Below are 144,179 nucleotides of genomic sequence, written 5' to 3'. Positions count from 1 at the left end.
ACATTACTTTTGCTGGAAAGGGCACAGACAAAATATTATTGTGTTTTCAGTAGTCCTGGAGACTTGGCAGTGACACAAACGACATGTATATCAGAAGTCCAAAAAATTTGTACAAATCTTCCATTTCAATGTCTGTTCAGTTGCATTTTTTTCCTCCTAATGCTTAGTGTTTTGGAGCAATTTTATTGGTGTTGGTGCAAGTTGTTCTAATTGTGTCAGTTGCAAAAAACAAAAGAAAAAGGTCTTTTGGACTTTGGATGAAAAGTATATCAACTTGGACTCCTGGTGTTCTCTGAGGCTGAAATCTGCCTACTGCTGGAGCAATGTCTGCGTCGTCCTCCGTGTTCCAGCAGTCAGCACTGGGGTGTGTCTCTGCTGGGCGTCTGAGTGGAGATCTGGATCTGGAAACAGAAGCGCATGCTCCGACCATCTGTTCAGATCTCCGTGTGCACGTTGATGGATCCACCTGTTTTGGTTGCTCCTCCAGAGCAAAAGAGGGTTCATCTCTTTCAGCACCAGAATTCTCACTGTCTGTTTTAGACTCTAACGAAGCGGTGTGTGCTCCGTCTTGCTCCACATTCAACCCAAACAACAAAACACTAACCACACACACACTTTCTACCAGTAATAAAGAGAAAGCGACCACACAATCAGACCCACGTGGGGTGGGTGGGCTATGATCAAACACACGTGGGGCTACTGACTTCTGATTGGCAGAAGCCAGCAAACCAATAAGGAAGAAGGTGTCATATTTCTTCCCACTGCTGTTGCTGCTGCAGTAGAGAAGGAAATGATCCTTTTGGCTGTGTGTGTGTACATAAACATGCAGCGAAAAATTACAATAATATTCATGAAAATGCATGGTGTAAAAATACTCATAAGTCAAGTTATGCTAGGCCTATTAACAAAATTTAAAAAGTGCTATAAAGGTTGAAGTCTCCACCTTCAACACGCATTTAAAGGGAGCCTCAGAGTGCAGCAAATTGAGTGTTGTGCCTGCTTAATAAGTGAAGTGTGCAACGCATCTGTGCATGCATGGGTCAAACGGGGGCAAAAATCCCAACTACCACACTCACACTGCTCCCATTGAATTTCGTATACAGTAGCATTAGCGGACTGTAAAAGTTAAGGTTTTTACAGGGATTGTTTCAAAGGCTTTAAGCCTTAAGCGACACATACAATATTGACAGGGGCGCATTGTGCTATTTTCAAATGCTCGAACGGAATTTATAGGCTTGAAAGTTGGCTGAAAACACACGATTGCAAAGCTCCGCCGAGCCCACACAAAGACAGACCAAAGAAGAAATGTGGTTGTAAACCTCCGTTCATTCTACACAATGTCGCCACAGAAAAGAAATATCCAGACGGACGTAAAAGACGGACTAAAATTGTAAGTTTCTTGCACACATTTATTTTGTCAATGTCCTGAAACCGTGTAGCCGTTTTTGTGCATCGGCTTATGACTGTAAATCAAATCAAATAAAATCAATTTTATTTATATAGCGACAAATCACAACAAACAGTTGCCCCAAGGCGCTTTATATTGTAAGGCAAGGCCATACAATAATTACGGAAAAACCCCAACGGTCAAAACGACCCCCTGTGAGCAAGCACTTGGCAACAGTGGGAAGGAAAAACTCCCTTTTAACAGGAAGAAACCTCCAGCAGAACCAGGCTCAGGGAGGGGCAGTCCTCTGCTGGGACTGGTTGGGGCTGAGGGAGAGAACCAGGAAAAAGACATGCTGTGGAGGGGAGCAGTGATCAATCACTAATGATTAAATGCAGAGTGGTGCATACAGAGCAAAAAGAGAAAGAAACACTCAGTGCATCATGGGAACCCCCCAGCAGTCTAAGTCTATATCAGCATAACTAAGGGATGGTTCAGGGTCACTTGATCCAGCCCTAACTATAAGCTTTAGCAAAAAGGAAAGTTTTAAGCCTAATCTTAAAAGTAGAGAGGGTGTCTGTCTCCCTGATCTGAATTGGGAGCTGGTTCCAGAGGAGAGGAGCCTGAAAGCTGAAGGCTCTGCCTCCCATTCTACTCTTACAAACCCTAGGAACTACAAGTAAGCCTGCAGTCTGAGAGCGAAGCGCTCTATTGGGGTGATATGGTACTATGAGGTCCCTAAGATAAGATGGGACCTGATTATTCAAAACCTTATTAAGTAAGAAGAAGAATTTTAAATTGTATTCTAGAATTAACAGGAAGCCAATGAAGAGAGGCCAATATGGGTGAGATATGCTCTCTCCTTCTAGTCCCTGTCAGTACTCTAGCTGCAGCATTTTGAATTAACTGAAGGCTTTTCAGGGAACTTTTAGGACAACCTGATAATAATGAATTACAGTAGTCCAGTCTAGAGGAAATAAATGCATGAATTAGTTTTTCAGCATCACTCTGAGACAAGACCTTTCTAATTTTAGAGATATTGCGCAAATGCAAAAAAGCAGTCCTACATATTTGTTTAATATGCGCATTGCATGACATATCCTGATCAAAAATGACTCCAAGATTTCTCACAGTATTACTAGAGGTCAGGGTAATGCCATCCAGAGTAAGGATCTGGTTAGACACCATGTTTCTAAGATTTGTGGGGCCAAGTACAATAACTTCAGTTTTATCTGAGTTTAAAAGCAGGAAATTAGAGGTCATCCATGTCTTTATGTCTGTAAGACAATCCTGCAGTTTAGCTAATTGGTGTGTGTCCTCTGGCTTCATGGATAGATAAAGCTGTGTATCATCTGCGTAACAATGAAAATTTAAGCAATGCTGTCTAATAATACTGCCTAAGGAAAACATGTATAAAGTGAATAAAATTGGTCCTAGCACAGAACCTTGTGGAACTCCATAATTAATGTTAGTCTGTGAAGAAGATTCCCCATTTACATGAACAAATTGTAATCTATTAGATAAATATGATTCAAACCACCGCAGCGCAGTGCCTTTAATACCTATGGCATGCTCTAATCTCTGTAATAAAATTTTATGGTCAACAGTATCAAAAGCAGCACTGAGGTCTAACAGAACAAGCACAGAGATGAGTCCACTGTCTGAGGCCATAAGAAGATCATTTGTAACCTTCACTAATGCTGTTTCTGTACTATGATGAATTCTAAAACCTGACTGAAACTCTTCAAATAGACCATTCCTCTGCAGATGGTGCAACTGTAATATTGCACCATGAATAACGTGGCGCATAATATTGTAAAATTGACATGTTCTATAAACAAACTGCATGCATGCACACATCATTGTATGTCTGTCAACTTATCAAAACAAACATGACACCAAAGAAGTTATATGCGAGACCCACCTTCATTGTCATCTTTATGAAGCCGTCAGAGTAACGATTTCTCATCCCTGCTTAGCAAATATTCTGCAATATCCACAGTTTCAGTGTCTGGACTTTGTCTAACCATCCGTCAGTTGCCTTCAAGGGGTCAGAAATTTGTTTGTGTCCAACTATCAACAAGGACTGGTCATTTTCAACAGCGGCTCTCTGTTTGGCACTAACGGTAGTTTCTGTAACAATGCAGCACACGCAAGCACAGCCAGCTCTTCTTTGCGCTTCTGTCCACTGCCATACGTAATCCTGGTTGTAACAGGCAATCTGTCATTTGGGTAGTTTCTCTTGTCATTATGATTTAAAAAGAGCAATCACAGTTGTTTAACAATAAATGGCTTGACACAACCACTAACCATGAGTGAAAAAAGTTTTGTGTTATATTCATATGCTCTGAAAAATGGCAAAAAAAAAAAATTCTGCCAGGATATTTAACCTTTGAGCACAGTTGTAAGTGAATTTCTATAAAAATACAACAATTTCACTGTATACAAATACACTACTGATGGCTGAGTCTGGGAAGTCTTTTTTTTTTCCTGGATCTGAGTCTTAATCCAAGACAATCAGAAATCCAGTAACTCAAATTCCTCCCTCATCTTCTCAAATGCTACAATCAGGGTATTCACCATGCTTCAACAAATTTGAGATGGCAGTCTTTACATAATCCTGCATGCAATCACTGAGACAGAAGGACAGACAAACCAACAAACGTGGCTGAAAACAACCTCATGGTTGAAGGGAATCCACAATATGAAAAGCTGTGGGCCCTATCTTAACAGTATATGGTGCATGGTCTGAAAACATAGCACAAATTAACCCCTTAACGCCCACTGTCGCACATATGCTACAATCTCTAACTCAAATATGCAATTTACCAAATCTACTTAAAGGCAAAAACACACACAAAACATTTTTTTATATACAGCTATATAAATTTGGGCGTTAAGGGGTTAATTTGTGATAATATTTCTTGCTGTACAATTAACTGTACTAATCAACCAGTTGAAATGTTACTACTCCAGAAATTCCATTGAGTGAAATTTTACTACCATTTAATCTGTAAAATAGCACTATTCGTGCTAATTTGCAGGTATTAAGGGCTTGGTGAGGTTATCTCCACTGGTGCTCCATGGATACTGAGGCAGTATGTCGGTCATCATTTTTAATACCCACAACCGAAGCCTCTTGTTATGAAAACCACCACCCAGTCCCCAAAAATATATGCATTAATAAATTAATAAAATACCTGAAACCAAGGTTAGCCTGTTAGCTTTAGCTTTGGTAACTCAGAGATGGGGGGGCTTGTGCAGGCTTCACCCCCCCCCCCTTCAAGGCCACACTGGTCTTACCCAAACTCCACCTCTTTACCTCCTTACTTTTCCACTAGGAGATAGCAGTGCCTAGATGGCGTCACATTCAGGATCCAAACCAGGTGTCATCATGGATGATGTATCTTGACGACGTACTCTGCTTGAAACCACAACATTTTTGGGTTAAAGCTACCAGAAACACTTCCACTGAGCTGTACACTCTTCTGCGCATACATGCGCACATGAGCTCTATCTTCAACCATGGTTGAAGATAGGGCCCCTTAAGTACAACCAACATATCTGGCTGCTCAGTAGAGCGTACACCGAAAACTCTGAACACACTGAAGCCGTGTGTCAGAGTCATGTCAAGAAGATACTAGCCTGTCTTTGTTGACTAAAAATGTAACTGCTAAAAAGGAGGAGTAAAAGTAGAAAGATGGTGTACGAGCAAGAGCTCTCCTGGGTATAAAACCCTGCCGGTCCTGCACAGCAGAGATAAGACCACCGCCTACGCAGAAGCCTGTTTCATGGGAATTAGAAGCCGTCCCTTAAGGCTACCAGTGACACACAACACCATCCGACACCCAGTTCAGCCCAACAGTCCAGTGTCAAGTTGAACCGCATCAGTCAAGAAATGGTGCGTTTGCACACTTGATGGCACCATCTCTGAGCAGACGCCACAGCATGCTGCAATGTCCTGATCGTCTGCGGTGCTGAGTGATAGTCCGCGGCGGGCCTGTCAATCCTGGCCTCCTCCTTTCATCACGATAAGCTCTTATCAGAGCAGAGCAGCGGCGGCAGCCACATCCCTGCCCAGCTGTCCACACAGCCACAGAGACCTCATCTCTCACTCACTCTCAGCTACTGTTACTCACACCGGCTGACGTTTGCCGCACGTTTGCTGCCAAAAGCGTAAAACATAGCAAACCGAAATGATCATGTGATTTTACAGCGCAGTAAATTAGAGTAACCTGTCTGTAGCTCTCCCTCCTTCCTTCTTTCTGTCTAATCTTTACACCTGCTTATCCTTTTTGAGGTCATGGGGAGCTGGAGCCTACCCAGCATGCACCAGAAGAAAGAGAGAGAGAGAGACAGGCTGAATCCTAGACAGGCTGCCAGTCTGGACAATGTGAGGACACGGCGCTGACCTCCAGGTCACAGTGTGGTGCTTCTCCACTGAGCACGAACAATACAGAGTGCAACCAATGGCCTCGTTGACATCCTGCAGCAAATAAACAGAACAGCTGAACCTGATTTCTCTCTAATCTGCAGCTTATAGTCACCTCCATGTTCAAGGGGCTCATGGTTTCACATTCATCATTCCTGCAGTGTCACAATTCTGTACATGTGGACTCTCTCATGCTATAAACAAAATTTACCCCTAGACAACTTGTTTTAGACTTCTGTGACCTATGTCACAGAAGTCAATACCTGGATATCTTTTTAACAGACAGCTACATGTAACTTCAAAATCTCACATATATCGAGAGAGAGAGAGAGAGAGAGAGAGAGATAGATAGATAGAGAACAAAAAAGTCTCTGCTTCAACTACGTTCATACAATTTTTTTGTTTCTGCAGGATTGTGCGACGTTGTGGCCACGTTATTTGAGTTTTAAAAGAATAGCCACAGTTAAAACATTATAAAGTAATGATTTGTTTCTCAATTTAGCAAATTTCTTTGCAGTTTCATTCTGTCGCCCACTGACCCCACTCAGTGTACCTCGTGTATCCACCTCCCTCACTTTTTTTTCTTTTTACAACTAAATTCACACCAAGTAGCTTTTTCAAATCCTTTCTGCAGGGTTATGTGGACTTACAACCATGTTATCTGCAAATTACAACATAACCACTGTTAAACCATCAGGAAATAATGGAATACTGCTCGAATACATTTATGTGTAGAAACACAAACCACACCTGCTCCTAATCCACCATCCATCCAGCAGGTGGCAGGCAGGTTTATGAGATATTGCAAAAGCAAAACAAAGTTGTTTTTATGATTGATCACGTGTATCAAGGTCCACTGGATTTGAATGACTTTGTCCTCATTAGATGCCCTTTAAATTTCATCTGTCTATCTATCACTGGTCTGTGTGATACACCCACAGTTTGTGGGCGTTAGGTAAGCCCTCTCTGAGGAGGGGGCGTGGCCAGCAGCAGTTCTTATCCACAGGTGGACAAACAGGCCTTTTTTAACCTTTGTGCATATATATATATATATATATATATATATATATATATATATATATATATATATATATATATATTTTTTTTGGATTACAAACTGCTAATATCTGTCTTTAAAATGCCTCTGTAAAAGGTGCATAATATGACCCCTTTAAGGCTACAGATGAAAGCCATATCTGGATATTTTTATGATTTCAATCTGCTCTAAATGATGCAGGTTATGAACGCTTAAATAAAAGGGGCGCTGCTGCACATAAAAAGGCTTCACTTTGTCCCAACAGTTTGTCACCTGTGATTTCCCTGAAGACTGTAAATGCACAAAGAGAGAGGAAAGTTGCAGCGCTGCTTTGACTACCAAATGACTGGGACATTATTGGCCTTGTGTGTGGTCATATCCACGCTGTATCTGCCTCCATGATTTCAGCTCCTCGCAGGATTCGCATCACTGTGTTCCATCCCTAATTTTCCCAAACCACAAAAAAAATTTAATGTTTGAATTTTTCTTACTTGCTTTGTCCAAGTAGGACACGTGAGGAAATTAGTAATCAGACAGAAACGAGTCATTTTGTGGCTATGTGGCTTTTGCATTATATTTATTTATTGTTGCCTCTGTGTGCCACCACAATAGAGTAGAACTGGAATAATCAATATGTGCTCGTAGTGAACATTTTCAGCTTTAACTCAAGGGGATTAACAACAAAATATCACATTAACCACTTAGGAATTACAGACATTTTTATATACTTGGTGCCTCCATTCTCAGAGGTCATAAGTATAAGGATTTTTTAAAAATACAAATCAAGTCAGTGGGTGGATACATGAACATTTACAAGTCGCTGAATATCTCATGGATTTCATTTACATCCAGTGTTGCTGCAGTTACTTTGAAAAGTTACTTTATTAGTTACTTTATAGTTACTTCATTAGCAGCTTTATAAAGTTACTTTATTAGCAGCTACGTGCAACTTGTCAGCAGCTTCTGAATGTAAATAATAAGGTAGCTAGTAATCTAATTTGGTTACGCTTAAAACTGAGCAATCAGCAAAGTAACTAATCCAAAAAGTAACTAGTACTCAATCTTAAAAATAACCAAGTTAGATTACTTGTTACTTTATTTGTTATATTCAGTAGCTGCCAACAAGTTGCACGCAGCTGCTAACGAAGTAACTTTTCAAAGTAACTGTGCAACACTGTTTACATCAACCATTACTAAATACAAACAGTGTGATATTGTTTGGTAAAACTGTCTGGAACAGGCATTTCTCAAAAACTGATGACCATGCAAGAAGTAGACAAGTGAGGGAAGCCATCAAGACAATCAGACAACTCTGAAGGCGTTACGGGTTTCTGTGGCTGTGATTGCAGACGCTGTACACAGTGCAACTTTTGCCTGTTGCATCATTAGTTACACAGCTTCATGGCGGAGTTTTCATACAAGAAAATAAAGCAGTTTGAGGCTTTTGTCTCCCAGACATCTTCTCACAAAATGCAGTTGAAATTTAATTTCTTTTTAAAAACATTCTTCTCTGTTCCACTCCGCCACACAACCGTATAACTGGTGATACAACAGTCAAACGTTGCACTGGGCACACTTTCTCTAATCGCATACACAAAACAATGTAACTCCTTTAGAGTTGTCATGAGTGTCTTGGTGGCTTTCCTCACTAGTCTCCTTCTTGCACGGTCACTCAGTTTTTGATAACTGTCTACTCCGGACAGGTTTACCGTACTGTTTGTATTTCTTAATGATGGATGCCAAAGAAGTTCAGAAAAGATTTGCTGACTTTGAAATGTTCACATATCCATATCACTTGACTTGTCCAAAGACAATTGACTCTGAAAGAGATGATTTGTATTAAAAGTATTGTTTAGTTTAGTTTGTTCAATTGCTTATGGTCTCTGAAAAAGGTATAGAGCAGGTAGCTGAGTGGATAAGGAGCTGGCCTGCCAATAAAAGGACTTGAGTTCAAATGTTGCTCGTGCTACCTGCCTGCGTCATTGGATACTCATAGCTACACGGTCTCACTACACCCAGCTGTAAGTGGGGACCCACTTCTACTGGTGAAGTAACCTGCATCGGGCCGGTGTCCTGTCCAGGGGAAGTCGTAGCCTCTCAGGCTACAGATTCCAGAGATAAAGACCGACACCAATGGGCATCAAGGCCTATACAGGACTTATGTCTGAAAATGGAGGTACTGTGTATACAAATAGCTGCAATTCAAAAATGTTTATTAGGATATTTTTGTGGCACCCCTTGAATTAAAGCTGAAGGTCTTCACTATGAACACATCTTGATGTTTCAATTCATCTCGTCAAAATGACAATAATTATGTCACTACTCTCATTTATGGACCTGACTGCATGTGCATATCTGTGTGAATGTCCGAGTGAATAAATAAAGATTCTATCTGACATCGTTCATATCACTAATATGTGGCCGTTCACCAGAGGCACGTTATCTTAACTAACCATAACCAACCACCCAGGAAGACAGAGGAACATTGATTTAAAGCTCACGGCTTCTACACTGGATTCAAATCAACACCAATGACTTCAAACATTCACATTTTATGTATTGATTTGTATTTTTCAGCACATTGACTGATTAACTCATAGAACACTTTCATATCTGCCCTCACAGCAACTCACTGAGTGGACCAAAGAGGTGTGTCTTTCAAAAGGTTGTTCCCAGCCCCGCCCATGGACTTGGTCTTAGCCCTAAACTTGGCTGCTGCCTGAAGTAGTTACTCTGTGAGTTATCAGCATGTGCTGAGGTCCGGCCAAGCAGCACCGCTGTTCCACCCGTTTGCTCTCTTCTCAGCTCTGACGTCCGCTCAGGTAGGTGCATCCTCATCTAATGCTTTCATCATGCTCATCTTATGAAACGTGTGCACACGCTGCAGAAGTCCACATATTCTTTGACATGTCAATTCATAAGTTCTTGTTGGTGTTTTCTTACATTTTTAAGAAAATTACCTTCTAATTAACCTTTATTTTGAATAATTTCATTATTGTTGAGATTAAATGATTGATTGACTGATTGATTTGGGTCTAAGCAGTACACACAAAAAGATGGGTAAATAAACAAAATATTGAATTTTGAGGTTTGAAATGTAAAAAAATATTGATGTGTAAAAAATATTGATGTTTCTTTAATGAAATGGAAAAATATATTATGAACTTTGACTTTTCTTGGAATAGGAATGTTTGGATATTTCAAATGAGTTTTTTTCTGTTGACCCACTGTTGAAAAAAGACAAACTATTCAGTCACTCATCTTCAACCGCTTACTCCAATTAAGGCAATTTATTTTATATATATATATATATATATATATATATATATATATATATATATATATATATATAATATATATATATTATATATATATATATATATATATATATATATATATATATATATGTGTGTGTGTGTGTAGGGTGACCAAACTGTTTGCATACACATCCACGTGTGTATGCAAACATTTTATTTTCTCAATCAAAAAATAATTTCAACAGCTTTATGAATCATAAACGTATTTCTTTTGTCTTGTCCCATTGGTGGTTACATGTGCTGATTTGGCAGCAACTTCGACACCTGCTGCCCTTTCTAACACAAATCCAGATGTAGAGGGAGAATATGGCACATGTGGCCTCAAACTGAGCACTTTCAGGCTGGAGACAAACAAACTAATTGCTTGTGCCACCGTGCTGCTTATATGTGTTTTAATCACAATGGATAAAATAAAGTTACTATAAAGTTGCTAAATGGCCTTAATACATTTCAATGAGAAAAACAATTCAGCCATGTGTGAATGTGTTGCATTATTCTTATGTGTCTGACAGATTTCTGTAAGTCAGACGAGAACAGAGATAAACTGGTGTTATATTTAGCACTTATAATAACAGATTATATCAGATGCTATCAGATACTTCACTTTGCATTGATCTTGCCTCTAAAGAAGAATAGCCTGGTCATAGATCACAAAATGCATTTCTTTTACACATCTACTGTGGCATCAATACTGATTCAGTACTAGGTTATTCATTATACTCATTATTTTTGTAAATGGTCATGAATTCACATTGTGCTCTTTCATTTTCTGTTTTTTCCCATTTATTTTGTAATTAAAAAATTTGGACCGCTGTGATGTTTGTCCACTCTGGAGACACCCTCGTGCTTAAATTTTTTTAACTGGCATGGGTTTTGAAGAAAGGTCACAGACTGTATCACAACACTTATAGAGCCATTTATTTTTATTTTTTACTTTCTGCAGCCGTTAAATGAGGATCCTAAAGAAGGAAGTTTAAAGAAGCTTGCTGCTGGGAGATTTTGTCGTTGATAACTTAAAGTGATATTGGTTGTTCTGAAGTGAAGAGCTGATTGATTTTATCAGTTACAGTTACACCAAGCAGGGACATTCACAGTGCACAACACCCACGATTAATGTTTGACAGATTCATGCAAATTAATTCTTGTTGCAGTGATACTGTAATATATTGTTCCATGTGGACTTTAAATGTGATCATTTCTATCCAAAATTTAGCCTGTTTATCACTGACAACCCTTCTCACTCACTCATCTTCAGATGCTTACTCCAATTAAGGGTTGCGGGGGGCTGGAGCCTATCCCAGCAGTCATAGAGTGTGAGGCAGGGTACACCCTGAACAGGACGCCAGTCTGTCGCAGGGCCACATATAGACAAACACATTTGCACACGCACGCACAATTTTTAGTTTCCAGTCCATCTCACCTGCATGTGTTTGGATGTGGGAGGAAGCCGGAGCACCCGGAGGGAACTCACACAAACATGGGAGAACACGCAAACTCCACACGGAAAGGCCACAGGTGGGAATCAAACCCATGACCTTCTCGCTGTGAGGCAACAGTGCTAACAACTAAGCCACCGTGCTTCCTGAAAACCCTTCTATCACGCTTAATCCATATTGGTTTAAACAACTATGACCCTTGTGTTTGATATATCAAGATGCCCCAAGGTCAAAGGTCATTTGAGCAATAGAAAGGAGATATATGACTTAATATTACTGTTGAATAGTAACTAAAGGTGTATTGATAACCAATTCTTGGAACTAGCCATTCTAAAGTATTTGGCCCCTTGGTATTTCACAGATTTACATTTTTTATGCCATTTAAAATACTTAAAAAACAAAACTACAAAATATTAATAATAATTATAAAATTACCACCCTTACACTCAAACTCAATGCAAATCTCTACAACTTGATATAAATTAATTAAAAATATAAAAGCCAAGATGATGGGTTGCATAAGTAATGGGCCACTTTGGTATAATACCTGTAAATAATCAGTTTTGTTGCCAGTTTTCTTCAGACAAGTCAGAGTATGGCTACATGAACATTTCCAAGTCACTGAATATGTCTTGGACTTTAGTTACAACAGTTATGAAGAAATACAAACAGTATGGCACTCGATGGTAAATCTGCGTGGAGTAGACAGTTCTCAAAAACTGAGTGACGGTGAAAGAAGAAGAGTAAGGAAAGCCACCAGGACACCCAGAAGTTATAGGCTTCTGTGGCGGTGATTGGAGCAATTGTGAAAAGTTCAAGCTTTGCATTTTGTATCCCCAGTTATACAGCTTCATTATGAAGTTGTATAGAGGAGGATTTTCTGAAAAAGAAGACCTGAAAATTTAGCTACAAATTGCCAGAAGGTTCTGGTGAAAGAAAATCCTTCTCTGCTCTACTCCACTATGAAGCTAAGAGCGGTGACGCAAAATGCAAAATTTGCACTGTGGACAATTTCTCCAGTCACAGTCACATAAGTCTATAACTTCTCCTGAGTTGTCTGGGTGTCTTGGTGGCTTTCCTCACTCTTCTCCTTCTTGCACAATCACTCAGTTTTTGAGAACTGTCTACTCCATGCAGAGTGTCATACTATTTGTATTTCTTTGTAACTGATGTAAACAAAGTCTGAAACATATTCAGTGGCAGCTTTACCATCAGAGAGTCTCGTCCACAAACTACCACAAAAGACTCCAAGCTGTCATTGATGTTAAAGGGGGGAATAAACAGCATAAAGATCACGGGTATGTAAACTTTGGATCAGGGTCATTTGGGTAGTTTCTGTTGTCATTTTGATTTAAAAAGAGTAAATGCAGTTGTTTGGCAATAAATTGCTTCATCCAACCACTAACCATGAGTGAAAAAAAGTTTTTGTGTTATCATTCATATTCTCTGAACAATGGCCAAAAAACTGCCAGGGTATGTAACTTATGAACACAACTGCATAAGCATTGTACCAAATTTTTGACCTTGGCCTATGACCTTGACTTTTAACCAGCTTTTCCTCAATATCAATCATTTTGTCTTGAGCTGAACTTGAATCTTTCCACCAAGTTTGGTTCGAATCAGATAAATGACACTGCTGATATAATGTAGCATATGACTGGCCTTGGTTCCTCAGTGGAACTGAAAGTGGAAAAACATCAACTTGTGTAAGCTCAGCTTTTCGTTTAGGAGCCCCTGTTGTCCTTTCACCTTGCTGCAGGTATTCCCGTCAGCATGAACGACCTAACAGACCAGTCCCACTGGTTGTCTCCGGCTCTGATCAGCTCGGACGCCCTGGCTTGTTTCTCCTCTGAGCCTGGCCTGCTGCCCACAGGAGAAAACAGTGACACCTTCTTCTCCAACCATGACACAGACTACACCAGCCTGTCCTCCTTCTTAAACAACTCAAGCCACAACCGAGCACCATCCTCCTACAGACAGACCTCAGGTCAGTGGTCCTACACATCAGCAGATACATGGCTACTATCAGGAGGTGGGGGTAGATCGATTATCTGTCTGGGTAGTTAACATCCAGGACCCAGGGTGGTTCTATAGTGTGGCAGCTGTAGCTGCCAGACTTGCATTACTGAAGGACAAATTTGATATACAGAAATATTAAGAACTAAACTCAACCTTCTGGCTTATGAACAGTTTTCTCTGTCAATTCAGCTACCTCTTTCAAACTAAACGTAAGTGAGTATACGATCAAATTACTTATGTACATGTCAGATATACTTAACAGATTATACTTAAATATACATCCTTTATACTGACAAATATATCAAACAAATGTCTATACTTGGTGTATACTGAAAATCATACTGAATAATCAAAGTATACTTGGTGTACGAGGTCTGTGAGAAAAGTATCCGACCTTTTTTTTTTTTCTTCAAAAACCATATGGATTTGAATCATGTGCGCTTCCATCAGACAAGCTTGAACCTTTGTGCGCATGCATGAGTTTTTTCACGCCTGTCGGTTGTGTCATTCGCCTGTGGGCAGGCTTTGAGTGAGCACTGGTCCACCCCCTCGTCGGATTTTTATTGTTTAGGAATGGCGGAGCGACTGCCGCTTTGCTCCATGAAAATTTTTTCAGAAACTCTGCCAGACAGCCAGATGGAAACCATTTGGTAGATTCAGATGGCTTTTGGTGAAGATTCTGTCGGTATCACACGGATTAAGGACCATTAAAACTGGATTAAAAACGGCCCACGGCGGCGGAGGGCGCACCGCGCCCCGAGCGGCCATCGACAGCGGCTACTGGTGGTTGGCTCTCACTGCGGTATTGTATCACTTCCTGTTCCGGAGCACAGCGGTGTTTTTCTGTATCTGTTAGCTGTTTAATCTGCGCAGTTAGATTGATCTAGTTATCTAGATTACGATTTGTTTCCCAGTGTAATCTTTACGTGCCTTAACTAAAGCACTCATTCTGCTGAATCACCTCTAAATTATTTACACATTATTCACTTTGCGTGTTTTTAGGAATCCGCTAGCTTAGCGTAGCTACTAGCTCTTAGCCGATTTAGCATGGCGGCTTCTCCTGTCTCTCCCGCACTTTTCTGCTCTGGGTGTGAATTGTTTAGTTATTCCTCGGCCTCCTTTAGCAGTAATGGTACTTGTAATAAGTGTAGCTTATTCGTAGCTTTGGAGGCCAGGCTGGGCGAATTGGAGACTCGGCTCTGCACCGTGGAAAATTCTACAGCTAGCCAGGCCCCTGTAGTCGGTGCGGACCAAGGTAGCTTAGCCGCCGTTAGTTCCCCCCTGGCAGATCCCGAGCAGCCGGGAAAGCAGGCTGACTGGGTGACTGTGAGGAGGAAGCGTAGCCCTAAACAGAAGCCCCGTGTACACCGCAACCCGTTCACATTTCTAACCGTTTTTCCCCACTCGACGGACACACCCGCCGAGGATCAAACTCTGGTTATTGGCGACTCTGTTTTGAGAAATGTGAAGTTAGCGACACCAGCAACCATAGTCAATTGTCTTCCGGGGGCCAGAGCAGGCGACATTGAAGGAAATTTGAAACTGCTGGTTAAGGCTAAGCGTAAATTTGGTAAGATTGTAATTCACGTCGGCAGTAATGACACCCGGTTACGCCAATCGGAGGTCACTAAAATTAACATTAAATCGGTGTGTAACTTTGCAAAAACAATGTCGGACTCTGTAGTTTTCTCTGGGCCCCTCCCCAATCAGACGGGAGTGACATGTTTAGCCGCATGTTCTCCTTGAATTGCTGGCTGTCTGAGTGGTGTCCAAAAAATGAGGTGGCTTCATAGATAATTGGCAAAGCTTCTGGGGGAAAACCTGGTCTTGTTAGGAGAGACGGCATCCATCCCACTTTGGATGGAGCAGCTCTCATTTCTAGAAATCTGGCTAATTTTCTTAAATCCTCCAAACCGTGACTATCCAGGGTTGGGACAGGAAGCAGAGTTGTAGTCTTACACACCTCTCTGCAGCTTCTCTCCCCCTGCCATCCCCTCATTACCCCATCCCCGTAGAGACGGTGCCTGCTCCCAGACTACCAATAACCAGCCAAAAATCTATTTAAGCATAAAAATTCAAAAAGAAAAAATAATATAGCACCTTCAACTGCACCACAGACTAAAACAGTTAAATGTGGTCTATTAAACATTAGGTCTCTCTCTTCTAAGTCCCTGTTGGTAAATGATATAATAATTGATCAACATATTGATTTATTCTGCCTAACAGAAACCTGGTTACAGCAGGATGAATATGTTAGTTTAAATGAGTCAACACCCCCGAGTCACACTAACTGTCAGAATGCTCGTAGCACGGGCCGGGGCGGTGGATTAGCAGCAATCTTCCATTCCAGCTTATTAATTAATCAAAAACCCAGACAGAGCTTTAATTCATTGAAAGCTTGTCTCTTAGTCTTGTCCATCCAAATTGGAAGTCCCAAAAACCAGTTTTATTTGTTATTATCTATCGTCCACCTGGTTCGTTACTGTGAGTTTCTCTGTGAATTTTCAGACCTTTTGTCTGACTTAGTGCTTAGCTCAGATAAGATAATTATAGTGGGCGATTTTAACATCCACACAGATGCTGAGAATGACAGCCTCAACACTGCATTTAATCTAGTTATTAGACCTATTGGCTTTGCTCAAAAAGTAAATGAGTCCACCCACCACTTTAATCATATCTGAGATCTTGTTCTGACTTATGGTATGGAAATAGAAGACTTAACAGTATTCCCTGAAAACTCCCTTCTGTCTGATCATTTTTTAATAACATTTACATTTACTCTGATGGACTACCCAGCAGTAGGGAATAAGTTTCATTACACTAGAAGTCTTTCAGAAAGCGCTGTAACTAGGTTTAAGGATATGATTCCTTCTTTATGTTCTCTAATGCCATATAACAACACAGTGCAGAGTAGCTACCTAAACTCTGTAAGGAGATAGAGTATCTCGTCAATAGTTTTACATCCTCATTGAAGACAACTTTGGATGCTGTAGCTCCTCTGAAAAAGAGAGCTTTAAATCAGAAGTGTCTGACTCCATGGTATAACTCTCAAACTCGTAGCTTAAAGCAGATAACCCGTAAGTTGGAGAGGAAATGGCGTCTCACTACTTTAGAAGATCTTCACTTAGCTGGAAAAAGAGTCTGTTGCTCTATAAAAAAGCCCTCCGTAAAGCTAGGACATCTTTCTACTCATCACTAATTGAAGAAAATAAGAAAACCCCAGGTTCTTTTCAGCACTGTAGCCAGGCTGACAAAGAGTCAGAGCTCTATTGAGCTGAGTATTCCATTATCTTTAACTAGTAATGAGTTCATGACTTTCTTTGCTAACAAAATTTTAACTATTAGAGAAAAATTACTCATAACCATCCCAAAGACGTATCGTTATCTTTGGCTGCTTTCAGTGATGCCGGTATTTGGTTAGACTCTTTCTCTCCGATTGTTCTGTCTGAGTTATTTCATTAGTTACTTCATCCAAACCATCAACATGTTTATTAGACCCCATTCCTACCAGGCTGCTCAAGGAAGCCCTATCATTATTTAATGCTTCGATCTTAAATATGATCAATCTATCTTGTTAGTTGGCTATGTACCACAGGCTTTTAAGGTGGCAGTAATTAAACCATTACTTAAAAAGCCATCACTTGACCCAGCTATCTAGCTAATTATAGGCCAATCTCCAACCTTCCTTTCTCTCAAAATTCTTGAAAGGGTAGTTGTAAAACAGCTAACTGATCATCTGCAGAGGAATGGTCTATTTGAAGAGTTTCAGTCAGGTTTTAGAATTCATCATAGTACAGAAACAGCATTAGTGAAGGTTACAAATGATCTTCTTATGGCCTCGGACAGTGGACTCATCTCTGTGCTTGTTCTGTTAGACCTCAGTGCTGCTTTTGATACTGTTGACCATAAATTTTATTACAGAGATTAGAGCATGCCATAGGTATTAAAGGCACTGCGCTGCGGTGGTTTGAATCATATTTGTCTAATAGATTACAATTTGTTCATGTAAATGGGGAATCTTCTTCACAGACTAAAGTTAATTATGGAGTTCCACAAGGTTCTGTGCTAGGACCCATTTTATTCACTTTATATATGCTTCCCTTAGGCAGTATATTAGACGGTATTGCTTAAATTTTCATTGTTACGCAGATGATACCCAGCTTTATCTATCCATGAAGCCAGAGGACACACACCAATTAGCTAAACTGCAGGATTGTCTTACAGACATAAAGACATGGATGACCTCTAATTTCCTGCTTTTAAACTCAGATAAAACTGAAGTTATTGTACTTGGCCCCACAAATCTTAGAAACATGGTGTCTAACCAGATCCTTACTCTGGATGGCATTACCCTGACCTCTAGTAATACTGTGAGAAATCTTGGAGTCATTTTTTGATCAGGATATGTCATTCAAAGCGCATATTAAACAATATGTAGGACTGCTTTTTTGCATTTACGCAATATCTCTAAAATCAGAAAGGTCTTGTCTCAGAGTGATGCTGAAAAACTAATTCATGCATTTATTTCCTCTAGGCTGGACTATTGTAATTCATTATTATCAGGTTGTCCTAAAAGTTCCCTAAAAAAGCCTTCAGTTAATTCAAAATGCTGCAGCTAGAGTGCTGACGGGGACTAGAAGGAGAGAGCATATCTCACCCATATTGGCCTCTCTTCATTGGCTTCCTGTTAATTCTAGAATAGAATTTAAAATTCTTCTTCTTACTTATAAGGTTTGAATAATCAGGTCCCATCTTATCTTAGGGACCTCGTAGTACCATATCACCCCAATAGAGCGCTTCGCTCTCAGACTGCAGGCTTACTTGTAGTTCCTAGGGTTTGTAAGAGTAGAATGGGAGGCAGAGCCTTCAGCTTTCAGGCTCCTCTCCTGTGGAACCAGCTCCCAATTCAGATCAGGGAGACAGACAACCCTCTCTACTTTTAAGATTAAGCTTAAAACTTTCCTTTTTGCTAAAGCTTATAGTTAGGGCTGGATCAGGTGACCCTGAACCATCCCTTAGTTATGCTGCTATAGACGTAGACTGCTGGGGGGTTCCCATGATGCACTGTTTCTTTCTCTTTTGCTCTGTATGCACCACTCTGCATTTAATCATTAGTGATCGATCTCTGCTCCCCTCCACAGCATATCTTTTTCCTGGTTCTCTCCCTCAGCCCCAACCAGTCCCAGCAGAAGACTGCCCCTCCCTGAGCCTGGTTCTGCTGGAGGTTTCTTCCTGTTAAAAGGGAGTTTTTTCCTTCCCACTGTAGCCAAGTGCTTGCTCACAGGGGGTCGTTTTGACCGTTGGGGTTTTACATCATTATTGTATGGCCTTGCCTTACAATATAAGGCGCCTTGGGGCAACTGTTTGTTGTGATTTGGCGCTATATAAAAAAAAAATTGATTGATTGATTGATTGACAGGCTGGAACGAGCAGATCACTTCCAAATTTAAGGCTCTGTTGATGCAGGACGTCGTGTGACTAGCAGAGAAGTTTCAGAAGAGGTCGGGATCAGCACTTTATCGGCACATTCCACTGTTAAAGGAGATTTTGTAATGAAAGACGTGTGGACGGATTCACACGTCGGGACGTAGCCGCTCACAGCTGCTGGACAAACAACACCTCCGTGTTGGAAGTCTCAGAGGACAAGTTGGAACATGCCCAGCTGTTAAACAATTTCTCGGATACTCACTCGACTGAAAAGCCATCAAAAGCCTTCTGAATCTTCTGAATGGTTTCCAACACGGAGGTTTTTTTTTTTGTTGCGTGCAATGAGCGGCTCCGTGCCGACGCGCAAAATCCTCCGCACGTCTTTCATTACAAAATCTCCTGTAACAGTGGAATGTGCTGCACAAGTGCTATGTCCAGCTCTCTTGCCATTTCTGTGGTAGTCACACGATGTCCCGGATCAACACAGCGTTCAGTTTAGAAATGATCTGGTCGTTCCAGCCTGTCGATGGCCACTCGGTGCGCCACGCACCCTCCGCCACTGTGGGCCGTCTTTAAAAAAGTTTTAACACTCCTTAATCCGTGTGACGCCGACAGAATCTTCACCGAAATCCATCTGAATATTTTGAATGGTTTCCAACTGGCTGTCTCTAAAAGTTTCTGAAAAAAAATTCATGGAGCAAAGCGGCAGCCTCTCAGCCATTTCCCTGACAATAAAAATCCGACGAGGGGGGTGGACCAGTGCTCACTCAAAGCCTGCCCACAGGCGAATGACGCAACCGACAGGCGTGAAAAAACTCACGAATGCACACGAAGGTTCAAGCTTGTCTGATGCAAATGCACATGATTCAAATCCATATAGTTTTTGAAAAAAATAAAAAGGTCGGATAGTTTTCTCACAGACCTCGTATATGGACAAATATACTTGTAGCTATAAGAAGAAATTGTCTTCAGGTAATACGTAAATCACATGTGGGAAGTGGGCATGTGACCCCACTCAAAATGCTCAGTGAACATAATAAAATTATGTAAGGTTTTTACACCCAAGTAAAATGCATTAACTTAACCAGAAACAATTTTGCTGAGTGACCTAAGTGTAAATTTGTTGGGTCAACATGATGACTTTATGTTACTGTTACTCAATTACCATGGTTCAAGCCAACTAGATTTATAAAGGCAAATGTAGACCTGAATGTAAATTTGATGGGTCAACATGATGAATTTGCGTTACTGTTACTCAGTTACCATGGTTCAGGCCAACTAGATTTGTAAAGGCAAATGTAGACCTAAATGTAAATTTGTTGGGTCAACATGATGAATTTGCGTTACTGTTACTCAGTTACCATGGTTCAGGCCAACTAGATTTGTAAAGGCAAATGTAGACCTAAATGTAAATTTGTTGGGTCAACATGATGAATTTGCGTTACTGTTACTCAGTTACCATGGTTCAGGCCAACTAGATTTGTAAAGGCAAATGTAGACCTAAATGTAAATTTGTTGGGTCAACATGATGAATTTGCGTTACTGTTACTCAGTTACCATGGTTCAGGCCAACTAGATTTGTAAAGGCAAATGTAAACCTAAATGTAAATTTGTTGGGTCAACATGATAAATTTGCATTACTGTTACTCAGTTACCATGGTTCAGGCCAACTAGATTTGTTAGGGTAAATGCAACAAAAATAAAAAGTAGGTGCCCTCAGCTGCTCCCTTCTTTGCGCTCAGGGTTGCCACAGCAAATCTGAGGTGGAGCTGCATGTTGAATTGGCACAGGTTGTATGCCAGATGCCCTTCCTGACCCAACTCCACGTTACATGGAGAAATGTGGCAGGCGTGGGGTTTGAACCAGGAACCTTTTGTACTGAAACCAAGTACACTAACCACTTGGTCACCACCCCTGCCCTGCAAATATAACACACTAATGTATGTTACATGGAGCCTTTCAGACTTGTTCGATATGATTATGAGTTACTTAATTTATTAGGGTAATTACAACTACTTTAAAATGGTACAGTTACATGTCAACTTTGCTGTGTTGCATCAGCACAACAAGTGAGCAGCCAAAGGGACTTACTTTTTTGTTACATTTACCCTCAAATCTAGTTGGCCTGAACCATGGTAATTAAGCAACAGTAATGCAAATTCATCATGTTGACCCAACAAATATACATTTAGGTCACTCAGCAAAATTGTTTCTGGTTGCGCTAACACATTTTACTTGGGTGGAAATACTTTCCATAGTTTTATTATGTTTACTGAGCAAGTTAAATTTTAAATTGTTGCATGTTATGTTAAAACTACATAATTTGAATGTGTTCACCCATAAAACTTGATTTTATATCATAGACTTAGGTTCGTGTAACAAAAAAGCAACAACAGCCATGTTGGATTTTTTTTTTAGTGCAGACTGTCCTTGGATCAAATCCTGATCAGACTGGAACATCATTATAAATCCCTTGGGTATAGTGTACTTTCATAAACTAAAAAGTGGGCTACACTTAAATAATTACCATTGTACTCTTTAAGCTCAATTGCACTGTAAAAATAAAACTAGTGGTGTACTGAACGTTTTCTACTCTTATATTTAAAGTGTACTTACAAGTATACTTCTGTAAACTAAAAAGTGGGCCAATTTAGTCCCAAGAAGTATTGAAATAGGACACTGTTAATGATCTTGCACCTTCCTACCTGCCTGAAATTTGAATACTCCACACTTACAGTAGGACATTACGGGCGGCTGGTCAGCTTTGCTTAGATGTTCGGAGGTCAAAATACAAACTCAGGGGTGATTGTGGTTTTGCGGTATCTGGCCCCAGTAGTGCAGCGGATAAGAGAATATTTAGAGGGGAATCCTGCAAATGGTGATAAAAGCATCAAATTCGGCAGAAATAGTCCTCAGACAATCCTTTTTTAGGATTTAGGGGATGTGATGGTCTAGTGGTTAAGGTGTTGGGCTTGAGTCCAGAAGATCATGGGTTCAAATCCCCGCCTGACTGGAAAATTACTAAGGGCCCTTGGGCAAGGCTTTAATCCCCTATTGCTCCCGGTGTGTAGTGAGCGCCTTGTATGGCAGCACCCTGACATCGGGGTGAATGTGAGGCATAATTGTAAAGCGCTTTGAACGTCTGATGCAGATGGAAAAGCGCTATATAAATGCAGTCCATTTACCATTTTTCCATTTACCATTTTTTGAAAAAACCGATTGGCCACTTGAATTTTCAATCGGTGGTCAGGTAGGGGTCAATTGAAGCATTACACAGAGGTCAAAATTAAAAGATGATCCAATCATATTGAAAAATATTCCACATCATTTGCCTGATCATAAAGATTCCAAAAAAGTATAATTTGGACTATCTCTGAGTGAATTCTATGGAGTTATGGGATAAAAACAGCAAGAATGGTGACAAAAAACAGCAAGAATGGTGACAAAGGTCAGTTTCATTTTTGTACAGGGGTCAAAAGTTAAAGTTGCTCCAATTTTGGTAAAACATGATGCAAATTACTAGTTGAGTTAACATGGTTTTAAAAAGGAATAGTTTGGACCATGTATCATCCTTACTTATCACGTTACGGGGTAACATATGTCACATGTCATAGAATCCAATATAGACATAGACCTTGTTTGACCTTTACTTTGGAAACCAAGCATTCAACACTATCAACACTATTCCATTTATTAATCCTATTAGCTCAACCAATAATTTGCATCACTTTTTACCAAAATTGGAGCAACTTTAAATTTTGACCCCTGTACAAAATGACACTGACCTTTGTCACCATTCTTGCTGTTTTTATCCCAAAACTCTATAGAATTCAGACACAGATAGTCCAAACTATACCTTTTTGGAATCTTTATGATCAGGCAAATAATGTGGAATATTTTTCAATATGATTGGAGCATCTTTTAATTTTGACCTCTGTGTAATTCTTCAATTGACCCCTACCTGACCACCGATTGAAAAGTCAAATGACCAATTGTTTTTTTTTTCCCAAAAGAGGAGTGTCTAAGGAGAATTTCTGTTGAATTTGATGCTTTTATCACCATTTGCATGATTGTTTCACTTATCTGCTGCACTACAGACTATGGAACAAGTTACCTCCTGATTTACATGCTTTTCCTGACCCAGCACTTTTTAAATCAAAGTTTAAGACTTATTTATTAAAACTGACTTTGAATACCTAGTGGTTTTGTTTTCATGTGTAGTTTTAAATTTATTGCATGTCTGTTTCATTTTTGTGAATCTTCGATTTTACTGTAAAGAACTGTAGACACTGTCTGGCTGCTGTAAAGATCTATATAAATAAATGTTGATTGATCTGCTCCACTATACGTTGAACCAAGTAAATACTTAAAGGTGTTGTCTCTTTCAATTTTCCACGAAAGTGACAAAATTTATTTCATGTTCAAATCGAGTTATAATAAAGCTCCTTTATTTTTGTGGCATATCATAAAATTATAGTTATTCTCTACAGTTTTCTCTACAGCAAATATATTGAATTTGCTTTGTGAGATGTTGTAAATGACGTGAAAGAGGGAGCTAAAAGGAGGAAGCTCACGCACAAGGTTCAAAGCTCACCTGTAAAATGCTCGTCTCTCCACTGTCTCGTTTTGACAAACCAAGTAAAAACACTGAAACTGCAGCTAACTTTAGTATTGAAAACTGACACAGCAGGCCTGTGTGACTTTTACCTCACCTGTCCAGCACATATCCAGCAAAACTTTGTTATGAAATCCATGCTGAGCTCTTCCCGAGATCTCTGGGCACCTATGTTTGCTAACTGTGTCTGTCACTGTCTTTCTGCTTTAATTGTACATTTTATTTTACAACCCCAATTCCAATGAAATTGGGACGTTGTGTAAACTGTAAATAAAAACAGAACACAATGATTTAAAAATCCTCTTCAACCTATATTCAGTTGAATACACCACAAAGACAAGATATTTAATGTTCAAACTGATAGACTTTATTGTTTAACTTTAGACTTTATTGTGTAAATATTTGCTTTGAGCAAATATTTACACAAAAAACTTATTTACGCAAAAACTGATAAACTTTATTGTTTTTTACACAAAAACAATAAAGTTTATCAGTTTGAACATTAAATATCTTGTCTTTGTGGTGTATTCAGTTGAATATAGGTTGAAGAGGATTTTCAAATCATTGTGTTCTAATTTTATTTATATTATACACAACGTCCCAACTTCATTGGAATTGGGGTTGTATTTTATTTTAGCACGTTTATCTGCAGGTAAAAGTGTATTATATTTTTTTGGCTCCATGATGCCAGTGTTGACCAGGTTTTTCACTAGGGGGTCAGAGAACGTCTCCACAAGATGTATCATGTCACCACACAAATTGTGTCATGGCATCTTTTTCGTTTGTTTTTTTACTGTATTTTTATCTGCCTGGGTCAAAATCCTACATAGTTTCTAGACAATGTGAATTTTCATCATATTAGTGATAGAAAATTGTGAATCCTTTATTGAAATAGTAGCAACCAAAATTATAGCAATGCCATAGAAAATCCTTTTAATAACTTATATAGTTAAAAAAAGACAACCTTTAAGTTGAATAAACTCAAAGTCATTTTCTAATTGACAGCAAAATATGACTTTGTCTATTCTACCCATACAAAGGACGGCAGACGCTCACATCACAGAGTCTTCTTACCAGCCCCCAGCTGCTGGACGGGCCAGGCACCCTGAGCTCACCCTACAGCCCACTGTCCTCCCCCTGGAGCACCAGCCCTCTCTCCAAGACACCTCTGCACTCACACACTCCAACATCCCTCTACACGTCCGGCACCACGGCCTCCTTCACCACATCCAGAGATGGATACTCCTCTCCCAGGAGGGAAGACAGTCCCCAGCTTCAGGAGGCCCTGAAGGCGGAGCGCATGAGCCCAGCAGGGGGGTCAAAGGGCAGCAGCAATTTTTTGAACCTGACTCCTGCTTCTGGGAGCTTGTACACTGCATCTTGCCACTCCCACCAGCACATGTTGAGCCCCTACAGCTCGTACATGAGCACGCCGCAGGACTACGGCTCACCTGCGCTTTACTCCAGCCCAGGGTCATGGATAAACCCTTCCTACTCTCCTAAACTACACAACAAGATGAGGATACCCACACCAGGTCAGAACACACTGAGATGTGCCACATATTGGAAATCAAATAAGATCCCACAATGAATTTTTAAAGGGGTCATTTGGTGTAAAATCTTTTTTCACCTGCCTTTCACAGTTACATATGAGTGAAATTGCCAAATTGAAATTGGAATTGCCATACGTGCCAAACATCTCCACAAATACACAAATTATCATGCTGTTAGAGCTCTTGAAGAAATTCTGTTGTGCCTGCATAAAATGTCCACCAGGTGGAGATATTGCTCCATTTCAAGAGCTGTGGGACATGACACACCTGTTGCTTGTAGTAGTAGATAAGCAAAAGTGAAAACTGAAATTGTTCCTTTTAAACTTCTGTGACATGTTTAACACAAGTTCATATCTGGACTCCTGCTTACTGTGTCAGACACGCCCACTAAGCTGGTTTATGCCGTTTGTGATGTGCCCATATGGTCTCTGTGTGAACAGAAAAAAAAAAAAAAAAGCCGCAGGAATCACTTCTTAGATACCTCAGGGTCTGTGTGGTTTGTTTGGGTACAAAATATAAGATCTGTTTTTAGGACAACTGTTTAGCTTGTTTAAAAGGTAGAAATATGACTTTTTTTTCCTCCAAATATTGCCTGATGAATTTAAAGCTGCAATTATTACTTCTGCCAAGGAGATGTTTCATTGCCAATAATTTGTCAAATTGTTTACTTACTTATAGTTTGTCAGTTACTTAGCAAGATATCTCAAAATGTTCTGAATTACTTCAATGACATTTGGAGGAGAGGAAGAGCTTTGGTCAAAGAGCCAAGGAAATCAAGAGCTGGATCTTGACTCTGAGTTTTGATCCTGATTCTTTTGATCTTTTGTAATAAGGATCGTGGATTAGTTCATCAGTCAAGATCAGCACCTCTTGATCTTGATTACAGGAAATGCTGATCACAGGACCAGATAGACGAAGAGCAACAAAAACATAAACTCCTTGTCCAGGTTCAAAGATCAGCAATCAGAATGAAACATGAGTGAACAGGATCAAAGATCAATAGGATCAAATTGGCAGACAAGTATGAGAGGTAAAGGAACACACATCAAGATCAGGCTCACAGGTCACAGTCAGAAAAAAAAGCTACAGTAATCAATCAGGATCAAAGAATGTCATAGGAGAGATCAAAGGAATAACCCACTCACTATGAAAAGGAAAGAGGGGATTTGGGTTAAGGTGTTTTTTTCAAGCCAATTTCACCAGTGCGCTTGCTTACAAGGTGTGTGAGGTCTGGATCTTACTCATATGTGGCACCTTGAGGTCATGTGTGATGATTTAGTGACATATAAATAAAATGACATGAACTCAGGTAAAAGAAAAATGTCAGAGCACCACACATTTTAATTTTATAATGCAGCCATCAATGTGCTGCTGCATGCAGTACTAACTGGGTATTGTTTTTGGACAGAGGCCAGAGAGTGTGTTAACTGTGGAGCTACAGCCACGCCTCTGTGGCGTCGCGATGGAACAGGTCACTATCTGTGCAACGCCTGTGGAATTTACCACAAGATGAATGGCCAAAACAGACCCCTCATCCGGCCAAAGAAAAGACTGGTATCACACCTCTCCTTCTGTGCAACCGCATGAAATACAGAATTTTACTTATTTTTCTTTTTTAGTTATGGCATAAACAAAACCCAAATGCTTCAACCTGTTTTATAGATTGTCAGCAAGAGGGCAGGTACATTGTGTGCCAACTGTCACACAAGCACGACAACGCTGTGGAGACGCAACGCCAATGGAGAACCTGTGTGTAACGCCTGTGGACTCTACTTTAAACTACACAATGTGAGTCAGACATACAGCTACGTTAAAAAAAGAAAAGAAAAAAAAAAAAGAAAAATCCAATCTTTATGCCAGACACGTAAAAGATTCCTCTCTCCTCACAGGTCAACCGGCCCCTCACTATGAAGAAAGATGGCATTCAAACACGGAATAGAAAAGTGTCAAACAAGAACAAGAAGAACAGGAAGGCCGTCGCCTTGGAGCCGTACTCCAGCATGACCCAGCTGCCTCACCTGGATGATAATGGAGGCCATTTCTCCATCAGCCCCAGAACTCTTCTGACTTACAGCCACACGCCACACTTGATCTCAACGCCATCCCCCTTACACCCATCCACCACCTACTCACACCACCTCACCACTGGCATGGTGCCCACACTGGTGTGAAATAAACAAAAGCAAACAAACACAAACCTTACTAAGCACTTTGTGCTTTAAAAAATATCAGCATTTTTGCCACTTACAGTAGTGTTCAGAATAATAGTAGTGCTATGTGACTAAAAAGATGAATCCAGGTTTTGAGTATATTTCTATTGTTACATGGGAAACAAGGTACCAGTAGATTCAGTAGATTCTCACAAATCCAACTAGACCAAGCATTCATGATATGCACACTCTTAAGGCTATGAAATTGGGCTATTAGTAAAAAAAAGTAGAAAAGGGGGTGTTCACAATAATAGTAGTGTGGCATTCAGTCAGTGAGTTCGTCAATTTTGTGGAACAAACAGGTGTGAATCAGGTGTCCCCTATTTAAGGATGAAGCCAGGACCTGTTGAACATGCTTTTCTCTTTGAAAGCCTGAGGAAAATGGGACGTTCGAGACATTGTTCAGAAGAACAGCGTAGTTTGATTAAAAAGTTGATTGGAGAGGGGAAAACTTATACGCAGGTGCAAAAAATTATAGGCTGTTCATCTACAATGATCTCCAATGTTTTAAAATGGACAAAAAAAAAAAAAAAAAACAGAGACGCATGGAAGAAAATGGAAAACAACGATCAAAATGGATAGAAGAATAACCAGAATGGCAAAGGCTCACCCATTGATCAGCTCCAGGATGATCAAAGACAGTCTGGAGTTACCTATAAGTGCTGTGACAGTTAGAAGATGCCTGTGTGAAGCTAATTTATTTGCAAGAATCCCCCGCAAAGTCCCTCTCTTAAATAAAAGACATGTGCAGAAGAGGTTACAATTTGCCAAAGAACACATCAACTGGCCTAAAGAGAAATGGAGGTATATTTTGTGGACTGATGAGAGTAAAATTGTTCTTTTTGGGTCCAAGGGCCGCAGACAATTTGTGAGACAACCCCCAAACTCTGAATTCAAGCCACAGTTCACAGTGAAGACAGTGAAGCATGGTGGTGCAAGCATCATGATATGGGCATGTTTCTCCTACTATGGTGTTGGGCCTATATATTGCATACCAGGTATCATGGATCAGTTTGGATATGTCAAAATACTTGAAGAGGTCATGTTGCCTTATGCTGAAGAGGACATGCCCTTGAAATGGGTGTTTCAACAAGACAATGACCCCAAGCACACTAGTAAGCAAGCAAAATCTTGGTTCCAAACCAACAAAATTAATGCCACGCAGATGTGAAGAAATCATGAAAAACTACGGTTATACAACTAAATACTAGTTTAGTGATTCACAGGATTGCTAAAAAAGCAGTTTGAACATAATAGTTTTGAGTTTGTAGCATCAACAGCAGCAGATGCTACTATTATTGTGAACACCCCCTTTTCTACCTTTTTTACTAATAGCCCAATTTCATAGCCTTAAGAGTGTGCATATCATGAATGCTTGGTCTTGTTGGATTTGTGAGAATCTACTGAATCTACTGGTACCTTGTTTCCCATGTAACAATAAGAAATATACTCAAAACCTGGATTAATCTTTTTAGTCACATAGCACTACTATTATTCTGAACACTACTGTATATGTGTGGATTAGCACACACTGGAAGTGATGTGGATGAGGTATATTTCCCTGTCAAACAAAATAAACAACGATGGATGGATGGATGGTTTTCAGTTTAACTTCAACATGGAGATTATGTCTACTTGTTTCTTTCTTTGCATATTAGCTACTCAAAAAAAACTTTACAATGTTGGTGACATTTTTGTTGGGTCTTGGAGTGGAAGGGTCACTTCGACACCGGCTCATAGACAGTCTGGTGTTATGTGGGTAAAAAAGCTCACCCAGGGCTTTTAAAAACATTTAATTTAGCATTGATAGGCTTAACTAATGAAGACATTTCAATGAAAACTGGTGAGAATGGTATAAGAGGCTGAAAAACAATGCTGGCATGGTAATGGTGGAGCTGGATAAAGAGGCTGAGCCATAAAAAACAAAAATAATATAGGACAGAACATTTACACTAATTTTCACATTTGATGAAACAATATTGTACTGGGGTGGATCTGGAAAAAAAACAACATATGGTTCTGAATATGAGACAGTATTTATTTTTTGTGGAAATACATCTCGTAATGGAGTCATCTTTTATTCAGGGTCTAGACTCTAGACTTTTACATGTCAATACATCCACAGCAGTGGGTGGAGCCAAACAGCTGTAAAACAAGTGTGCCTCACTGTACTGAAGCTAACTTGCCATGGAAACAGCTGGATCTAATCTAAATGTTATTGGTAAATGTTGTGTTTTTATCACTATGTACATTGCTAGGTTCTTGGTAGATGTTTGTTATTGTCTTAGAAATAAAACCCATGAAAGTGCTGCAATGAAGTGCTTTACAGCATAACAATAGTGCTTTTCTCTCAGGGATAAAACAAAACAATACAAATAAACAAAGGGTGTGTATACATATGTCCTATACAAGTGAAACATTATAATGCAAACTTTACACTCATGCTTGTCAATGCAGCAGAGTCATCAAACAACTCCCAAGTACCCAAGAAATATGGGGCAACAGAGCGTAATGTTAGAAAATTGCTAAACCCAAAAAGATAGTCTGAAAAAATGCTAACAGCCAGAAAAGGTTACCATGGTCCTACAAGCAGACACCTCCCAGACCTAGACAGGCAAATGTCTTAGTACATGAATGAAAAAACAGGAAACGAATAAAATTTTTTCCTTATTATTTTCTAATAATAGCATTAAAAAAAGGTTTGATCTTCAGAAAGTCTTTGTCCAAAAGTATGTATTGCAAAGTGTGTGTGTGTGTGTGTGTGTGTGTGTGTGTGTATTAATTAATTAATTAATTAATTCATTCATTCATTCATTCATTCTAGTATTCATAATTATGCTGTAAAGAAATTAAAATTGCCAGATGAGTGTGTTTTGGGCCTTGGAAGAGGAATGCAGAACACTGCACATGTAATCCACTGACATTTTCCATTTTATCCATCTTATACACTTAAACTTATGGCTGCAAGTTCAGTTACATAGCCTAAAAGCCCCACACTTCTCTGGCTGTGCAGGTGGAAACCAACTTTAAGTCTGAAATAACTTTTTAAACTTTTGTGACATATGACACAGAAATGTCTCTTGTTTTAAGGCAGAGGGGTGTGTAAGCAGCTGTTTTCCATTTAAAGCAACAGGCACAGAAACGGGTTACTTCTTACAGACCCCCTTTTTATAATGATTCCCTTAGTGTTTGTGTGATACTTGCTTCTGCAAACTTTGACATGTTTTTTTTTTTTTAACAGTGTTAATACACCTGGTGACTTACGTCCACCTACTTAAAAGGTGCATAATATGACCCCTTTAAGTGCAAATAAAACAAAACTTACTTTTGATTGCCAAAGCTGCAAAATGAGAAATTGTATTTTCCTATTCTGTCATCACTTTTGTTTTTTAATTGTTATTTGTTAATCTGCCATGTGAAGATTTACACTGAAAATAAACTGTGTGCGCAATCTGGTTTGATGAGTGAAGTCATTTGCATTCTCAGTTCTTGTGAAGCGAACTGCTGCTCAGGTATAACGGGCTCTTTGTGAAGCCACTTTGACAGTGTGATTGTATGTAACAGGGATGCAAAGTCTGCATTTAACAGAAGCGACAAACGCTCTGCTAAAAAAGCGACACACTAACTTCGGCTGTAGCTAATTTACATTTTGGACCGATGTTGTTAGTTGATGAATTTGTAATTGCTGGGAGACCGGAACAAACTAGGTATTACTAATGATTGCTGAATGTATACTCAAGAAGGGTTTTTATTTATTCATTTTTTTAATGCATAAAAGCTCCACTGTCATTTCATGCTAGATTGCAAAGGTCAAAGGCCACTGACACAATAATATAAGCAACAAACTGCTTGATGACCTCATGCATACTGTTTCTTCATAGTGAGGCTGCAGACCGAAATCTAAAAAAGTCAGTGAGCTATAGCGGTTGGTATGATGTCGTGAAGCTCAAACTCTTTAAGGTGATATGCATGACTGCATGAAAGCATTAATTTCATATTGCTGTTGCTTGCTGAGCTGTTATAATTTAGGAGAGAGACACATTTAAACTGCTGCTGCTGTCTTCCAAATAGTGTTTGATTGACAATATATATATACAGTATAATTAAGCAGAACAGTCTTGCAGTAAAGGGTGGTGTAGGGCGTTCTGTACCACTGAGGGCAGGAGCTGATCACTCAGGACTGGGTAATGACTGATAAGATATCACAGAGGCCACAGACCCTAAAACATCCACCTGCTGCTCCCATCACCACTCACACATTCTCTGTCAGTTAGTCAGCAAGGGTCACAACATGCACTTTAGCCATGTGCACCACAAAACACATCTTACAACACAGTGAGGTCCCTGGAATCACACACGTAAGGGAACATTAGTCAGAGATTCAGTTAAGTGAACAGCTCACGTGTATATTTAAATAACGAAGAAATTACAGTGCTGAACAATGGTATAATTTATAAAAATGTGTTAAAATACTTTTCATATTAAAATGAGAGAGCCCATAAGTTCACCAAAGTCCAGCCACAGGCAAATGTTGCACCATTCACAGTTTCTCCACTCGCATCCACAGAAACCTACAATTCTTTCAGAGCTGTCATGGATGTCTTGGTGACTTCCCTCGTTAGCCTCCTTCCAACATGATACCTCAAGAATTGACAAGTGCCTACTTGACTCAGATTTATTGTACAGTACCATTTCTGGATCAGTAATTTGTTAAATATATCATATAGCAGATGAAAACACTGATATTTGAGAAGTGAAATGAAGTCTCTAGTATTTACAGAAAATGTGCAATAATTATTTAAACAAAATTGGGCAGGTGCATAAATTTGGGCACCCTTGTCATTTTATTGATTTGAATACATTCAGCACTAATTATTGGAACACAAAATGGTTTGGTAAGCTAACTGACCCTTGACCTCCTTATACAGGTGAATCCAAACATGAGAAAGGGTATTTAAGGTGGCCATTTGCAAATGTTTCTCCTTTTTGCATCTCTTCTAATGAGTGGCAACACGGGTGCCTCTAAACAACTCTCAAATGACCTGAAAACAAAGAATGTTCAACATCATGGTTTAGGGGAAGGATACAAAAAGCTATCTCAGAGATTTCAGCTGTCAGTTTCCACTGTGAGGAAATGGAAGACTGCAGGCACAGTACTAGTTAATGCCTGAAGTGGCAGGCCAAGAAAAATCTCAGATAAGCTAAAGCAAAGGATGGTGAGAACAGTCATAGTCAACCCACAGACCTGCTCCAAAGACCTACAACATGATCTCACTGCAGATAGTGTCCCTGTGCATTGATCAACTATACAGCACACTTTGCACAAAGAGATGCTACATGATGCTATCATGCAGAGGAAGCCTTTTCTGTGTACACACCACAAACAGAGTAACTTGAGGTATGCTAAAGCACATTTAGACAAGCCAGCTTCATTTTGGAATAAGGTGCTGTGGACTGATGAAACTAAAATTGAGTTATTTGGACATAACAAGAGTGGTATGCATGGCAGAAAAAGAACACAGCATTCCAAGAAAACACTTGCTACCTACAGTAAAATTTGGAGGTGGTTCCATCATGCTGTGTGGCTGTATGGCCAGTGCAGGTACTGGGAATCTTATTAAAGTTGAGAGTCACATGGATTCCAGTCAATACCAGCAGATTATTGAGAACAATGTTTATGAATCAGTGACAAAGTTGAAGCTGTGCCGGGGCTGGATCTTTCAACAAGACAACGACCCTAAACACTGCTTAAAATCTACTAAGGCATTCATGCAGAGGAACAAGTACAATGTTCTGGAATGGCCATCTCAGTCCCCAGACCTGAATATTAATGAAAATCTGTGGTGTGATTTTAAGTGGGCTGTCCATGTTCGGAAACCAACAAACCTGAGATGTTTTGTAAAGAAGAATGGACCAAAATACTTTCAGCCAGAATCCAGACTCTCATTGGAAGCTATAGGAAGCATTTAGAGGCTGTTATTTCTGCAAAAGGAGGATCTACTAAATATTGATGTATTTGTTCTGTTGGGATGCCCAAATTTATGCACCTGCCTAATTTTGTTTAAAGAATTATTGCACACTTTCTGTAAATCATATAAACTTCATTTCACTTCTCAAATATCACTGCGTTTGACTGCTATAAGATATATTTAACTGAAATTGCTGATCCAAACAACCAATGATTTATAAAGTAAAATCATGATAATCATCAGGGGTGCCCAAACGTTTACATACCAGTGTGTGTGTGTGTGTGTGTATATATATATATATATATATATATATATATATATATATATATATATATATATATATATATATATATATATATATTACAGTAATATCCACATAGGAAAAGAAAACACTTTGTAACATAAAATACTGAGGTGCTCTGGAGAGTGCGTCCATAAGTTATGTATGTATTTTATCTGCTGGGACCGCCAGCTACGCTCTGGGGAAATGACAACAAATGACAGGGATAGATTAGCAACCACAGCTCTTTCCCAGATCACTCACACGGCCATCCGTTAGTGGCCTTCTCTCAGACCTTTTTTCCTTTCAGCCTGCTTACCCTCTGCAGCATTAAACTCTCTGTGTTTGGTGTATAACTTGTACTACAAACATTCAGAGAATTCATCGTCTTGGCCGTAGCCATCTCCACATACACATACATGGGTGGATGAATATTGCAAACACACAGGAGCAGCAATGGAAGATTAATGAGTTCATCATAAGAAACCACATTCGAAAGAAATGAAAATTAGCTGGTAATTACTTAATTAAAAATAGGCTTGTTGTACATATCATGATTATGTAAAAAAACAAGGTTTACTGGTCAGTCACAATACACCATAAATATAGAAGATGTTGATCATAAACATAAATAACTAATCACTAATCAGTGGTAGCCACGAGAAATGGAAATTACTGCTTCACACCACCAAATGATGTCATATAAAAATATTAAATAATTAAACAAACATTTTTCACTGGATTGAGGAAAGCAGATGTTTGCTTCCACATGCAAGCTTTGTGGCTCTACCACTGCTCAGAGCTGTGCCGCTCGCCCTCCACATGGCGTCAACTCCAGTGTTGACACAGAACCATTTCTGACCCGCTGCTGTCAACTTCCTGTTCCGAGAAGAATCAGCTGTCTAATTTTAGGGAAAAATATCAAATGACACTGATCTATTTAGGTGTCATATAAAACAAATAATAAATATTTTCAGTTCACACAATGGAAAGAATTTTTTTTATTCATTGAAAGATTTAAAATTCTATCTTTCAACTCATCAAAATATTCTTAACACTGCACTCATAAACTTTCATTATTTTTAAACTATGTTGGGCTGAGTCAGAAGTGCTGAGACACAAAGTGGAAAAGTGTGCTGTGGTCTGATGAGTCCACATTTAAAATTGTTTTGGAAATCATGGACATCGTGTCCTCCGGACAAAAGAGACCATCCAGATTGTTATGCTGCATTTACACATAACGACAACAAGTCACAAATGCCACGAAGTACACATTCTTGGCCGCTGATCACGAATGTGATTATTCGGGGCAGAGGCGTCTTCACCCTGTAAATTTTCATCCCCAAAACTAACACCTGCATCAAATCAGATCTGCTCGTTGGTCTGCATCTAAAAAGGAGTGATTACACCTTGGAGAGCTGTTGCACCAAGTGGACTGACATGAATCAAACTCTTAAAAGAGGGTAAATCATCACGCAATGTTGCAAAAGATGTTGGTTGTTCACAGTCAGCTGTGTCTAAACTCTGGACCAAATACAAACAACATGGGAAGGTTGTTAAAGGCAAACATACTGGTAGACCAAGGAAGACATCAAAGCGTCAAGACAGAAAACTTACAGCAATATGTCTCAAAAATCGAAAATGCACAACAAAACAAATGAAGAACGAATGGGAGGAAACTGGAGTCAATGTCTGTGACCGAACTGTAAGAAACCGCCTAAAGGAAATGGGATTTACATACAGAAAACTAAACGAAAGCCATCATTAACACCTAAACAGAAAAAAAACAAGGTTACAATGGGCTAAGGAAAAGCAATCGTGGACTGTGGATGACTGGATGAAAGTCATATTCAGTGATGAATCTCGAATCTGCATTGGGCAAGGTGATGATGCTGGAACTTTTGTTTGGTGCCGTTCCAATGAGATTTATAAAGATGACTAACTGAAGAGAACATGTAAATTTCCACAGTCATTGATGATATGGGCAGTGGCGGTCCTAGAGTGATTTACTCCCCGGGCGAAACCCCCTGCGTGCGCCCCCCCCCCGTGCACACTAACTTGGCCACCACCTCCGCCCCACCACCCATGAAAACACTAACTTCGTCCAGAACACCCACAATCCCACAAATTAACTCACAACAGCTATTTTCAAGAACAAATTTCCAGTTTTAATGACTACTGCAATAACAAACACAAAGAAATTGGCACATTCTAATGTGTCATCATCCATGGACTTATCTGCAATGATCATCTCAAAAGTTTGCAGGAGGGCATCATAATTGTTTGCCCCAGTGCTCACTATCCGTGATGTGAAATTCCATCGAGTAGGAGCATTTCTGGGCAACCTTGAGCAGCCTGCAGACTCAAGAAAAGACATCCTTTTTGTGGATTTTGAGAAAAATGTGGCAAACCCAGAGAATGATGCAAAAAATATTCTGCACTCAGATAAACATTTAGCCCCCTGAGACAGAACCAGATTCAGTCTGTGTGCATAGCAATGCACAAACATTGCACTGGGGGCTGTTGCTTTAACTTTGGCCTGCAAACCATTGAGAGCTGAAGCCATGACAGCAGCCATGGCTTCTTTGTAAGGAAGACGATCAAATGGCTTCGCCAAAATCCGGTCCATAACATTCAAATTGTCTGCCATTATGTGCAGCTTGCTACCTAGCTAGCTCGCTAGCTGGGACTGGCGCGAGGCTAGTGTGAAGTTTGTCCGCCTGTGAGTGCTTTGTGACGGTGGAGGAGCTCAGCAGCACCCGCTGCTCGGTAGGGACAGAAATTGCGATAGAAGTCAGAAAGAGTGATAGAAGTCAGTCTCCAAACACAAGCAGCTACAAAAAAAACACCAGAAATAGAAGCTCGAATTGAGTGATTCCATATTTTTTCCCTCTGCTTGGTCTAAAAAAGTAAGCGTTACTGACTGCCACAATTTTTTTTCCTGATTTCTTATAGTGTTTCTTAAAGCCAGAAAGTTGCCATTTGAAATGACTTTAGTTTTGTGTCATGTCTGTGATCTGCTTTTTTTCTACAAAATTAAACAACTGAATGAACATCCTCTGAGGCCGGTGATTCCATAATTTTTGCCAGGGGTTGTAGTGTTCCGCGCTATTGCGCATAACAGCGCGTTAAGTTCTGTCACATTGTGAACGAGGTGAATTGTCTCCAAACACATATGGAAAGCCATCCATGCCACAATGACGCCACTTTCAGTCACGTTTCCCCAAAAATAACGCTGTAAAAAATGCCGTTTTATCAGTTATTACGGCGCTTTTTACGCCGTAATTAAAGACGACGCCGTTAAATGCGCCGTAATTTGTCAATCAATACGCCGTTTTTACGCCGCAATGGAGCCCTTAAAAAACGCTGTTCCGATGCACACAACGTGCACTTCACGACGCGCGTATTTTACAGCGTTTGTACAGTATGATAATTATCTCCAGCCCCCTTTTTTCTCAGCCACTGAACTTGAAGTGTTTGTGTCCAATCGCTGATCAAGACAAGCAGACAGAATCAGTCCAGCACAGATCTCTTTGTGGCAAAGTTTGCTCCAACTTACCTCTTGTGTAGTTTAACATCGGCCAATATTCGGGGGGTTAGGCCGGAAAATAGCTCATACATTTACTTCCTCTTTTACATATCGTTTCGTTTTATTTTATTTTATTTTTTTTTAATAAATACATTTCTGTCTTTCTTGAGTTTAGGTATTTTATGTCCCCACTGTTTAACTATATCTGTAGTGTAGCAGTAAAGTGCTTGTCTTTTAGTTAGAACCTTGCAGGTTCAAATCCCGTCACCAATTTTTAGTTTTTTTAGTTTTTTGTTTAATATATATATAATTTAACTAAAATACTCCTATTAAGATTAAGAACATCTTTTCCAAGAACGTCCTGGTCAAGATAAACAGCAGCAAATACAAAGCACAGTTACACACTTACACAGACACAAACAAAAGGCAAATAAAAAGATTATAAAAATTTAAATTACAAGCATACTGTAAAAGCAAGTGCATATTATGGAGCTGGACTCAGGCGCTCTCAATTTGGATTTAAAAGCGCTTAGTGAAATTAATACTGGATCTTCTGGTGGCCAGAGCAGGCCACCCCTGAGAGTATAACCGACAGTGGGGTGTCAACACTTTGTAGGAATAATTTTACAATTTTGGTATCTACAGTTGCAGAAACTCGTTTTTTTTTTTTCTCTTTTGTAGGCTCTTCTTCAAAATTTTAAAAGTATTCATGTAAGGTTTGATATAAATATTTGAAACCAACCTGGTATATTTGTTTTTGTGTTCATCCTGTAGTTTTCGTACTAAGGGCATTTCATTCTTTTCTGCTGTGAGGTTAAAAAGACATGCAAGAGGCTTCACTACAAATTGGTACTATGATGGAAATTTTGAAATGTTATTAAATCTCTCTCGGTGAGTAAAAAGCTCTCAGGTTCTACCTACTTATGTTTTAAAGGATACTGTTCCTGTCTATGATAGGATGTAGATGTTGAATTGTTTTAACAAACATTTTATATCGTCTGGCTCTTTGTTTGACTCTGTGGGATCTGTTGCTGTGAAATCTTGCAAGGCCTCCTAATGTCCGCTGGTCAACCTTTCAAAATTGTACCTTTCTCGGTTCAGGAAGTTCATAAAGTGTCTTAAAGCTCTACTCGTACATCATAGATCCTTACTTTTGAAGCTGGCAACTGATTTTGTATTGCATGGCTACAATTCCTCTCCATTACCCATGCATACAACATACATGCATACATGCCACCCCCCCCCCAAAAAAGTCAAATTCTGCCACCAAGGTATCTTTTGAGCACACAAACAGTAGGGATGCAATAAATACTATAAATATTGGAATACATTGCAACCATGTCAGTAAACAAGACTGCAGAAACCTGTGTGTACTGTCAATTTTTGCTCTCACCTACCTGCAATTAAGATATGAAATTCTTGGACTGTACGTGGTGCCACTCAACTAACCAGTACTACTGGATCGATCCTGTTGGATGTTGTTCACAGAGACTGACATATTGACAGACAAAAAAAAAAAAAAAAAAATCTAAATTTTATTAAAGAAATTACACCTTGCATTAGCTAACAAATGCTATTTTAACATTTTATGTATCTTTCAACAACTTTATACAACATCCAGTGACTATCTTATCAACAGTAATTATCAATATCCAGTGATTATCTTATCAACAGTAATTATCAACAGCCAAGATTCTCTTGTCAAAACGAAGTAAGATATGTTACTCTATGTTTGTAATCACTGCATTTTTCACCTGTAACTCACTGTGCAGCACAGTTTACATCGCAGACTCTTACAACTTCACATATAGCAGTCCGAGCAAGATACCTTTCAGCACATAACAGGACCAAACTCAAGGTCAAAGGTCATGGTCAAATTCTAAATTCAACCAGACAACTTTCCTGGTCAACATTTTTCTAAGTGTGCCTCCAAATTTGGCATGAAAACAGTGAATGGCCTTGTCCATAAGCCATTACTTGGGATGAGTGATCAACCTGGACCATCAGGGTTTACTTAAGGTCAAAGGTGATGTAAACTCGGTGACATTTCAGATTACAGTGAAACATGTCATGTAATACACAAAATCAAAAGGGCTTGATGAGAGGATCCAGAAAATATCAATCTTTGAAAGTTATAGTAGAGAAGCTTGAATCTTTGACTGGACCGGGTTGCTTGACGCGAGGATGTTTCGCTTCAAATCGCAGAAGCTTCTCAGCTAAAATTCTTGCTCTAGTAGTCTGACTACTGTCTGACTCTTGTCTCTACAAGAGTCAGACAATCCAGTCGAAGATTCAAGCTTCTCTACTATGGAAACCACCTGGACAGCTGAGAGCCTACACAAAAACTTTGAAAGTTATGGCATCATCATGATAAAACCTGAAAAGTTAAAAAACATTTTAAAGGTGTGGAAAAACCATGAAAGTCATCAATGCAGACTCTTGCAATGTCACATAGGGCAGCAGCTCAAGCAAAGCCGCCCAGACCTCCCGATCCACACCCACCTCCCCCTGCTCCTCCGGGGGAACCCCAAGGCGTTCCCAAGCCAGCCGAGAGATGTAGTCCCTCCAGCGTGTCCTGGGTCTTCCCCGGGGCCTCCTCCCAATGGGACGTGCCCGGAACACCTCTCCAGTGAGGCGTCCAGGGGGCATCCGGAAAAGATGCCAGAGCCACCTCAACTGACTCCTTTCGACGTGGAGGAGCAGCGGCTCGACTCCAAGCTCCTCCAGAGTGACTGAGCTCCTCACCCTATCTCCAAGGGATTTTCATAATAATTGTAAAATTATTCCTACAAAGTGTTGACACCCCACTGTCGGTTATACTCTCAGGGGTGGCCTGCTCTGGCCACCAGAAGATCCAGTATTAATTTCACTAAGCGCTTTTAAATCCAAATTGAGAGCGCCTGAGTCCAGCTCCATAATATGCACTTGCTTTTACAGTATGCTTGTAATTTAAATTTTTATGATCTTTTTATTTGCCTTTTGTTTGTGTCTGTGTAAGCGTGTAACTGTGCTTTGTATTTGCTGCTGTTTATCTTGACCAGGACGTTCTTGGAAAAGATGTTCTTAATCTTAATGGGAGTATTTTAGTAAAATTATATATATATATATATATATATATATATAGTCACAGGATTTGAACCTGCAAGGTTCTAACTAAAAGACAAGCACTTTACTGCTACACTACAGATATAGTTAAACACTAGGGACATAAAATACCTAAACTCAAGAAAGACAGAAACATATTTATTAAAAAAATAAAAAATAAAACGAAACGATATGTAAAAGAGGAAGTAAATGTATGAGCTATTTTCCGGCCTAACCCCCCGAATATTGGCCGATGTTAAACTACACAAGAGGTAAGTTGGAGCAAACTTTGCCACAAAGAGATCTGTGCTGGACTGATTCTGTCTGCTTGTCTTGATCAGCGATTGGACACAAACACTTCAAGTTCAGTGGCTGAGAAAAAAGGGGGCTGGAGATAATTATCATACTGTACAAACGCTGTAAAATACGCGCGTCGTGAAGTGCACGTTGTGTGCATCGGAACAGCGTTTTTTACGGCGTTTTTTTTAAGGGCTCCATTGCGGCGTACAAAAAAAACGGCGTATTGATTGACAAATTATGGCGCATTTAACGGCGTCGTCTTTAATTATGGCGTAAAAAGCGCCGTAATAACTGGTAAAACGGCGTTTTTTACGGCGTTTTTTTGGTGAAATGCGACTGAAAGTGGCGTCATTGTGGCATGGATGGCTTTCCATAGAACCACTACAAACGTTGTCACGTTCTATTAAGGATCAATACTCATCAAGACAGATCAACACACTCAGTTGCGACCTCCACGACGTGAGGCTAAATGAGGGTGGTGTGTGACATTTGTGGAAGATTTTTTGACAGGCAAAAACATGCTCCATGAATATCAAGAATATCACGCACCAACACGCACTATTAAGAAACCTATTCAGATGCGTTAAGTCACATTAAGAATGTCAGGAATGTGTCACGAATGACAAAAAATGACATTCATAACGTGTCTTGGTTGTGTGTAAACGCACCTTTACCAGCGCAAAGTTCAAAAGCCAGCATCTGTGATGATATAGGGGTGTGTTAGTGCCCATGGCATGGGCAACTTACACATCTGTGATGATATGGGGGGGTGTTAGTGCCCATGGCATGGGCAACTTACACATCTGTGATGATATGGGGGTGTGTTAGTGCCCATGGCATGGGCAACTTACACATCTGTGATGATATGGGGGTGTGTTAGTGCCCATGGCATGGGCAACTTACACATCTGTGATGATATGGGGGTGTGTTAGTGCCCATGGCATGGGCAACTTACACATCTGTGATGATATGGGGGTGTGTTAGTGCCCATGGCATGGGCAACTTACACATCTGTGATGATATGGGGGTGTGTTAGTGCCCATGGCATGGGCAACTTACACATCTGTGATGATATGGGGGTGTGTTAGTGCCCATGGCATGGGCAACTTACACATCTGTGATGATATGGGGGTGTGTTAGTACCCATGGCATGGGCAACTTACACATCTGTGATGGCACCATCAATGCTGAAAGGTACATCCAGATTTTGGAGCAACACATGCTGCCATCCAAGCAACGTCTTTTTCAGGGACGTCCCTGCTTATTTCAGTAAGACAATGCCAAGCCACATTCTGCATGTGTTACAACAGTGTGGCTTCATAGTAAAAGAGTGCAGGTACGAGACTGGCCTGCCTGCAGTCCAGACCTGTCGCCCATTGAAAATGTGTCGCGCATTATGAAGCACAAAATACGACAACTGAGACCCCGGACTGTTGAACAACTGAAGTCGCACATCAAGCAAGAATGGGAAAGAATTCTACCTACAGAGCTTCAACAATTAGTGTCCTCAGTTCCCAAACACTTATTGAGTGTTGTTAGAAGGAAAGGTGATGTAACACAGTGGTAAACATACCACTGTCCCAGCTTTTTTGAAGTGTGTTGCAGGCATCCATTTCAAAATGAGCAAATATTTGCACAAAAACAATAAAGTTTATCAGTTTGAACATTAGGTATCTTGTATTTGTGGTGTATTCAATTGAATATAGATTGAAGAGGATTTGCAAATCATTATATTCTGTTTTTATTTACATTTTACACAACGTCCCAGCTTCATTGGAATTGGGGTTGTACATTATGTCACCATTAACTCAATTACAAACGTGTTAAAGGAGAGAAAATCAACACATTACACACACGTTATTATTGTATATTGCTGTTATTATTTAGGATCTTGATGGAAGAAACGTACACATTTGTGTAGTGTAGCATATAATCACAGCATGATTACATCCATCATGAATATCAGTAATCAATTACAGTAATGAGAAAATATTGCTCTTTGATCACAGACTTTAAAAATCAAACTTGAACTGCAATGCAACTTGGTACACGAGCACCCCCTAATGGTGAACAGGCAAGACTACAGGTGCAGGTCGTGAGTGACAGTCTAGGATGAGAAAACGTAGCAAAAATGACCTTTTGTATTCTGACACACATTAATATTGTATGAAAAATGCAGAATTGCAATGATTGTTTCTCATTACTAAATATATTACAATTGTTGACATCAAAAATACTTGTATAAAGCATATTACGGATAATTGAACATGTGCCACAGACAAACCAAACTCTTCATGCAAACTTTGCAGATCCAGTATGTGCACTTCTCAAGCTCCCTCAGGTTGGATGGGGAGCGTCGGTGCACAGCATTTTCAGATCTCTCCAGAGATGTTCAAGCAGATTCAGGTCTGGGCTCTGGTTGGGCCACTCAAGGACATTCACAGAGTTGTCCTGAAGCCACTCCTTTGATATCTTGGCTGTGTGCTTAGGGCCATTGTCCTGCTGAAAGATGAACTGTCACCCCAGTCTGAGGTCAAGAGCTCTCTAGAGCTTTCATCCAGGGTGTGTCTGAACATTGCTGCCTTTATCTTTCCCTCTATCCATGCTTCACTGCAGGGACGGTGCCTGGTTTCCTTCAAACATGACACCTGGCATTCATACCAGAGTTCAATTTTTGTCTCATCAGACCAGAGAATTTTGTTTCTCATGGTCAGAGAGTCCTTCAGCTGCCTTTTGGCAAACTCAAGGTGGCCATGCATGCCATGTGCATTTAACTAAGGAGTGACGTCCATCTGGCCACTCTACCATACAGGCCTGATTGGTGGATTGCTGTAGAGATGGTTCTGCTTCTATAAGGTTCTCTTCTCTTCACTGACGAATGCTGAAGCTCTGATTGCGTGACCACCGTGTTCTTGGTCACCTCCCTCCACAGCAGAAATGTTTCCGTCCCCTTCCCCATATTTTTGCCCCAAGACAATCCTGTCTTGGAGGTCTACAGACAATTCCTTTGACTTCATGCTTGGTTTGTATTCTGACATACACTGTCAGTTGAGTGACCGTATATGTAGACAGGTGTGTGCCTTTACAAATCACATCCAATCAAATGAATATACCCCAGGTAGACTACAATCAAGGTGTAGAAACATTTCAAGGCTGATCAGTGGAAACAGGTTGCACCTGAGCTCAATTTTGAGATTCATAGCAAAGGCTATAAATACTTATGTACATGATTTCTTAATTTTCTTGAATTTTTAATAAATTTGCAAAAATCTCAAAACATAGTTTTACATTGTCATTATGGGGTATTGTGTACAGAAGTTTTGAGGTAAAAATGAATTTAATCCATTTTGGAATAAGGCTGTAACATAACGAAATAGAGTGGAAAAAGTACAGCACTGTGAATACCTTCCGGATGCGCGCACGCACACACACACATCGTCAACTGCTTATCCAAGATCAGGTCGTGGGGGGTTGGAGCCTATCCCAGCAGCCACAGGGCATAAGGCAATTACACCCTGGACAGGATGCCAGTCTGTCACAAGGCCTGGATGCACTAATACAAAGTGACAAGTTGCTTGTTCTTCTATAGAGGTTAACTGGCTTTGTTTTCACTGTCAAAAAATAAATTTTCAAAACAAGAAAATTATACCTCATGTACGTTTTTGCAATTTGTACATGAACAGAAATTGAATATTTAAATTATGGGGTGGCATTGTGGGCCAGTGGTTAGTCCTGTTGCCTAACAGTGAGAAACTCTTAGGGTCACTTTCAACCTGGTCCTCTGTGGCGTTCCCATGTTCGTGGGCTTTTCCACTGACTTCCAAAGACATGCAGGTTAGGTGAACTGATGACTAAAATTATCCTTAACTACAGAAAGAGGATTGAGTAATTAAATGAATGTTACTGAAAACAGCGGCTATATTAATCACTGAATGTTTGTGAAACGTTAAAAAATGTGTTGATTTTGAGTTATTTGTTGTACTTTAATAAATAAAAGTAACAGATTAGAAAATTGTAGTTTTTCATTTAATTGCATAATTCTTTACACCAGTGGTTGTCGAAGACATTCCAGAAAGGGCCAAGAGGGTGTAGGTTTTCTTTGCAGCCACTGACTCCAGCAGGTGATTTCACTGATTAACATCACTTTGAGCAGATGGGACGAGTTCATCAGTGACTGAACTAAAATATTATGATCCACTCAACCCTTGGGGACTGAAATCAACAATGGGAATTCAACTGTCATTTTAAGTAGTTCAGTCATTTCCAGGTTGCTCACAGTAAAACCAGGCTGCATTAAGCGAGTGGGCAATTGGCTTTTGGAAAACATGATCTGTCTTTTAAGGGGGGGGGGGGGGGGGGGGGGGGGGGGGGGGGGGGGGAATCAATGGGAAAACCATCACTTCATGAACGCAAGAAATTCAGGAATTATTTTTCTTCAAATAAATGACCACTGACAGCCTTCTTTGTGGAACATTTCTGGAAGTTGTTGCATTGATTTTAGACTTTCAGGCAACTTTGTGTTTCAGTTTTCCACGTGAAGCATACTTCAAGTGGTTGTGACACCAGCAATGTTGGTTTCTCAGAATGCAAAAGACTGAGAACCATATCAGTTGGGTCAGGCTCAAAACTTCTCAATTGGCCTCTAATGCATGTGCATATATATTATATACATACACACACACTCCAAAGCTCACTTTTCCTTTAAATATTCAAAGTTTGACATTTCATAACATTTTAGATTGACTCAGCACTGCATTTTTTTTTTTTTATTTAATCCTCAGCCTAATTGTGTGCACAGGGCACACAGAGAGGCTTAAAAAATGCTACGCATTAGTGAAAAAATAAATAAATAAATAAAACTTCATGTCCATTAGTCATGCAAATATCAAATCCATTCTGCTCAAACATCCAAAGCACAATTTAAGCTTTACTGATGTTTTTAACTATCAAATGCAATATTCCAGGAATTGGTGAGGAGACATGGTAAACGTAAAATACTGTAATCAACATTCAATAATACACTTGCGTACAAAAAGTGTTTTATTTATTGGCAAACTTGTTTATTAAAACGTGTACATGAGCAATCAGCATATCCTACATCTTTTCTAGATGTCAAGTGACCATATACAGTTCAATGTCACCATTTTTAGGGAGGAAAAAAAATGTGGAAGCAGAAACTCCGTCATGACTTCAGAATACAGAACTAACAAATAAATTGTAGAGGGAAACTAACAAACAATTGCTACACTATATACAATGCCACAAAGATAAATTACATTTGCCTTAGGTTTGAGTAGGTTTATGGTTTATGCACTATAAATGTAACTTTATTCTCAACCATTCCAACACTGGTACTGGAGACTGGAGTTCAATAACTGGAATTACAGCATCTTACTTGATTTTCACCCAACCAAATGTTTGCAATCTGTAACATTGCTTTGAGGCCCATTTCTCATTACTTTCTCAAACTTCAAAGCTTCTACACATCACATTAAAGCTGACCTGTCACTCATCCAAGGCACATTAGCTTTTCCATCTTGCAAAGAGCTCAAGTCTATAGGAGGAACATCCTCACTCATCGACACGTAAGCTTCTGCTAGGCTCTTTCCCATCTTGCAAAGTAGTCATGTCTGTATAATAGTTATTTACAGAGGGAAGATCTTCCAATAGGTTCACTTTGCCATCTTGCAGAGAAATCTCTGAAGAAATGCTCTCAATAGATGAAGTCTTCCAACAGGTCCGCTTTGCCATCTTGTAAAGACATCCCTGTAGAAGGAACATCCTCCAAAGATGACAAATGTTCCAGCAGGTTTGCTTTATCTTGCAAAGAGCTCATCTCTGCAAAAGGAACATCATCCATCGCTGAAAAGTCATCCAGCAGATTTGCTTTGTCATCTTGTAAAGACCCCACTTCGGCAAAAGCAACATCCTCCATAGTTGAAAAGTCTTCCACCAGGTTTTCCTTGTGATCTTGCAAAGAATTCATCCCTGCAGAAGAAGCACCCTCAGCAACAGAGGGAAAATCATCTAGATTTGCTTTACTGTCTTGCAAAGAACTCATCTCTGCAGAAGGGTCATCCTGGTCAGAGGGAATGTTGCCCATCAGATTTCTTTCTTCCACTGAGCTCATCTCAGCAAAAGCAACGTCCTTCATCGATGAAAAATCTTCCAGGTTTGCTTTGTTAGCTTGCAAAACACTCATCACTGGAGAAGGAACAGCTTCAACTGAAGGAGTATCTTCCAGTAGGTTTGCGTTGCTATCCTGCAAAACACTCATCACTGGAGAAGGAACATCTTCGACTGAAGGAGCATCTTCCAGTAGGTTTGCGTTGCTATCCTGCAAAACACTCATCACTGGAGAAGGAATATCTTCAACTGAAGGAGCATCTTCCAGTAGGTTTGCGTTGCTATCCTGCAAAACACTCATCACTGGAGAAGGAACATCTTCAACTGAAGGAGCATCTTCCAGTAGGTTTGCATTGCTATCCTGCAAAACACTCATCACTGGAGAAGGAACATCTTCAACTGAAGGAAGATCATCCAGTAGGTTTGCTTTGCTATCCTGCAAAACACTCATCACTGGAGAAGGAACATCTTCAACTGAAGGAAGATCATCCAGTAGGTTTGCTTTGCTATCCTGCAAAACACTCATCACTGGAGAAGGAACATCATCCAGTAGGTTTGCTTTGCTATCCTGCAAAACACTCATCACTGGAGAAGGAACATCTTCAACTGAAGGAGTATCATCCAGTAGGTTTGCTTTGCTATCCTGCAAAACACTCATCACTGGAGAAGGAACATCTTCAACTGAAGGAGCATCTTCCAATAGGTTCGCTTTGCTATCCTGCAAACTGCTCATTTCGAGAGGACCATCCTCAATAGTGAGAATATCTTCCACCAGGGTTGCTTTACCTTCTTGCAAAGAGCTCATGTGTGTAAAAGAAACATCCTCTATACATGATGACTCATCCCCCAGTTTTGATTTGTCATCATGTAGAGAACTCTTTTCTGTATTAGGGACATCTTTTACAGAGGTAGTGTCTTCAGCTGGATGTGCTGCCGTGACTTGTGGAGAACTTGTTTCTGTTGAAGGAACATCTTTATTAACAGAGGAAGCCTCTTCAACCAGAATTTCTTTCTCATCTTGCAAAATGCACACATCTGTTTCATCCACAAGGTTTACTGTGTCTTGGAATTTTAGATTCTTTGTTGGGTTGTGTCAACATTCCATTCTCATTAGGCTTCTTCTCCATTTCAGGTTCACTATCTGAGTCAATGGATATTGTCTCTGTGCATATAACTTGTTTCGAGGTAGAGTTGAAAGTCCAACATTGCTTGTTTCTGCCGGTGTATGGAGTGCCATCTTTGAGACTTCTAGATCTTCTGACAGAGAAGTGCTGTGACAAATGCTCTGGAAAGTTAAGTTCGTGCTTAACTTCAAGGAGAGCATGCATGTCAAACCCAAGTAGCACAGATGCTTTTTTGTTCACACATTCTTTCTGACATATCCTTTGCTTGGTTGCAAAGTGGTTAGCGATGTCTGATTTCCACAGCCACAGACTTGCAGACAACATGTCCACTTCCTGAGAAGATGGGTATGGCCGCTTGCTGAAGTATGCCGTCAGGAAAGCTTTTCTGGCCTCGTACGTTTTGTGCTCATACCTTGTGGGATCCAGTGCAAGAATACCAGATCCTGCTTGATATCCTGGCTTTGACTCCTTACCCAGCTTGATCCTCTTGGGGTTGACCATGCTCCGATTTTGCAGCTGTCGTTTGAGGAAGCCGGTCCCAGATGAATTCAGAGTTAATGCAGAATTAGAGTTTATGCCTGCCTGGCTTCTACCGATGGCTCTGCACTGCACAAGATGCAGCGTGATGGTGGAGGCCACCATGTTACTTGTGTACACTCCTAAGCAATGAATGCACTTGTATGTCATCTTTTTTTCTACAGGATGCATTGTTTGGAGGACCTGGTGGCGTTCCCTCAAATGCATGGAGAGAGCATGAGAGAGTGGACCTTTGAGAATGCTGAAACACAGAGGGCACAGAGTTTTTCCAATTTCAGTCCTGCAAGACAGGGACGCTGAAAGTGAATGTCTCACAGTTGGATCATTCGTTTTGTCAATAATGCTAGGGGCTGTTATTCTGACTGTAGGATAGTCACTATATTGAGCAGAAGCAGCCATATCTTGACCGTTGGTAGATTCCTTCATGTTAAAGGTCATTACAACAAGCTGGACATTAGCAGACTTGTCTTGTTTGATGGTTAGGTCAAAGGTTAATGGTGATGCACCAGGCAGTCCAAGAAAGTCATCAGGATGAGCTTGACTCACATGCTCAATGATTTTCTCAACACTGTAGAAAACAGTGTAGCATTGCGGACAAGTAAGACCATGGATTAGCATGTGGTTGAGTAGCGTATCACTGGGCAGATAGCGATTGCAAAGCAAACACTTGCTGGTGAAGTTGTGAATTTTCATGATATAGTTTGCCATTGCCCATATTTTCTTTGCCTTATGTGCCTTCTCAAAATGAGCACTATAAAGGTTTTCGGGAAAAAGCTCATTGCATACAGTACATATCTTCCACTTCTGTGTCTGGCCCGTGTTTACACCAACAGCATTATTTTCAGCCGCAGTGCTAACACTCGAACCTGTGACACGCACCTGTTGGCTGTCAAAAGTGGCCTGATTTTTAAGAGCAGTGGCTGCTTGTTTTAACTGACTAGCACCTGGGTGACCTGTTGACTCAGAGGTAAAAGAAAACAAAGGCTGGTTTGAAAGCACAGGGCCCACTTGTTTTAAATGACCAGTTACAGGTTGGAACGTTGACTCGGATGTGAGGGTGTGGCCCCTACTGACCATCAGAGGAGCTTCTGCGGCATTCCTGTGCAAGCTTTTGTCTGAAACACAGTAACATTACCATGGCCAATCATGGTGGTCACTTGAGCCCCAATACGTTCATGGTACTCTATAACATGCTGCACTAGTGTCTCATAGTTACGAGTAGAGAACTGGCAGCATTTACAGAGAATGTTGTTGCCGTTGACAGAATTGCCACCATTTTTAGCTGATGATTCAGAAGCCAGACTAAAATATGGTTCAACTATATGTTGAAAATGTGACCTGTAAATGTGCCTTCTTACAACATTGTAAAGTGTGTCCCGGAATGTGCATTTTTTGCAAAAGTACATTGCTTTCGCCGCTGCATCTGCTTTCTTAACAGAGCAGGCAACATTTTGTTCTTGCCTCCCACTTCAGCTCCAGGAAAGGTGCCATAGCTTTGCCGCATGGTGCTGGGCATATGGAATATTTTAACATGAGTCTCCAGAGTTCTTTTGTTTGCAGTGAATGTGCAATATGGACAGCTGAGCAGAATGCCACTGCCAAACATGTGCCTGTGTACATTCCGGAAGTGATTCTTGTAGCCTGAGTAGTGCTTTGAAGAAAACCGACACTCTGTGCAGCAAAATCGCTTCGAGCGATATTCCTGAAAGACACAGGGGGGAGAGTTTTAGAAAACCTATTAACATAAATGCCAAAATTCTAATATGAACTAAATACAATTGCAATTTTACTTGTGTCTTGGAGTATGATGGATCCCATGAGCAGATGTCAAGACGAAGAGTTTCCTTTACATATTGTTCATTAGGACAGTGATCTTTGAAATCCTGTAGAGAAAGAAGAAACCACCACCATATGAGTCCACTTGTCTAACAAACAGTTCAATTCAAGCAGCACTTAATGTACAACTAGGACACAGCAGCATGTACCTCGACGCTGGTCAAGTTATACATTATTCTACAAGAACAGAATGTTTTAAATCAACTGATAAAATGAACTATGGCATATTCCATCTCTTTTCTGCAATGATGTGCTTTCTTAACCCTCTGTAGTCGAATGACGCGCCCTCGAGTCAAAAGTCACGTGACCCAATTAAGCGGACGTAGCACAAAATCTGCTCCACTCCAGGGTCTGTTTGAATGCATGTTGAAAGTGGAGAATTCAACCTCCAAACCACTTTTTAAAATTTGTTAACAGGCCAAGTAGAACTTGAATTATGATTAATAATTTACACAAATTTTTTTTTAGATAATATTCTCATACTCGCTGTGCGTTTTGCAGACAATGGCAGCAAAACGACTCAATTTCTCCTTTCAGCTGCAGCAGCAGAGGGCTGGAATGAAACAGGACTCTCTCAACAGCAGGAGAAGAAATGGGTGTTAAAATTAGTGGGGAAAAACAGAAGTTAACCAATCACATTCACCAACTTCATGTGGGTTTGATGACATCACACCGACCCCACGTGGGTCTGTGTGTGTTTTGCGAACGGGACTTTTCCTCTGTGCCCTTCTCTCTACAACAGCAAACAGGTAAAAAAATACACTCAAAAATATAAACGCAACACTCTTGGTTTTGCTCCCATTTGTATGAGATGAACTCAAAGATCTAAAACTTTTTCCACATACACAATATCACCATTTCCCTCAAATACTGTTCACAAACCAGTCTAAATCTGTGATAGTGAGCACTTCTTTGCTGAGATAATCAATCCCACCTCACAGGTGTGCCATATCAAGATGCTGATTAGACACCATGATTAGTGCACAGGTGTGCCATAGACTGCCCACAATAAAAGGCCACTCTGAAAGGTGCAGTTTTATCACACAGCACAATGCCACAGATGTCGCAAGATTTGAGGGAGCGTGCAATTGGCATGCTGACAGCAAGAATGTCAACCAGAGATGTTGCTCATGTATTGAATGTTCATTTCCTACCATAAGCCGTCTCCAAAGGCGTTTCAGAGAATTTGGCAGTACATCCAACCAGCCTCACAACCGCAGACCACGTGTAACCACACCAGCCCAGGACCTCCACATCCAGCATGTTCACCTCCAAGATCGTCTGAGACCAGCCACTCGGACGAAACAATCAGTTTGCATAACCAAAGAATTTCTGCACAAACTGTCAGAAACCGTCTCAGGGAAGCTCATCTGCATGCTCGTCGTCCTCATCGGGGTCTCGACCTGACTCCAGTTCGTCATCGTAACCGACTTGAGTGGGCAAATGCTCACATTCGCTGGCGTTTGGCACGTTGGAGAGGTGTTCTCTTCACGGATGAATCCCGGTTCACACTGTCCAGGGCAGATGGCAGACAGCGTGTGTGGCGTCGTGTGGTGAGCGGTTTTCTGATGTCAATGTTGTGGATCGAATGGCCCATGGTGGCGGTGGGGTTATGGTGGGCAGGCGTCTGTTATGGACGAAGAACACAGGTGCATTTTATTGATGGCATTTTGAATGCACAGAGATACCGTGACGAGATCCTGAGGCCCATTGTTGTGCCATACATCCAAGAACATCACCTCATGTTGCAGCAGGATAATGCATGGCCCCATGTTGCAAGGATCTGTACACAATTCTTGGAAGCTGAAAATGTCCCAGTTCTTGCATGGCCGGCATACTCACTGGACATGTCACCCATTGAGCATGTTTGGGATGCTCTGGACCGGTGTATACAACAGCGTGTACCAGTTCCTGCCAATATCCAGCAACTTCGCACAGCCATTGAAGAGGAGTGGACCAACATTCCACAGGCCACAATTGACAACCTGATCAACTCTATGCGAAGGAGATGTGTTGCACTGCATGAGGCAAATGGTGGTCATACCAGATACTAGCTACGTTTACATGGACACTTTATTTCTGATCTGACTGAATTCTATGCGATTGGTGGATCAGATTGTCCTGTTTACATGAACGTGCCCTAAAGTGATCCACTTGCTGTGCGTGTTTACATGCACTGTGGTTACGATCCGATTCAGTCAGTAGAGCAATCCCATAATGCTTTGCGTTGTGACGTCTGCCGTTTGTGACATACGCAAATGAGTTGTACCCGGAAGCCGCCCGTATAAACAATGGATTTGTCACCGGACTAATCAAGATTACTGTTATTTTTGCGCGTTTCTTTTGAAACTGCAGCATCAGAGGAACATGCTCTTCTTCAGGACTTGTTCAGAAAGAAACGAGCGCGGCGGAATGTGTTTTTACGTGATGTAGCACGGAAACCGTAATGAAAACACCGACGGATTAAACAGCTGATTTACGAGCCAAATGAAAAAGAAGCCTTGGAGATCAGACGGAGCTTTGAGGAAACGCATCATATTCCTCAAATAACTGACGGGACTCACAGACACATGCAGGTAGGTTATTTCTGAACGTCTGTCGTTTTCATTGACCCACAATCAATAACGTCACAGCTACCACTTTTATGACTTCTGCTAACTTTTTTTTCTGTGGCTTTTAGGTAGAGTCCACTATGAAATCTCACAAAACTTATTTTAAACAATGAACTTTTGCAAAATATGACAAAGCAGTTTCATGAATAAATGAAACAAACCTTGTGTGTGAGGCCTTTTTACATTTCCTACTTTACTCAACTAAAACAAGTTGTTTGCTTTGAGATTTGCAGTCAGTTGCAAAATGCCTGGAAAAGCCCAAGATTCCAATGTTTTGTGCCATTCAGACCTTTGAGAGCTCAACAACTGCCAAATACCTTTCAAACTTAAGAGGAAAAAAGTATATCCACTACCCCTGTGCTTTGTTCGCCTGATTTATTCTTAAGAATATGACGACTCATTAAGCATCAGAATTTTAAAATACATAACCATTTTCTGTTTTAGGGTGTGAAAAACACTGAGGGCGAAGACGTACGGCTACAAATCATTGGTGACCCTGCAGATCCTCAGATCTCGACTGGTTGCTGAAAGGCTGCATAAATTCTACACATCTGAACCCAGAGGAGAAATTTGTTAATGTGAACCTCAGCTCACCTGTGTAACAGTAGAACACTTTAGGGATTTTGAAGTCGAGGTGGAGGGTGCTACTGAAGAGATTTTCACTTCACCTTTACACCAGCTGTGATAGCAACCTGCTGTGCACTTCCTAATTTCTGTCAAAATGAGAGGAACAACGCAAGCAACAACTGGTTGGAGAACGCTGGTCACTTTGATGGCATCTTTCCTCAGCCTGGACCACAAGTCTGATGCAGAGCCTTCCGTGGGACAGGACAACGATGGCATTGAAGGAGTACATGTTCAATCACTTCCCTCTCCGAAATGGTCATCTCCATTAACAAAATAAAATAAAAAAAAAAACTGACAAACACATTTCTCTTTTTTATTAAAGTGAATACAACTTTCTTCCATACACATATATAAAATAAAAACCTGGCAGCACCACAACAATTTGGTTAAAAATAAAATAGTGCTAAAAACTTTTAATCACTTACATCAGAGCTTGGCATTACTTCTTAAACTGGCATTACTGTGATGTCAGATCATAAAACCAAACCCTAAAGGTGGCTCTTTGTCAGCAAAATAACATACTCAGGAAAAATTTGAAGAAACTAAACATCAGGGCCAGTTTCTTATATTCAATTTCTACATGTTGTGTCAAGTTTCCACTGTTATTTTGATTATTCTGGTGTGCCGAAGTGGCAGGTGGTAACTTGGGTTGGGTGGTCAGGTGGCTCGCTGTGATTGGTGATGAAACAGTGGACTTAGTAGAGGACCAAGCTGAGATGCTGCACATCATTTAGGAGAGATTAACTCACCTGTTCCAGACTAATATGACCCCAATGAACAACTTGAGATATGTGCCAAAATCTCTATCCAGGACAAACAGCCCAAAATGCCCACAACCCTTTTTCATCCCAAGTGTTACTTCAAATACAGATGTATTTTCTAAACAGCAGCAGCTAGAGATTTTCCAAGGTGTTGAACATGTTGAAAATGACCAGTACATTTTGGGAGGGTCAAACAAAAGTAAAATTTCTATTTTGATATTTTAAGAGAAAATGGCTAAAATAAGTGGGTCAACGTATTACCACACATCCAAAGAAAATGAACATTTTCCAAATATGAAATTTTTATTTTCAGTCCTGTTATCAATGGAATATGCATTTAAAGTGGAAAATACAAAACAAACCTTGTATCTTTGGCAAACAGCAGTATCTAGAGGTCTTAAATGTTTTAAAGATTATCAGGGAACATCCACAACAGAAGTTTAAGATACTAAATATGTGGTGATTCCAGACTGTATGTAGGTCGTTTGACCTAATGTTTTTTTCTTAAAATATAAAAATGAGAAATTTTACACTCTTCTATGACCCTTCTAAACATGTACTGGTCATTCTGAGCATACCGAGTACCTTGGAAAACCTACAGCTGCTGCAGTTTAGAAAATCCAGCTGTATTTGAAGTAACACTTGGGACGAGTGGTCATTTTCGGGCTGTTACATGCTTGTCTCAGCGAGGTCCCAGACTAACTTTGTTCATGTAAATGTGGAGCTGATGAGTAGGATGAGAAAAGAGCCTGAAGACCATCAAACAGTTGCCCTATAATGCTTTCAGTTGAGCGTGTACTTTTTCCATAAACCTGGAAAGAAGCCTCTCTTCTCTTTCCAGATTCCTCTCATGTGCTGTTGCATGTTGTCCAGGAAAGATCTCTGCTGGGCATCACCAGGATGATGGCTTTCGATCTAGAAAGAATGTATAATTTCAGTTAGCAAAGAAAAAGAGGGTTTATGTTTTTCTCTTTGTGGATCTCTCAGTCATGTATTATACCAAAGAATCATCCTGCTTCTATATTCAAATATTGTAACTCATCCACACGGCTTTTGACTTCACAAAGCTCAAAACAGGAAAACAAAATTGAAATGAAAATATTTGTGTCTCAACTGTCTAAAGGATAACTGTCATATTCTGCTGGAACTTTGTAATATTACCATTTCTAAAAAATAAAGCACTCCAAATAAATAAATATGCAATGACGAACATTATTTTTTCAACAAGCTCTACAGGAAATTTCAATAACTCACTGCGGTCTTATTTTGCAGCATATTACTCTTTAAAAAACTCACTTTTTTTCTGGAGCCTCCTCTGTGGTCTTCAGGTTGTGTTAAGCTGTCATCAATCTCCTCCACGTGCTGTTTAGATCATCATCATCATCTGTATATATGACAGCAGAAATTAACGTGATGCACTAAAGTGAACGAGGATAAAGAGTGTCGGTTAACTCGATGATCAGACTGTGTTCATGCACTTACTCTGCGAATAAACTTATGTTAACATGAATCCCCAACATTAACTGAACTAAAGCCACACATTTGGTCAAAGTACGCCTTGAAAAAAAAAAAAGGAATGTGAGTTAGCATGATTTTATCAGGACTTACCTCCAGGCTTTCCGGTGTCTCGGGTGAACTTTCCTCCGATGGAAAACCGACTTCTACTCCAGTGTCCTCCTTGGAGAGGGTAAACCTCCAGTTATTTATAAATTAATTCATAATAAGTGAAGCTGGTTGGAGCCGCGCTGCTTCTGCTCGTTTAGCTTCTCCTTGTACAACCCCTGGCAAAAATTATGGAATCACCGGCCTCAGAGGATGTTCATTCAGTTGTTTAATTTTGTAGAAAAAAAGCAGATCACAGACATGACAAAACTAAAGTCATTTCAAATGACAACTTTCTGGCTTTAAGAAACACTATAAGAAATCAAGAAAAAAGATTGTGGCAGTCAGTAACAAAAAATATGGAATCACTCAATTCTGAGGAAAAATTATGGAATCACCCTGTAAATTTTCATTCCCCAAATTAACACCTGCATCAAATCAGATCTGCTCATTGACATTGACCCTATGCCATGACATTGACCCTATGTGTCTTTTTGCAAGGAATGTTTTTGCTCTATGGCAAGATGCATTATCATCTTGAAAAATGATTTCATCATCCCCAAACATCCTTTCAATTGTCCAAAATATCAACATAAACTTGTGCATTTATTGATGATGTAATGACAGCCATCTCCCCAGTGCCTTTACCTGACATGCAGCCCCATATCATCAATGACTGGGGAAATTTACATGTTCTCTTCAGGCAGTCATCTTATAAATCTCATTGGAAAGGCACCAAACAAAAGTTCCAGCATCATCACCTTGCCCAATGCAGATTCGAGATTCATCACTGAATATGACTTTCATCCAGTCATCCACAGTCCACAATTGCTTTTCCTTAGCCCATTGTAACCTTGTTTTTTTCTGTTTAGGTGTTAATGATGCCTTTCGTTTAGCTTTTCTGTATGTAAATCCCATTTCCTTTAGGCGGTTTCTTACAGTTCGGTCACAGACGTTGACTCCAGTTTCCTCCCATTCGTTCCTCATTTGTTTTGTTGTACATTTTTCGATTTTTGAGACATATTGCTTTAAGTTTTCTGTCTTGACGCTTTGATGTCTTCCTTGGTCTACCAGTATGTTTGCCTTTAACAAACTTTCCTTTCCATGTTGTTTGTATTTGGTCCAGAGTTTAGACACAGCTGACTGTGAACAACCAACATCTTTTGCAACATTGCATGATGATTTACTCTCTTTTAAGAGTTTGATAATCCTCTCCTTTGTTTCAATTGACATCTCTCGTGTTGGAGCCATGATTCATGTCAGTCCACTTGGTGCAACAGCTCTCCAAGGTGTGATCACTCTTTTTTAGATGCAGACTAGCAAGCAGATCTGATATGATGCAGGTGTTAGTTTTGGGGATGAAAATTTACAGGGTGATTCCATAATTTTTTCCTCAGAATGGAGTGATTCCATATTTTTTTCCTCTGCTTGGTCTAAAAAAGTAACAGTTACTGACTGCCACAATCTTTTTTTCTTGATTTCTTAAAGCCAGAAAGTTGCCATTTGAAATGACTTTAGTTTTGTGTCATGTCTGTGATCTGCTTCTTTTCTACAAAATTAAACAACTGAATGAACATCCTCCGAGGCCGGTGATTCCATAATTTTGCCAGGGTTGTAGAAAGCGCTCGTTGCTTCCCAGCGGTTTTTAATTTGCTCTACTGACTTGCTGACTCTGGACACAACAAGTCTGTGCTGCCAACTTACGTCCGTCAAGCTTTTCCACTTATTGTAAATTCTTTTAAAATGTTGAGGAGTGTTAGCTCTTGTAAAGTCCAGCTGTGTTTTTTCTGTCGCCATTTCCGCGAACACAGAGCAGGAAGCGTCACGTGGTGATGTGACGTAACAGATATGCGCAATAAGGCTCCTCACAGGCGGACAATCCGACGTACCGTTTACATGGAACGTGATCGGGTTAAAAACAGGGTACACCACCTCCTCTAACCCGATCATAATTTCGATCGGATTGGGCTATTCTAATCAGATGGAGCTGTTTACATGGCGTGATTTTGATCCGATTGTTCATCTGATTGTTCATTTTCAGGGACGTCCCTGCTTATTTCAGTAAGACAATGCCAAGCCACATTCTGCATGTGTTACAACAGTGTGGCTTCATAGTAAAGAGTGCAGGTACGAGACTGGCCTCCTGCAGTCGACCTGTCGCCCATTGAAAATGTGTCGCGCATTATGAAGCACAAAATACGACAACTGAGACCCCGGACTGTTGAACAACTGAAGTCGCACATCAAGCAAGATGGGAAAGAATTCTACCTACAGAGCTTCAACAATTAGTGTCCTCAGTTCCCAAACACTTATTGAGTGTTGTTAGAAGGAAGGTGATGTAACACAGTGGTAAACATACCACTGTCCCAGCTTTTTTGAAGTGTGTTGCAGGCATCCATTTCAAATGAGCAAATATTTGCACAAAAACAATAAAGTTTATCAGTTTGAACATTAGGTATCTTGTATTTGTGGTGTATTCAATTGAATATAGATTGAAGAGGATTTGCAAATCATTATATTCTGTTTTTATTTACATTTTACACAACGTCCCAGCTTCATTGGAATTGGGGTTTACATTATGTCACCCATTAACTCAATTACAAACGTGTTAAAGGAGAGAAAATCAACACATTACACACACGTTATTATTGTATATTGCTGTTATTATTTAGGATCTTGATGGAAGAAACGTACACATTTGTGTAGTGTAGCATATAATCACAGCATGATTACATCCATCATGAATATCAGTAATCAATTACAGTAATGAGAAAATATTGCTCTTTGATCACAGACTTTAAAAATCAAACTTGAACTGCAATGCAACTTGGTACACGAGCACCCCCTAATGGTGAACAGGCAAGACTACAGGTGCAGGTCGTGAGTGACAGTCTAGGATGAGAAAACGTAGCAAAATGACCTTTTGTATTCTGACACACATTAATATTGTATGAAAATGCAGAATTGCAATGATTGTTTCTCATTACTAAATATATTACAATTGTTGACATCAAAATACTTGTATAAAGCATATTACGGATAATTGAACATGTGCCACAGACAAACCAAACTCTTCATGCAAACTTTGCAGATCCAGTATGTGCACTTCTCAAGCTCCCTCAGGTTGGATGGGGAGCGTCGGTGCACAGCATTTTCAGATCTCTCCAGAGATGTTCAAGCAGATTCAGGTCTGGGCTCTGGTTGGGCCACTCAAGGACATTCACAGAGTTGTCCTGAAGCCACTCCTTTGATATCTTGGCTGTGTGCTTAGGGCCATTGTCCTGCTGAAAGATGAACTGTCACCCCGTCTGAGGTCAAGAGCTCTCTAGAGCTTTCATCCAGGGTGTGTCTGAACATTGCTGCCTTTATCTTTCCCTCTATCCATGCTTCACTGCAGGGACGGTGCCTGGTTTCCTTCAAACATGACACCTGGCATTCATACCAGAGTTCAATTTTGTCTCATCAGACCAGAGAATTTTGTTTCTCATGGTCAGAGTCCTTCAGCTGCCTTTTGGCAACTCAAGGTGGCCATGCATGCCTGTGCATTTAACTAAGGAGTGACGTCCATCTGGCCACTCTACCATACAGGCCTGATTGGTGGATTGCTGTAGAGATGGTTCTGCTTCTATAAGGTTCTCTTCTCTTCACTGACGAATGCTGAAGCTCTGATTGCGTGACCACCGTGTTCTTGGTCACCTCCCTCCACAGCAGAAATGTTCCGTCCCCTTCCCCATATTTTTGCCCCAGACAATCCTGTCTTGGAGGTCTACAGACAATTCCTTTGACTTCATGCTTGGTTTGTATTCTAGCATACACTGTCAGTTGAGTGACCGTATATGTAGACAGGTGTGTGCCTTTACAAATCACATCCAATCAAATGAATATACCCCCAGGTAGACTACAATCAAGGTGTGTAGAAACATTTCAAGGCTGATCAGTGGAAACAGGTTGCACCTGAGCTCAATTTTGAGATTCATAGCAAAGGCTATAAATTACTAGTACATGATTTCCTTATTTTCTTGAATTTTTAATAAATTTGCAAAAATCTCAAAACATAGTTTTACATTGTCATTATGGGGTATTGTGTACAGAAGTTTTGAGGTAAAAATGGAATTTAATCCATTTTGGAATAAGGCTGGAACATAACGAAATAGAGTGGAAAAAGTACAGCACTGTGAATACCTTCCGGATGCGCGCACGCACACACACACATCGTCAACTGCTTATCCAAGATCAGGTCGGGGGGGGTTGGAGCCTATCCCAGCAGCCACAGGGCATAAGGCAATTACACCCTGGACAGGATGCCAGTCTGTCACAAGGCCTGGATGCACTAATACAAAGTGACAAGTTGCTTGTTCTTCTATAGGGTTAACTGGCTTTGTTTTCACTGTCAAAAAATAAATTTTCAAAACAGAAAAATTATACCTCATGTACGTTTTTGCAATTTGTACATGAACAGAAATTGAATATTTAAATTATGGGGTGGCATTGTGGGCCAGTGGTTAGTCCTGTTGCCTAACAGTGAGAAACTCTTAGGGTCACTTTCAACCTGGTCCTCTGTGGCGTTCCCATGTTCGTGGGCTTTCCACTGACTTCCAAAGACATGCAGGTTAGGTGAACTGATGACTAAAATTATCCTTAACTACAGAAAGAGGATTGAGTAATTAATGAATGTTACTGAAAACAGCGGCTATATTCATCACTGAATGTTTGTGAAACGTTTAAAAAATGTGTTGATTTTGAGTTATTTGTTGTACTTTAATAAATAAAAGTAACAGATTAGAAAATTGTAGTTTTTCATTTAATTGCATAATTCTTTACACCAGTGGTTGTCGAAGACATTCCAGAAAGGGCCAAGAGGGTGTAGGTTTCTTTGCAGCCACTGACTCCAGCAGGTGATTCACTGATTAACATCACTTTGAGCAGATGGGACGAGTTCATCAGTGACTGAACTAAATATTATGATCCACTCAACCCTTGGGGACTGAAATCAACAATGGGAATTCAACTGTCATTTAAGTAGTTCAGTCATTTCCAGGTTGCTCACAGTAAAACCAGGCTGCATTAAGCGAGTGGGCAATTGGCTTTTGGAAAACATGATCTGTCTTTTAAGGGGGGGGGGGGGGGGGGGGTGGGGGGAATCAATGGGAAAACATCACTTCATGAACGCAAGAAATCAGGAATTATTTTTCTTCAAATAAATGACCACTGACAGCCTTCTTTGTGGAACATTTCTGGAAGTTGTTGCATTGATTTAGACTTCAGGCAACTTTGTGTTCAGTTTTCCACGTGAAGCATACTTCAAGTGGTTGTGACACCAGCAATGTTGGTTCTCAGAATGCAAAAGACTGAGAACCATATCAGTTGGGTCAGGCTCAAAACTTCTCAATTGGCCTCTAATGCATGTGCATATATATTATATACATACACACACACTCCAAAGCTCACTTTTCCTTTAAATATTCAAAGTTTGACATTTCATAACATTTTAGATTGACTCAGCACTGCATTTTTTTTTTTTTTATTTAATCCTCAGCCTAATTGTGTGCACAGGGCACACAGAGAGGCTTAAAAAATGCTACGCATTAGTGAAAAAATAAATAAATAAATAAAACTTCATGTCCATTAGTCATGCAAAATATCAAATCCATTCTGCTCAAACATCCAAAGCACAATTTAAGCTTTACTGATGTTTTTAACTATCAAATGCAATATTCCAGGAATTGGTGAGGAGACATGGTAAACGTAAAATACTGTAATCAACATTCAATAATACACTTGCGTACAAAAAGTGTTTTATTTATTGGCAAACTTGTTTATTAAAACGTGTACATGAGCAATCAGCATATCCTACATCTTTTCTAGATGTCAAGTGACCATATACAGTTCAATGTCACCATTTTAGGGAGGAAAAAAAAATGTGGAAGCAGAAACTCCGTCATGACTTCAGAATACAGAACTAACAAATAAATTGTAGAGGGAAACTAACAAACAATTGCTACACTATATACAATGCCACAAAGATAAATTACATTTGCCTTAGGTTTGAGTAGGTTTATGGTTTATGCACTATAAATGTAACTTTATTCTCAACCATTCCAACACTGGTACTGGAGACTGGAGTTCAATAACTGGAATTACAGCATCTTACTTGATTTTCACCCAACCAAATGTTTGCAATCTGTAACATTGCTTTGAGGCCCATTTCTCATTACTTTCTCAAACTTCAAAGCTTCTACACATCACATTAAAGCTGACCTGTCACTCATCCAAGGCACATTAGCTTTTCCATCTTGCAAAGAGCTCAAGTCTATAGGAGGAACATCCTCACTCATCGACACGTAAGCTTCTGCTAGGCTCTTTCCCATCTTGCAAAGTAGTCATGTCTGTATAATAGTTATTTACAGAGGGAAGATCTTCCAATAGGTTCACTTTGCCATCTTGCAGAGAAATCTCTGAAGAATGCTCTCAATAGATGAAGTCTTCCAACAGGTCCGCTTTGCCATCTTGTAAAGACATACCTGTAGAAGGAACATCCTCCAAGATGACAAATGTTCCAGCAGGTTTGCTTATCTTGCAAGAGCTCAGCTCTGCAAAAGGAACATCATCCATCGCTGAAAAAGTCATCCAGCAGATTTGCTTTGTCATCTTGTAAGACCCCACTTCGGCAAAAGCAACATCCTCCATAGTTGAAAGTCTTCCACCAGGTTTTCCTTGTGATCTTGCAAAGAATTCATCCCTGCAGAAGAAGCACCCTCAGCAACAGAGGGAAAATCATCTAGATTTGCTTTACTGTCTTGCAAGAACTCATCTCTGCAGAAGGGTCATCCTGGTCAGAGGGAATGTTGCCCATCAGATTTCTTTCTTCCACTGAGCTCATCTCAGCAAAAGCAACGTCCTTCATCGATGAAAAATCTTCCAGGTTTGCTTTGTTAGCTTGCAAAACACTCATCACTGGAGAAGGAACAGCTTCAACTGAAGGAGTATCTTCCAGTAGGTTTGCGTTGCTATCCTGCAAAACACTCATCACTGGAGAAGGAACATCTTCGACTGAAGGAGCATCTTCCAGTAGGTTTGCGTTGCTATCCTGCAAAACACTCATCACTGGAGAAGGAATATCTTCAACTGAAGGAGCATCTTCCAGTAGGTTTGCGTTGCTATCCTGCAAAACACTCATCACTGGAGAAGGAACATCTTCAACTGAAGGAGCATCTTCCAGTAGGTTTGCATTGCTATCCTGCAAAACACCTCATCACTGGAGAAGGGAACAATCTTCAACTGAAGGAAGATCATCCAGTAGGTTTGCTTTGCTATCCTGCAAAACACTCAATCACTGGAGAAGGAACATCTTCAACTGAAGGAAGATCATCCAGTAGGTTTGCTTTGCTATCCTGCAAAACACTCATCACTGGAGAAGGAACATCATCCAGTAGGTTTGCTTTGCTATCCTGCAAACACTCATCACTGGAGAAGGAACATCTTCAACTGAAGGAGTATCATCCAGTAGGTTTGCTTTGCTATCCTGCAAAACACTCATCACTGGAGAAGGAACATCTTCAACTGAAGGAGCATCTTCCAATAGGTTCGCTTTGCTATCCTGCAAACTGCTCATTTCGAGAGGACCATCCTCAATAGTGAGAATATCTTCCACCAGGGTTGCTTTACCTTCTTGCAAAGAGCTCATGTGTGTAAAAGAAACATCCTCTATACATGATGACTCATCCCCCAGTTTTGATTTGTCATCATGTAGAGAACTCTTTTCTGTATTAGGGACATCTTTTACAGAGGTAGTGTCTTCAGCTGGATGTGCTGCCGTGACTTGTGGAGAACTTGTTTCTGTTGAAGGAACATCTTTATTAACAGAGGAAGCCTCTTCAACCAGAATTTCTTTCTCATCTTGCAAAATGCACACATCTGTTTCATCCACAAGGTTTACTGTGTCTTGGAATTTTAGATTCTTTTGTTGGGTTGTGTCAACATTTCCATTCTCATTAGGCTTCTTCTCCATTTCAGGTTCACTATCTGAGTCAATGGATATTGTCTCTGTGCATATAACTTGTTTCGAGGTAGAGTTGAAAGTCCAACATTGCTTGTTTCTGCCGGTGTATGGAGTGCCATCTTTGAGACTTCTAGATCTTCTGACAGAGAAGTGCTGTGACAAATGCTCTGGAAAGTTAAGTTCGTGCTTAACTTCAAGGAGAGCATGCATGTCAAACCCAAGTAGCACAGATGCTTTTTTGTTCACACATTCTTTCTGACATATCCTTTGCTTGGTTGCAAAGTGGTTAGCGATGTCTGATTTCCACAGCCACAGACTTGCAGACAACATGTCCACTTCCTGAGAAGATGGGTATGGCCGCTTGCTGAAGTATGCCGTCAGGAAAGCTTTTCTGGCCTCGTACGTTTTGTGCTCATACCTTGTGGGATCCAGTGCAAGAATACCAGATCCTGCTTGATATCCTGGCTTGACTCCTTACCCAGCTGATCCTCTTGGGGTTGACCATGCTCCGATTTTGCAGCTGTCGTTTGAGGAAGCCGGTCCCAGATGAATTCAGAGTTAATGCAGAATTAGAGTTTATGCCTGCCTGGCTTCTACCGATGGCTCTGCACTGCACAAGATGCAGCGTGATGGTGGAGGCCACCATGTTACTTGTGTACACTCCTAAGCAATGAATGCACTTGTATGTCATCTTTTTTCTACAGGATGCATTGTTTGGAGGACCTGGTGGCGTTCCCTCAAATGCATGGAGAGAGCATGAGAGAGTGGACCTTTGAGAATGCTGAAACACAGAGGGCACAGAGTTTTTCCAATTTCAGTCCTGCAAGACAGGGACGCTGAAAGTGAATGTCTCACAGTTGGATCATTCGTTTTGTCAATAATGCTAGGGGCTGTTATTCTGACTGTAGGATAGTCACTATATTGAGCAGAAGCAGCCATATCTTGACCGTTGGTAGATTCCTTCATGTTAAAGGTCATTACAACAAGCTGGACATTAGCAGACTTGTCTTGTTTGATGGTTAGGTCAAAGGTTAATGGTGATGCACCAGGCAGTCCAAGAAAGTCATCAGGATGAGCTTGACTCACATGCTCAATGATTTTCTCAACACTGTAGAAAACAGTGTAGCATTGCGGACAAGTAAGACCATGGATTAGCATGTGGTTGAGTAGCGTATCACTGGGCAGATAGCGATTGCAAAGCAAACACTTGCTGGTGAAGTTGTGAATTTTCATGATATAGTTTGCCATTGCCCATATTTTCTTTGCCTTATGTGCCTTCTCAAAATGAGCACTATAAAGGTTTTCGGGAAAAAAGCTCATTGCATACAGTACATATCTTCCACTTCTGTGTCTGGCCCGTGTTTACACCAACAGCATTATTTTCAGCCGCAGTGCTAACACTCGAACCTGTGACACGCACCTGTTGGCTGTCAAAAGTGGCCTGATTTTTAAGAGCAGTGGCTGCTTGTTTAACTGACTAGCACCTGGGTGACCTGTTGACTCAGAGGTAAAAGAAAACAAAGGCTGGTTTGAAAGCACAGGGCCCACTTGTTTTAAATGACCAGTTACAGGTTGGAACGTTGACTCGGATGTGAGGGTGTGGCCCCTACTGACCATCAGAGGAGCTTTCTGCGGCATTCCTGTGCAAGCTTTTGTCTGAAACACAGTAACATTACCATGGCCAATCATGGTGGTCACTTGAGCCCCAATACGTTCATGGTACTCTATAACATGCTGCACTAGTGTCTCATAGTTACGAGTAGAGAACTGGCAGCATTTACAGAGAATGTTGTTGCCGTTGACAGAATTGCCACCATTTTTAGCTGATGATTCAGAAGCCAGACTAAAATATGGTTCAACTATATGTTGAAAATGTGACCTGTAAATGTGCCTTCTTACAACATTGTAAAGTGTGTCCCGGAATGTGCATTTTTTGCAAAAGTACATTGCTTTCGCCGCTGCATCTGCTTTTCTTAACAGAGCAGGCAACATTTTGTTCTTGCCTCCCACTTCAGCTCCAGGAAAGGTGCCATAGCTTTGCCGCATGGTGCTGGGCATATGGAATATTTTAACATGAGTCTCCAGAGTTCTTTTGTTTGCAGTGAATGTGCAATATGGACAGCTGAGCAGAATGCCACTGCCAAACATGTGCCTGTGTACATTCCGGAAGTGATTCTTGTAGCCTGAGTAGTGCTTTGAAGAAAACCGACACTCTGTGCAGCAAAATCGCTTCGAGCGATATTCCTGAAAGACACAGGGGGGAGAGTTTTAGAAAACCTATTAACATAAATGCCAAAATTCTAATATGAACTAAATAACAATTGCAATTTTACTTGTGTCTTGGAGTATGATGGATCCCATGAGCAGATGTCAAGACGAAGAGTTTCCTTTACATATTGTTCATTAGGACAGTGATCTTTGAAATCCTGTAGAGAAAGAAAGAAACCACCACCATATGAGTCCACTTGTCTAACAAACAGTTCAATTCAAGCAGCACTTAATGTACAACTAGGACACAGCAGCATGTACCTCGACGCTGGTCAAGTTATACATTATTCTACAAAGAACAGAATGTTTTAAATCAACTGATAAAATGAACTAATGGCATATTCCATCTCTTTTCTGCAATGATGTGCTTTCTTAACCCTCTGTAGTCGAATGACGCGCCCTCGAGTCAAAAGTCACGTGACCCAATTAAGCGGACGTAGCACAAAATCTGCTCCACTCCAAGGGTCTGTTTGAATGCATGTTGAAAGTGGAGAATTCAACCTCCAAACCACTTTTTAAAATTTTGTTAACAGGCCAAGTAGAACTTGAATTATGATTAATAATTTACACAAATTTTTTTTTAGATAATATTCTCATACTCGCTGTGCGTTTTGCAGACAATGGCAGCAAAACGACTCAATTTCTCCTTTCAGCTGCAGCAGCAGAGGGCTGGAATGAAACAGGACTCTCTCAACAGCAGGAGAAGAAATGGGTGTTAAAATTAGTGGGGAAAAACAGAAGTTAACCAATCACATTCACCAACTTCATGTGGGTTTGATGACATCACACCGACCCCACGTGGGTCTGTGTGTGTGTTTTGCGAACGGGACTTTTCCTCTGTGCCCTTCTCTCTGCAACAGCAAACAGGTAAAAAAAATACACTCAAAAATATAAACGCAACACTCTTGGTTTTGCTCCCATTTTGTATGAGATGAACTCAAAGATCTAAAACTTTTTCCACATACACAATATCACCATTTCCCTCAAATACTGTTCACAAACCAGTCTAAATCTGTGATAGTGAGCACTTCTTTGCTGAGATAATCAATCCCACCTCACAGGTGTGCCATATCAAGATGCTGATTAGACACCATGATTAGTGCACAGGTGTGCCATAGACTGCCCACAATAAAAGGCCACTCTGAAAGGTGCAGTTTTATCACACAGCACAATGCCACAGATGTCGCAAGATTTGAGGGAGCGTGCAATTGGCATGCTGACAGCAAGAATGTCAACCAGAGATGTTGCTCATGTATTGAATGTTCATTTCTCTACCATAAGCCGTCTCCAAAGGCGTTTCAGAGAATTTGGCAGTACATCCAACCAGCCTCACAACCGCAGACCACGTGTAACCACACCAGCCCAGGACCTCCACATCCAGCATGTTCACCTCCAAGATCGTCTGAGACCAGCCACTCGGACGAAACAATCAGTTTGCATAACCAAAGAATTTCTGCACAAACTGTCAGAAACCGTCTCAGGGAAGCTCATCTGCATGCTCGTCGTCCTCATCGGGGTCTCGACCTGACTCCAGTTCGTCATCGTAACCGACTTGAGTGGGCAAATGCTCACATTCGCTGGCGTTTGGCACGTTGGAGAGGTGTTCTCTTCACGGATGAATCCCGGTTCACACTGTCCAGGGCAGATGGCAGACAGCGTGTGTGGCGTCGTGTGGGTGAGCGGTTTTCTGATGTCAATGTTGTGGATCGAATGGCCCATGGTGGCGGTGGGGTTATGGTATGGGCAGGCGTCTGTTATGGACGAAGAACACAGGTGCATTTTATTGATGGCATTTTGAATGCACAGAGATACCGTGACGAGATCCTGAGGCCCATTGTTGTGCCATACATCCAAGAACATCACCTCATGTTGCAGCAGGATAATGCATGGCCCCATGTTGCAAGGATCTGTACACAATTCTTGGAAGCTGAAAATGTCCCAGTTCTTGCATGGCCGGCATACTCACTGGACATGTCACCCATTGAGCATGTTTGGGATGCTCTGGACCGGTGTATACAACAGCGTGTACCAGTTCCTGCCAATATCCAGCAACTTCGCACAGCCATTGAAGAGGAGTGGACCAACATTCCACAGGCCACAATTGACAACCTGATCAACTCTATGCGAAGGAGATGTGTTGCACTGCATGAGGCAAATGGTGGTCACACCAGATACTAGCTACGTTTACATGGACACTTTATTTCTGATCTGACTGAATTCTATGCGATTGGTGGATCAGATTGTCCTGTTTACATGAACGTGCCCTAAAGTGATCCACTTGCTGTGCGTGTTTACATGCACTGTGGTTACGATCCGATTCAGTCAGTAGAGCAATCCCATAATGCTTTGCGTTGTGACGTCTGCCGTTTGTGACATACGCAAATGAGTTGTACCCGGAAGCCGCCCGTATAAACAATGGATTTGTCACCCGGACTAATCAAGATTACTGTTATTTTTTGCGCGTTTCTTTTTAAACTGCAGCATCAGAGGAACATGCGTCTTCTTCAGGACGTGTTCAGAAAGAAACGAGCGCGGCGGAATGTGTTTTTACGTGATGTAGCACGGAAAACCGTAATGAAAACACCGACAGATTAAACAGCTGATTTATGAGCCAAATGAAAAAGAAGCCTTGGAGATCAGACGGAGCTTTGAGGAAACGCATCATATTCCTCAAATAACTGATGGGACTCTCAGACACATGCAGGTAGGTTATTTCTGAACGTCTGTCATTTTCATTGACCCACAATCAATAACGTCACACCTACCACTTATGACTTCTGCTAACTTTTTTTTCCTGTGGCTTTTAGGTAGAGCCCACTATTAAATCTCACAAAACTTATTTTAAACTATGAACTTTTGCAAAATATGACAAAGCAGTTTCATGAATAAATGAAACAAACCTTGTGTGTGAGGCCTTTTTACATTTCCTACTTTACTCAACTAAAACAAGTTGTTTGCTTTGAGAGTTTGCAGTTTCAGTTGCAAAATGCCTGGAAAAGCCCAAGATTCCAATGTTTTGTGCCATTCAGACCTTTTTGAGAGCTCAACAACTGCCAAATACCTTTCAAACTTAAGAGGAAAAAAAGGTATATCCACTACACCCTGTGCTTTGTTCGCCTGATTTATTCTTAAGAATATGACGACTCATTAAGCATCAGAATTTTAAAATACATAACCATTTTCTGTTTTAGGGTGTGAAAAACACTGAGGGCGAAGACGTACGGCTACAAATCATTGGTGACCCTGCAGATCCACTGATGACCCTGCAGATCCACTCCTTGACTGGTTGCTGAAAGGCTGTATAAATTCTACACATCTGAACGCAGAGGAGAAATTTGTTAATGTGAACCTCAGCTCACCCTGTGTAACAGTAGTTAACACTTCAGGGATTTTGAAGTCAAGGTAGAGGGTTGACACTGAAGAGATTTTCACTTCACCTTTACACCAGCTGTGATAGCAACCTGCTGTGCACTTCCTAATTTCTGTCAAAATGAGAGGAACAACGCAAGCAACAACTGGTTGGAGAACGCTGGTCACTTTGATGGCATCTTTCCTCAGCCTGGACCACAGGTCTTGCTGCAGAGCCGTTCCGGTGGGAACAGGACAACGATGGCATTGAAGGAGTACATGTTCAATCACTTCCCTCTCCGAAATGGTCATCTCCATTAACAAAATAATAATAATAATAAAAAAATCTGACAAACACATTTTCTCTTTTTTATTTTATTAAAGTGAATACAACTTTCTTCCATACACATATATAAAATAAAAACCTGGCAGTACCACAACAATTTGGTTAAAAATAAAATAGTGCTAAAAACTTTTAATAACTTACATCAGAGCTTGGCATTACTTCTTAAACTGGCATTACTGTGATGTACAGATCATAAAACCAAACCCTAAAGGTGGCTCTTTGTCAGCAAAATAACATACTTCCAGGAAAAATTTGAAGAAACTAAACATCAGGGCCAGTTTCTTATATTCAATTTCTACATGTTTTGTCAAAGTTTCCACTGTTATTTTGATTATTCTGAGTGTGCCGATGTGGAAGGTGGTAAGTTGGGTTGGGTGGTCAGGTGGCTCGCTGTGATTGTTGATGAAACAGTGGACTTAGTAGAGGACCAAGCTGAGATGCATGCACATCATTTAGGAGAGATTAACTCACCTGTTCCAGACTAATATGACCCCAATGAACAACTAGAGATATGTGCCAAAATCTCTATCCAGGACAAACAGCCCAAAATGCCCACAGCCTTTTTCATCCCAAGTGTTAATTCAAATACAGATGTATTTTCTAAATAGCAGCAGCTAGAGATTTTCCAAGGTGTTGAACATGTTGAAAATGACCAGTACATTTTTGGGAGGGTCAAACAAAAGTGTAAAATTTCTATTTTGATATTTTAAGAGAAAATGGCTAAAATAAGTGGGTCAACGTATAACCACACATCCAAAGAAAATGAACATTTTCCAAATATGAAATTTTTATTTTCAGTCCTGTTATCAATGGAATATGCATTTAAAGTGGAAAATACAAAACAAACCTTGTATCTTCGGCAAACAGCAATATCTAGAGGTCTTAAATGTTTTAAAGATTATCAGGGAACATCCACAACAAAGTTTAAGATACTAAATATGTGGTGATTCCAGACTGTATGTAGCTCGTTTGACCTAATGTTTTTTTCTTAAAATATAAAAATGAGAAATTTTACACTCTTCTATGACCCCTCTAAACATGTACTGGTCATTCTGAGCATACCGAGTACCTTGGAAAACCTACAGCTGCTGCAGTTTAGAAAATCCAGCTGTATTTGAAGTAACACTTGGGACGAGTGGTCGTTTTCAGGCTGTTACATGCTTGTCTCAGCGAGGTCCCAGACTAACTTTGTTCATGTAAATGTGGAGCTGATGAGTAGGACTGAGAAAAGAGAGCCTGAAGACCATCAAACAGTTGCCCTATAATGTTTTCAGTTGAGCGTGTATTTTCTTCCATAAACCTGGAAAGAAGCCTCTCTTCTCTTTCCAGATTCCTCTCATGTTGCTGTTGCATGTTGTCCAGGAAAGATCTCTGCTGGGCATCACCAGATGATGGCTTTCGATCTAGAAAGAATGTATAATTTCAGTTAGCAAAGAAAAAGAGGGTTTATGTTTTTCTCTTTGTGGATCTCTCAGTCATGTATTATACCAAAGAATAATCCTGCTTCTATATTCAAATCTTGTAACTCATCCACACGGGTTTTGACTTCACAAAGCTCAAAACAGGAAAACAAAATTGAAATGAAAATACGTTTGTGTCTCAACTGTCTAAAGGACATTAACTGTCATATTCTGCTGGAACTTTGTAATATTACCATTTCTAAAAAATAAAGCACTCCAAATAAATAAATAAATATGCAATGACGAACATTATTTTTTTCAACAAGCTCTACAGGAAATTTCAATAACTCACTGCGGTCTTATTTTGCAGCATATTACTCTTTTAAAAAACTCACTTTTTTATCTGGAGCCTCCTCTGTGGTCTTCAGGTTGTGTTAAGCTGCTGTCATCAATCTCCTCCAACGTGCTGTTTAGATCATCATCATCATCTGTATATATGACAGCAGAAATTAACGTGATGCACTAAAGTGAACGAGGATAAAGAGTGTCGGTTAACTCGATGATCAGACTGTGTTCATGCACATTACTCTGCGAATAAACTTATGTGATAACATGAATCCCCAACATTAACTGGAACTAAATCCACACATTTGGTTCAAAGTACGCCTTGTAAATCATAAAAAAAGGAATGCTGAGTTAGCATGATTTTATCAGGACTTACCTCCAGGCTTTCCGGTGTCTCGGGTGAACTTTCCTCCGATGGAAAACCGACTTCTACTCCAGTGTCCTCCTTGGAGAGGGTAAACCTCCAGTTATTTATAAATTAATTCATAATAAGTGAAGCTGGTTGGAGCCGCGCTGCTTCTGCTCGTTTAGCTTCTCCTTGTACAACCCCTGGCAAAAATTATGGAATCACCGGCCTCAGAGGATGTTCATTCAGTTGTTTAATTTTGTAGAAAAAAAGCAGATCACAGACATGACAAAACTAAAGTCATTTCAAATGACAACTTTCTGGCTTTAAGAAACACTATAAGAAATCAAGAAAAAAAGATTGTGGCAGTCAGTAACAAAAAATATGGAATCACTCAATTCTGAGGAAAAAATTATGGAATCACCCTGTAAATTTTCATTCCCCAAATTAACACCTGCATCAAATCAGATCTGCTCATTGACATTGACCCTATGCCATGACATTGACCCTATGTGTCTTTTTGCAAGGAATGTTTTTGCTCTATGGCAAGATGCATTATCATCTTGAAAAATGATTTCATCATCCCCAAACATCCTTTCAATTGTCCAAAATATCAACATAAACTTGTGCATTTATTGATGATGTAATGACAGCCATCTCCCCAGTGCCTTTACCTGACATGCAGCCCCATATCATCAATGACTGTGGAAATTTACATGTTCTCTTCAGGCAGTCATCTTTATAAATCTCATTGGAAAGGCACCAAACAAAAGTTCCAGCATCATCACCTTGCCCAATGCAGATTCGAGATTCATCACTGAATATGACTTTCATCCAGTCATCCACAGTCCACAATTGCTTTTCCTTAGCCCATTGTAACCTTGTTTTTTTCTGTTTAGGTGTTAATGATGCCTTTCGTTTAGCTTTTCTGTATGTAAATCCCATTTCCTTTAGGCGGTTTCTTACAGTTCGGTCACAGACGTTGACTCCAGTTTCCTCCCATTCGTTCCTCATTTGTTTTGTTGTACATTTTTCGATTTTTGAGACATATTGCTTTAAGTTTTCTGTCTTGACGCTTTGATGTCTTCCTTGGTCTACCAGTATGTTTGCCTTTAACAAACTTTCCTTTCCATGTTGTTTGTATTTGGTCCAGAGTTTAGACACAGCTGACTGTGAACAACCAACATCTTTTGCAACATTGCATGATGATTTACTCTCTTTTAAGAGTTTGATAATCCTCTCCTTTGTTTCAATTGACATCTCTCGTGTTGGAGCCATGATTCATGTCAGTCCACTTGGTGCAACAGCTCTCCAAGGTGTGATCACTCTTTTTTAGATGCAGACTAGCAAGCAGATCTGATATGATGCAGGTGTTAGTTTTGGGGATGAAAATTTACAGGGTGATTCCATAATTTTTTCCTCAGAATGGAGTGATTCCATATTTTTTTTCCTCTGCTTGGTCTAAAAAAGTAACAGTTACTGACTGCCACAATCTTTTTTTCTTGATTTCTTAAAGCCAGAAAGTTGCCATTTGAAATGACTTTAGTTTTGTGTCATGTCTGTGATCTGCTTCTTTTCTACAAAATTAAACAACTGAATGAACATCCTCCGAGGCCGGTGATTCCATAATTTTTGCCAGGGGTTGTAGAAAGCGCTCGTTGCTTCCCAGCGGTTTTTAATTTGCTCTACTGACTTGCTGACTCTGGACACAACAAGTCTGTGCTGCCAACTTACGTCCGTCAAGCTTTTCCACTTATTGTAAATTCTTTTAAAATGTTGAGGAGTGTTAGCTCTTGTAAAGTCCAGCTGTGTTTTTTCTGTCGCCATTTCCGCGAACACAGAGCAGGAAGCGTCACGTGGTGATGTGACGTAACAGATATGCGCAATAAGGCTCCTCACAGGCGGACAATCCGACGTACCGTTTACATGGAACGTGATCGGGTTAAAAACAGGGTTACACCACCTCCTCTAACCCGATCATAATTTCGATCGGATTGGGCTATTCTAATCAGATGGAGCTGTTTACATGGCGTGATTTTGATCCGATTGTTCAGTCTGATTGTTCAATCAGATTACTTTTGGTCCATGTAAACGCAGCTACTGACTGGTATCCCCCCCCAAATAAAACAAAACTGCACCTGTCAGAGTGGCCTTTTATTGTGGGCAGTCTAAAGCACGCCTGTGCAACTAATCATGGTGTCTAATCAGCATCTTGGTATGGCACACCTGTGAGGTGGGATGGATTATCTCAGCAAAGGAGAAGTGCTCACTATCACAGATTTAGACTGGTTTGTGAACAATATTTGAGGGAAATGGTGATATTGTGTATGTGGAAAAAGTTTTAGATCTGAGTTCATCTCATACAAAATGGGAGCAAAACCAAAAGTGTGTTTATATTTTTGTTGAGTGTATATATGTATTTTCTTTATCACTGATGTAAAATATATTACCAAATAAATGATCCCGAATCCATGTAATTTGCTTGCCGAAGAAGAAGAAGAAAGATGTGGTTTTGTGTGGAGCAAAAAGCAGACGCAAACAGTTTTGAAAGCTGTGATATTTGCCATGCTTGGAGTGTGTTTTAGTGTGTATGGTGTGTTTTAGTGTGTGTGGCGTAGTTTATTTATTCAATGCGTCAAAATAATCAGGCGTCTGGAACAGCGCGTGAAGTCTGTTTTTTTTTTAACTGCATGAAGACAATGAAAGCATGGCACGCATCATCAGTTTGAACCACAGCATGATCAATCTGCTGCTGAAGTGGACTTTATTGTTCTGGTCTGGACAAATGAGAGCAGGTGGATTCACCGATCTGCGCACATGTATCAGCTCAATGGATCAGACCGCGCCCTTCTCCTTCCTTCTGCTTCAGGACTCATGCTTTTCTGCTCCAATGCCGAGTGCTGGAGAAGCAGCGTGGAGACACACTGCTCCAGCAGTGAGCAGGCTCCAGGGCTGGAGAACACAGGAGTTCAGGTAGAGACACCCCCCACCCACCCCAAAGTCCAAAACACCATTTTCTATTTTTTTTTTTTTTTGGTCAGTCACACAATCAGGACAGTCTGTACTAATACCAATAAAAATGCTACAAAAACAAGGAATTAGGGAAAAATACACATGGATATTGAGGTGGAATATATGTACAAATTCTTGGAGCTTCTGATGTGCATTTAACAGGAATTGTTTTTCTAATTGGCACAAATATAATTTGTGTGGCATCTTACTGCTTGTAAATAGCCAAAAAAAAAAAAACCTCCTGAAGCATTTCCTGCATTTTAATGTGACTTGTATATAACTTTATGCTACATTTTTACATATATTTTTGAAGTTTACAATTAATATTTCCCGAGTGAGTCGGGAAATATTAATTGTAATATTAATTGTAATTAATTGGTGACTCGGGAGGAGCTCGGAGTCGAGCCGCTGCTCCTCCACGTCGAAAGGAGCCAGTTGAGGTGGCTCGGGCATCTTTTCTGGATGCCCCCTGGATGCCTCGCTGGAGAGGTGTTCTGGGCACATCCCATCGGGAGGAGGCCCTGGGGAAGACCCAGGACATGCTGGAGGGACTACATCTCTTGGCTGGCTTGGGAACGCCATGGGGTTCCCCCGGAGGAGCTGGGGGAGATGTGTGTGGATCAGGAGGTTTGGGCGGCTTTGCTTGAGCTGCTGCCCCCGCGACCCAACTCCGGATAAAGCGAAAGAAAATGGATGGATGGAAGGAACAATTAATATTTACACTGTAAATTATGAAAATGGTTTGTTAAAAATATTTCTGGTTTTCACAGTAAAAAAAAAAAAAAAAAAAATCTGATTTCGAACTGTATGTTTTGGGGTGAATATTTGGTCACTGTTTTAATGCAGTATATCAGAATTAAATAAAAACTGTAAAATCACACAGGTGAGGTTGAAATAACAGCAAACAAGGCCAGGTAAACAGCTTAAGGTAAATTATGAAGGTAAAACCAAAAGTAGTCAAAAACACCCAAAAATAGCCAAGACTCCAGAGGGTTAATATTTTATGCCACATTTTCAATTTGACACACTGTCAGAGAGGAAAGCTCACAACTGCTTTGTTCAGGCGCCACCGGGCCGTTCCCCTGGTGGTTCGTCGGACTGCCCCGGTGGCTGCCCTTCCTGGCCCCTGTGCCCTTCCACTGCCCTTTTTCTCCTGGGGCCCTGCGTCCTGGACCCATTTCTGTCTGTTGCATGCAGTCGGCCGTAAGGCTTCTGATGTGCCAGAGTGGTCCATGTCATATGGTAAGGTTCTGTACTTTTGTCTTGGCCCAACACACCAGCCACAGTAGCGATCGAATATTTAGCTGTGATCTGGGTCTCTGTGTGTGGATGGTTATGTTTTTGTCGCCGTCACCACAATTCGATTTTGGGTGCTCTCAAGGGGATCAAGACTCTGGTGTCCTAGATTAAGGTATGGACGCTCACTAATTAGACAGACTGTTGCTGTCACTGCTTGTTCATGTGTGGTTGGTTGTCCTGGTAAGTTGTATGGTTGGGGCCCTGTCTCCTCGGTGTCTAACTTCTCATCACTTCACAGTTATTGCCTTCAGCACTTGTCTTTCATTCTTGTCTGTCTTTGTGTTGTTATGGTGGTCGGCCCTTCCTGATAGAGGTTGTCAGTTGGCTTTGAGTAGGATGGTGTAGGCTGATCGGGAAGGGCGGATGGGGGTCAGACACACACACCACGTTCACTCACGCACTACATACCTTCTGTCTTGCATATGTGTTCATAAATGGTTCTGCCAGTGTAGCAATTACCATTACTATATGCAGAGATGGGAGGACTAAGCCTGTGCACCCTGTATCTTCTCCAGTAAAGCGCTCACTAACAAACATCTTTCTCTGCAGCACCACCAGACAGAAACATGTACACACACGTGCAATCATTCAAACCGTCACAGCAGAATTGATGTCACCTGCAGTGACAGACTGCAGATTGATGACGCAAGCTTAAAAACTTTTGTAAGGTTATAAATTAATTTGTGCATGACTTTAATTCGGATGCGCGTATAGGATAAGCTCAGGACTTTGACGTTAAACTACATCCGTGCACCCAGTGCTGTCTCAAGTAAAGCAATTTCTCTCCAGCGCCTTACCGCCACACAGAAACACGCATATATATATATATATATATATATATATATATATATATATATATATATATATATATATATATATATATATATATATATATATATATATATATATATATATATATATATATATATATAGAGGTAGATACGGACACACATTGCATTGGGATACCAATTAAACAACTGCAAATCGTAAAGAAGCCAATGCTCATACAGCCGAGGGTATTTTAGCATTGTGTTTTATTTTATTTTGTCTAGTACAACTTCTGTGCAGATGCTAATTTTGTGCAGAAAATAGCAAAGAGAAGAACTACACACAACAAACTTTCCAGACTGGATCCTGTGACAGTTTGATGACAGAGAATGAGTGTGGGTGCATGCGTGTTTCTGTGTGGCGGTAAGGCGCTGGAGAGTTTAAGTTTTAAAAAAGTTTTGAAAAAGTTTTAGATCTTTGAGTTCATCACATACAAAATGGGAGCAAAACCAAAAGTGTTGCGTTTATATTTTTGTTGAGTATAATAAAGCCCCTCTATCATAAACAATATTTACATGTTAACGGCGTCTGGAGGGAGTGTGTATGCGCATACGTGAGCTCTTGACAACAGCAGAAGTTAGCATGCAAACTGATATTTAAAATGGCTTGTAAATCACTCCAGAGGTGTTATCAGGTTACAAAAACAGCATTTTCATTTTTCAGTGTTTATTTCTCACTAGCTTTTGCGTAATATATGACAAAGGTTATATTTACACACAAGAAGAGTTTGCAGCTAGCTAGATCAACCACTGACATCACGGTGCTGCTCTTCTCTGTCACCCGTGTACCTCAAAAAACAACAACAACAACAACAACAAAAACCCCCAGAATAAAACAGAATGTGACTTTTTTTTTGTTGTTAAGGTTAGCCATCTTTGAACTTGTCCAAGGGCTGTGTCCCAAGAATATTCATGTGAATTTGAAGACTCTGGCAGTAATAGGACTGGACTTGTGCTGAGCAGACAGACGGACAAATGCAAAGCCTTTGCAATACCCGATGGCCATCAGGTAAAAATCTGTATGTGCATGATTTGACATAACCTCAAAAACGCGCAGTCTCAGGGCACAACCCAAGAAAATTTTTAACTTTTATGTGCCATTTCCTGCATTTTGGTGCATATTTCAACCACAGCGAAATGATACTTTATAACCTGCCCTGCATTAATTGAACTTGTATTGTGCAATCTTTTGTCCATTTTCGTTTTTCTTGCAAATGATCATGGATTCTGCCTGAATCACAGTTGGTGGGCTCAGTGTATTGACATTAAACTATCTTGCGATTGGTATTCATGGATATACTCCAATTTACTGCTTAAAGTAGCCATTAGCGACAAGCTGTGGAACACTAGGCAAGTTGGATTTTGTTATAATGTCAAGGAATTAGGCTCTATTCAGAGAGGTCTCTAGGATAAAAAACAGTTTATTTTTAGGTATTCATCTATATATAAAAGCCAAGTGGCCTCTGTGTGCATGTATGCATGTGCATGGCCTCGACCATGGAGAAACTGGAGAGAGCTAACATTTTCTGTTTATTATGCTTATGTATTTTGGGTCATGGATGAATTCTGCGAAAATGGAAAGTTTATAGGACTAATAACTTTGGGGAAATTAGGGATATTAGCTAACAACAGTTAACAATGGACGTTGACCATTATATTCTGGATTCACATGCCAGCAGTGGTAAATCATATATTAAAAGCAAAGTGGTATCTGTGTATGTGCAAGATTTTATTCAGTAACTTCAATGTACGTACATCAATATAACTGTAAATGCATTAAAAATACATGGATGACAAGACAGTGAAAACATGTATTTCCATTGTGGTTCATTTAAAAATCAAATGACAAAAGTTGGCTCTCACTGCGGTATTGTATCACTTCCTGTTCCGGAGCACAGCGGTGTTTTTCTGTATCTGTTAGCTGTTTAATCTGCGCAGTTAGATTGATCTAGTTATCTAGATTACGATTTGTTTCCCAGTGTAATCTTTACGTGCCTTAACTAAAGCACTCCTTCTGCTGAATCACCTCTAAATTATTTACACATTATTCACTTTGCGTGTTTTTAGGAATCCGCTAGCTTAGCGTAGCTACTAGCTCTTAGCCGATTTAGCATGACGGCTTCTCCTGTCTCTCCCGCACTTTTCTGCTCTGGGTGTGAAATGTTTAGTTATTCCTCGGCCTCCTTTAGCAGTAACGGTACTTGTAATAAGTGTAGCTTATTCGTAGCTTTGGAGGCCAGGCTGGGCGAATTGGAGACTCGGCTCCGCACCGTGGAAAATTCTACAGCTAGCCAGGCCCCTGTAGTCGGTGCGGACCAAGGTAGCTTAGCCGCCGTTAGTTACCCCCTGGCAGATCCCGAGCAGCCGGGAAAGCAGGCTGACTGGGTGACTGTGAGGAGGAAGCGTAGCCCTAAACAGAAGCCCCGTGTACACCGCCAACCCGTTCACATCTCTAACCGTTTTTCCCCACTCGACGACACACCCGCCGAGGATCAAACTCTGGTTATTGGCGACTCTGTTTTGCGAAATGTGAAGTTAGCGACACCAGCAACCATAGTCAATTGTCTTCCGGGGGCCAGAGCAGGTGACATTGAAGGAAATTTGAAACTGCTGGCTAAGGCTAAGCGTAAATTTGGTAAGATTGTAATTCACGTCGGCAGTAATGACACCCGGTTACGCCAATCGGAGGTCACTAAAATTAACATTAAATCGGTGTGTAACTTTGCAAAAACAATGTCGGACTCTGTAGTTTTCTCTGGGCCCCTCCCCAATCAGACCGGGAGTGACATGTTTAGCCGCATGTTCTCCTTGAATTGCTGGCTGTCTGAGTGGTGTCCAAAAAATGAGGTGGGCTTCATAGATAATTGGCAAAGCTTCTGGGGAAAACCTGGTCTTGTTAGGAGAGACGGCATCCATCCCACTTTGGATGGAGCAGCTCTCATTTCTAGAAATCTGGCCAATTTTCTTAAATCCTCCAAACCGTGACTATCCAGGGTTGGGACCAGGAAGCAGAGTTGTAGTCTTACACACCTCTCTGCAGCTTCTCTCCCCCTGCCATCCCCTCATTACCCCATCCCCGTAGAGACGGTGCCTGCTCCCAGACTACCAATAACCAGCAAAAATCTATTTAAGCATAAAAATTCAAAAAGAAAAAATATAGCACCTTCAACTGCACCACAGACTAAAACAGTTAAATGTGGTCTATTAAACATTAGGTCTCTCTCTTCTAAGTCCCTGTTGTTAAATGATATAATAATTGATCAACATATTGATTTATTCTGCCTTACAGAAACCTGGTTACAGCAGGATGAATATGTTAGTTTAAATGAGTCAACACCCCCGAGTCACACTAACTGTCAGAATGCTCGCAGCACGGGCAGGGGCGGAGGATTAGCAGCAATCTTCCATTCCAGCTTATTAATTAATCAAAAACCCAGACAGAGCTTTAATTCATTTGAAAGCTTGACTCTTAGTCTTGTCCATCCAAATTGGAAGTCCCAAAAACCAGTTTTATTTGTTATTATCTATCGTCCACCTGGTCGTTACTGTGAGTTTCTCTGTGAATTTTCAGACCTTTTGTCTGACTTAGTGCTTAGCTCAGATAAGATAATTATAGTGGGCGATTTTAACATCCACACAGATGCTGAGAATGACAGCCTCAACACTGCATTTAATCTATTATTAGACTCTATTGGCTTTGCTCAAAAAGTAAATGAGTCCACCCACCACTTAAATCATATCTTAGATCTTGTTCTGACTTATGGTATGGAAATAGAAGACTTAACAGTATTCCCTGAAAACTCCCTTCTGTCTGATCATTTCTTAATAACATTTACATTTACTCTGATGGACTACCCAGCAGTGGGGAATAAGTTTCATTACACTAGAAGTCTTTCAGAAAGCGCTGTAACTAGGTTTAAGGATATGATTCCTTCTTTATGTTCTCTAATGCCATATACCAACACAGTGCAGAGTAGCTACCTAAACTCTGTAAGTGAGATAGAGTATCTCGTCAATAGTTTTACATCCTCATTGAAGACAACTTTGGATGCTGTAGCTCCTCTAAAAAAGAGAGCTTTAAATCAGAAGTGCCTGACTCCGTGGTATAACTCACAAACTCGTAGCTTAAAGCAGATAACCCGTAAGTTGGAGAGGAAATGGCGTCTCACTAATTTAGAAGATCTTCACTTAGCCTGGAAAAGAGTCTGTTGCTCTATAAAAAAGCCCTCCGTAAAGCTAGGACATCTTTCTACTCATCACTAATTGAACAAAATAAGAACAGCCCCAGGTTTCTTTTCAGCACTGTAGCCAGGCTGACAAAGAGTCAGAGCTCTATTGAGCTGAGTATTCCATTAACTTTAACTAGTAATGACTTCATGACTTTCTTTGCTAACAAAATTTTAACTATTAGAGAAAAAATTACTCATAACCATCCCAAAGACGTATCGTTATCTTTGGCTGCTTTCAGTGATGTCGGTATTTGGTTAGACTCTTTCTCTCCGATTGTTCTGTCTGAGTTATTTTCATTAGTTACTTCATCCAAACCATCAACATGTTTATTAGACCCCATTCCTACCAGGCTGCTCAAGGAAGCCCTACCATTATTTAATGCTTCGATCTTAAATATGATCAATCTATCTTTGTTAGTTGGTTATGTACCACAGGCCTTTAAGGTGGCAGTAATTAAACCATTACTTAAAAAGCCATCACTTGACCCAGCTATCTTAGCTAATTATAGGCCAATCTCCAACCTTCCTTTTCTCTCAAAAATTCTTGAAAGGGTAGTTGTAAAACAGCTAACTGATCATCTGCAGAGGAATGGTCTATTTGAAGAGTTTCAGTCAGGTTTTAGAATTCATCATAGTACAGAAACAGCATTAGTGAAGGTTACAAATGATCTTCTTATGGCCTCGGACAGTGGACTCATCTCTGTGCTTGTTCTGTTAGACCTCAGTGCTGCTTTTGATACTGTTGACCATAAAATTTTATTACAGAGATTAGAGCATGCCATAGGTATTAAGGCACTGCGCTGCGGTGGTTTGAATCATATTTGTCTAATAGATTACAATTTGTTCATGTAAATGGGGAATCTTCTTCACAGACTAAAGTTAATTATGGAGTTCCACAAGGTTCTGTGCTAGGACCAATTTTATTCACTTTATACATGCTTCCCTTAGGCAGTATTATTAGACGGTATTGCTTAAATTTTCATTGTTACGCAGATGATACCCAGCTTTATCTATCCATGAAGCCAGAGGACACACACCAATTAGCTAAACTGCAGGATTGTCTTACAGCCATAAAGACATGGATGACCTCTAATTTCCTGCTTTTAAACTCAGATAAAATTGAAGTTATTGTACTTGGCCCCACAAATCTTAGAAACATGGTGTCTAACCAGATCCTTACTCTGGATGGCATTACCCTAACCTCTAGTAATACTGTGAGAAATCTTGGAGTCATTTTTGATCAGGATATGTCATTCAAAGCGCATATTAAACAAATATGTAGGACTGCTTTTTTGCATTTACGCAATATCTCTAAAATCAGAAAGGTCTTGTCTCAGAGTGATGCTGAAAAACTAATTCACGCATTTATTTCCTCTAGGCTGGACTATTGTAATTCATTATTATCAGGTTGTCCTAAAAGTTCCCTAAAAAGCCTTCAGTTAATTCAAAATGCTGCAGCTAGAGTACTGACGGGGACTAGAAGGAGAGAGCATATCTCACCCATATTGGCCTCTCTTCATTGGCTTCCTGTTAATTCTTCTTACTTATAAGGTTTTGAATAATCAGGTCCCATCTTATCTTAGGGACCTCGTAGTACCATATCACCCCAATAGAGCGCTTCGCTCTCAGACTGCAGGCTTACTTGTAGTTCCTAGGGTTTGTAAGAGTAGAATGGGAGGCACAGCCTTCAGCTTTCAGGCTCCTCTCCTGTGGAACCAGCTCCCAATTCAGATCAGGGAGACAGACACCCTCTCTACTTTTAAGATTAGGCTTAAAACTTTCCTTTTTGCTACAGCTTATAGTTAGGGTTGGATCAGGTGACCCTGAACCATCCCTTAGTTATGCTGCTATAGACGTAGACTGCTGGGGGGTTCCCATGATGCACTGTTTCTTTCTCTTTTTGCTCTGTATGCACCACTCTGCATTTAATCATTAGTGATCGATCTCTGCTCCCCTCCACAGCATGTCTTTTTCCTGGTTCTCTCCCTCAGCCCCAACCAGTCCCAGCAGAAGACTGCCCCTCCCTGAGCCTGGTTCTGCTGGAGGTTTCTTCCTGTTAAAAGGGAGTTTTTCCTTCCCACTGTAGCCAAGTGCTTGCTCACAGGGGGTCGTTTTGACCGTTGGGGTTTTTCCGTAATTATTGTATGGCCTTGCCTTACAATATAAAGTGCCTTGGGGCAACTGTTTGTTGTGATTTGGCGCTATATAAAAAAATTGATTGATTGATTGAAAAGTAGTAGTAGTAGTAGTAGTAATAATAATAAGTGTATAAAGGATAACAAGAACCTAAACAATTTCTAAATATATTAAGACAGTAAATTAACATTAAAAATTACGCAATTAACAGACAATAAAATGGCTGAGTTCATCTAAAAATTGTTGAGGTCTAAGGTTCTAAAAATATTCTGGACTCACGCCATTCCAACTCATTGTAGAAACTTTGCATAATTTATTACCATCCTTGAAAAATGCCAGCTACCTATTTTATAAACACTACCCATGGTTCTCAGCAGGATTTTTTCCTCAGCGTAATGGGATGGGAAAAAAAAAAATAAATAAATCACCTTAAGAAGCTGGGGGTTCGGGGACTGCTTAGGCTTTGACCCCACTGAAGCTTTTACTTTATGGGCTTATAAAGGGCCTTCTTTGGTGTTTTTTGAAACTTCAAAATGTAATCATAAGTTAAAAAAAAAACAAAAAAAAAAAAACATTTGTATAGTAAGCTGCTGTGTATGAATTAGCTTCTGTGCAGTGACATTTCTACACTCTTCCATGTTTTGGTGTGATGCCTCTTTCTTTTAGCTTTAAAGTAAGGCTGTAACAAAAAAAAAACAAAAAAAAAAAAAAACTATGGCTTTACTTAACATTTGGCCCTCAAAATGCAGGCAACAGTGTTTCAGAGGGATATAAATGTAAAATGTTACTTTGTTCCAGCCTCACCTATAATACTCCCGCCTGTAGAGCTGCTGCGTGGCTGTGCTCAGACTGGAGTGCTGAGACTCACTGGGATAAGTTCTCCCCCGACAGAATGGACGACGTCTCATTTTGTGGAAAAACAGCTTTGGTGCTGTCTGTTTTACAGCATTTGGAAAAGAGTGTCATTTGATTTAAAACAGGGATTCGCTTTGAAGTTAATGATTGCAGAATGACCAGTCTTTCCACCTCGGCAGAGAGCCGCAGCAAATCACCCAACACACAGATACGGAGCGGAGGATATTACTATTATTATTTTCATGAGGGACATTAACCTTAGTTTAGGAACCAGAGAAGCGGGACATATTAAGGTTCCAGTCCACGGCAGACAACTGTGTCGTTAGCTGCTCCACATAAAAGGCTCGTTAATGACGAACGAATAAAAACGGTCTGTGTGAAGCGGAGGACGATTCTCACAGAGAAAGAGTCCTGTTTAGAGATTTTAATCAGCAAAAAAGGCAGAAATGGTTTTGATACAGGCAGATGAATAAATTGGACGCGCTGCTTCTACATCAGAACCAGCAGCTCCACAATCAACATAGAGAAATTATAATTTTCCCATTACACACCCTCAAAAACAATGTAACGGCCCAACTGCAGTGCAATTATTTTTTTTTTTTATTGTAACAGCTTAATGGTCCATTACACTGTAAAATGCTTGTGAGAACCCTGCTACCCAATCCAGAGCCCGTGGATCCCCATGGGCAACGCACTAGTTTAAAATTTATTTTCCGTGCAATACAGCACAGAGCTTTCCAGTCTGGTGAAGCGTGTGGCTCGAGCTGGACTGCAAACCCCAGTCTGAATGGGGCCCAGTAGGATGAGCCAGATTTGAAAAACAAGTCTGAATGCCATCTGTTTGGAAAGCAATCCGGATTGAACCTGATTTAAGATGAATTGCAAAACCAAGACTAAACAGGGCCAAAGAAAAGAAGAAAAAATAATGATAATCATCATAATAATAAAAAAAAACTTGACCTTCGAGGTGTGCTTTCAGAAAGCTGCTGTTGTGACAGCACCTTTCAACTAAATCACCTAAACAAGCCAGTGTGTGTATGCGCGCATGCGTATGTGTGGGGAAGCCTCACTTTCAAATGATGTGGAAAGACTGAACAATAATGGAACAGCTGAAGGCAGCCGAAATGCAGCCCACTGTAATATTTTTTGTTTGTTTTTAGCTACAGTGCATCCAGAAAGTATTCACAGCGCTTCACTTTTTCCACATTTTGTTATGTTACAGCCTTATTCCAAAATGGAGCAATTTCATTTTTTCCCCTCAAAATTCTGCTCACAACATCCCATAATGACAACATGAAGAGGGGAAAAAAAAAAAAAAAAGTTCGTTGTTGCACCACTGGCAGCAATTACAGCCTCAAGTCTTCTTGAATATGATGCCACAAGCTTGGTGCACCCATCTTTGGACAGTTTTGCCCATTCCTCTTTGCAGCAGCACCTCTCAAGCTCCATCAGGTTGGATGAGGAACATCGGTGCACAGCCATTTCCAGATCTCTCCAGAAAAGTTAAATCGGATTCAGGTCTGGGCCACTCAAGGACATTCACAGAGTTGTCCTGAAGCCACTCCTTTGATATCTTGGCTGTGTGCTTAGAGTCATTGCCTTGCTGAAAGATGAACCATCTGATGACAAGAGCACTCTGGAGCAGGTTTTCATCCAGGATGTCTCTGTACATTGCTGCATTCATCTTTCCCCCAATCCTGACTTGTCTCCCAGTTCCTGCTGCTGAAAAACACCCCCACAGCATGATGCTGCCACCACCATGCTTCACTGTAGGGATGGTGCCTGGTTTCCTCCAAACATGATGCCTGCTTTTCACACCAGAGAGTTCAATCTTTGTCTCATCACACCAGTTGCCTTTTTGCAAACTCCAGGCAGGCTGCCATGTGCCTTTTACTAAGGAGTGGCTTCCATCTGGCCACTCTATCACATAGGCCTGATTGGTGGTTTGCTGCGGAGATGGTTGTCCTTCTGGAAGGTTCTCTCTCCAAAGAGGAATGCTGGAGCTCTGACAGTGACCATCAGGTTCTTGGTCACCTCCTGACTAAGGTCCTTCTCCCCCGATCACTCAGTTTAGACAGGCCGCCAGCTCTAGCAAGAGTCCTGGTGGATCCAAACTTCTTCCATTTACGGCTGATGGAGGCTACTGTGCTCACTGGGACGTACAAAGCAGCAGAAATGTTTCTGTAGCCTTCCCCAGATTTGTACCTCGAGACAATCCTGTCTCGGAAGTCTACGGGCAATTCCTTTGACTTCATGCTTGGTTTGAGCTCTGACATTCACTGTCAACTGTGGGACCTTATATGTAGACTAAGGGTGTAACGATACATGTATTTGTATTAAACCGTTTCAGTACGGGACGTTCAGTTAGGTACAGGGATATGCAGGGGTGAGTTTGCGTTGTGTGTGTTTACCGCAATTTCTGTACTATAGAGCTCACTTGAATATCAACCGCACCCACCAATTTTAAAAAGAAAAAAAATAAACTGTACATAAATAGTCCGCACTTGTCTATAAGCCGTGGGTCTCCATGTTTACACAGAAAGACATTAGATAAAAAGATTTTTTTTAAACTTTTAATTAAATATGTACCGCAAATGCTTTTTTCCCCCCTGAAGTGTTATTCATAAATATTGACGCGCACGTCATCCAGCGCGCGCATGGTGTCCCTGCTCTACATGGAGAACTGAGTAATTTTATAACTTTTTGAGATTTCATCATGTGCAGCCAGGATCACATGGAAGCTGTGGTAAATAAGACTCCAATGAGGCGCTGTGACTTTTTCGACTCGTTGCGCCAAAACAGAGAACCAGTTGGGAAGGAAGGGGGAGAAGGCGCCGCTCCACTAACTGATCTGACGGCGCAAAGTGCTGCAGAGTGACTTTTCTTCACTAAAATGCACAGGTAAGACCTTATATTTACACTGTGTGTGTGTGTGAATTCACACTGCATGAGGAGCGCAGCTTTCAGGAAATCAATTGACAGCATCAATTAGGGCTGAAACGATTAGTCGAGTAATTTGAATAACTCGATTACAAAAAATGTTTGAGGCAAATTCTGTGCCTCGAAGCTTCGTTTAACATTGTAGTACATATGCCAAGCCTGTGTGTGGCACTAACGTCCCCAGAAAAACAGAAGAAGACTACAGCATGCATGAGCCGTGTAAGTGCTAATCAAATTAGCACAATAGTGACATCTTTCCAATGGGACACACAGAGTGAAATAAAGCCTTTTAGGAGAGAGAGAGAAAAAAAAAAAAAAAAAACAACAAAAAAAATAGTCCATGCTGATCATCTGAAATAGCTTATCTCGCTGGTTTTATCTCACCTGGTTTTATCCCACCTGAAGTCCATCACCGACCCCCTCCTGGACCCCCTGCAGTTTGCCTACAGAGCCAACAGGTCTGTAGATGACGCCATAAACCTGGCCCTGCACTCCATCCTGCAGCACCTGGACTCCCCAGGAACCTACGCTAGGATCCTGTTTGTGGACTTCAGCTCTGCATTCAATACCATCCTTCCAGCTTTGCTCCAGGACAAGCTTTCTCTGCTCCACGTGCCCAACTCCACCTGCAGGTGGACCACAGACTTCCTGACGGACCAGAGTCAGCGTGTGAGGCTGGGAAAAAATGTCTTGAACACTCGGGCTCTCAGCACAGGATCTCCACAGGGCTGTGTCCTTTCCCCTCTGCTCTTCTCCCTCTACACTAACTGTTGCACCTCCAGCCACGACTCTGTAAAGCTCATCAAGTTTGCAGACGACACCACCCTCATCGGACTCATTTCGGATGGGGATGAGTCTGCCTACAGGAGGGAGGTGGACCGGCTGTTGACCTGGTGCAGCAGCAACAACTTGGAGCTCAACGCCCAGAAAACAGTGGAGATGATCGTGGACTTCAGGAAAGCCACAGCCCCCCCGCCCTCACCAACAGCCCCATCACCACTGTGGTCTGTCACCGCTTCCTCGGCACCACCATCACCCAGGACCTCAAATGGGAGTCAACCATCAGCTCCCTCATCAAGAAGGCCCAGCAGAGGATGTACTTCCTGCGGCAGCTGAAGAAGGCCAAGCTGCCTGTCCAGCTGATGGTGCAGTTCTACATGGCCATCATCGAGTCCATCCTCTGCTCCTCCATCACGGTGTGGTACGCCGGGGCCACAGCCAGGGACAGACACAGACTGCAGCGCATTGTGGCCTCTGCTGAGAAGGTGATCAGCTGTAGCCTTCCATCTCTCCACGACCTGCACGTCTCCAGGACTCTGGGCCGAGCAGGTCGGATCACAGCTGACCCTTCTCACCCTGCACACGGTCTATTCAAACCACTCCCCTCGGGCAGGAGGCATCCGGACCAGAACCTCCCGCCATAAGAACAGTTTCTTCCCCATCTGCCGTTAGACTCATGAACACCTCATAACTCAGTCACCTTAAGCTTAACTCTGTCACTCATTTTATCACGGGTCACTTTAGACAATGTACTTTGGTTTTTAATTGCACTCCTCCCACTGCACTGTTTTTTTTGTTTCTCTGTTTTTCAGTTGCACACAGCCTTTCATATTTCTTTTTTTTTTATCTTATTTTGACACATATGTTACATTTTATCTTAGCATTTTATCTCTTCTTAATGTTGCACCATTGCACCAAAGCAAATTCCTAGTCTGTGAATCCTGTTCACTGGCAATGGCAATAAACTTCTTCTGATTCTTACTCTTACTGCGCATGTAAAGTGAAGCAGTGTGTTTGTCTGTTTTTTTTTTGTTTTTTCTCCTAAAAGGCTCTATCGGTGGCTGCCTCTCTGCGCGGTGTGAGCGATTCAGTACTGCCCTCACACATCTCCATCCCTGGCCACACTGACAAACAGTTTCTGGAAGAAGTCCACTCTTCCTTCTGTGTTTTGCTCAAACTTGAACTGAGTGTTTCGCTTTTTAATTTTCACTTTTTTGGGCAATACACAACACTTCACAAACACAGTAACTCAAATAAAATAATAATAATTAAAATAAACTGACTGCAAGGCTTGCATGTTCAACCTCCAGCTGAAATGCATCTGCTGAATCACATAGAAAGAGGAATTAAAAAAAAAAAAAAAAAAAAAAAAAAAAATCACGCAAGGACCCAGTTTACAACCTAAAAAACAAACAAACAAACAAACAAAAAACTGTTAAATTCTACAAGTTGGTGAAAATAAAAAACAGAAAGCCACATCCCATCACCATTTCAGCAAAATGTCAAAACTTCAGCCCGACTTTGGCTGAGTTCCTGACAACAGGAAAGATCCAAAACTGGTAAAGATGTGAAGAAAAACAAAAAAGGATTACCCAGGAAAACAGAAAGGGATACACTAAATTTGACAATCTCCGTGATGATGCAGCGACATTGTGCCATTGCTTAGAGAAAGCCTTGGACTGTTGATGTTGTTAAAAACGCAAAAGTACTTTTTATCCGATTACTCAATGAATCGCCAGAATAAAATCGATAGATTACTCGATTACTAAAATAATCGATAGCTGCAGCCCTAGCATTAATTGACATTTGCTGTTTATTTGAGAACATTTTATTTAACTTATTACCAGGCAGCACTTTGCAATTATTTTATTTTCCTGTTTGCATGTTATAATAAATTGTTGGTTTAAACAACGCAAATTTAGGTTTGGCATTTTGTTCCCATACTGGACCGAAAATGAACTGAACCATGACCTCAAAACCGAGGTATGCATCGAACGTTGATTTTTGTCTATCATTACACCCCTAACGTAGACAGGTCTGTGCCTTTCCATATAATGTCCAATCCACTGAATTTACTCCAGTTAGACTCCAATTAAGCTGTAGAAACATTTCAAGGATGATCAGTGAAAACAGGGTGCACCTGAGCTCAATTTTGAGCTTCACGGCAAAGGTTTTGAATCCTTATGTACGTGTGATGTCTTAGGGTTTTTTTTGTAAATTTTCAAATATCTGAAAAAACTTTTCACATTGTCATCATATTGTGTGTAGATTTCTGAGTGGAAAAAAAAAAAAACCCTCAATTTCATCCATTTCGGAATTAGGCTGTAATATAACAAACTATGGAAAAACTGAAGCGCTGTGAATACTTTCCAGATGCACTATAGGTGTGTTTGCGTTTGTCTATATGTGGCCCTGCAATAGACTATGACTGCTGGGAGAGCCTCCAGCCCCCCTGTGCAGGGCTGTGAAATGAAAATTGTGAAATCCGAGGAAAATTTGCAAGGAGTCTTTGGGGGGGGGGGGGGGGGGGGTACAGCTCCCCATGAGCCGGGGTCTAGGGCCCTGTGGGGCCCCAAATTTTAATTTTTATCTAATTATACTTTTTCAGCATCTCCTGGAAGAACAAATCTCAAAATTAGTGAATATTTAAATGATCCTACATTCAACCTTTTATTTGACCTGTCAATGATGATGTTGAAATAACACAAAATGACATGGAAGTAGGACCTGGAATGATTTTCCTTTTAATTGTAAAACAAATTATGCATTAACTCAGACCAATTAAACTACATGAAATGTATGAAGACTGAAAAGACTGTTATAGCATTTCAAAAACCACAGCTAAAGCTTGTAGAATATTTGGAAAATCATGGTAAAATATCAATAACATACCTTATAGTAAAAAGTCACTTATATTCTTGTGTAAATTCATGCAGCCTAAATCCATTCAAAGCCACAATGTCTTTTACAATGAAAGAAAGTCTAGATTAGTGAGAAAAAAAAAAAAAAAAAAAAAAAAAAAAAAAACACAATCTTGTCTAAAAATCCTATTTGAACAGCAGAATATTTATTTATTTCTCTCTGTGCGACGTCGGTCCATGACACAGACATGCTGCACAAATCTTCTTTTAAAAACTTGAAAGCTCTAAAAGTTTGGGATGTCCACATGTTAAGTTTAGCTTAAGCGTTGCACAGGAGCCACACAACATCGCCACAGCAACCAACCAGTCCTGCTTTACGACAACTGTAACAGCTACACTGAGTGGCATTTTTCCTCCGCGAAACTCAGCGGAAACTGATTCGTATCTGTAACACACAGATGAGTGTCCGCGGACTTATAAAACTTACACGACGTCGTAAAAAAGAGAACGCTTTGCGATAAGCATTTTAAAAACTCAGTGATGTTCACGATTAAAGAGTACATCACTAACACCCCCCCTATGATGAAATCCGCGGATCCGCAGAGTTTTCACAGCCCTGCCCTGTGACCCTTGACTGAAGTAAGAGAGTACATAAAATTAATGAACATGCAGGCACACACATACATACATCGGGTGTCCCAAAAAATATGCAACATTTTATCAGCAAAGAAAATGGTCAAAGCATATGTCTAGGAAATAAATTTATGGCTGGATAAAAAGCTGAAAGGTTGAAGTTTTTCATACCAATGTCAATATTGGCCCTGCATTCTGTCAGTCTAGCATACAGTCGCTGCACCTGTTTGACACTCTTGGTCTGGTGCCAAAACTCAATAATTTTTGTTCGCTGTGTAATGGTTAATCTTGGCATTTTCCTGAGTTTCGCTTGGCATCAACATAAACTTCAGGGTCTCTGCAAGTAATAAAGAAACATAAGTGATTAAGTTTGTAGCATTTAAGGGTCAAAACGAACATACACACACACACCAAGATATTATGCGCATTTGTTATGGGAAATACATAAAAATCAAGTCATGATCCCCAAGTTTCCCTATCCCATATAGGCAAAAATTGGCCTAGGACACACTGTGTCATCAACATCAACACAAATACAGGGATGTGAAATGAAAATTGTGAAATCCGAGGAAAATTCGCAGGGGGTCTTATTTAGTTTGTCCAGTTATTTACATTTATTGGAAGTATTTTAACACTCATTCTGTCAACACTGCGCCAGGCACAATGCAACTGGGATGCAAGGCTGATTGTAAATCTCAGCAAAATAAGGGATTAACAACAGTGAACCCCCTACAGTGGTTTGTAGATGACTATATGTGATAGAAAGAAGTTAGTTTTGAAATTTGTTCACAACGTATAACAAATACAATTACCTCCGCTGCCTCCTTGCAGAACTCCAGGCCGATGTCTCCGAGGGCTTTTTTCACCTGCCTCCTGGCTCTCCTTAGCCTGGCAAGGTTATGCACTGGCAGCTGATACATTTCTCCTGAAAACACAGAGTTGAGATGATTGTTTGCAGTTTCAGGAAAAATCATAACAGAACATCATTCATAGCGCACGTTTTTGGATTTGTGCATTTAGTAATTTGCCTGATTAGATGAGCAATTAGTAAATAGACCAGACACTGCCAATAGTTGCATGTCTGGAGAAGAAAAAAAAAAACAAAGTCGGAGTTGGCATATTTACATAAGCTGTCGGTATTTCCAGAAGGGGCCTGGTGGGATTTCAGATACCATGCTTCGACTTGTTTATCTGAGAGCTGCTTTGACCAGGATTACTGTACAAATGAGCAGATTTTTGGGCTTGGTAGATCATTATATCTGGTCACTTCACAATGTATTGTTGCCGTTTTTCTTTTTCTTTTTAACGCAGTTAGCGCCGCGAAACAGCGTTAGCATTTGTTAGCTATGTCGCCCGGTTTTGGCGCTTTGACCACCTGCTTACTGAAGCTAGACCGGCACAGACTTAGCATTAACTCAAAGAGTTCATGACAAACCGGCCCCGAGCAGCGTTACCCACCTTATAGTACATGTAAAAATAATAAACAAATAACCGCTTTACGTACCTAGACAAAGGCTCACAAATACATTAACTAGCTGGTCAGTGGAGGAAGCCGGTGCGCTGATGCTCACTCACTCGCGGTTAGCATGCTGGCTAAGTCACATTACAGACGCTGCAGCAGCCTGCTAACGCGAGCATTGAAAGGTAGGCCACGGTGCTGCACAGGAAGGAAAAATTAACACTATACACTGCAGCAGTGACCGCCACCACTATCGAGGGTTGTGTGGGTATTTACCCCACTCTTGCTAGTGAACAGCTTTAGCTGCTAGCTAACGTTATCTGGTCCAAGTGAGTTTTTGTGACTTAAGTTCAAAATGGCGACGACAAAAAGTCGGAAGTCCCAGCGAGGAGGAGCTGGGCGGTGGATGGGTGGAGCGAAACTTTCATTGTTGTTGTACATTATTTATGTAATTACCTATAGTAATATTATTTTCTTTGTGTTTTTACGTATATGTGTAATATTTGATTTTCAATTTGTCGCCGTCCATCTCTTGCCGGAAGCAGCACCCCGTTGGGTAACAATGACACCATTTTTTGTGTACTAAGCTTGGTTTTGATACATCAAAGTACTGTTGAGATGGGTAAAGGTAAAAGTCTTTATATTTAATATGGGTAGGCAATGAAAGCACTAAGCTTATTTCCAGATGAGCCCACGTTTCTCTCCACATCCCCAGTATTCCAGTTCAAAGTTTGGATTGCTGGAGACAGTACGACATTCAGATATAAAGTACCGATTGGAAACTTGGCTGTGATCAGGAAACAAATCCAGATTGCTGGTGACACAGTCCAACATGCATGCTTCATTGACAAAAAAGCCGGAGTGTGGTCATAGCTACTTCCCCATTTGGCAGTTTCACTACCGAATCACCTGGTTGTGATGGATGAATGTTTTGAAAATTCAAATCGCCATATACATAGAACTGTGAGGCTAGGTCTGAAGATCAAGTCTGCCAATTTTCATGAAGATTGGAGAAAATGTGGTCAGGGAGTGCATGCTTCTTTTCATCGCCTGCATATGTCTTATGTGGCATGGCTGTCCCCCTTTGAAGGCTCTTGGAATGTGACCGAAGTATGCAGCCTTCCTTTCCTCTCAACAGGTGTATCCTTCATAGATCAAACAATCCCAGCATTTATTGTGTGTTTTTTTCCCCAACCATGGTAAAAAAAAAAGAAGAAAGAACAGTCAACACTTTTGGGCTTCATTTTTCAATTTTTTTTTTCAATTTCAGTTTATTTTCATTTATATAGTGCCAAATCACAACAGTTGCCTCAAGGCATTTCACACAAGTAAGGTCTAACCTTACTAACCCCCAGAGCAGCACTGGTAAGGAAAAACTTCCTCTGAGGAAGAAACCTCAAGCAGACCAGACTCCAAGGGGTGACCCTCTGCTTGGGCCATGCTACAGACACAAATTACAGAACAATTCACAAAACAAATATACAGGAAATGCTGTTGGTGCACAAGACAGGAGGGTCTCCAGCACAATACCACACCTATGTCTGGATGGAGCTGCACCTTAAAAAGAGAGAACAAACAGAATCAGGCGTCAGAAAGACAAGAAATACAGTATAATTTGTCAGCATTAAACAACAACAAAACAGGAAATACTAAGGTGACTGCCGGCCACTAGCCCTAAGCTTCACTAAAAGACCCAGAATTTAGGTAAAGTTGAGGACGCGGCACGCTCCGTTTACTAATAAAATGAATTAAAAGAATAAAAAGCATAGAACTATACTATGCCAGTATGCTAGCCATACAAAAGGGAAAATAAGTGCGTCTTAAGTCTGGACTTGAAAGTCTCCACAGAATCTGTCTCTTTTCATATGTAAAACTGGATATTAATACTGTTTACAAATATAATTAAGTATTTAAAAATGATTAGTACACTACGGGTTATGACCACTATGCTGTCTTGTTGCATACAGCTGTCAAAGGTTTCCTGGTGACATGGGGTAGGCGTGGGAAAAGCTACTGATGCAATAGAAAAATGCTCCATGTGCTAAGCCATACTCCAATGTGGCGTGGATGGAATTCAGTGGTCACAGAGGACATCCTACCACTGCAGAAAATTGGCTACATAGAGAATATTGAACTTCCTCCAATGAGATTGAATGTAGTGAAGGAAACACTGGTCAGGTCTCAAAGGGTTGCTTCTGAATACGGCGAGACATACGCAATAGTGACATATGACCTAGCAATTGTAGAGCCTGCCCTTCAAATCTAAGCTCAAGAATCTCCTAGGTTTGCTAATGTCTTTGTCTGCTTTGGTGCTTTTTATATTGCCATGGCATATTTCAGTGCTGTAGGTCATATTTTGGAGTCCTCTGGTTGCATTGAGATTCTGTGCTCACCTGACCGATTGATTGATTGATTTGGCAAAATACATGATATGATATAACAATGACAATATACATACAAAACAGCACAGACTTATTTCCATCATGGTCCCAAAGCTGATGTCTTGGTACATGGTTCTGTACGGGGTTTCATTGGCGGAAACCATTTCAGTCGATGCCAGTGCATCCACTTTCTCTTTGCATTGCGGATTCCACATTTCAGACAATTCATTATACAATTTGGGATATCAGACGAATGCAGTGCCCTGCACTGCTGAATTCATTTGCTGAGAACCCCTCACCCCACTCTCTCTCCCTTCCATTGGAATCTATGGCAATTGAAAAATCTGCTTGAGAGATATGATCTATTCTGTGAGCAAACCTGCCAGGGACACCATGGCACTACTGCTAGATTCTGGTTCCTCTACATAGATCTGGTTCATGTATTCCTGTTTTTTGACAGGGCCTGGTGGACAAATGACATATCTCTCTACATTTGTGCTCTGGGCTTGATTTGTCCAATGTTCTTTGCAACTCACAAACCCAACTATGCTCGTTGGATGTCACTATATCGCCTCAATCTACTCGACATGGAAACGACACATCCTGGAATCCAATCAAGCTTTGAGGGAGGAGCACTCTCATTCCAGAGAATTACACAACTCCTTTTCCAGAAGTGCGGTCGATATAACCGTAGAACAAACAGTGAATCGAGATGCAGCCCCCAGGCATGGGGGCATTGCTTCCTCCACACAGAATGTGAGCACTCGCAAGAGGTGGACAGTGATGAGATCTTTCAGGGGGAGGCGATTGTTAGCTATCTTCTACAAATGCCTGGCATCACACTGATGGATGATTCAGTGCAGGAACTAAAGCCCTCCTGGATTGTGAAAGATTATAGTGACCTCAGGAACATAATCTGGGCATTAAAGAACACTCTCCAGCTATTTAGCATTCATGATGACACCCTGTATTGCCTCAACACTGGCAGAGCTGTGTCTGACAGTGTGAATAACCTCCTACAGCCTAAAGACACAGGATCCACTTGGCATCAAGAATTTGTGAATGACTGTAAGGATGGTGGGCACTTTGAACAGGCAATTAAGTGAAGAAAGGTGAAAAATTTCACTCAAGATGCCGTGAGAGTCAAAGTCACCACAAAAGACAAACAGGTCAAAGAGGCAAAATGCACCAGGGACATATTTGAACAGCTGCTGTTCTTGTCATTTTTCCAAAAACTTGATCTCGGTCTCATCCTGTCCTATCCGCTTACCCCAGTTACTTTCTCTTTGTGTCATATCATCGTCGATATGAACAAACCCTCCAAGGGCATTCTGATGGAGAACTTGGGAGCAATGGCGACTGCTAATGCGATGCCCGACAAAACAGACTTCTACATAATTGACACTATGTTCTTCCTATGAACCCTCAATATGCCATCCACCTTCAGAGGCATGGCAATGCCGATTCTCAAGCAATCAGGTAGCAATGCAAATGTGGTACACATTGTGTCTGACACCTATATCCCGATGGAACAACTATAAAAGATATCGAACATGATTAGCGAGGTGGCACAGAAATTTCATACTAGATCTCTGGTCTATTTCACAATAGACCAGCTGATCCTAAGAGCCCTGTCCCACTAGGGAGAGGATTAATTGTGCATGAATTGAGTATACAAATTGCGGGTGTTCGTTGTCGTCCGCAACAAAAATGGCCAAAAATGACAAATGTCCCAGTATGAATTATGGATATATTGATAACATATAGCAAATATATGATGAACAATCACGGTTATATAACGCATGTAGTGAGGAAACTGATCTGATACATTGAGATTATCACGGCAGTGTTATGGGTGTATTATGAATGCATCGCACACGTGTTGCGTGTGCATGGCATCTTCATTGCGGTCATAAAATAAGTGCACTCGTTCCTTTCGGCACCACTATTCACACCAGCAATACAGCCTCTGGAGCAAGTACTGGACTTGGACAAGTTGATCACAGAGTTAATGTTCTTGTTGTCATGCGAGGGTTAACTGTTCATGAGTTTGGGGAACGGGAGGGGGGAAGCCGCTCAGAGTGTGAGACACTGGTTTTTTTTTTTTGAAAGTGTCACAGAAAACAGACTTCAGCGTGAGTTGTGGCTAAACAGCAACTCTTCCTTTTGTTGGTGTTGTGTGGGCCGCTGAAGAGGAGGTACTGCTGGCCCACCACCACCAGAGGGCGCCCTGTCTGGAGTGCGGGCTCCAGACACCAGAGGGCGCTGCCGCCTCACAGGAGCAGCCAGGGTGACAGCTGTCACCCATCACCTGAGACGAGACAGCTGATATCAATCAACAGGGAGGTATATCAGCAGGACGGCATCTCTACCTCATTGCCGAGATATCGCTCTACCAAGGAGGTAACGAACTCAGCCAGTTACTCTATTCTAAGAGTTAATACTTTTTGCTTGTGCTTAAGGTCAGCTGAAGACAGTGTTGGACGTGACTAGATAAGTACTCACCTTCCAATCCTTCAGTGTTGTTTTTGAGAAGAGGTGGAGGTGGTGTTTCCACCCTGTGTGTTGCTGGGTGCAGCCGCACCCACACCTGACTGTTTCTGTTCCTTGCCAGCAGTACCGGATCCGACGAGCGGAGGCAGTGGCCACCTGGGGTTCGGGACTTGGCGGCTCCAGTATCCCCGGGGTTCGGTGGCAGAGGAAATCGGGTGGTTCCGGTTCGACTCGGACAGACGTCTCCTATCGTCGAGCCTGCCCACACGACACCTTTAGAATTCGGTTACTGCTGTATTTGTAATCTGTTGTGTTTGTTGTGTGAGTTCACAACAGTAAAACTTTGTGATTTGACTTTCTCCATTGTCCGTTCATTTGCGCCCCCTGTTGTGGGTCCGTGTTCCTACACTTTCCCAACAGGATATCTCGGCCAACGTCATGGATCCCGAGGGGCGTCAACCGGCTGTTGAACAGCCAATGGAAGAACAGGACATGCAGGCGTCCGCAGGAGGGGTAATCGGTGAGTTGCAGTGGATCCTCACCGCTTTCACGACTCGGTTAGATTTAATGACCGAGCAGAATGTCCTCCTGAACCGCAGGGTGGAGGCTCTCGCCGCGCAGGTGGAAGCACGCCCTCCGGGCGCCGCTGCGGCTCTCCCTCCCGTAGACCCTGTGCGTAACATTGACGTTCCACTGGTCGTTCAACGACCCCTCCCACCTTCCCCGGAAGCATACATAAGCCCCCCAGAGCCGTACGGAGGCTGTGTGGAGACGTGCGCGGATTTCCTTATGCAGTGTTCGCTCGTCTTCGCACAGCATCCAGTTATGTACGCGACTGATGCTAGCAAGGTAGCTTATGTAATAAACCTGCTTCGCAGCGAGGCACGCGCTTGGGCTACAGCGCTCTGGGAGCAAAAGTCACGGCTCCTTCAGACATATGATGGGTTTGTGAGGGAGTTCAGAACCGTGTTCGATCACCCCAATAGAGGAGAAACCGCTTCAACTGTGCTACTGTCGATGAGACAGGGGCGTCGGAGCGCAGCTGCCTATGCAGTCGACTTCCGCATCGCGGCTGCGAGGTCCGGCTGGAATAGCGCTGCCCTCCGCGCCGCCTTTGTAAACGGACTGTCATTGGTTCTTAAGGAGCACCTGGTGGCTAAGGACGAACCGCAGGATTTAGATGGGCTCATCGATCTTGTCATACGGTTAGACAACCGGTTAGAAGAACGTCGGCGGGAACAAGACGAAGGGCGTGGCCGGGCACGCGCCGTCCCTCTCCCTTCCGGTTCCGACCGCGCTCCGCCTTCCCCACGCTCCACGGCCCCTGCGCTCCGTGGGGCCACAGCTCCCCCTACTGATGAAGCTATGGACACGAGTAGGGCAACATTTAGGGCACCAGACGCACAGAGGAGACGGGCCCACGGAGCCTGTTTTGTTTGTGGTGCGATAGAGCACCATATGAGGGACTGCCCCGAGCGGTTCAACTCCAACGCCCCGCCCCTAGAGACTGGGCTAGGGGTGGGCCGAGACATTCATGTGGGACACACCCACATTGCCACACGACTCCCAGTCACGATCCTTTATGAGGACTCAACCCTGAAGGCCCCAGCACTGGTGGACACGGGCTCTGAGGGGAATCTGTTGGACAGCAGATGGGCCAGGGAGATAGGGCTCCCTCTGGTGGCGCTTACCTCGCCTGTACAGGTTCGGGCACTAGATGGCTCCCTACTCCCTCCGATCACGCATAAGACACCACCTGTAACTCTGGTGGTGTCAGGAAATCACCGGGAGGTGATCGAGTTTTTTGTGACTCAGGCCACCTCCTGTGTGGTTTTAGGTTTTCCCTGGATGTTGAAGCACAATCCCCGGATTGATTGGCCGTCCGGGGTAGTGGTTCAGTGGAGCGAGACCTGCCATCGGGTGTGTCTAGGTTCCTCGGTTCCTCCCGGCTCCCGAGCTAAAAAGGAGGTCAGAGTCCCGCCCAATCTGGGGACGGTGCCGGTGGAGTACCACGACCTTGTCGACGTGTTCAGCAAGGATCTGGCTTCTTCTTCCCCCCCACCGTCCGTATGATTGTGCCATTGATTTGGTTCCGGGCAGTGAGTTCCCGTCCAGTAGGCTGTACAACCTCTCACGGCCTGAGCGCGAATCAATGGAGACCTACATCCGGGACTCGTTAGCTGCCAGGTTGATCCGGAATTCCACCTCCCCGATGGGCGCAGGTTTCTTTTTTGTGGGCAAAAAAGATGGCGGACTTCGGCCATGCATTGATTATAGGGGGTTGAACGAGATCACGGTTCGCAACCGATACCCGTTGCCCCTGCTGGATTCAGTGTTCACACCCCTGCATGGAGCCCAGATTTTCACCAAGCTCGACCTTAGAAATGCGTACCACCTGGTTCGGATCCGGAAGGGAGACGAGTGGAAGACGGCATTTAACACCCCCTTAGGTCACTTTGAGTACCTGGTCATGCCGTTCGGTCTCACAAACGCTCCCGCGACTTTCCAAGCGTTGGTTAACGATGTCTTGCGGGATTTCCTGCACCGGTTCGTCTTCGTATACCTAGACGATATACTCATCTTTTCTCCGGACCCTGAGACTCATGTCCAGCATGTACGTCAGGTCCTGCAGCGGTTGTTGGAGAATCGGCTGTTTGTGAAGGGCGAGAAGTGTGAGTTCCACCGCACGTCTTTGTCCTTCTTGGGGTTCATCATCTCCTCCAACTCCGTCGCTCCTGATCCGGCCAAGGTTGCGGCGGTGAGAGACTGGCCCCAACCCACAAGCCGTAGGAAGTTGCAACAGTTTCTAGGCTTTGCTAATTTCTACAGGAGGTTCATTAAGGGCTACAGTCAGGTAGTTAGCCCCCTGACAGCCCTGACCTCACCAAAAGTCCCCTTCACCTGGTCGGATCGTTGCGAAGCCGCGTTCAAGGAGTTGAAACGGCGCTTCTCGTCTGCACCTGTTCTGGTGCAGCCCGATCCTAGTCGCCAGTTAGTGGTTGAAGTGGACGCCTTGGACTCAGGGATAGGACCCGTGCTGTCCCAGAGCGGGAAGACCGATAAGGTCCTTCACCCGTGTGCCTATTTTTCCCGCAGGTTGACCCCAGCCGAACGGAACTATGATGTCGGCAATCGAGAGCTCCTTGCGGTGAAAGAGGCTCTTGAGGAGTGGAGACATCTGTTGGAGGGAACGTCCGTGCCATTCACGGTTTTCACTGACCACCGGAACCTGGAGTATATCAGGACCGCCAAAGCGGCTGAATCCCAGGCAAGCCCGCTGGTCACTGTTCTTCAGACCGTTTGACTTCCGGATCACCTACCGTCCCGGGACCAAAACCAGAGATCGGATGCCTTGTCCCTGGTACATGAAGATGAGGTCAAACGGAGTCGTCGGATCCCCCGGAGCCCATCATACCCGGAGTTCGCTATCGTGGCCGCCCTCACCTGGGACGTGGAGAAGACCGTCCGGGAGGCCCTGACATGAGACCCGGACCCCGGCACCGGACCGAAGAACAAACTCTACGTCCCACCAGAAGCCAGGGCTGCGGTTCTGGACTTCTGTCACGGTTCTAAGCTCTCCTGTCATCCTGGGGTGCGAAGAACCGTGGCAGTCGTCCGACAGCGCTTCTGGTGGGCGTCCCTGGAGGCCGACATCCGGGGTTACATCCAGGCCTGTACCACCTGCGCCAGGGGCAAGGCCGACCACCGCAAGACATCGGGATTGCTACAGCCGCTGCCCGTGCCTCACCGCCCCTGGTCTCACATCGGCCTGGATTTTGTCACGGGCCTCCCGCCGTCCCAGGGAAACACCGTCATCCTCACGATAGTGGACCGATTCTCCAAGACGGCCCACTTCGTGGCCCTCCCGAAGCTACCAACGGCCCAGGAGACAGCGGACCTCCTGGTCCACCACGTTGTCCGTCTGCATGGGATACCATCAGACATCGTCTCCGATCACGGTCCCCAGTTCTCCTCGCACGTCTGGAGGAGCTTCTGCCGGGAACTGGGGGCCACGGTCAGTCTCTCGTCCGGGTATCACCCCCAGACCAACGGGCAAGCAGAACGGGCCAACCAAGAGATGGAGCAGACCCTACGTTGTGTGACAGCCGTGCACCCGATGGCCTGGAGTACCCACCTGGCCTGGATCGAGTACGCCCACAACAGTCAAGTATCATCAGCCACCGGCCTCTCCCCTTTTGAGGTGTGTTTGGGGTATCAGCCCCCGTTATTCCCCGTGGTCGAGGGAGAGGTCGGTGTGCCCTCGGTCCAGGCCCACCTACGGAAGTGCCGTCGGGTGTGGCGTGCCGCCCGTTCTGCTTTGTTGAAGGCCCGGACGAGGGCGAAGAACCATGCAGACCGGCGGCGGACCCCGGCTCCTACGTATCGTCCTGGGCAGGAAGTGTGGTTGTCCACCAAGGACATTCCCCTACAAGTGGACTCCCCAAAACTACAGGAACGATACATTGGTCCGTTTAAAATTCTCAAGGTCATCAATCCCGCCGCAGTGAGGCTTCAGCTTCCGGCCTCACTGCGGATTCATCCAGTGTTCCATGTTTCCAGAATCAAGCCTCATCACACCTCACCCCTCTGCACTCCGGGTCCGGCACCACCTCCTGCCCGGATCATCGACGGCGAGCCGGCTTGGACTGTACGCCGGCTCCTGGACGTCCGACGGATGGGCCGGGGTTTGCAGTATCTGGTGGACTGGGAAGGGTACGGCCCCGAAGAGCGCTCCTGGGTGAAGAGGAGCTTCATCCTGGACCCGGCCCTCCCTGGCCGACTTCTACCGTCGCCACCCGGACAAGCCTGGTCGTGCGCCAGGAGGCGCTCGTTGAGGGGGGGGTCCTGTTGTGTGGGCCGCTGAAGAGGAGGTACTGCTGGCCCACCACCACCAGAGGGCGCCCTGTCTGGAGTGCGGGCTCCAGACACCAGAGGGCGCTGCCGCCTCACAGGAGCAGCCAGGGTGACAGCTGTCACCCATCACCTGAGACGAGACAGCTGATATCAATCAACAGGGAGGTATATCAGCAGGACGGCATCTCTACCTCATTGCCGAGATATCGCTCTACCAAGGAGGTAACGAACTCAGCCAGTTACTCTATTCTAAGAGTTAATACTTTTTGCTTGTGCTTAAGGTCAGCTGAAGACAGTGTTGGACGTGACTAGATAAAGTACTCACCTTCCAATCCTTCAGTGTTGTTTTTGAGAAGAGGTGGAGGTGGTGTTTCCACCCTGTGTGTTGCTGGGTGCAGCCGCACCCACACCTGACTGTTTCTGTTCCTTGCCAGCAGTACCGGATCCGACGAGCGGAGGCAGTGGCCACCTGGGGTTCGGGACTTGGCGGCTCCAGTATCCCCGGGGTTCGGTGGCAGAGGAAATCGGGTGGTTCCGGTTCGACTCGGACAGACGTCTCCTATCGTCGAGCCTGCCCACACGACACCTTTGGAATTCGGTTACTGCTGTATTTGTAATCTGTTGTGTTTGTTGTGTGAGTTCACAACAGTAAAACTTTGTGATTTGACTTTCTCCATTGTCCGTTCATTTGCGCCCCCTGTTGTGGGTCCGTGTTCCTACACTTTCCCAACAGTTGGTGTTACATAAAAGTTCTGGAGGAGACCCGATTGCAGCAGCTATTAGGTCTTTGTGGATTTACACAGCCAGACCAGCACTGGCAGGTATGTCGCTTTTGCCACATATAGTACTTTGGGTTTACGTGCCGTGTTTGTTATGCATTCACAGATTGTCCGCAAATCAGCTGCAAAGCAGATGTAATAAAAACGCTTTATTCATGGCCAATTTGTATGCATTCGCTACAACATATTTTAGTTTGTGATATGGACGTGTTAGGCACGATAAATATCTGTTTTTCACACTGTCCCGGTCCGCTGCCAAGCCGCAAATCCCCATCAGTTGCGGATATCAGTGGTTAACGGCAGATATACAGCACATAGAGTGAGTATGTATTGTGTATGAATTGAGTATGTATGGAGTATCATCCGCATCCAGATTTTTGAGCTACTCAAAAATCCTGGCTGCAGACATGCGTGCCTCTGCGGATGATCACGGACGTGTTCGGATGACGGCTGACTCATACAGGCATGTTACACGGATATTGCGGATATTTGGCGAATATGGGCCAATTTTGTGCGCAATCCATACGCAAATCCTCCTAAACGCCAGTGGGACAGGGCCCTAACACTGCATGACGCTCCTCACAGTTCAAAAAAGAGTTGTTGGTCTTTTTGCGGGAGGAATGGACATCAGAGACATATGCTTCTACACTTGAAGGACATGAGCTTTACTTTGCCTTAGAAAATGAATGCCATCTTTACACTGCAGATGGGGGAGCTGTCAGAAGGAGCCAGGTTCATGAGCTTCAAAGCTGTCAAGAAGAAACAGACACTAATTTGCTCTTCCACACAAAATTTGTTGCTGTCACTCATGATGAGGCCCCAGTGATCGTCATTCAGAGTAATGACACTGGTGTCTTTGTGCTTCTTGTTCATCATGCTAGGTATATCAATGATCAGATTTGGATGGACGTGTTCTGAACCTGACCAGTGTCAGTGAAGCAAGACTTCATCTCCTCCGCAAATTATATTATATTATGGCAGTACGGTGGCTTAGTGGTTAGCTGCCTCACAGCAAGAAGGTTCGATTCCCGCCTGTGGCCTTTCTGTGTGGAGTTTGCATGTTCTCTTGTGTTTGCGTGGGTTTCCTCCGGGTGCTCTGGCTTCCTACCACATTTAAAGACATGCAGGTTAGGTGAATTGGAAACTTTAGAATTGTCCAGGTCTCCCTTGCAATAGACATCTCTATCTCAATGGGACTAATCTGGTTAAATAAAGGTTAAATAAAATTAAAAAATATGCCCCAAAGAAAGAAACAGATCCACTAGAGAAGATCAAGGCTACAGATTCCTGCTGCTTACCACCACACCAGAGAATGCTTCAGCAGAAGTTACTAAGAACTAATTTTGTGACATTTGTTTGGAAAAATGCAAGGGATCCCCAACCAATAGCATTTGGTCCTGAAGGACATGGGTGGGAAGTTGATCATGAAACACTCAAGATAGTGTGGTTTACAGACCCAAACGTCCCTGCCAACATAGCCATTGAAGAGTCTGATTTACAGGAAGAAACAGATAACAAAAGCGATGTTCAAGAGGGAAGCCATTCTTCAGATGAAGAGGAGAACTTAGATTACTGATGACTGATATATACATGTATAATCTACATGATATACTGATTTAATGAGATGAGGTTGCAGTTAGTATTTTCATGGTTTTTATGTTACATATTCTGACATGTTTTGACTTCACAGACAGTGCTAAATCATTCACTTGAAATATCAAATTAACTAATTATTCTGAAAATGAATGTGGGACCTAATTATCACTTAACCAGTTGACTTCAGTCTATGCGAGTGGCTATTACTGTAGTTTAGAGTGCTAGAATAGTATATATTTAGGCTGATAATGATAAAATAAATTGTTTTTTTCTTCTTCTTAAAATTAGCTGCCAAGGCAATTCAGGTGCATCCATAAATTAAATAGAAATAAATGTGGACCCATAAAAAAGGTGAGCCATCTAGAGGCAAAATGCAAAACAAGAGTATGAGTGGATCTCAGAAAAAGGCTTATTACAGGTCTTAATTATACCATAAGTATGGGTGATATGGACACCAAACTGGTTTTAAAAACTGCCAAGAGCTCTAATCTCAACATTTCATGTGTATTTGGTAGAACATTGGTTATTTTTGGTTTCTGAATGAGTAGAAATGTTGCTCAACCCCAAATCTGCTGATTTTGGGCAACATCCTTGACCTTTTGACCTCTCGTCACCATCATTGGCTGAAAAGTTAAACTTGTTTTATATCAAATAAATCTATAGATCAATACAAACATTTGATATATATTTTGTTATTATGAATCCACTATGAGAGGAGATATTTCCATTTCACCCCAATATTTTGCAGAAAAGCAGAAAGTCAGCTTTTGGTCAAAAAGGGATAATAAAGTCCAGACCCAGCTCTCCCAAGTTTTAAGCACCTCATTTTTGAATGTCCCAGGGTAGACCTTTTCCAAAAATGCCCATTAGAAATTTGGTACATTCCTGGAAATAAATGACCCATGGCTCTTGAACTATAACAACAAGAGCAGAAAAATTAAACTGACAGCTTAATTTACTGACAAGTATCTAGTATAGTCAAGGGAACGTCCAGATGCTATAGAGAGCTTTCTCGTATCATGGACGCATTTTTACAAAAAGGTAGTGGAGTCGTTCAATGCAGCAATATGCATGGAAACAAAATGAATGTTAAAAGAAAGCATATTGCACAATAATTATGTAAATCATACAATGGACATTTTTTTTTATACAATGGGACAAATAATCAACGCCACGTGACATACAATCCACCAGTCAAATGAGAAGGATCTGTTTAGGTGTTTTTACATAATACCTGATAATTTTTTTTATCAGGCATATGATTCAGAAATTATATACATAAACACACCTCCAAGTATGACCCATTGGAAATAGAGTGCTGGAGGTCCGAACATGAAACTTAGGAAAAGAATGACAGGACTGTCACCATGATTAAAGTGTTGACATGAAACATAATAGGCAGACGCATGCACTGAGACTGAGTGTGTTTCTATATCCCAAGTCTTGGACCTGTCAGCTGGCAAGGATAATAATATACAGCTAGTAGTGATTTTTCTTTCAGTGGTTTCCCAGAAGCAGAAGAAGATGTAGGTGAGGCATATTTGGGACAATGACTGTAAAAGGAAAGGAATTGGCAGACAGGACTGGGGTGTTGTTTATGCACCAGTGTATATGGAAGACCATAGAATTGGGAGAGAGAATGCTGCTGTGCAGTGGAGCAGATGAGCAAAGGAGAAATGGTGTATGGGGATAGTATTATCATACAAATTCTAATGTGGTGTAGCAAGTGTCAAGAGGACAAGTTGTGACAGGGTAATTAGTCTCAAACTGGGCCAAGATGAAACAGTGGCGTCTGTGTGTATGCGTTCCCAAGTTGGCAATGAAGATTAAGAAAAGGGGAATTTTGGGCTCAAATGGACAAGGAATTTAGGAGAAACATGACAGAGGAAAGGTAATTGACAGAGTTCCAAATAGGCACATGGAAGGATAAGTAACTGGGAGGATAACTGGATTATGTTGAGAAGAGGAGGATAATTGGGTTAAAAGCAATAGATTTTTGAAATGTATTTGATTTGGCAATAGATAACACCTTTTTACCCTGAAGAAAGTAAATCAGTTTGTGACAGACAGTAATGGAGGCAGACAAAATAGACTTTGTAATGTGCTAAAACCACATTAGAAAGAAATCTGAATAGATAAAGAGGGGCAGTGCAACATAGTCCTGATAAATGGAGAAAATGTGTCAGCAAGAGAACAAGACTAGAGCAAGCCATACCAAGGATATTATTATATCATATATCATTATTATAATTTTATTTTATTATTACTTCTATTTTGTCATGTGATTTTTAAATGGACCACAGTGGAAAGAAGTGCTTTCACTTTCTTCTGTCATTCATGTATTTTTAGCAAATTCCAATTATATGCACTTACACTCACACTTTTAATATAAAGATGATTTACTGCTCCCTGCTGGAAAATGTCCAAAATGTAATTAGCAACGTTAGCTAATCTTCATAGCTTTTCCAAAACTATTAGTCCTATCAGTGTTCCGTTTTGGTGCCATTCATCCTTGAGCCAAAAATACATAAGCATGCCAAACAGCAAATGTCAGCTGTGCTCTGTTTGTCCCTGATTGAAGCTGCATGCAAGCACGCATGGCTGCTGTAAGCAGGTAGTTTTAATTTGACAAACAAAGACAGTGGCTGAATACATTAAAACCACTAAACATTTCACTCATGGTACCAACATGAAACTTAAAGGGCCTTTCACACCGGGCGCTTTTATAAGCTTCAGGCAATGCCTACCAATGCTTTAACGCCTCAACGTGTGACGTCAGATGCTTCGCTTCGGAAACGGCAAGGGGGGCGAAGATCGCTACATCACACTCTGGCTGTTTCCACAACCAGAAAAAAAATTGAGCGATTGTCATCTTGAATTTGCGTCAGCTGAACCACAAAAAAGCTTTAAAAAACAGCAGTAGAACGATTCTTCCATCACCCTGCTGGGAAAAGCTTTTTTTCAGCTACTTTTCTGAGTGACGCTGACCGAGGGAGGATTGATGACATGGTGGGATATCAATCGAACTGCGACAGCGGGCCGACCAGCATGGAGAAGCCGGGGTTCAGGCCTTACCCCTGGGCAGAGCGAGGCAGGCAGCCGGGGTGATGGAGCAAACTCACTTAGTCCGAAATCTTACACTTTTTGGATATATGCGAAGTCCCAGTTTGACCAACGGAGCTTAGTTCTGCAGCTTTATTGAGGTGAGAATAATATTAAAATAAAACGTGACATTTACTACACTGCTGTGAAGGTTTAATGTTAATGATGGTTTAATGGTTTAATGATCAGCTAATGTTAGCTTAGCCTTTTAGCACAGTTGATCTGAGTGAACGCTTTAATTTGTGAATGGTTCAGTCTTTCTTTATTTTTACCAAATAAAGCTACAGATTTTTTCGGAGACCACAAATCTCATCTTTAAATAAGTTTTTTTTTCCTGCGTTAATTCCATGGGTTTTAATGTTTGTTTTTAAATATATATAAACTATTTAGTGTTTCTTTATATTTTAAGAAATATTTTTATTTGTTCCAATCAGGAACATTTGCTGTGCAGACAACCTAAATACAGATGTACTTCAAAAACTTCCATTGATGAGCTGAACCCCATGAAGTCCAGTCAGAAGAAAACAACTCTGCTCTTCAAAACAGGAGAAAAGTGTCTTCAGTAACACCACCAGAGGTCAAAGCTGCAGAAGAAAGGCTCTTTAAACAACAACTATTTTATTATCTTTTTAAAAAGCTGTGTTATTTTATATTTTAACAATAAATGAATGGATCATTAAAAATGTCCATGAAATCAAAGTTAAGTCAAAAGACATTTGCACAGGTAAATGCTCTCCACAATTTTGAAACATTCGCAATAACTAGTCAAATTCATATTTTAGAAATGACTGTCCTGATCACAACATTAAAGGCAATCACAAATTTTGATGTAATTACAAGTTGAAATGACTCAATTAAAAAAAAAAAATCATCATGAGGTTTATGTCACAGAAATACTACTTTACAATCACACTGCAGTCATTGTTAAATTATCTCCTGTTGCATTTATAATAAACATTTGTATTTATTTACAGTGTCTGTTTTTCTGGTTGAAATGAGAAATGAATAATCTACCAGACTTAAAAAAATGTACAAATTTCCATACTATTTTATTTGTCTAAAAATAAATGTCCAAGGTTCCTTATGTTAAACAAGAAATGATCTAATCTATTGGACAGCGCAAAGCTACGTCACAGTTCCGAGTGACGAAAGTTGGATTGGGTTGAACTTTGACCGCATGAGCCTGTCGACATGCAGCAATGCGCGCTCCCATCGGAAGCGTCAGTTTAGCTCGGCTTTTGACGCGACGCTTCTGACGCCTCTAAAAAGCAACACGTCTCATTGAAAATAATGCTTTTTAGACCGATTCATGACTCCTCTGACCTTTCCAAAGCATCCGATGTGAAAGGCCCTTAAGTCACTCATGGTAACAACAACACAAGACTTACAACCCCAGTTCCAATGAAGTTGGGACGTTGTGTAAAATGTAGATAAAAACAGAATACAATGATTTGCAAATCCTCTTCAACAGATATTCAATTGAATACACCACAAAGACAAGATATTTAATGTTCAAACTGATAAACTTTATTGTTTTTGTGCAAATATTTGCTCATTTTGAAATGGATGCCTGCAACACGTTTCAAAAAAGCTGGGACAGTGGTATGTTTACCACTGTGTTACATCATCAATGCTCAAAGTACACCTGTTTGGAACATTCCACAGGTGAACAGGTTAATTGGAAACAGGTGAGTGTCATGATTGGGTGTAAAAGGAGCATCCCCAAAAGCCTCAGCCGTTCACAAGCAAAGATGGCGTGAGGATCACCACTTTGTGAACAACTGCGTGAAAAAATAGTCCAACAGTTTAGGTTGTGTTTAGGTTTAGTTTTGTGTAAAGGATATTACCGCGTGGGCTCAGGAACACTTCAGAAAACAATTGTCAGTTAACAGTTTGTTGCTACATCTACAAGTGCAAGTTAAAACTCTGTCATGCAAAGCAAAAGCCATACATCAACAACATCCAGAAACATCTCCGCCTTTTCTTGACCCAAGATCATTTGAAATGGACAGACGCAAAGTGGAAAAGTCTGCTGTGGTCTGATGAGTCCACATTTCAATTTGTTTTTGGAAATCATAGAGGTTGGGTCCTCCAGACAAAAGAGGAAAAACCATCCAGACTGTTACCAGCGTAAAGTTCAAAAGCCAGCATCTCTGATGGTATGGGGGTGTGTTAGTGCCCATGGCATGGGCAAATTATGCATCTGTGATGGCACCGTCAGTGCTGAAAGGTACATCCAGGTTTTGGAGCAACACATGCTGCCATCCAAGCAATGTCTTTTTCAGGGACGTCCCTGCTTATTTCAGCAAGACAGTGCCAAGCCATATTCTGCATGTGTTACAACAGCGTGGCTTCGTAGTAAAAGAGTGCGGGTACTAGACTGGCCTACCTGCAGTCCAGACCTGTCACCCATTGAAAATGTGTGGTGGATTATTAAGCGCAAAATACGACACCGGAGACCCCGGACTGTTGAACAACTGAAGATGTACATCAAGCAAGAATGGGAAAGAAATCCACCTACAAAGCTTCAACAATTAGTTTCCTTAGTTCCCAAACGCTTATTGAGTGTTGTTAGAAGGAAAGGTGATGTAACACAGTGGTAAACATACCAATGTCCCAGCTGTTTTGAAACATGTTGCAGCCATCATTTCAAAATGAGCAAATATTTGCACAAAAACAATAAAGTTTATCAGTTTGAACATTAAATATCTTGTCTTTATGGTGTATTCAATTGAATATAGGTTGAAGAGGATTTGCAAATCATTATATTCTGTTTTTATTTACATTTTACACAACGTCCCAACTTCAATGGAATTGGGGTTGTAAAAGGCACATGGCAGCCTGCCTGGCATTTGCCAGAAGGCACCTGAAGGACTCTCAGACAATGGGAACAAAATTCTATACAATGTCCCAACTTCACTGGAATTGGGGTTGTATCTAAACTGCCAAAAACCAATTGAGCTACAAAAACACAATAAATCAATAACACTAACAACACTGTTTCCGTATTCACAGTATTTTCATTACAAAAAACATTAATTACAAATGGCAACTTTCTGGCTTTAAGAAACACTATAAGAAATCAGGAAAAATAATTGTGGCAGTCAGTAACGGTTACTTTTTTAGACCAAGCAGAGGGAAAAAAATATGGACTCACTCCATTCTGAGGAATAAATTATGGAATCACCCTGTAAATTTTCATCCCCAAAACTAACACCTGCATCAAATCAGATCTGCTCGTTAGTCTGCATCTAAAAAGGAGTGATCACACCTTGGAGAGCTGTTGCACCAAGTGGACTGACATGAATCATGGCTCCAACATGAGAGATGTCAATTGAAACAAAGGAGAGGATTATCAAACTCTTAAAAGAGGGTAAATCATCACGCAATGTTGCAAAAGATGTTGGTTGTTCACAGTCAGCTGTGTCTAAACTCTGGACCAAATACAAACAACATGGGAAGGTTGTTAAAGGCAAACATACTGGTAGACCAAGGAAGACATCAAAGCGTCAAGACAGAAAACTTAAAGCAATATGTCTCAAAAATCGAAAATGCACAACAAAACAAATGAGGAACGAATGGGAGGAAACTGGAGTCAACGTCTGTGACCGAACTGTAAGAAACTGCCTAAAGGAAATGCGATTTACATACAGAAAAGCTAAACAAAAGCCATCATTAACACCTAAACAGAAAAAAACAAGGTTACAATGGGCTAAGGAAAAGCAATCATGGACTGTGGATGACTGGATGAAAGTCATATTCAGTGATGAATCTCGAATCTGCATTGGGCAAGGTGATGATGCTGGAACTTTTGTTTGGTGCCGTTCCAATGAGATTTATAAAGATGACTGCCTGAAGAGAACATGTAAATTTCCACAGTCATTGATGATATGGGGCTGCATGTCAGGTAAAGGCACTGGGGAGATGGCTGTCATTACATCATCAATAAATGCACAAGTTTACGTTGATATTTTGACACTTTTCTTATCCCATCAATTGAAAGGATGTTTGGGGATGATGAAATCATTTTTCAAGATGATAATGCATCTTGCCATAGAGCAAAAACTGTGAAAACATTCCTTGCAAAAAGACACATAAGGTCAATGTCATGGCCTGCAAATAGTCCGGATCTTAATCCAATTGAAAATCTTTGGTGGAAGTTGAAGAAAATGGTCCATGACAAGGCTCCAACCTGCAAAGCTGATCTGGCAACAGCAATCAGAGAAAGTTGGAGCCAGATTGATGAAGAGTACTGTTTGTCACTCATTAAGTCCATGCCTCAGAGACTGCAAGCTGTTATAAAAGCCAGAGGTGGTGCAACAAAATACTAGTGATGTGTTGGAGCGTTCTTTTGTTTTTCATGATTCCATAATTTTTTCCTCAGAATTGAGTGATTCCATTTTTTTTCCCTCTGCTTGGTCTAAAAAAGTAACCGTTACTGACTGCCACAATTTTTTTTCCTGATTTCTTATAGTGTTTCTTAAAGCCAGAAAGTTGCCATTTGAAATGACTTTAGTTTTGTGTCATGTCTGTGATCTGCTTTTTCTCTACGAAATTAAACAACTGAATGAACATCCTCCGAGGCCGGTGATTCCATAATTATTGCCAGGGTTGTATATACGTATATACGAGGTCTATTAGAAAAGTATCCGACCGTATTATTTTTTTCAAAAACCATATGGATTTGAATCACGTGTGATTACATCAGACATGCTTGAACCCTCATGGGCATGCAAGAGTTTTTTCACGCCTGTCGGTTACGTCATTCGCCTGTGGGCAGTCTTTGAGTGAGGAGTGGCCCACCCTCTCGTCGTTTTTTCATTGTTTAGGAATGGCTCAGAGATTGCTGCTTTGTTTGATCAAAATTTTTTCAAAACTGTAAGGCACAACTGAGTGGACACCATTCGATAAATTCAGCTGGTTTTCGGTAAAAAATTTTAATGGCTGATGAGAGATTTTGGTCTGGTAGTGTCGCCGTAAGGACGGCCCACGGTGCCTGACGGCAATCTGCGCTTCGAGGCGGCAGCATCTCGCCGTTTCAAGTTGAAAACTTCCACATTTCAGGCTCTGTTGATCCAGTAAGTCGTCAGAGAACAGAGAACTTTCAGAAGAAGTCGGCATGAGGAGTTTATTCGGACATTTCATTGTTAATGGACATTTTGTAATGAAAGAACGTGCGGACAGAGTCGCATGTCGGGCCGCACCCGACCGCGGGGGGTCGCGACAGGAAAAACACCTCCGTTGGAAACCTTAACGGGCAAGTTGGAACATGCCCAAGCTGTTAAACAATTTCTCAGTTACTCACTTGTTGAAAGCCATCAAAAGCCGCCTGAATTTTACAAATGGTTTTCAACACGGAGGTGTTTTCCTGTCGCGGCGCACACAGATTTGCAGAGTCATCACGGAAACGACTCGGCGAATTTGCACGCACGTCTTTCATTAAAAAATGTCCTTAAACAGTGGAATGTCCGCATAAAGTCCTCATGCCGGCCTCTTCTGAATCTTCTCTGTTCTCTCACAACGTCCTGGGTGAATTAAGCCTTAAATTAGGATGTTTTCAGGTCGAAACAGGCCGACGACGGCGCCTGGAAGCGCTGCACGACGTCCCGCTCCATGGGAAGTCCTTACAGCGACAGAAACACCCCATAATCTCTCATCAGCCGTTAAACTTTTCACCGAAAACCAGCTTAATTTCTCAAATAGTGTCCACTCGATATTCCTCACAGGTCCAGAAAAAAGTTTGATAAAGCGCGCCGTCTCGAGCAGCGTGTGAAACAAAGGAATTCAGCCGAGAGGGCTGGACCACATCTCACTCAAGGCCTGCCCACAGGGAAATGACGTCACCGACGCGTGAAAAAACTCACGCATGCGCACGAGAGTTCAAGCATGATTGGTGTAATCGCATGTCATTCAAATCCATATAGTTTTTGAAAAAATAAAAAGGTCGGTTTATTATCTAATAGACCTCGTATATTCGTATTCGTATATATACAGTGATGAAAATACTCCCACTTAGAAATCATGGAGGGGTCTGAAATTTTCATTTTAGGTTCTTATCCACTGTGAGAGACATAATCTAAAAAAAAAAAAAAAATCCGGAAATCACAATGTATGATTTTGTAATAATTTATTTGTATGTTACTGCTGCAAATAAGTATTTGAACACCTGTGAAATCTTTCAGGTTTGGAGTTTCAGCTCCCTCCAAAGATTTTCTATTGAGTTCAGGTCTGGAGACTGGCCAGGCCACTCCAGGACCTTGAAATGCTTCTTACGGAGCCCCTCCTTAGTTGTCCTGGCTGTGTGTTTGGGGTCATTGTCATGCTGGAAGACCCAGCCATGACCCATCTTCAGTGCTCTTACTGAGGGAAGGAGGTTGTTTGCCAAAATCTCGCAATACATGACCCCATCCATCCTCCCTTTAATATGGTGCAGCTGTCCTGTCCCTAATGCAGAAGAGCACCCCCAGAGTATGATGTTTCCACCCCCATGCTTCACGGTTGGGATGGTTTTCTTGGGGTTGTTCTCATCCGCTAAACATGGTAAGTGGAGTTGATTCCAAAAAGCTCTATTTTGGTCTCATCTGACCACATGACCTTCTCCCATGCCTCCTCTAGATCATCCAGATGGTCACTGGTGAGCTTCAAATGGGCCTGGACATGTGCTGGCTTGAGCAGGGGGACCTTGCTGCCCTACAGGATTTTAAACCATGACAGCATCATGTGTTACTAATGTAATCTTTGTGACTGTGGTCCCAGCTCTCTTCAGGTCATTGACCAGGTCCTCCTGTGTAGTTCTGAGCTTTCTCAGAATCATCCTTACCCTACAAAGTGAGATCTTGCATGGAATCCCAGACCGAGGGAGATTGACAGTCATCTTGTGTTTCTTCCACTTTCTAATAAATAATCAGAACAGTTGTTGTCTTCTACCAAGCTGCTTGCCTGTTGTCCTGTAGTCCATCCCAGGCTTGTGCAGGTCTACAGTTTTACCCTGGTGTCCTTAGACAGCTCTTTGGTCTTAGCTATGGTGGACAGGTTGGAGTGTGATTGATTGAGTGTGTGAACAGGTGTCTTTTATACAGGTAACAAGTTCAAACAGGTGCAGTTAATACAGGTAAAGAGTGCAGAATAAGAGGGCTTCTTAAAGAAAAATTAACAGGTCTGTGTCAGCCAGAATTCTTGCTGGTTGGTAGGTGTTCAAATACTTATTTGCAGCAGTAACATACAAATAAATTATTAAAAAAAAAAAATCATACATTGTGATTTCCGGATTTTTTTTTGTTTGTTTGTTTTTTTTTTAGATTATGTCTCTCACAGTGGACATGCACCTAAGATGAAAATTATAATTCTACATTCAGAAATAAGAACTCTAGGGCACCGCAGTGTTGTTTGAGGGCGGGCGCTAAAGGGGTAAAATATGACGCAAACAACATAATTTCTCTACTTCTCTACTTCCCTACTTCCTTGGATAAATCATGACATTTTCAATGGGTTTTTGGGCAAATTACATGCAAACAAAATGAAAATGCAAAGAAAAGTGACGATTGTGGGAAAGTGCTTATGTGTTGTGGTTTGTTTATGACCGGAGCCCAAACGTGTCGAGGCAGTTTTGCAGGTGAGAAAAAAAAATAAATAAATTTTTGTGACTGCTTCGGTGATTGCAGGCAAAAACAAAACAGTACGAGGTCTGTGATGAAAAAAGCGGTCCTTTTTATTTTTTTCAAAAAATAATAAGGTCCGTTACTTTTATCACAGACCTAGTATACCATTTTTTCCGTGTGAACTTATGCTGTGCATATATTGCACAATGGACCGCAGGTCCCCATAAGTGGTCAAATCCCGCAATATCACACAGGGTTCAAACGAGGCTGCGGTGCACAATTATGTGCCATGAAGGGCAAGACACTGAGGCGATGCCCTATTGCAATTAAATCATCAAGTGAAAATAAAACATACCAGCAGATATAATTGAAATAAGATAAAAGTAATCATAAGAAAGATATTTAGTAGCATTATACTTCATTTCCAGCAAATGTCATATTTAAGATGATCTTGGACACATTCTGCGGTTTTCATTCCCATGGCTCCATGACTTCCACCACAACGATGCGAGGTCCTGTCATCACCAGTCTATTGACCGTCCAGTGATCCAGGTACAGAACACACCTTTCATTAACTTGACATATAAACTGTCGGATCTGAAGAAATCAATGTCAGAAATGTTATTTTTGTTTCTAAGATGGAAAATATGCTCTTTACAAAGATCTTAAAAATGCTTAATTTTTTTTGAGTGGCATAGCTGATTACCTTAACTCCAGCAGCAGCTGCCGGGCTTCCAGGGTCAACAGCCTGCACGTAACAAGGAGCCGTTCCTCTGATGACAAAGCCCCAGCCCAGTGCATCTCCTACTACCTATTATGATGGGAGACAGAAAGGTAAAATGAATTAGACATTCAATAGAGATTAACGTAACTGATGAACATGAAAACAGTTGTTATGCATGTGAACTATAAATATGATCAAATTCTATTCATCCCCATCATCTGTGCAGTTTGGTTTTTCTGTTCTTAACACTTAATTGGGTCTGGTTTATGATGACTTTTTAGTGTAATGATGCTGTGCTTCATTAAGTGGACATAGCAGTTTGTTTGGACATCATCTTGACAGTTTCAGCAACTGATTACTATGGAGTTAAAATTGTCTCATTAATATTTGTAAATGCACGCAGGGTGATCTACAAATAATCATTGATTTGCAAATGTGTTCAGATATCCACAAATGTAAATTTCATATTTGTAACTTGTAAATTGGTCTTTGAAAATAATGTTATATTTGCAAATATAAAACTCAATTTGTAAAAAAAAAAATTACATTTGTAAAACTGGAAATTGTATTTGTGAATTGAGTTTCAGCATTTGTGGATCATCAATTACACATATTCATCGCTTTCCTCTGTGACGTAATTTTGAGACATTCTTGTCGCGAACACAGATCCACAAACAAATGCCGACTGATTCACAAATACACACTCACGCACACTGGAAATCCAGTAGATGGCAGTGTGGTTCCATTCATTGATGTGGCAAGCTGAAACTATATGCTCCCGGATGACTCTTTAATCGTGATCGTTACTGAGTATTTAAAATGCTTATCGCAAAGCGTTCTTTTTTTTTACGACATAATGCAAGTTTTAGAAGTCCGCGGACACTGATCTGTGTGTTACAGATACAAATCAGTTTCCTCGGATCCGCGGAGCCTGGCTGTTGCGACAGTTGTCGTAAAGCGGGACTGGTTGGTTGCTGCGGTGACGCTGTGTGGCTCCTGTGCGAAGCTTAGCTAAATGTAGCAACTTTTAGAACTTTCAAGTTTTTAAAAGAAGAATTTTGCAGCATGTCTGTGTCATGGAGCACGCACAGGCGCAATGCTGTTTAATACGCTTATTTGAACCACTGCGTTAAAGAGTACAACACTAACACCCCCGCCCCCCTCCCCATGATGAAATCCGCGGACACATAATTTAAAAAAATAATTCAGCTTGCCACATCAATGAATGGAACCACACTGCCATCTAGTGGATATCCAGTGTGCGTGAGTGTGTATTTGTGAATCAGTCTGCATTTGTTTGTGGATCTGTGTTCGCGAAAAGAATGTCTCAAAATGACATCGCAGAGGAAAGCGATGAATGCGTGTAATTGGTGATCCACAAATGCTGAAACTCAATTCACAAATACAATTTCCAGTTTTACAAATGTAATTTTTTTTTTTACAAATTAAGTTTTATATTTGCAAATCCAACATTATTTGCAAAGACCAATTTACAAGTTACAAATATCAAATTTGCATTTGTGGATATCTGAACACATTTGCAAATCAATGATTATTTGTAGATCACCCTGTGTGCATTTACAAATATTAATGAGACAATTTTAACTCCATAAACACAAGCGATATTGGTAGTTTCCACGCAGCACAATTGTGGCTTACACACCCAGCACACCAATTGTCTTGATACTTTTTCATTCATTCATTCATTTTCAGCTGCTTATCCGGGTTCGGGTGTGGTGGCAGCAGAGCAAGCAGCTCACCCCACACTTCACATTGGGCCTCATGTATCAATGTGGCGCACTTGTACACACGTGAATCGGATGAAGACAAGAATGAAGAAGAAACTGATGACTCGGAATCCCACTATCAGGAAATGGAAGCAGAACCACTTGCAAACCTTCTAGGATACAAACTGAAATAGTAGAAAAGAACCCACACTGAAGCTAAAAGAAATGAGGTGTGCCACATCCAATAGTGTGTGACATTCACAACTTTACACACGCGTTTATTGACAAATACTGCAGTGTGAGACAAGTGGGAGCCTGCCAACAAGCAGCTCTAGTTTCACCATCAGGAAAAAGAAAACACATTCATAATAATAACAAAATACATATTTGAATGTGCACTTGCTCAAATGTGCCCGTGCTGGTTGATTACAATTACATGAATAAACTATTTACTCAGCAAGCAACCACCCATTGCACACACCATGCCAGCCTGTAGCCTGTTCCCAGCCCAACCAAATGCATTTGCACATCACATATGATTTGAACATTGATGGAATGAAAATGTTTCCTTTAACAAAAACAAATTAATCATGTGATGGTGCCTTTATAGCAATATGTGTGCAGTCAATAGCTCCAGTTACATTTGGGAAAGCGGCTCTCGCTGCAAATTGCGCTTTAATGTAGGAATGTGATGTACCTGGATGACATTCAGATGATTGCGTTACACAGAAGCTGGCTCAGCTCAAGGTTGACAGGCACACTCCTGACTGATCGGCCAGCTCCCGCTGGAATGCCCCTGTTGTCAGGAAGCCCCACATGGGCAGCACCTGAGTGTGCACAGACAACCCCTGGCTCCCTGCTGTATTGCGCTCTAGGGCCAGCCACAGTTCTACACACAACTCCACTAACATTGGCCTTGGCGATCAAAATCGGCTTATGAGCCAATTATCATCATTTGCAAGTAAATCCTCACGTTCTCTGAATACACGCTCACATCAAATCATTGCAAGGTCTTCTAACAACACTAACACAGGCATTGTTAATGCCATTTTCTTCATCACTTTGTTCATGCTTTTACTATATCTACCTGTATAATTACCTCCGCCAAGGAGGTTATGTTTTCAATCGCGTCCGTTTGTTTGTTGGTTGGTTGGTTGGTTTGTCAGCAGGATTACTCAAAAAATCCTCAATGGATTTCAATTAAATTTTTACCAGGGGTGTATCTTCGCCTAACTTTGAAGTCACTAAATTTTGGTAATGATCTGGAACACGATCCGGATCAGTAATTTTTTTAAGGATTCTTTATCATTGCAGCATAGGGCCAGTTTCAACATTTTTGTGGCTAACTTCATGAAGACGGGTCACAAAGACTGAACAAAAATTAAGTTACGACACAACAGTAATTTAGCATTTGTTTCTCCTCATTGAATAAACTTGTTATTAGAAAATTAAAAAAAACTTGTGTAGTTCATGCAGTTTCTCTTTATAAATATATTTGCTGAAGATCTAAGGGTTTAACCACTGAATATGAAACATGACGGTAGATGCGTGAAACAACGTGGAATAAATTTCTCTGCCAAAGGGTATTCCATGTGACGTCAGTAACCCTATGGCCTTGGCGGAGGTTTACGCTCTCCGAGTGCTTGTAGTTAATTATACAATTAAAACACTTGGGTGTGTTAATTGTTCAAAAGTGTGTATCTGCTGTGCACATCACTCTGACTTCTTGTTTTCACACAGTTTCCCAGCATCACCTCAACGTGTCGCAACTTGACCCATACCTATACAAACATGCATACCCCAGCCATGATTTTGACGTGGGGCACTGCACATTTCCACGGTGATTTCACTTTTCACACATCTGAACGTCAGTGTGGAGAAGGACGTGCACCACGTTTTTGTGCATGGAAGCTCACAGCAGGGCTCTGTGACGCACTGACCCGCAGCGCATGTGAGCGGGGTGCGACAGCCATGTCAAACATATTTTTACAGATACATTTTGTAACCCATAAGTAGGGATGTCCTTGTATCTGTAATATCATGCTAATTATGGATGTAACAGCGCGTTCAGCTGTGTGCACTGCCGTGTGGCTCTGAGACGCACTGACTCGCAGCCAGCACATGTGAGCGGGGTGCGACAGCCATGTCAAACATATTTTTACAGATACATTATCTAATCCATAACTAGGGATGTCCTTGTATCTGTAATATCATGCTAATTATGGATGTAACAGCCCGTTGAGCCGTGTGCGCTGCAGCGCCACTCTGAGATGCGCTGACTCACAGTGACACAGGGCGTTTTCCATCTTTCACCGCACGTTCCATCTTTCAGCAGAAATGCAGCACTGTATTAACATGGGTTTAGAGAGTTTTAAATCAATAATATTATATGACGTACGTATTTCTAAGGTATTTATTAACAATAGTCAGGTTAAATTATTATGGTAGCTTACCGTTAACACTCTCTTAACAAATGGAGCACCAGAGGCCAATAATTCTTCACATGTAAATTTTCTTCTAAGCACTGTAAAATCATTAAAAGAGACATTGATAATCTTTACTAATTTGTACACTGAAATTCAAGCAGGCATCATTATCCAAATAGCTTGACTTTAGGCAAACAGTGTGAAACATTTAATCGGTGACCCTAAATGATCCACTCACCTGATTTAGGATTGCATCTCACCGTTGAGGTGGAAGATGCAGATGGAGGAAATCCAGCCGAGTGAAGCTGGAGGAAATTCAAACTGCCTCGACGCCCACTGGTAACCTGTTTCAGGTCTTTAGTCACTGCCACTATAATTAAATTATGCCATACAGTTCCACAAAAATAAAACCTAACATTAATGTAGCAAAGTGTAAATACACCAAGATGTATTATTATTATTATTATTATTATTATTATTTTCATTACCAGACTGGAAACTACTGTTGCCTTCTTGTTGTGTGTTCTTGCAAAGGCCAAATGGACTGTCAGGTTGGTTGTCCTCCTGTGTTGCTGCTGCCACTGCTTCATCATTGTCTTGCTCACCTTCATTTAACAACTCAGATAGACGGCGGCGGCGGCGAAAATTGATGCTGAAGTGATAGAGTAGCCCACTGTCGAAGAACCCATGCTTCTTTAACACTGGTGGAAGTGAAAGAGCAAAGTCAAATTGCGGCAAATTCTTATCACAGTTTGGATTATACTGTTTGTTTGAATCCTATGTCCTCCAAGGCTGTTGAAGATACCCATACCCAAATTGATTTAGTTGTAATTTTCTTGCAATGGGAATGGAAAATTTACCATTTTTTTGCAAATCCAATCTCTTCCAGGATATTTATTGAAAACAATGAATCCTATACAGTATAGGCAATAGGGGCCATCGGTGCCAGTGCTTATCTTTGGATTCCGAAGTGGATGAGAGCTATTGAGTCCTCCTGGAGAGGACACCAGTTAGACGCAGGTTACTTCCCCAGTCAAGGCTGGTACCCATTTACATATGGGTGAACTGAGACAATGCAGATTAAGGCGCATTCCCAGTACTATCCCTTAGCTCTACCACTTTCACATGTATGTACAAAATGGATCCAAAGGGCAAAGTGGTTGTGCCAAGGGAGAGTTTTGGGCCTAAGTGTCTTGTCCATGAGGTACAGGTACCATGAGTGGGATTCATACCCAGGTTGACATATTGGCAAGCCAGCTTCTTATCCACTGCGCTACCTGCTCTGTACAGGTTACTGAAGATACTGACATAACATTTGGAGGAGATATTAGCATTGACTTGCGACATCCTGTACTGTAATAGATGCTTCTTTCAGTTTCTAATGTTGCATTCCACTATATATACGGGCAGGATATTTTTGCTGCAGTTGTCTGTGTAATGCGTCATACATAGTGTTATATACAGTGAGGCAAATAAGTATTTGAACCACTGCTGCTTTTGCAAGTTTTCCCGCCTACAAAGAATGGAGAGGTCTGTATTTTTTTATTGTAGGTACACTTCAACTGTGAGAGACAGAATCTCCAAAAAAAAAAAAAAAAAAAAAAATCACAAACTCATGAAGTATTTGATACAATAGAAAAACAGACCTTAATATTTGGTACAGAAACCCTTGTTTGCAATATTACAGAGGTCAGACGTTTCCTGTAGTTCTTGACCAAGTTTGCACACTGCAGCAGGGATTTGGTCCACTCTTCCATACAAATCTTCTCCAGTTCTTTCAGGTTTCGAGTTTCAGTGCCCTCCAAAGATTTTTCTATTGAATTCAGGTCTGGAGACTGGCTAGGCCACTCCATGACCTTGAAATGTTTCTAACAGAGCCCCTCCTTAGTTTCCCTGGCTGTGTGTTTCAGGTCATTGTCACGCTGGAAGACCCACGACCCATCTTCAGTGCTCTTACTGAGGGAAGGAGGTTGTTCGCCAAAGTCTCTTGATACATGACCCCATCCATCCTCCCTTCAATACGGTGCAGTCGTCCTGTCCCCTTTGCAGAAAAGCACTCCCAAAACTGATGTTTCCGCCTCCATGTTTCACCGTTGGGACAGTGTTCTTGGGGTTGTTCTCATCCTCCAAACACGGCATGTGGCATTGATACCGAAAAGCTCTATTTTGGTTGCATCTGATCACATGACCTTCTCCCATGCCTCCTCTGGATCATCCAGATGGTCACTGGCAAACTTCAGATGGGCCTGGACATGTGCTGGTGTGAGCAGGGGGACCTTGCATGCCCTGCAGGATTTTAAACCATGATGACGTCGTGTGTTACTAATTTAATCTTTGCGACTGTGGTCCCAGCTCACTTCAGGTCATTGACCAGGTCCTCTCGTGTAGTTCTGAGCTTTCTCAGAATCATCCTTACCCCACGAGACGAGATCTTACATGGAACCCCAGACTGAGGCAGATTGACAATCATCTTGTCAGGGTTCTAGCTAGAACCATTTTAGTGCCGGGTAAATTACGTGATCGCGGCTCACAGCCCGAGGTACAGGGGCCCCCGGCGAGGGTCAAAATGGCAGAGCCCCCTAAACTATAGGGTTTTATATGCCTAAAATGTTCTTGGCAAGCCCTATTTTAACCAGTTTTGAATGGTTTTAGAAGCAACAATAATGGACAAATAAAATTACATTTATGTTGTAATATTTGTAACACCAAAGTTCTTTTTAAAATGTTTCTGTAGCTAGGATCATGCATCTTGTGTCTCTTCCATTTTCTAATAATTATGCCAACAGTTGTTGTCTTCTCACCAAGCTGCTGGCCTGTTGTCTTGTAGCCCATCCCAGCCTGGTGCAGGTCTCCAGTTTTGTCCCTGGTGTCCTTAGACAACTCTTTGGTCTTGGCCCGTGTGGACAGGTTGGAGTGAGATTGATTGAGTGTGTGAACAGGTGTCTTTTATACAGGTAACAAGTTCAAACAGGTGCAATTAATACAGGTAATGAGTGCAGAATAGGAAGGCTTCTTAAAGAAAAACTAACAGGTCTGTGAGAGCCAGAATTTTTGCTGGTTAGTAGGTCAAATACTTATTTCATGGAATAAAATGCTAATTAATTATTTAAAAATAATACAATGTGATTTTCTGAATTTTATTTTAGATTCTGTCTCTCACAGTTGAAGTGTACCTATGATAAAATTACAGACCTCCATTCTTTGTAGGTGGGAAACTTGCAAAATCAACAGTGGATCAAATACTTATTTTACTCACTGTACGTAAAAGAAAACAATACAGTTTTCAGACTCGGGTAGAAGGTATAATATAATTTGGGAAATGCAGCAAAAACCTGTGCACAGGAGGAATGTGCTAGTTATAATGATTACATTACAGTATAACATATGTTTTAGGCTGTAGAAGCTCCAGCTGCCTATCCCCTGCCCTGACATTCAGCTTAATTCTAGTACTATATAATACAAAGAGAGTACCTCCCCTTACCATGTTGAATAATGCCATGCTCTTCCAAAGCACGGCACAACTCCAAACCTTGGCGCCGGCTCTCTACTTCTCCATTCTGGAGGAGCCAGTCAATCATTTGGCAGCCAGGAAAGGAGCGATTATACGAAACACCATGCGCCACTCTCAGTTGCAGAATAGAGTCCTTGTTTCCCATGAGACTGAACACACAAAGAAACGATAGATGTGCTGTAGTATACAATAAACTTTTGGGCCATATCTTAATAACAGATGCAAATACATAAGGGGGTGTCTAAGCTCACACTGATGGTGGGAAATATCAGCACAAAGCCTGGTACTGTGTGCAGTGGGGTTGATTTACTGTGTTCAGTTGGCATAGGCATGTTGTAGCATGAACACAATACAAACCAGTTAGAGCGGCACCTATCCGTCCTTTTAAAATGGAGTGTGCCATGGGCAAAGTGTTGCGGTATCTGAAGAAGAAAGGGTGTTTGGCATATTAATGAATTATCGCAAGCCTGTCAAAGTGCACAACAGAGAGTGGCCATTAAAGCTCCCCGAGGTGATGCACTGCAGCATCATGATGTGGTTTAGTGTTTATCCATGAGTGTTTACTCTTATTTTGTTTAATGGTTGTTTTCTGTTCACTTTTGTCATGTATTTATGGCATATAATGTGTCACCCTAGTTGAGAGTGGGTGTTGGAGCGGGGATTCGGAAATGTTTTTTCTATCACAAACAGCATTGCTTCACTTTGCTGTACTGATGTCTAATGTATGCTTTGTAGCTGTTGCGCCTCGGTGTCTTGCCCTTCATGATACATAATTGTGCACCGCAGTCTCATTTGAACCCTGTGTGATATCGCGGGATTTGACCACTTATGGGGACCTCCGCTCCGTTGTGCAATATATACACAGCATAAGTTCTCACGGAAAAATGGTGAACTGTTTTGTTTTCGGCTGCAATCACTGAAACAGTTGCACAAAGTTTTTTTGGTTCCCAGTGGAGAAGAAAAGACAAGGCAGATGGGAGAGGTCATGTTGGTAAGTGTTAGCCTACACAGCTAACCAGAGTATCTCCTTTCTCTCGCCTGCAAAACTGCTTAACACATTTGTGCTCCGGGCCATAAACAAACCGCAAAACACATCTATTTTTACTTTGCGTGTAATTTGCCCAAAAACCCATTGAAAATGCCATGGTTTTTCCCTTGGAAGTAAAGAAATTACGTCATATGTGTCATATTTTGCCCCTTTAGAGCCCGCAATCAAACAAGACTGCGGTGCCCTATTGCCCACCCCTGATTTAGAGGATGTATGTGCTAGGTGTAAAACTGACAACTCGTCGGGTAGCAATGAAGATAGGGACCTAATTGAGAACATCACATTGGCTGATTTATATGCTGCTGTGTATCTATGGTTGACAAGGTTATCTTCAAGGTTAACTGTTCTTATTCAACCAAGAGAGTTCAAACAGAAAAAGCACCACGCTTACTGTTCGTACAGTCGTTGTCCTCGCATGAAGATTTTCACCTCTGTATTGAAGGGAAATGTGCCGTCGTCCTTACGGAATCTGTATAACAGTTTCGCGTCCTTGAACACTGGCCTTTTGTCACAGACTAAAAAGAAGCATACAGTCAGCTTAAGAATGAAAATGCAAAATGTTATCAGCTCCAGCAATAGCATGTCATCCAGCAGTATAGTGAGACATTTAATGAACTTATTTCCAGTGTGACCTTCTGCTGAGACTTGCTGTTGTGCTTCCGTCTTACCATGGTGTACAATGTCATGATCCATGAGGTGCTGCATGAGAGAGACAGCCGTTCCCCGATCTGGAGCTTCCTTGTGGCTCACAAGCCAGGCTATTAGCTCCTCTGCCACAAAGCAGTTAGGGTATGTACGCAAGTGGTAGCGCCTGTCCTTAATCAGTTTTCCATCATGAAGTCTTATCCTTGAAGAGAAGTTTGAATTAGCTGCAAACTTTAATCTTTGTATTGGATATCTATCTGTTGACCCTGAATATTGTTGTTACCTGAGTTGTTCTCCAGCAATCATCACTTCTGCCTTGTGTTGTCTAGCCATGGCTTTCTTCTGAACACTGCCTGTTCGCTCCATGTTTGCTCTGTGTGGACTCCAGGTGAAATGAAGCTAACTCTTATTTATGGTCCTTTGTGTTTACAAAATATCTCCTGAAACACACAGAGCCCTATTGCAATAATGGGAGAGGTGTTGTGTATACAGAGAGACACATTGCACGTCTGTCAGTTTGCCACCAGACACACGCCAACATTTGTTTTACTATTTTAATATTAGTCATACTAAAGCAGTTGCTGCTTGCTCATTATATTTTCTAAAAATCTACCTAAAAATCTACCTAAATTTATTTTTAATGCTGTACATCATTCATTCTCTATACCTGCTTTGTCCATTTAAGGGTGACGAGGGGCTAGAGCCTATCCTAGCAGTCGCAGGGTGAAATGCGGTGTAGGCCACTAGTCTGTCACCACATACAGACAGACAAATACAGTCAGTTTAAAGTTTCCAATCCACCTGCATGTCTTTGGAAGTGGGAACACACGCAAACATGGGCAGATCATGCAGACTCCACACAGAAAGGACCGGGTGGGAAGCGATCCCATGACCTTCTTGCTGTGGGGCAACAGTGCTAACCATTAAGCCACCGTGCTGCACATCAAGTTACCTGTATTTACTGAGTGAACTGAATGACTGTCTACATGATAATAATAATTTCCTTTATTGTCATTGTACATACATTCATACAGTGAAATTTGTCCTCTGCATTCACCCCATCCTCATTACAGTTAGACACAAATACACAATCCAACCACTAGGAGCAGTGAGCAGCCACAGTCCAGCACCTGAGGTCCAACTCAGCGCTGCCTTGGTCATTTTCATTTATATTTAATTGTTACCTAACACACATTGTTTTGGCTAAGTATTATCCATGCAGTGGCACAGTTGAGGCAAAAAGCAGCTAAAACACGTCGATCTCAGCGTCAGAGTAGGACTTCAGCAGGTTTATTGTTCTGGACTCAGGCCACTCAGTACATGAAAATGTCAGTCCCCACAAGCAGCTCAGAGTTATTCTGTCAATTCAATCACAAAATCCAAATTACAACTCTTTTTTGAAAGGTCACACCCCAGCAGACTGGCAGAGGTGTCAGTCGTTTGGATATTTTCTTTTTCTCTCTCGCAAGAGAACATACTACAAAAAAAAAAAAAAAAAAAAAAGAAAGAAAAGAAAAGTGGATCAGAAATTGTAAAGGATTTACCAGCGACTTTTCACCTGAGACATTTTCCTGCTATTTAAGTATAATCCTCAGGACAGATATTTTCCACTGTCTTTGGGGAAAAAAAAGCAAGGCAGTGCTTCTGGCTTTAACACATTTTCAGGTCATGTTTATTCCCATTTCAGACTAAACCATGGGTTCTTCCACCGAGCAGTCATCAGAAAAATGCAATCCATTTTGTAGCTGCACACATTCTCCTGTGTTCGGTGTAATTGTGCGTGGTTCGAAGAGCTAAGAATGCTGACATTCTGCATGTCGTTTCTGTCATTTGAGCACTCAGCCACAATGCACATAGGAGGCATATTTCTATGCTGAACAATGCCTTTTCTTACAGTGTCTGTCTCAGAGGACCAGTGTTCGTGCTTTCAAGCAGGAGTGAAGCAAAGCTTTCCTGGAGTGACATTGCGTGCGCCGCTCTGTTTTAACAGGTAAGTGTGGGAATTTTGCCTAATAAAATTATCAAATTTTCTGCTTATTGTGTGTTTAGTGTATTACTTGGGTCTTAGCGTAGAATCTTGCTATGTAAAGAATAAAAACCGTATCAATTGCACTTTAAGATTGCAGTCGAAAATGAGCAGTTGCCTTCTCTTGGTAAGAACAATTATTCCATCAGGTTTTGGGGTGACAGCCTGAAACATTTTCAGTTTCTACTGCAAAAAGACAAAGACCAACATCATAAACAAACGCCGTCAGTCACATAATTAGCGCACAGGTCATAGAAAGTGTGTCAAAGAAATGTCAGTGAATGTGTGCCTCTTTGTATGTATTTTTTGTTGTTGTAGTTTTTTGTTTGTTTTGTTTTTTGGTCAAATATGATGTGGTAATGACCTTCCCTGCTAGCATAAATCATTTTATGCATCCTTAAATCATTTTTATGGTGTCCTTGTTGTTCATAATTCTCTTTATTCTTCTGTCTTCCCAGAAATTGAATCTGCGATACATCGTCATTTATAGGTAGGCATCATTTACTTCTGGCTTTTGATTGTGCCCCCTTCTGTGAGTGTATCTTACCATATCTTTGGAGTCAACACAGCCCAGTCCAAAGAGTGCAAGAAAGGCCTTTAAATCTTAACTATGCTGTGCAGTCCTGAAGTATTTTGGCTGACTGGAGATGACTCAAAGGGCCCTATCATCACAGTGTATGATGCATCATCCATGAAGCATACTGCAGCTCTATATGGTTTATGTCTTTCAACTCACACATTGCTGTTTATGCATGAACTCTCAGCACCATTCAGAGAGCTGGGTCCAAGGGGATGCAAAAGGTCGCCACATTAGTTATGAGCGTGTTGTCGACATAACTTATGAGAGTGGCCCCTGCCACTGCCTTTAAGGCACAAGTGCACAAGTGATTGTGTATTATTATATAGAAAATATACTTTGAAATGAATGGTTTTCAGGCAATTATACCAATTTTCATGCACAATGCATGAGTGTCAGTAGGTAAAACAGACATACTCTTTGAAGTATAGTAACTGCTGTCAGGTCAGATCAAGTCTGGGAGCATGTACTTGTGCCATGCATCACTCCATGTTGCTATATCCACCATATTACAGACTTGTCTTGTGCCCTGGATGGCAACCACCCAGATTGACCATCAGTTCATCCCCATCTCTTCTGCAGGCAGGTGTGTTAACCACCAAAAAACGTGAATCACCTGCAAATTGAGAATTATCCACAAACCGTTAATTGCAAAACATGAAGACTGAAAATATATCTCCCGAAACATGAACACAGGCCTTGCAGAACGTGAACACAGCTCTCGCAAACTGTGAATATTATTCGTGATATATACATTTTTTTTTTTCAGTTTAAGTAGTTTACGGATTTCAGTTCACGGATCAATAACTTCTGGAAATCTTGATCGCAAACCCTATCTCTGCAAAAATGGTTTGTTTTTTTGGGGGGGTGGGGGGGTCACTACAGCCGGTGAGGCGGGGAGGTGAGCCCCAAACGGGCTCTCCCACTCCGGGGACAGCAGCAGGTGAGAGTTTGACTGTGGTGTTACACCTGTCAAACAGTAACGTAGGTGTCAAACTCAGCGAGGACAGACACCTCTCCTGGAGGCTCAGGTAAAGTTAGAAAGATATTCACAGATTCAAAGTTCACAGCTCAATAAATCTTAAAAGTGTTGTTTCTTTTTACAGACAACACTAGTTTCTAACCTCAGGAACATAGACAATGAGCTACAACCTTATTTTTATCTATATGAGCTGTCCTCTGAGTTGGAAAAATAACATTAATCTGAACGAGCAGGCGGCTGAGAAACGGAAGCTTAGGGACCGTCAACAAAATGCAAAAAGTAAAACAGACACCAGAAAAATATTTAATGAACTCGTTGGCATAAGGTGTGGTGTTACCAGATTCACTGAACACATCAGTGGTCTCCTGCTGCCATATGTGCACTTTTCCAGCAGTATTTACTATGTGGGTACGGCCCCATGTTGACGGCCCCATATGGACAAAAAAAGGCGATACAAACATTGGACTACCTTAAGCATCAATGGCGCAAAAGAGACAAAACACAATAAACCAAATAAAAACAAATAGTATAAGAAAAAATGAGATAAAAAAAAAAACTAATTAAAAACACACATACAGGCCAGAACAGAACAGGGCAGAAACAGCAACGACAGTTATTGAGAGAAAAGAAACACAGGTCCTGCACAAATGTGTTGCTGTCTGATCCAGATTGTAGCGATTTTATGTCCTCCATTGGGAGAGTGATACGCAGTTTTGCCAGGTAAAGCAGCACAGGCCCCTTGTAGAGTCCCAACATGGTGTTCTCGAACTCCACACACAGTTCACCAGACTCCAGTGCACCCTGTCCTATTCCAGCGGTGAAGCGAGCACCTCTATTCCAAAAACATCGATGAGGAATTGGGAGAAAAAACAGAAGGGTGTGGACCCTCAATTGCTTCAGGTGAACATACAATCTGAAAAGTCTACTGTCTGCTTCATCCCTCCAGGTCTGTCATCTTGTGTCATTTCGGAGTGCAGCGTATTCAGCCTTGAGCTGATCCAAACGCTGATGAAAATCAGTGTGCATGAATTCAAGAGAATTAGTGCAAAAACCCTGGTCACGCACTGCAGACTGGATACAGTCCAGCTTTGATATTAAATTTTCAAAAGAAGGCTTAAAGTCTGCAGACAGCACAGCTCGGTGGTCTTCCAGCAAAAGGCTAATCTCTGCCGTAGTTACAGGTGCCACAAGTGGCGAAGTGTCTCTGTCTCGTTTGGACTTACTGTTTGACTTGGACATTTTGCAGGTGGTCAAAAAGCGGTAAATACGAAAAATAAAACTGGGATTCCAAACAAAAAGTGCAAGGTTTGCAAGGCAAAAAATATTGAGCAGTACAGCGGAGCGAGCCGAATACACACCTACTCACTAAACACCATACCGGAATCCCCTCTGGCACACCTGATTTTTAAGTAGAGAATTTGTGGAGTGGTGCAGAAAAAGTCTTATACAAGAAACTAGATCAATTCTAGGTTTGAGTCTCTCACTCTCAAATGTCATCTCTTCTCTGTTTCATTCCATTGTGAAGCTGTATGCAGACAGATGTTGCTCTATATTGAGTTTCTGCAATCACAATCATGTAAGCCTTCAGTGTTGTCATGGGTGTCTTGGTGCCTTCCCTCATTTGTCTCCTTCTTGCACAGACACTCAGTTTTGAGAACTGTCTGCTCAGATTTACCACACAGTACCATACTGTCTGTATTTCTTCATGATTTATGTGAATGAAGTCCAAGACATATTTAGTTGCTTGGAAATGTTCATGTATCAATCTCCTGACTTGTGTAAAGAAAACAATTGGCTGCAAAAGTGACAATTTACTCTAAATTCATCAAAGTGTCCCAATAACCATCATGTGTACATTTTATGTCTGTGTTTTCTTCTTATTTTTTCAACACAACATGAAAAAATGTTCTAGTTTTTGATCAGTGGCATTGAACATTTTATTAAATATTGTGATGATATGCAATCACAATTTGCATGTATTTATGACCGTGTTTTCAATAACACACTTAAAAATAAGACGTGCCAAAATACTTACCATGCATGTGTATTGCAGTGTGGCACAACGACCACTAGATGTCGACATCTAGCTGATCTTGAACAAAACTACACTTACTAGGTAACGTCACGTGCAAACGTTTTAAGAACGTATACTTAATTACTGATTAAATAATTACTGATTTGTTTATTTAATGAACAACAGCAGGGGTGGTGGCCAAGTGGTTAATGCGCTTGGCCACATTTCTCCATGCAATGTGGAGTTGCGTCAGGAAGGGCGTAAAATTTGTGCCAATTTAACATGCAGTCTCAGTCTCTCTCTCTCTCTCTCTCTCTCTCTCTCTCTCTCTCTCTCTCTCTCTCTCTCTCTCTCTCTCTCTCTCTCTATATATATATATATATATATATATGCGCAAATTCTGCACATATGTGACCCTCTGGGAGATGGGAGATGGGAAATGGACATTTCAACAGTAAGTTGTAAGACGACAAGTCAGAAAAGATGCTTCAGATGCGAGAGACGGTGCCCCGCGCGCTCTGCGTGACATTTATAGGATTTGGTCAGATGATCATCACGAGCAGCTCGTGCAGACAGTTTTATGCAAATAGTTGCTTTCAGCCTGTGCTCATTGGAGAGGAGGATGGAGGTGTAGTCTGCAAGGCGTGACATCACGCCAGTGCAGCTTTATGAAGAAAGTGCGCTTCTCCAGGACAGGCAGACGTGCGCGTTCTTCTGGCGCTGGCGGACTTTTAATTGTGTAGCTCTGGAAGCCAACAGGCTGCACGGCGCAAAGACGCTTTGATTTTTATTTTATGTTTTTTATTTGTATTTATTTTTTTACGCATGTATGCGGAATTTTTTTGTTTTGGGTTGTTTTGTTTTTTTTTCTTTCCCGAACGACAAATCAAAGTTTGGAGTTGCTTTAAAGTGTGAGTGACTTTATAGGCTCTGGACTTTGTTTGGGTTTCATTTATTATGTCCGCCGAGGCGCATTCACATTTGGGACTGCAGAAAAACCCCATGAATTTTGTCAACGACTTCGACCTGATGAAGTTCGGCATTAAGAAAGAGGCGATGCAGGGGCTGGACCGCTCCTTCATCGGGCCGTGCGCTCCGCTGCAGAGACCTGACTCGGTTTCCTCCACGCCTGGCAGCACACCGTGCAACTCGGTGCCATCGTCACCAAACCTCAACCCCAACGAGCACAGAAATAACCCCGGGAGTGATCAGTTCTGGCTGTCCGGCAACGGGGGTTACGCTCAGCAGATGTACCCTCAGGCTTTCGGGCTGACACCGGAGGACGCAGTGGAGGCCCTCATTGGTGCCACGGCGCAGCAGGGACACCCGTCTGCGCCCCACAGCCACCAGCCGGCGCCTTTCTCGGCAGAATATGAAGGCTACCTGAACAATCCTGTCCAGCACTACCCTGGAATGTCGGGTCACCTCGAAATGCAAGGTCTCCCGAGCACCAACTGCCACGATCAGTATCCCAAAGACGACATGAGAGGCGCGTCTCCGGAGTCGCCGGAGGCCCAGCAGTTCGCCGGCGCGCATCACCAACTCCAGCAGCAGCAGCACGGCCGCCACGACAGGCGATCCGGCGCCGAGCTCCACTTCTCCGACGATCAGCTGGTGTCCATGTCCGTCAGGGAGCTGAATCGGCTTCTCAGAGGCCTCAGCAAGGACGAGGTGATGCGGCTGAAGCAGAAGCGCCGGACGCTGAAAAACAGAGGTTACGCGCAGTCCTGCCGCTACAAGCGCGTCCAGCAGAAACACATCCTGGAGCACGAAAAGACGAGTCTGGTGTCCCAAGTGGAGCAGCTGAAACACGAACTCAACAGGCTGATCCGGGAGAGGGATGCGTACAAACTGAAGTGTGAGAAACTAACCGGTGCGAACTGTTACCACGAAGCAGGTTCCACCAGCGACAACCCGTCATCACCCGAGTATTTAATGTGAGAGCTGGTCACCGTGGAACACGTGCACAGCCGCGAAAAACACGGATTTATCAAGTGGGAGAGGATTAAAAACAAAAACTGAAACAGATCGATGCACCTAGTTATGAATTAAATTTTACAATAAAGCATGCAGGGCATGTATAAGATCTTTTTTTTATTTTATTCAGGCATATATTGTATTTAGTCTGAAATACTTGAAATCAGATACTATTCCATTTTATTCACATAAAAGTGAGCTTAAATGCTTCTGCTTTAGTTACTGCTCAATCTTCATAATGGTAATTCTTTGTTGTTTTGTAGTTCACTTTATAGTTTGTGTTTATGCTTCTTTAAAATAGAAAAAAAAATACTAAAAACGATGAGAAAAATGTCATGTTTATGTTTGTTTTTTTTTTAAATGAAGTTGATTCTGCTGGACAGATGTGTTTGTTTTTCTTTGAACCAACATGCAATTATGCAAATTGTTTTCCCATCTACTGTTTTTTTATATATATTTTTTGATCAATAAACCCATCCTGAATTTTTAAAATCGTGTCTTATCTGCTAATAGTATTATTTTTACAACATGAGACATTTATTTGCGGTGCATCATTTTCTCAGTGAATTCTTTCACAGTAATATATGTTTAGAGGGCTGCAACTAATGATTATTTTCATAACTGATTAATTGATTATTTTCTTGATTAGTTATTTGTTCCATAAAATGTCAAAATATGGTGAAAAATGTCAATCAGCTATTCAGAATCCAAGATGACACCTTCATTTGTCTAGTTTTGTCCACAGCCCAAAGATAGTTTGACAGAGAGAAGTAAAGCAGCTAGTAAAATAAATCAGAAGATATTCACATTTAAGAAGCTGAAATCAAAGCAATTATCAAAATAGTTGTTTATGAATTTAATAGTAGATTAATAAGAATTTAATTCTTGCAGCTCCATGTGTTGATAAAATGTTTGTTTTTTTCCATGATTACATTTTTTTTTAGAAACATAATTTATATTTTGCTTGGATCTGCTTATTGATTTGGCAAACATTTGATAGTGGCTGCCCTTGTTGATGCAACTCCAGATGTGTGTGTGTGTGTGTGTATATATATATATATATATATGTGTGTGTGTGTGTGTGGAGTTGCGTCAGGAAGGGCATAAAACCTGCAGATCCACCTTGGATTTGCTGTGGCGACCCCAAGTGCAAACAAGGGAGCAGCCGAAGGGACTTGTGTATATATATATATATATATATATATATATATATATATATATATATATATATATATATATGGGTGTGTGTGTGTGTGTGTGTGTGTGCATTAGGAAATGTACTCATTTTTATAATAAAAATGCAGTATAGGTGTTGTAGTAGGTGTTGTTTGGTTCTAAAACAACATAGTATTATTAAATTTAATCCTACTGTCTGTTATTGTCTTGAATTTCCTTCTAACAGAGTGCAGTGTGCCCCAGACATGGGGTGTAAAGTTGCACCCTTAATGTTACTGACATATAAAGAAGCATGTGATGGATCCCGTTTTTGCTTTCTGATCAAAATCAAAGCAACAGCCAGTTTGAAAAAGTCCAGTCACAGTCACCGCACTGTGTATTTGATAGTCTGGTGGTAAATGAAAGGACGAGTGCTTTTCTCTCCATCTCTGACCTTTGACCTTCATGGAGTGCTGCTTCCTGTGGGACCCTGGCATGTGAGAGCGCGGGGCCCTGCCTGCCAGGGGCTGTGGGCCACAGATAAAATGGATTGGAAATCAGGCTTCCCCTCTGCTCTCTTCCTCAGACAAACGGATCATCTCTGCATTCATTAACAGAGGAAGAGACCAACAACAACAGCGGGTGCATCGCTCCGCGCTCCTCTCGCTAGCTCCACAGGAAGCGTTTCAATTGATAAGGTCTTTTTCTGTGGGATACCATTTAGAAATTCTCAAGCAAAGTTCCTGCTCACAGATCATTCTGAGTTCAGGACTACAATAATATTTGGATGACTGTAAAAGTTCCAAAGGCCATTGTGATAATCTGTGACAACAAAGCGTCACGTTTCAAAGTGAGTTTTCAGCCTCTGTGATGGTTCGTGTGCAGACAGCGTTTGAGTTTTTAACTGCAGTAGCTTTCTCACCCTTTGTTAGAGTTTGCATGGCCAGGTGGCTCTGCTAATGGCAAAACGGTGCAGTCTGGAAAGCAGCTTCTCTTTTCGTAAGTGACCTCTGACATAGATGACCTCACCCCATCTTCATGGTGAAATCATTCCACAGGTGCAAAAGCACTTTTGTTCTGAAGTTCGGCCTGCTGCACTGGGAGCAGGTGATGTACGTGACCGTGTTTGTGTGCTTAAATAATGCAGTGGGGGCTTGGGGAAGGGGGTTGGGGGTGGATGGTTATTGCACTTGTCTATATTTTCACTACATTTGTCAGCTGTGGGTCTTATGTAAAATATATCGTTACATTTACAGCCACAGTGAAATTTTAAAATGAGATTTTCAGTACTTTAAAAATGCACACATGCAGTGTAGAACAGAAGTGTGTGCACTCTTGTGCAATATCACTTAAATGTCAAATGATTCACAATGGTAGAGCGTTTCCTTGTACGAACAGTCAGAAACAAATGCTTCTGAAACGGCAGATTAAGAATACAGACACCAACACAGAAACTTCATGCAAGAGATGTCAATACGGGTCAGGTATGCACGCCCTTCAATATGCTGCATCTAAATCAGTTCTTTCGGTGCTGGGTTACTTTCATTGTATTTTTAAATATGTTTATAGTTATCTGGTGAATACAAGAACATGTCCAAGTCAATGAATATCACATGGAGATATGAATAAAAATGGTGTGTTATTGTTTGGTAATTTTCTTTAGAGCAGGCTCACTTCAAAACAGAGGGATCGTAAGAAACCAGGCTTGTGAGGGGAAGCTTCAAAGAAACTGATAACTGAAGGAATTATAAGCTTCTGTGAATGTGATTGGAGGAACTGGGCAGAGGTCAACTTTTGTCTGTTGCTGTCGTCGCTCAGTAGTTGAGTGGCACATAGACTGACCTGGTTAAAAAGACAGATGTGAAATTTCAGATGCAATTTGCCAGAAGGCACAGGGGACTCAAGCCTAGATTTCATGCTTTTGTTAAAAACACACACACAACAAAAAAGTCTTTCTTTGTGCTGCTCTACCATGAAGCAAGAGAGAAAAGTCAGCCAGGTTCTCCAGTCACATCCATAGACACTTGTAACTGCCTGGACAGTCCAAGACATATTCAGTGACTTGGAAATGTTCATGTATCCATCCCCTGTCTTGTCTGAAGAAAACTGTCAGTAAAGCTGATTATTTGCAGCTATTATACCAAAGCCTAACGTTACTTATCCAACCATCATCTTGGATTATATATTTTTAGTTAATTGATAGCACATTGCAGAGATTTGCTTTCAGCTTGAGGTTTAAGAAAGATGTTGTCCTTTCAGCTGCTCCATTTTTGTTTGGGGTCGCCATAGCGGATACAGCCAGATCCACATTGGTAGTTGTCACAAATTTTACACCTGATGCCCTTCATGAGTTTAAGGAAGATCATTTTAGAAATTCTTTTTTTTTTTTTTTTTTTTTTTTTTTTTACATTTTTTGTATTTGAAATGGCATAAACAAATTAAAATATGTGAAATACCAAGTGTGTACTTGGAACTATTTCTGTTTCACAGAGATACTACTTTGGGACTTTTTTCCCAATTTCATTTATGTGAACTATTTGTGTTTGATTGTTCAGAAAAGGACAAACTATACTTGTCACCTTAGACATACTGCAGTTAATGGAGTGTGAATCATTTGATCACTTCTGCACAGCTCCTGCTGTTCATATGGCTAATTATCCCAACCCAGATAATATATCAAAAACACTGAAATGACACTCATCGTGAACCTTTTTGAAGAGCTAGTCTTGAGCTAATACTCACAATTTTAGACAACATATTAGTTCACATGACAATATTTGGGCTTTCTAAATGGTCTAGCATTAAAAAATCTTTTCCTTGTGCTGAGCCACCATAATTATACATTTGTGTCTGGCAAATTTGTGAAAATTAAATGTGTATGCAGGGTGTCTGTTCAAATTTAAAGATGTGGAGACATTTCATTTTCTGTGCTCTTCCATAAACTGCATTCATATGTGGAAGTGCACATAAAATGTACGGTTTTGCATGCAATGGTAGCATCATACAGCGCAAATGTTGGTCAGAAGAGCGGTTTGTGGTACTGTGTTACAGTGTGCAGGGTGCCATTGTAGAAACGATTAGCCAGCTCTTTTCCCTTGCATGTGATAGGCTGGTAGGCACGATGTGGGAGCCTTGCTGCCTGCCCCCCAAACTCCCCCCGCCACCAACACAGCGCCTGAGGCTGACTACTGAGTCAGCAGGAGGGAAAGGTGTCTGCACGACTGTGGCATTAGATCAAGAGAGAAGGCAAAATAGCTGGAGAAGGTTAAACAGTGGAAAATAAACATGCATGCACTTTTTTTAAACAAATGGAAGGAAAAGATGCATAGAACAGTAGGAGATGATGAAGCAAGGTAAAGATGAAGTATCATCACCCCTAAATAATTTCCAAGTTCTTTTTTATTAATAGCTCTAGATGTTCGCCATGCAGGTTACATTCACATGGCCAGATGGTGTGGCTCAAATCAGTTTTTTTTGTCATATCCATTTTTCTTCAAATGAACTGTTTGTATTCATGCTCCTTACTGACCTGAATATGATGTGACTGTCCTAACATCAGTCATATCTCTAGAGATCAGATACCAGTCAGATCTTGCACCCACAATGTTAACATTTCCACTTTCACTGAGCTGAATCTGATTAATCTTTTGGCTGCATGTGACACACAACCAGTCTTTTCTGAGAAGTGTGAATGGACATAATCTGATTTTTCACGTACACATTCAGTGTTGTACAAAGATTTTTGGCAAATTTACTGTGTGGTTTGTGAGGGCTTGGGTGTAATGCAGACAAGACAAAGGAGTGCTGCAGATACTCACCATTGTGCGGGGAGAGGCACAGGAATGCAGGCTGCCAGGCTGTACCAATGAACACAGCCAGAGGCCTTCAGCCACAACAGAAAGCTGCACCAGCAGACCCTGCAGTCATGTACATTACATAAAACTTGCTTCTGCAATATCATATCCATCTTTCCTCATCACTTTTCCAAACATGAATCATTCTTGTTGAGAAACGTGGCTGATTACCCCCTCAAAAGACATCGTTGTGTTCGTGACTTTTTAGATTTGTGCCAGTACCTCTTACTATGTTTTGTTCAGACTAGTAGTTTAAACCTTATTTATTGCATATCTGAGTCAAATTTCATCACACTCAATGACTGCCCACATTATATTATATATTATCAGGCTGGATAGTCAGGAATTGCTGGACATAAATGAACAGACAGCTCTGGTTGTAAAAAGGCTTTACTTGATTGGATAGCAATGGTCGGTGCACAAGTAGGCAGTCAAGAAAAAGCAGCAGTACCAAAATCATCAGGCAGTTGGCATGGTCGAGGCAACAGGCTGGAGGTCAGGTACACACAATGAGGCTGGCAGGACTAGGAACTCAGGAACAGAGCTGGAATGCAGGCACAAGGCACAACAAACTGGCCACTAGCAAATACACCCAGTGAGCTTATATAACCCCAGGTGATAATCAGCAAATCAGAAACAGGTGTGCATGGAAAGTGCCAGAACAAGGGCGTGGCCAGAGAAAGGGAAACACCCAACACCAAGAACCAAGAGACAGACAAGAGAGATAGTGACAGACAGACACAAGCAGAAAAACCCAGCAAGAGAAAGCACACACAGAAAAACACAAACCCAGCAAAACAGAAAAGTAACAAAACAAACCAGACAAATATTCAAACCCTGACATATATATCACGTAACCAGATCCAATCTGTGTTCCTGTGTGGCAGTCCTTATTTGCATTAGATACAATAGTAATGCCATAGGGCCCAGCAGAGCAGGAGTGAGCATGGAGCAGTATATTTGAAAACAAAACAAACAACCAAAAAACCTAGAGCCTTAGTGGCCGACAACACTGCTACGTTTTCACAGTGACGAATTATCTGTCCATTTTGGGCTTTCATCCACTCTAATCTGCTGTTTTCCCCACACTAAAAAGGTGCCGTTTGAGCTTTTCTCTGTCATGTTTCTGTGTGAACACAGAAACATACACAACACACAAACGATCAGGCTGCATTTCAGATGCATCTCTGCTCAATTAATTTATTTTTATTCTAATAATTCATCCATCCATTATCTATATCTGCTTACCTAAATCAAGGGTCATGGGGGGCTGGAGCCTATCCCAGCAGTCATAGAGTGTGAGGCAGGTGCACCCTGGACAGGATGCCAGTCAGGGCTATAATAATAATAATAATTATTATTATTATATTATTTTATTATTGTAGGGTATTTTGGCTGTGTATGTGTGTGTGCAAGCACACGCACAGGGTTTTTTTTTTTCTCAGTGGCTCATTTAGCTGAATAATGACTTTCACCTGGCAGCAGTGTCCTTGTAAGCACACCTCATGACGAAAGTCTTGTTTTCTTTTCTGGGGCGAGCGCTGAGCAATTTTATTGGAGTAGGATGAAAATTGGCTGAAGTCGGGAGTGATAATGAGCAGAGCGGTTTGCAGTGGCTGTGAGCAGCCAAACTTTATGTGGTGTCAAAACACACAAATGTGACACAACACACTCAAAATCAGACCAAAATAGCTTTGCAAAAATGTGATTTGATTCTGATTTCAAACCACCTATAAATCAGACTTGAAACGGATATGAGTTAATTTTATTTTTTTTGACTGGGATCAGATTCACATTAGATGTGCACATAAATCAAATTTTTACTGCCATTCTGAACAAATCCTTTGGTCAGCCAGTGAATTCTGCATTTCCAGTCACCTCTGAGGCTAAATGTCATTCAACGAGACATCTGACCCCAAGTGCAAAGACTTTTCCAGCCCCAGCCAGTTCTGTTACCACTGTTTTGCAAGGCCTGCAGTGATTGTTGTCTCTAAGAGTGGCTTCATGTGAAGTACAGAGCACAACACAGATTTGGATGGAGGACAGGATGGACGAGATGCTTCCTCTTTCACTTCCTATATGAGGGTCTGGTCAAGTGACTCCTTGTGAGAGCGTTGGGTTGTATGTTGCAGGAAAGTGCAGCTTTGACGGCTGTGGTTTCCGCTCAGGATGTCCAGTCCTTTCTGTGCACAGTTGTGACACTCTGAATCATGCAGTGATCACACACGCACCCAGTCATCTGCATGAGTACAGCACACAAAGACGTACATGTTCAAATGCAGAAACGTGCATGAAAGCAGCCACGGTCATGCTCTCACATGATCCTTTCCAAAGGTATTGGCAGGATGAGGCCAGTTCATTTGCTATTGATATCATACACAGTGAAACTTCTGGGGTTAGTTTGGAAGGTTTGAGCCGTAGAACGGCCTCATTTACATTCAAGGAACACTGTTTGCAAAGATTTGGATGCTGACTCATCTGGCAGAAACATTTTCCATCTTGAGCGATCACTTCACCTGCAGGTTCAAGGATTTTTATTTAATTATTTGTTGGTTCATTAGCTGTGGCTCTAACATAATGATCTCACCTGCATCACTGTAGCTTGTCACCGTGTTACCACTATGCCAACTTTTTTAATTTTTTTTTAATTTTTGGCCCTTGTTGCTGGTACCAAATTTAAAATGAGCATATATTTTTCACAAAGCAAACAAACAGTCAAACAAACAAAAAAGGTTTCTCAGTTTATACGTATGTTGTCTTTGTACTATGTTCAGTGAAATATTGAGTTTAATGATTTACAAACAATCACCATTTACACTGTACACAGTGTCCAACCTTTTGTGGAAATGAGGGTCTACTTGAAAATATTAAGTTTACTCAACACTACTCAACCAAGCTTATTTTACTTCAATAAAACAATTACTGCTAAGTAATTATTTTTATTTACTTAAAAGGTTTGAGGTGCAGGGGTGGTGGCCACATGTGCTTGTTTCCATAGCAGAAGCTTCCCAGTTCAAGGTCATTCCTCCCCATTCCCCACGTAATGTGAAGTTGTGTCAGAAATGGCATCAAGAGATAAAAAAATTGTGCCAAATCAACATGCAGGCCCACCTTGGATCTGCTGTGGTGACCCCAAGTGAAAGGAGAAGCTGAAGGGACTTAGTTGCTTAAAAGGTTTGAGGTAATCAGTTACCTCAAAATGTTTGAGTTGGACTAACTTATGAGGATTTACAACGCAGATAAGTCTCATAAATCGTCATTAACCTTCAAGCAGCCGAGCTATTTTAGTGACTAATATGACCGAGTGGGGTCATTTATGACCCCATTGACTTTATATTGGAATATGTCTATATAAATGATTGTTTTAGGCTTCTTCATAATTAGTACACTCTGTCCATCATCTAGTGTAGTAAGGTATGGAATTTGATGTTTATTTTACCAAAACGTAGCAAAAAACACACACCAATTATCTTGTCTGTTACATGATGTAAAATACACGTTACCTTTTATTTCTTTGCATCAAAAATGAAAACAATACATCATAAAAAGTAAAGTTTCGTTGAGTACAATTTGTATTACAACATGATCGTTATAGTATCAAAATATTCCATAACGACTCTGTATCAGGGTGGTCTGACATCTCAGAGGTACGATCTTCACTGTCTGATGTGGACTCATCTCCATCAGTGGAGCTATTTTCATCCTCACTCTGGGCAACAAGAATCAGTTTCAATGCTTGTGCAGCTGTACATCTTGCTATTCTAGGTCTGTTGGCCATGCTTCCCTGCAAACAGTAAAATATAGTTATTAGAGTTGGCAAATTACAATACCATCTGAAGCTATAATGTCCAAAATCTTATAGATCTCCCTGGGGTCATAAGTGACCCCGCACAAGTTTGGATTATAGTTGGCACACGGATCGGTATTTGCACAATTGTATGAGCACATGCAGGACAAATAGACAAATTCACAGCAGGAAACCTTTTTCCCATTTGAAATGGAGGAATGGTGCACAAACATACTGTATATGCCGGGTGTCATAAATTACCTCACTCGGTTGCTTGAGAGTTAAAGACTGCACATTAGTGAAGACGGTCATTTTATTGTTCATTCTAATGGGGCAGCGCAGTCTCGTTTGAACCCCTGCGTGATATTGCGGGATTTGACCACTTCCGGGAACAGCCTGCCATTGCACAACACAAACACAGCATCGCTTCAGATGGAAAAATGGTGTACTGTTTTATTTCTGGCAGCAATCACCAAAGCAGCTGTGAAAAGTGCAGGTTTTTTCAGTTCCCAGTGGAGAAGGGAAGACGAGGCAAATGGCAAACGTTGTGTCTTTAAGTTTTAGCCTACGCACTTTGACAAAGTAGCTGTGTTCTCTCGCCTGCACAACTGCCTCGACATGTTTGAGCTCCGGGTCAGAAACAAACCGCAACACATGTCCACTTTCCACAGCATCATCACTTTTTCTTTGCATTTTCACTTTGTTTGCTGTGTAATTTGCACAAAAACAGAGAAAGTGCTGTATTTCTGATGGGGACAGACAAGGGCTGTCCCCGGATGTAGGATTATTGTGTCATATGCGTCATATTTTAACCCCGCCTCAAACGAGACTGCTCTGCGCAATTCTCTGTGCGACTGTTTCTCCTCAGTGTTCAGGATAACACAACTTATCCAGTCCACGGTCATGGTTTGGTCCTCCTCCCATCATGTCATCACATCTGTCCAGCATTCTTAGTATAGAGTTTGATAACTTTACTTTTTGTGTTGTATTGTTCTCATTTTTAATACAAAGAAATAAAATGCACTGAAATAAAATGCAAAGAAATAAAGATAATGTGCATTTTACATGATGTAACAGACAAGAAATAAAATAAAAAAAAATGAAATAAAAACTACATAGATTTTGTTTGTTACAATTGATTGTAACATATGTACTAAAATTAGTTTTTTTTTTTGTCAATTACTTTTAAAAAACACCAGATAGGATTATTGTTACTATAGAAGTTGACTATAAACTTGGGGTCAAGCTACATTTGGAGCCAAATTTCAAGTCTCTAGGTGCAGCGGTTCTCAAGATATGACATTTTCGTCGATATGTTTGGCGATTTTTGAACCCAATATCTTCACTGGCTCTGTCCATATGGGTTTTTGGAACCAAATTACCCAAAATGTATCCTGCTATGGTTTATTCTGTGTATATTTTCATATTCCATGCAAACATTTATAGATTTCCAATTTTTTTTTTAAATAACACCCCTCCCGAATATTAGGGAGTGTACTAAATATGAAGAAGACTAAAACAATCAGTTATATTATAGACGTACTCCAATATAAAGTCATGATGTAGCTGATAAAAATAAATTAGCCATACAGCAAATTACACACAGATTCAGAGCTGTTTTTAGCCATAAAAGTGATGTAACCTCAGTACACACAGTCAATTTGGGTTGTTTTTGTCTCCAAATGTAATATGGGTTTTAATATGGCTTTAATTTGGCTTTCAAATCAAATGTTTGCATTTTGCGATCAACAGATGTCCTTCAAAATGTGAGCCCTGAATTGCGAATTGGCTGCAGCTTATGAAGCAGGTGCACATGGTTAGACCCCCTTCACACATAGCTCGAATGAGGCCCACATTTGGGATGCGTTGAGGTGCATTTGGAAAACGTCACACAGCATTCTCAGAGCAGTCTGAACAGTTGGGCCCAATCTCGCGGCCGCTCCGAATGTTTTGCTGGAACAACCATCGTACGGCAGTTGATGTGCAGTCTGACCGCTGTCTGGCTGCTTTCCAAACAATCG

At 41.4% G+C, this 144,179-nt stretch overlaps 6 protein-coding genes across 7 annotated transcripts; 2 read left to right on the top strand and 4 right to left on the bottom strand.

Annotated features, from left to right (window-relative positions):
• Positions 1–9,539: 9,539 nt before the first annotated feature.
• On the top strand, positions 9,540–27,424 carry gata1a (GATA binding protein 1a). Of its 2 annotated transcripts, none has more exons than XM_034167277.1 (6): positions 9,540–9,677; positions 13,368–13,595; positions 24,710–25,204; positions 26,631–26,776; positions 26,885–27,010; positions 27,112–27,424. In XM_034167277.1, the coding sequence occupies exons 2-6, from the start codon at positions 13,382–13,384 to the stop codon at positions 27,391–27,393; spliced, it is 1,263 nt and encodes a 420-aa protein (XP_034023168.1). In that variant the 5' UTR covers positions 9,540–9,677; positions 13,368–13,381; the 3' UTR covers positions 27,394–27,424. The 2 variants fall into 2 exon arrangements, with proteins under 2 accessions (XP_034023168.1, XP_034023169.1); XM_034167278.1 differs by having other exon boundaries at positions 9,558–9,657; positions 13,365–13,595.
• Positions 27,425–45,615: 18,191 nt separating this feature from the next.
• Positions 45,616–53,630, bottom strand: LOC117507412 (activity-dependent neuroprotector homeobox protein-like). Its single transcript, XM_034167274.1, is given in 3 exon segments — positions 45,616–47,811; positions 47,813–49,466; positions 53,626–53,630. Coding segments are annotated over 2 exon segments (3,150 nt in total). The 5' UTR covers positions 49,459–49,466; positions 53,626–53,630; the 3' UTR covers positions 45,616–46,307.
• LOC117507814 (activity-dependent neuroprotector homeobox protein-like) lies at positions 49,458–62,187 on the bottom strand. Its single transcript, XM_034167610.1, is given in 5 exon segments — positions 49,458–49,853; positions 49,856–50,083; positions 50,172–50,306; positions 50,367–50,394; positions 62,078–62,187. Coding segments are annotated over 5 exon segments (897 nt in total).
• A 339-nt stretch (positions 62,188–62,526) lies between these two features.
• LOC117507414 (activity-dependent neuroprotector homeobox protein-like) lies at positions 62,527–93,301 on the bottom strand. Its single transcript, XM_034167276.1, is given in 10 exon segments — positions 62,527–63,067; positions 63,222–63,276; positions 63,351–64,266; positions 64,268–64,517; positions 64,520–65,129; positions 65,131–65,245; positions 65,320–66,062; positions 66,152–66,244; positions 92,256–92,368; positions 92,948–93,301. Coding segments are annotated over 9 exon segments (3,360 nt in total). The 5' UTR covers positions 92,364–92,368; positions 92,948–93,301; the 3' UTR covers positions 62,527–62,597.
• Positions 93,302–115,367: 22,066 nt separating this feature from the next.
• On the bottom strand, positions 115,368–126,161 carry si:dkeyp-97e7.9 (DEP domain-containing mTOR-interacting protein). The gene is made up of 9 exons (XM_034167275.1): positions 126,070–126,161; positions 125,810–125,988; positions 125,533–125,656; positions 124,064–124,242; positions 121,071–121,283; positions 120,821–120,952; positions 120,610–120,680; positions 116,412–116,516; positions 115,368–116,302 (listed from the first exon to the last, which is right to left on the bottom strand). Exons 1-9 carry the CDS (start codon positions 126,150–126,152, stop codon positions 116,177–116,179), a joined length of 1,212 nt encoding a protein of 403 aa, XP_034023166.1. The 5' UTR covers positions 126,153–126,161; the 3' UTR covers positions 115,368–116,176.
• A 5,906-nt stretch (positions 126,162–132,067) lies between these two features.
• mafbb (v-maf avian musculoaponeurotic fibrosarcoma oncogene homolog Bb) lies at positions 132,068–133,854 on the top strand. Its single transcript, XM_034167273.1, has one exon. The coding sequence runs from the start codon at positions 132,343–132,345 to the stop codon at positions 133,324–133,326; it is 984 nt and encodes a 327-aa protein (XP_034023164.1). The 5' UTR covers positions 132,068–132,342; the 3' UTR covers positions 133,327–133,854.
• Positions 133,855–144,179: the final 10,325 nt, after the last annotated feature.

Source organism: Thalassophryne amazonica, chromosome 3, assembly GCF_902500255.1.
Source record: "Thalassophryne amazonica chromosome 3, fThaAma1.1, whole genome shotgun sequence".
In the NCBI taxonomy this organism is placed as follows: Eukaryota; Metazoa; Chordata; class Actinopteri; order Batrachoidiformes; family Batrachoididae; genus Thalassophryne; species Thalassophryne amazonica.
Note: the sequence above shows the minus strand (reverse complement) of the source record. Positions and strands in the feature narration are given on the sequence as shown.

Excerpts from the sequence above, each read along its gene's own strand:
- gata1a (XM_034167277.1), top strand. The coding sequence starts at position 13,382 with ATGAACGACCTAACAGACCAGTCCCACTGGTTGTCTCCGGCTCTGATC. Across the intron at positions 13,596-24,709 it reads CTCCTACAGACAGACCTCAG|GACGGCAGACGCTCACATCA; the intron begins GTCAGTGGTCCT and ends ACCCATACAAAG. Across the intron at positions 27,011-27,111 it reads TCTACTTTAAACTACACAAT|GTCAACCGGCCCCTCACTAT; the intron begins GTGAGTCAGACA and ends CTCTCCTCACAG.
- mafbb (XM_034167273.1), top strand. The coding sequence starts at position 132,343 with ATGTCCGCCGAGGCGCATTCACATTTGGGACTGCAGAAAAACCCCATG.
- si:dkeyp-97e7.9 (XM_034167275.1), bottom strand. The coding sequence starts at position 126,152 with ATGGAGCGAACAGGCAGTGTTCAGAAGAAAGCCATGGCTAGACAACAC. Across the intron at positions 120,953-121,070 it reads CAACAGTAGTTTCCAGTCTG|TGGCAGTGACTAAAGACCTG; the intron begins GTAATGAAAATA and ends ATTTAATTATAG. Across the intron at positions 116,303-116,411 it reads CAGCTGCTGCTGGAGTTAAG|ATCCGACAGTTTATATGTCA; the intron begins GTAATCAGCTAT and ends TGATTTCTTCAG.